Consider the following 144,179-nt stretch of genomic DNA (forward strand, 5'->3'; position numbering starts at 1 on the left):
GTAGATGTCCTGATAGACTTCAACGCTGCAGCCATGGATGGAGAGAGGCTCTGCCTGCTGACCTGCATCCACTGAAGACACTGTGACTGCTGGACGGAGGTCAGGAAGGACAGCCGTGTTCTTCAGGTGTCGCTCCTCCAAACCTGAAACAGAGACACAGCTGTAAGTGTGGTCTAACCTGACCACAGCTGCAGGATCCAGAACAGAAGAGACGCCCTCCACCCAGAAGTCTTTCAGGCGTGCAGGAAGAGCTCTGGTTCTTCTGAGGCGACGCTGCTCCATGAAGATCAACTTAAATCAGACAAACTGATGAAACTTGTCAACTTGGAGAGTTAAAAGAGCTTCAAGCAGAGGATTCAAGACTTTCAGACAGTTGTGTGGATTTAAAGTGTAAACTCAGGTTGCCGTGGTGACAGAATATTGAACTGGTTTAAATGTAAACAGCTCTTGATCAGCAGTAAGTCAATCAGAGCAGGAGAAGAGTTCTTCTCCATTACTTCTCTAGTACCAGTGTTGTATTTTTTACAGCAAATATACATACATGTGGTGTAAGCTCAACAAAATTAGTGATACAGAAACATAAAGAAGCATTTTGATTTAAATATGACTCAAATTAATTAGGCTCAGTAGATATTTATTATGATTCATTATTTTAAATCCAATATCAACTAAAGATCTCTTGGAAAAGCTTTTTAAAATGTCCACATGCAATGAGATATATGCACACAAACCTTTAATTTCTCTTTCATTTAATTTTTTAATTAATTTGAAAATAACCCATAGAAAAAGTCAGTAAGAGCAAGCGGAATCCTCTGTCGGCTGTGGCTTCAGTGTGACTTCAGCTAATCAGTTTTGGCCAGTGCAAACAAGTTTTCATGAGTTTAACAACCAGCAAGAAAACACACAATCTGACGTAAGTGAAGTCATCTCTCACTACTGTATTGTTTTTAAATGGAGGAAAGATTTTACAAGTAACTTTTTATTCTAAATCTTGGACGTTATTCTTGAAACAAAAAATGAGCAATAATAAGGTGTAAAGCACCAAAAGCGGCTCATATTAAAATGAATTTGAATAGTAATTTGGCTATTATTGTTTATTCTAAATATTTAACTAATATCTTTTGGAACATTATAATGTGTGGTTTTGATGGCCATCCCACAAGCTAATCCAGCTAAAAATAGTGCTAAAAATTGCACTTAAATGCAATATTTAAATTTCACCATTAAATAGAAAATGATGCGAATAACTGCAAATAAGTCAATTTTTGAGAAAAAGAATCACCCCTTTCACCAGGCTGGCTTCAGGCCTGGATCATCACTACCTGGCTGAGATACAATATTAAGTAGGTATCAGACCAAACAAGAAGCACTGCATTTAATTCCATTTTTCTGCACCGTCTTTAAAATATGGAAATTAATTTGACACCAGTATTTTCAATGAAACTTTTGCGCTAGCCTGCTGCTAATGACGCTGCTTGCGTCTTTTTTCACACTTTAACAACCAATTGCATGCTTAAACCTTTTCAACTGATTATATTTGAATTACATCACAACATCCATGCTGTAAAAGGAACCATATCAGATTGAAAATAGTCACATTAAGGCAAGCTTTTACCGAGAGTTCATCATTGGCTGAAAAACACTATCTGTCCATATACTGTATAGCTCATTGAAGTCAAAATGATCAGCCCTCCTAGGTTTTTTTTTTTCTCCAATATTTTGCAGGTCGGAGTTTGCCAAACTAGAACTTTACAACGCAGCAACATGCAAAACTTGTCGCACAAGCCTGCGTTTCCTGTCTTCTGCTTTCGCATGCGTATGCATGGAAATCTATGGGGCTAAAAGTGCAGTGTGACCATGAATTTAGGCCCACAGCTATTTTTAGTTTATATGCTACGCCACGTTATCATTATTAGAAAACATCAGGTTAATTATATTTGTCATACAGATGCTATTTATTACAGGGTGTCCGCGGGGTCTTGAAAAGTATTAAAAGTTGATAAATCAGTTATGAGAAAATTAAGGCCCTTAAAAGGTATTAAAAAAATAATTGAGTTTTTACAAAGTCTTAAATTTTGTTCAAGCGATGTCCAAAGCGTTCGACTCCAAAAAAGCATACATACGTTTATGTTTCTCCTAATATTAACAATGGCATGCTCAATTCATGCGTTTGGTTTGGGCTGGGGTGCATCTGGCCAAGCTCCTCCTCTGCAGCAGGACATATTGTATATAAAGAGTTTATTTGCAAAAACAGAGAACACCTTTTTTTTTTTTTTTTTTAAGAGAAGTGCATTAAAGAGAACACTTGCAAAAACTAGCATGATGTATGGAAATGACAAAAACTGTGGATTTTAGTAGTTTTCAGAAATTATGTTTTTATATTAAGTATTAAAGATTTGTTTAAAGATAATTATGTGAACAAAAAAAAAATAACCTCTTCGTTAAAATATAAGACGTTAAGAGATGGTGTCCATTTCACTGGCCACACAATGGATGAAAACAATGAAGAGATATAGTAGTATGTTCCAACTCATTATCTGCATTAGATGGTTTTTACAGTGATTAAAGAGATCATCTTTAAGACAGGACTTTCTATATGAAATTTGCACAAAATTTATACTGAATTGAAAGAGAAACAATGTTTATGAATGCCTACTCATGTACAGGAGTAGAGGTGAATGAGTTGGCAGAGAAGCTGACTTAAAACTTGCTCAGAGAAAGGCTGTTGTTATTTCACAAATCAGTTTAATGGTGAAGGGATTGATCGAACAGGTCTATTGATCGAAGGTTTGTGAAGAAATGTCACACTTCCTTGTAAAAGTATTTTGTATAATTTTCTAAATGTAGTTTATTTTAATACATTTGTGGCTGCTGTTTTCTTTAGTTTATTTTACATACATGTAAAAGTGAGGTATTTGGTATTTTATTTTAAAATACATTTCAGTGCACAGTATTATTGCCCATCCCTGGCGATTCTTCATCATGAGCTCAGCTGCAGAGTGACAGATGTCCAGATAGACCTCAACACTGCATTTCACGAAATATCAACTAAACAGCTCTCGTGAAAAGACATTTTAACATGTTCATATATATAAAGCATTATGACGTATATGTCTATTTTGGTTGTTTAAATTTACCTACAGTGTGATCAAGTTGTTATACACTGTAATAGTGGCTGTTTTAGCATATGAGCAATTCCATAAATAAATTCCATTCATTTATTCATCCATTCATTCATTTTCTTTTCAGCTTAGTCCCTTTATTGATCTGGGGTCGCCACAGCAGAATGAACCGCCAGCTTATACAGCATATTTTTTTATGCAGCGAATGCCCTTCCAGCTGAAACCCATCACTGGTAAAACATTCGTACACACGCTCACACACACACACCTACATTATGGTCAATTTTAGCATACTCAATTCACCTATATCACATGTCTTTGGACTGTGGGGGACACCAGAGCACCTGGAGGAAACCCACGCAAAAACGGGGAGAACATGCACACTCCACACAGAAATGCCAACTGACCCAGCCGAGGCTCAACCCAGCGACTTTCTTGCTGTGAGGCAAAAGTGCAACCCACTTCGCCAAATGTGAACCTCGCCATGAAAAAAGGTTTTCACCAAAAACCCTTTCTAAGTTTGTTTGAGCAGGCTTGTATTTTACAGTACAGAAATACTCAAAAATGTATCTGTCAAGGTTTTTTCAAAAATTATATTTGTTTTACAAAAGTCACACAAATGGAAATTTCACATCTGTCACATCCATAACAGAGCGTTTTCCTCATAAATGCAAAAAATGTCAAATAAAATATATTAAAATCAATCATTTTAGTTCTATAGTGAATCTGGTAATTCACAGAATCTCTAGAAGCTATGTTGAATACTGTAAACTTGCAAACCTTTTTGGGTTTTGATTTGAAATATGAAAAATTGTGATTGATTTTTTGAATTGTAATTGTGATTAATTGATTGTTTTTTTCTGATCTCATAACTCTGTGGTTAGTAATTTAATAAAAATAAAAAAGATGTTTCAATATAATGTTAACATATACTTTCTCTGTGAATTTATCTTTTGAGATTTTACTGCAAATGTCACATCCATTATGCTGGAATTGCTCATATTTCTGTGCAAAGCAGATTTCGCCGTCTATTTCGTGACTTCAGGTCAAATGCTCTGTTTTAGTTCACTCCACATCATTTCAATAAGGTTAAAGTTAGATTAAGATTTGTAAAACACAAGTTATTTATTTATTTATTTATTTTGCTCCGGTGTGTTAGATTTCCAATCATAAATTCTTATGATTTTACTTTACATAATGTTCAATTGTTGAAACATTACTCACAGAATAATTCTGAGTGTCTGGAATTTTAAAGCCATTGTTTTTTAATATGCTACCTAACTACCTACCTACCAACCTATATAACTATCTATAGTCATCTTCTTATTAGCTTCCCTGATATTTTTCCCCAATTTCTATTTAACAGAGAGATTTTTAACACATTTCTAAACATAATAGTTTTAATAACTCATTTCTAATAACTGATTTATTTTATCTTTGCCATGATGACAGTAAATAATATTTGACTAGACATATTTCAATATACTTCTCTACAGCTTAAAGTGACATTTAAAGACTTAACTAGGCTTATTAAGTTAACTAGGCAGGTTAGGGTAATAAGACAAGTGATTGTATATTGATGGTTTGTTCTGTCGACTATCGAAAAAATATAGCTTAAAGGGGCTAATAAACTTGACCTTAAAATGTTTTTTGTTTTTTATTAAAAACTGCTTTTATTCTAGTCGAAATAAAACAAATAAGACTTTCTTCAGAAGAAAAAAAATATATAATATCAGACTTATTGTGAAAAAATTACAAGCTCTGTTAAACATAATTTGGGAAATATTTTTTAAAATAAATTCTACTTTTTGCTCAAAGAAAAACAAAAACATGCAGAAGAAAGCTGGAAGCCAAATCTGCAAGGTCTGTAAAACTGAATTATGAATTTTGATTTTAGTGAACTAAATGAACATTTATAATCAACTGACAACCCTAAATAATATAATATAATATAATATAATATAATATAATATAATATAATATAATATAATATAATATAATATAATATAATATAATATAATATAATACATAATAATATAATATAAAATAATATAATATAATATAATATAATATAATATAATTCAACATAATATAATATAATATAATATAAAATAATATAATATAATATAATATAATATAATATAATATAATATAAAATAATATAATATAATATAATATAATATAATATAATATAATATAATATAATATAATATAATATAATATACTAAAACCCTCGACTTTCATTGTGAAAATGTATAGAAGAGTGCTGAAAAAAAATACAACACTGTTGTTCACCTTAACTTTTTTATTTATTAAATTTATTTCTACCTATTTATTTTATTTTGTCTTGTACAGTCGATTGTTCCACTTCCACCTGTGTCTTCTTAATTCTGATGTTGTTGGCATTGTCTTCAGTGTATGATCTTCTGCGGTCCAGAATCTGCCGGTTTGTCTTAGTCGGGCATCTCAGCTGAGACCTGTCCACTATGGGTGACCCTGCCGGTATCTGTGAAGTACCAGTGGTGAAGCTCTCAGCATCACTGATGCACACAAGCCCTCACAGCACGTCAAGCTGCAAACCGTGTGAGGGACCCTAACCTAACCTACCAGACGCCGCGAATCACTAAACGCATCGAAACACCCAGAGGAGTCCAGCGACCGACCAGCGACATGAGAACAACCGCTCAGAAAACCACCTGATGACCACACCGCAAAGCATTAAAAACCATGAGCAAACCAACTGACAATCACCAAACACATCCTATTGATGAAACAAGAGTGTGTGAAAAGGAAACTTACTTGTAAACTTGCTCTAGAACTATATACAGTATTTACAGTATATACAAATGCAGCATGTGGTGTGATTCTGCATGTGAGGACTCAGTGTCTGGGCCTCTTTCTTCTGGGCTCCACAGGCAGCGGCTCTTCACTGATGTCTACCTGGATTCGAGGAGCGATGCTGGAACCAGACCTGCTCTCAGTGATGATTACTCGTCCATCGGCCTGCACTGTCTCCTCCACTACAGGACACCCGAGTGTTTCCCACAGCCGCTGCTTGATATCCAGGCCCAGCTGCAGGCTGTATGGACGGCGGTGACCACAGCGGTTCTTGGTCATGGGCTCCACCACAGAGCGGTAGATGTCCTGATAGACTTCAACGCTGCAGCCATGGATGGAGAGAGGCTCTGCCTGCTGACCTGCATCCACTGAAGACACTGTGACTGCTGGACGGAGGTCAGGAAGGACAGCCGTGTTCTTCAGGTGTCGCTCCTCCAAACCTGAAACAGAGACACAGCTGTAAGTGTGGTCTAACCTGACCACAGCTGCAGGATCCAGAACAGAAGAGACGCCCTCCACCCAGAAGTCTTTCAGGCGTGCAGGAAGAGCTCTGGTTCTTCTGAGGCGACGCTGCTCCATGAAGATCAACTTAAATCAGACAAACTGATGAAACTTGTCAACTTGGAGAGTTAAAAGAGCTTCAAGCAGAGGATTCAAGACTTTCAGACAGTTGTGTGGATTTAAAGTGTAAACTCAGGTTGCCGTGGTGACAGAATATTGAACTGGTTTAAATGTAAACAGCTCTTGATCAGCAGTAAGTCAATCAGAGCAGGAGAAGAGTTCTTCTCCATTACTTCTCTAGTACCAGTGTTGTATTTTTTACAGCAAATATACATACATGTGGTGTAAGCTCAACAAAATTAGTGATACAGAAACATAAAGAAGCATTTTGATTTAAATATGACTCAAATTAATTAGGCTCAGTAGATATTTATTATGATTCATTATTTTAAATCCAATATCAACTAAAGATCTCTTGGAAAAGCTTTTTAAAATGTCCACATGCAATGAGATATATGCACACAAACCTTTAATTTCTCTTTCATTTAATTTTTTAATTAATTTGAAAATAACCCATAGAAAAAGTCAGTAAGAGCAAGCGGAATCCTCTGTCGGCTGTGGCTTCAGTGTGACTTCAGCTAATCAGTTTTGGCCAGTGCAAACAAGTTTTCATGAGTTTAACAACCAGCAAGAAAACACACAATCTGACGTAAGTGAAGTCATCTCTCACTACTGTATTGTTTTTAAATGGAGGAAAGATTTTACAAGTAACTTTTTATTCTAAATCTTGGACGTTATTCTTGAAACCAAAAATGAGCAATAATAAGGTGTAAAGCACCAAAAGCGGCTCATATTAAAATGAATTTGAATAGTAATTTGGCTATTATTGTTTATTCTAAATATTTAACTAATATCTTTTGGAACATTATAATGTGTGGTTTTGATGGCCATCCCACAAGCTAATCCAGCTAAAAATAGTGCTAAAAATTGCACTTAAATGCAATATTTAAATTTCACCATTAAATAGAAAATGATGCGAATAACTGCAAATAAGTCAATTTTTGAGAAAAAGAATCACCCCTTTCACCAGGCTGGCTTCAGGCCTGGATCATCACTACCTGGCTGAGATACAATATTAAGTAGGTATCAGACCAAACAAGAAGCACTGCATTAAATTCCATTTTTCTGCACCGTCTTTAAAATATGGAAATTAATTTGACACCAGTATTTTCAATGAAACTTTTGCGCTAGCCTGCTGCTAATGACGCTGCTTGCGTCTTTTTTCACACTTTAACAACCAATTGCATGCTTAAACCTTTTTAACTGATTATATTTGAATTACATCACAACATCCATGCTGTAAAAGGAACCATATCAGATTGAAAATAGTCACATTAAGGCAAGCTTTTACCGAGAGTTCATCATTGGCTGAAAAACACTATCTGTCCATATACTGTATAGCTCATTGAAGTCAAAATGATCAGCCCTCCTAGGTTTTTTTTTTTTCTCCAATATTTTGCAGGTCAGAGGTTGCCAAACTAGAACTTTACAACGCAGCAACATGCAAAACTTGTCGCACAAGCCTGCTTTTCCTGTCTTCTGCTTTCGCATGCGTATGCATGGAAATCTATGGGGCTAAAAGTGCAGTGTGACCATGACTTTAGGCCCACAGCTATTTTTAGTTTATATGCTACGCCACGTTATCATTATTAGAAAACATCAGGTTAATTATATTTGTCATACAGATGCTATTTATTACAGGGTGTCCGCGGGGTCTTGAAAATTATTAAAAGTTGATAAATCAGTTATGAGAAAATTAAGGCCCTTAAAAGGTATTAAAAAAATAATTGAGTTTTTACAAAGTCTTAAATTTTGTTCAAGCGATGTCCAAAGCGTTCGACTCCAAAAAAGCATACATACGTTTATGTTTCTCCTAATATTAACAATGGCATGCTCAATTCATGCGTTTGGTTTGGGCTGGGGTGCATCTGGCCAAGCTCCTCCTCTGCAGCAGGACATATTGTATATAAAGAGTTTATTTGCAAAAACAGAGAACACCTTTTTTTTTTTTTTTTTTTAAGAGAAGTGCATTAAAGAGAACACTTGCAAAAACTAGCATGATGTATGGAAATGACAAAAACTGTGGATTTTAGTAGTTTTCAGAAATTATGTTTTTATATTAAGTATTAAAGATTTGTTTAAAGATAATTATGTGAACAAAAAAAAAATAACCTCTTCGTTAAAATATAAGACGTTAAGAGATGGTGTCCATTTCACTGGCCACACAATGGATGAAAACAATGAAGAGATATAGTAGTATGTTCCAACTCATTATCTGCATTAGATGGTTTTTACAGTGATTAAAGAGATCATCTTTAAGACAGGACTTTCTATATGAAATTTGCACAAAATTTATACTGAATTGAAAGAGAAACAATGTTTATGAATGCCTACTCATGTACAGGAGTAGAGGTGAATGAGTTGGCAGAGAAGCTGACTTAAAACTTGCTCAGAGAAAGGCTGTTGTTATTTCACAAATCAGTTTAATGGTGAAGGGATTGATCGAACAGGTCTATTGATCGAAGGTTTGTGAAGAAATGTCACACTTCCTTGTAAAAGTATTTTGTATAATTTTCTAAATACACAGCAAATTCGTTGGTGTTAAATTTCAAGTGTTGTGGTAATTCAGAGTAAAGTGTTAAAATTCTAGAGTTAGATAAAGGTAAACTAACCCTCTCTGCGTTAGAAGCTGATTTGCCTCCTTGTCATACAGAGTAACATGTATCTACCTATGTCGAAAACCCTTATATTTGAGAAACTAATTAGAGTGTCTGATCTCGCCCTACACCCTCATTCACCTGGCCCTTAAATTGGTCAATTAGTTTAGTCCAGACAGAGCGCATGAGCACAAATAAGTGAATTCAGACACCTGCTGTTGAACACCTGCTGTTAACAAGCACAATCACTGAAGGAATAAGAAATTGAAGGAAGAAATAAAACTACAGACACAGCCTCACACCAAACCAACTGAATTAAAACAGAGGATTAAACAACTCCATTAAATAATAGTATAAGCAGCTTCACGGATTAGTTTGACTTCATTTCTGTAAGAATGTTTGACAATGAACAGAGGTTTATATTTTTTTATTAAAAATATTTCATTTGACCTCACCATCATGGAGATCAGAGGCTGCTTATTTGAGCTCTTGAAGCTTTTCGCTTATATCCTAATGTTTCTTAAACTCATCATCAGTTATAGCAAGAAAGGTCAAGAGAAACTAAACTGTTTATGCTTAATAGTTCTAGATATAATTTCAGGTGTTTAATAAGTTGATTGATAAAAATATGCGAATATAGTTGCATTATACTGCATGGGAGAGTACTACTGGCAGTCTGCTACTCTTAATAGAAGATACATCAAACAATTAGGATGCAATTAATAATTAGAGTGTCATGCACTAAACATTCAAGCTCCAGCTTGTGCATCATGACACACAGACATCAAGAATCAGGATATGAACCTCAATGGTGGTTGCTAAAAAGAAAAGCTGTATAGTTCATGCCGCAATGCATGCTGGGTACCAGCATAGAATAAAGCTCCCAGCATGGATTGCAGCATGAATAAATTATGCAGCTTTATGTTCTTACAATTTCTTTTCCTGTATTTTGTGTTGTTTTTGGGAGGTGATATTTCAGTAGGTTTTTTTTTTTACTTGATTTTTATTTTTTTGTTTGTCACCATCATTGAGATTCAAAGACTAATTGTTGATGTCTGGGTGTTTTTGAGTTTTGCCATAGATCAAACGTTCTCATACATGGTGTTTTTAAACCTGTTATAAGGTCATTAATTGTTGGAGCTTCAGTGGTTTCATTTATGTATATTATTTATTTCTCAAACATAACTTATATGATACTGAATTAAAATATCAGCAGGAAAGGATGGCTATGATATCATAAATAATCTCTTCAGACTGACACTTTTATTTTCTTTTGGCTTTCCATGCTTTATGTTTAAATAGAGTGATTAATACTAACTATAGCAGCCAAAATAAAAGACAGTTATAGTAAGAAGTTGAAAAACCTGACTAAAGCAGACTCTGTCCTCCATCATGGTGACTTCAAATGAACAACAGAAATTTCATTAAGAGCTTTTGTTCACATGACAGAAATCAAGTCAAAGGTCAGTAATAGGTAAAGCTCCATGATAAGTTGTTTAATGTGATGAGTTTTTTTTTAAAGATGTTAAAAAATAAAATTTTTATTGATTATTATTTTATTTAGAGTTTTTTTTCCCCAGTTGATTTCATCTTTGGTTTTGGCTTGTTTTTCTTTCATTCTGCTAGTTAACTGTTGTTCATCAATAATTCTCAATCATCCTTTAATTAGACACTTAATTGTCTCATTAACTTCATCACTGTCTGAGTGTTTAGCCCTCTGTAGTGAGGACACTAGTTAGGATTTTGCTCTGGAATTTAAGGCTTAAGTGTGTTTGAATGAAAAATACAGACTATGGGATGTATTTTTAACAGAAATATTCTGGAAACGAATGTATTTACTGTACAAATGTAAAATGTTGAAAACGGCAGATTACTGGCAACCACTGCTGCCAGTATTTTGACATACATTTAATAGATATTTTACACAATAAGAGTTTGCTAATTAACACTCTCTGAGTGTTCAACATTTTAACACTTTCAAAAGTGTTATTTTAACACTTATAGTGGTTCCCATATAAACACTGAGGGACTGTTAATTTTAACTCTAAGGTTGTTAAATCTACCAAATCTAAAATGTGCAGTGTGAGATGGATAAAAAAATACAGACTGTTAAATGTGTTTTTAACAGAAATATTCTGTAAACTGAATTTATGAATGTTAAAAACAGCAGATTACTGGCAACCACAGCTGCCGGTATTTTTCCGTAAAATCTAAAAATGGAAAAAAAAAAAAGAAAAACAGCAAAACGGTTTTTGTGTCACCATTGTGGAGGATAATAGCGTCTCTGTTCAAGTCCAAGATGAACTGAGAATATTTGATGTTATGCTGCAGCTTCTTTTGTTTAAGGGTAACTGTGTAGTTTCTAATGAAGTCAAAATCTGTTTGCTAATTGCAATCACACATGAAAACATTATTGTATCTAAAGACTTTACATTTTTGTGCACAAAGCAATGATTTTGTAAAATGAACAATGTATTAGTGTATTAGTATATTTAGTTCATGAAAAATCCATGTTTTTCACAGAAAGATTCTGGCAACCACAGCTGCTGGTATTTTTTCGGAAATTTAACAGATATTTTACACAGTAAGAGTTTGCTAATTAACACTCTCCTGGTGTTGACAATGTTAACACTTTCAAAAGTGTTATTTTTAACACTTATAGTGGTTCCCATATAAACTCTGAGGGAGTGTTAATTTTAACTCCAAGGTAGTTAAATCTACTATCTAAAATTTGCAGTGTTTATTTTAATACATTTGTGGCTGCTGTTTTCTTTAGTTTATTTTACATACATGTAAAATTGAGGTATTTGGTATTTTATTTTAAAATACATTTCAGTGCACAGTATTATTGCCCATCCCTGGCGATTCTTCATCATGAGCTCAGCTGCAGAGTGACAGATGTCCAGATAGACCTCAACACTGCATTTCACGAAATATCAACTAAACAGCTCTCGTGAAAAGACATTTTAACATGTTCATATATATAAAGCATTATGACGTATATGTCTATTTTGGTTGTTTAAATTTACCTACAGTGTGATCAAGTTGTTATACACTGTAATAGTGGCTGTTTTAGCATATGAGCAATTCCATAAATGTGAACCTCATTCATTCATTCATCCATTCATTCATTTTCTTTTCAGCTTAGTCCCTTTATTGATCTGGGGTCGCCACAGCAGAATGAACCGCCAACTTATACACCATATTTTTTTTATGCAGCGAATGCCCTTCTAGCTGAAACCCATCACTGGTAAAACATTCGTACACACGCTCACACACACACACACACCTACATTATGGTCAATTTTGGCATAATCAATTCACCTATATCACATGTCTTTGGACTGTGGGGGACACCAGAGCACCTGGAGGAAACCCACGCAAAAACGGGGAGAACATGCAAACTCCACACAGAAATGCCAACTGACCCAGCCGAGGCTCAACCCAGCGACTTTCTTGTTGTGAGGCAAAAGTGCTACCCACTTCGCCAAATGTGAACCTCGCCATGAAAAAAGGTTTTCACCAAAAACCCTTTCTAAGTTTGTTTGAGCAGGCTTGTATTTTACAGTACAGAAATACTCAAAAATGTATCTGTCAAGGTTTTTTTCAAAAATTATATTTGTTTTACAAAAGTCACACAAATGGAAATTTCACATCTGTCACATCCATAACAGAGCGTTTTCCTCATAAATGCAAAAAATGTCAAATAAAATATATTAAAATCAATCATTTTAGTTCTATAGTGAATCTGGTAATTCACAGAATTTCTAGAAGCTATGTTGAATACTGTAAACTTGCAAACCTTTTTGGGTTTTGATTTGAAATATGAAAAATTGTGATTGATTTTTTGAATTGTAATTGTGATTAATTGATTGTTTTTTTCTGATCTCATAACTCTGTGGTTAGCAATTTAATAAAAAATAAAAAGATGTTTCAATATAATGTTAACATATACTTTGTGAATTTATGTTTTGAGATTTTACTGCAAATGTCACATCCATTATGTTGGAATTGCTCATATTTCTGTGCAAAGCAGATTTCGCCATCCATGTCGTGACTTCAGGTCAAATGCTCTGTTTTAGTTCACTCCACATAATTTCATTAAGGTCAAAGTTAGATTAAGATTTGTAAAACACAAGTTATTAATTAATTAATTTATTTATTTTGCTCTGGTGTGTTAGATTTCCAATCATAAATTCTTATGATTTTACTTTACATAATGTAACTATCTATAGTTATCTTCTTATTAGCTTCCCTGTTATTTTTCCCCAATTTCTATTTAACAGAGAGATTTTTTAACACATTTCTAAACATAATAGTTTTAATAACTCATTTCTAATAACTGATTTATTTTATCTTTGCCATGATGACAGTAAATAATATTTGACTAGACATATTTCAATATACTTCTCTACAGCTTAAAGTGACATTTAAAGACTTAACTAGGCTTATTAAGTTAACTAGGCAGGTTAGGGTAATGATTGTATATTGATGGTTTGTTCTGTCGACTATCGAAAAAATATAGCTTAAAGGGGCTAATAAATTTGACCTTAAAATGTTTTTTGTTTTTTATTAAAAACTGCTTTTATTCTAGTCGAATTAAAACAAATAAGACTTTCTCCAGAAGAAAAAATATATAATATCAGACTTATTGTGAAAAAATTACTTGCTCTGTTAAACATAATTTGGGAAATATTTTTCTAAATAAATTATACTTTTTGCTCAAAGAAAAAACAAAAACATGCAGAAGAAAGCTGGCAGCCAAATCTGCAAGGTCTGTAAAACTGAATTATGAATTTTGATTTTAGTGAACTAAATGAACATTTATAATCAACTGACAACCCTAAATAATATAATATAATATAATATAATATAATATAATATAATATAATATAATATAATATAATATAATTTAATATAATATAATATAATATAATAAATATAATAAATATAATATAATATAATATAATATAATATAATATAATATAATATAATATAAAATAATACAATATAATATAATATAATATAAAATAATATAATATAATATAATTTAATATAATATAATATAATATAATATAAAATAATATAATATAATATAATATAATATAATATAATATAATATAATATAATATAATATAATATACTAAAACCCTCGACTTTGTATAGAAATGTATAGAAGAGTGCTGAAAAAAAATACAACACTGTTGTTCACCTTAACTTTTTTATTTATTAAATTTATTTCTACCTATTTATTTTATTTTGTCTTGTACAGTCGATTGTTCCACTTCCACCTGTGTCTTCTTAATTCTGATGTTGTTGGCATTGTCTTCAGTGTATGATATTCTGCGGTCCAGAATCTGCCGGTTTGTCTTAGTCGGGCATCTCAGCTGAGACCTGTCCACTATGGGTGACCCTGCCGGTATCTGTGAAGTACCAGTGGTGAAGCTCTCAGCATCACTGATGCACACAAGCCCTCACAGCACGTCAAGCTGCAAACCGTGTGAGGGACCCTAACCTAACCTACCAGACGCCGCGAATCACTAAACGCATCGAAACACCCAGAGGAGTCCAGCGACCGACCAGCGACATGAGAACAACCGCTCAGAAAACCACCTGATGACCACACCGCAAAGCATTAAAAACCATGAGCAAACCAACTGACAATCACCAAACACATCCTATTGATGAAACAAGAGTGTGTGAAAAGGAAACTTACTTGTAAACTTGCTCTAGAACTATATACAGTATTTACAGTATATACAAATGCAGCATGTGGTGTGATTCTGCATGTGAGGACTCAGTGTCTGGGCCTCTTTCTTCTGGGCTCCACAGGCAGCGGCTCTTCACTGATGTCTACCTGGATTCGAGGAGCGATGCTGGAACCAGACCTGCTCTCAGTGATGATTACTCGTCCATCGGCCTGCACTGTCTCCTCCACTACAGGACACCCGAGTGTTTCCCACAGCCGCTGCTTGATATCCAGGCCCAGCTGCAGGCTGTATGGACGGCGGTGACCACAGCGGTTCTTGGTCATGGGCTCCACCACAGAGCGGTAGATGTCCTGATAGACTTCAACGCTGCAGCCATGGATGGAGAGAGGCTCTGCCTGCTGACCTGCATCCACTGAAGACACTGTGACTGCTGGACGGAGGTCAGGAAGGACAGCCGTGTTCTTCAGGTGTCGCTCCTCCAAACCTGAAACAGAGACACAGCTGTAAGTGTGGTCTAACCTGACCACAGCTGCAGGATCCAGAACAGAAGAGACGCCCTCCACCCAGAAGTCTTTCAGGCGTGCAGGAAGAGCTCTGGTTCTTCTGAGGCGACGCTGCTCCATGAAGATCAACTTAAATCAGACAAACTGATGAAACTTGTCAACTTGGAGAGTTAAAAGAGCTTCAAGCAGAGGATTCAAGACTTTCAGACAGTTGTGTGGATTTAAAGTGTAAACTCAGGTTGCCGTGGTGACAGAATATTGAACTGGTTTAAATGTAAACAGCTCTTGATCAGCAGTAAGTCAATCAGAGCAGGAGAAGAGTTCTTCTCCATTACTTCTCTAGTACCAGTGTTGTATTTTTTACAGCAAATATACATACATGTGGTGTAAGCTCAACAAAATTAGTGATACAGAAACATAAAGAAGCATTTTGATTTAAATATGACTCAAATTAATTAGGCTCAGTAGATATTTATTATGATTCATTATTTTAAATCCAATATCAACTAAAGATCTCTTGGAAAAGCTTTTTAAAATGTCCACATGCAATGAGATATATGCACACAAACCTTTAATTTCTCTTTCATTTAATTTTTTAATTAATTTGAAAATAACCCATAGAAAAAGTCAGTAAGAGCAAGCGGAATCCTCTGTCGGCTGTGGCTTCAGTGTGACTTCAGCTAATCAGTTTTGGCCAGTGCAAACAAGTTTTCATGAGTTTAACAACCAGCAAGAAAACACACAATCTGACGTAAGTGAAGTCATCTCTCACTACTGTATTGTTTTTAAATGGAGGAAAGATTTTACAAGTAACTTTTTATTCTAAATCTTGGACGTTATTCTTGAAACAAAAAATGAGCAATAATAAGGTGTAAAGCACCAAAAGCGGCTCATATTAAAATGAATTTGAATAGTAATTTGGCTATTATTGTTTATTCTAAATATTTAACTAATATCTTTTGGAACATTATAATGTGTGGTTTTGATGGCCATCCCACAAGCTAATCCAGCTAAAAATAGTGCTAAAAATTGCACTTAAATGCAATATTTAAATTTCACTATTAAATAGAAAATGATGCGAATAACTGCAAATAAGTCAATTTTTGAGAAAAAGAATCACCCCTTTCACCAGGCTGGCTTCAGGCCTGGATCATCACTACCTGGCTGAGATACAATATTAAGTAGGTATCAGACCAAACAAGAAGCACTGCATTTAATTCCATTTTTCTGCACCGTCTTTAAAATATGGAAATTAATTTGACACCAGTATTTTCAATGAAACTTTTGCGCTAGCCTGCTGCTAATGACGCTGCTTGCGTCTTTTTTCACACTTTAACAACCAATTGCATGCTTAAACCTTTTTAACTGATTATATTTGAATTACATCACAACATCCATGCTGTAAAAGGAACCATATCAGATTGAAAATAGTCACATTAAGGCAAGCTTTTACCGAGAGTTCATCATTGGCTGAAAAACATTATCTGTCCATATACTGTATAGCTCATTGAAGTCAAAATGATCAGCCCTCCTAGGTTTTTTTTTTTCTCCAATATTTTGCAGGTCAGAGGTTGCCAAACTAGAACTTTACAACGCAGCAACATGCAAAACTTGTCGCACAAGCCTGCATTTCCTGTCTTCTGCTTTCGCATGCGTATGCATGGAAATCTATGGGGCTAAAAGTGCAGTGTGACCATGACTTTAGGCCCACAGCTATTTTTAGTTTATATGCTACGCCACGTTATCATTATTAGAAAACATCAGGTTAATTATATTTGTCATACAGATGCTATTTATTACAGGGTGTCCGCGGGGTCTTGAAAAGTATTAAAAGTTGATAAATCAGTTATGAGAAAATTAAGGCCCTTAAAAGGTATTAAAAAAATAATTGAGTTTTTACAAAGTCTTAAATTTTGTTCAAGCGATGTCCAAAGCGTTCGACTCCAAAAAAGCATACATACGTTTATGTTTCTCCTAATATTAACAATGGCATGCTCAATTCATGCGTTTGGTTTGGGCTGGGGTGCATCTGGCCAAGCTCCTCCTCTGCAGCAGGACATATTGTATATAAAGAGTTTATTTGCAAAAACAGAGAACACCTTTTTTTTTTTTTTTTTTTAAGAGAAGTGCATTAAAGAGAACACTTGCAAAAACTAGCATGATGTATGGAAATGACAAAAACTGTGGATTTTAGTAGTTTTCAGAAATTATGTTTTTATATTAAGTATTAAAGATTTGTTTAAAGATAATTATGTGAACAAAAAAAATAACCTCTTCGTTAAAATATAAGACGTTAAGAGATGGTGTCCATTTCACTGGCCACACAATGGATGAAAACAATGAAGAGATATAGTAGTATGTTCCAACTCATTATCTGCATTAGATGGTTTTTACAGTGATTAAAGAGATCATCTTTAAGACAGGACTTTCTATATGAAATTTGTACAAAATTTATACTGAATTGAAAGAGAAACAATGTTTATGAATGCCTACTCATGTACAGGAGTAGAGGTGAATGAGTTGGCAGAGAAGCTGACTTAAAACTTGCTCAGAGAAAGGCTGTTGTTATTTCACAAATCAGTTTAATGGTGAAGGGATTGATCGAACAGGTCTATTGATCGAAGGTTTGTGAAGAAATGTCACACTTCCTTGTAAAAGTATTTTGTATAATTTTCTAAATACACAGCAAATTCGTTGGTGTTAAATTTCAAGTGTTGTGGTAATTCAGAGTAAAGTGTTAAAATTCTAGAGTTAGATAAAGGTAAACTAACCCTCTCTGCGTTAGAAGCTGATTTGCCTCCTTGTCATACAGAGTAACATGTATCTACCTATGTCGAAAACCCTTATATTTGAGAAACTAATTAGAGTGTCTGATCTCGCCCTACACCCTCATTCACCTGGCCCTTAAATTGGTCAATTAGTTTAGTCCAGACAGAGCGCATGAGCACAAATAAGTGAATTCAGACACCTGCTGTTGAACACCTGCTGTTAACAAGCACAATCACTGAAGGAATAAGAAATTGAAGGAAGAAATAAAACTACAGACACAGCCTCACACCAAACCAACTGAATTAAAACAGAGGATTAAACAACTCCATTAAATAATAGTATAAGCAGCTTCACGGATTAGTTTGACTTCATTTCTGTAAGAATGTTTGACAATGAACAGAGGTTTATATTTTTTTATTAAAAATATTTCATTTGACCTCACCATCATGGAGATCAGAGGCTGCTTATTTGAGCTCTTGAAGCTTTTCGCTTATATCCTAATGTTTCTTAAACTCATCATCAGTTATAGCAAGAAAGGTCAAGAGAAACTAAACTGTTTATGCTTAATAGTTCTAGATATAATTTCAGGTGTTTAATAAGTTGATTGATAAAAATATGCGAATATAGTTGCATTATACTGCATGGGAGAGTACTACTGGCAGTCTGCTACTCTTAATAGAAGATACATCAAACAATTAGGATGCAATTAATAATTAGAGTGTCATGCACTAAACATTCAAGCTCCAGCTTGTGCATCATGACACACAGACATCAAGAATCAGGATATGAACCTCAATGGTGGTTGCTAAAAAGAAAAGCTGTATAGTTCATGCCGCAATGCATGCTGGGTACCAGCATAGAATAAAGCTCCCAGCATGGATTGCAGCATGAATAAATTATGCAGCTTTATGTTCTTACAATTTCTTTTCCTGTATTTTGTGTTGTTTTGGGGAGGTGATATTTCAGTAGGTTTTTTTTTTTACTTGATTTTTATTTTTTTTGTTTGTCACCATCATTGAGATTCAAAGACTAATTGTTGATGTCTGGGTGTTTTTGAGTTTTGCCATAGATCAAACGTTCTCATACATGGTGTTTTTAAACCTGTTATAAGGTCATTAATTGTTGGAGCTTCAGTGGTTTCATTTATGTATATTATTTATTTCTCAAACATAACTTATATGATACTGAATTAAAATATCAGCAGGAAAGGATGGCTATGATATCATAAATAATCTCTTCAGACTGACACTTTTATTTTCTTTTGGCTTTCCATGCTTTATGTTTAAATAGAGTGATTAATACTAACTATAGCAGCCAAAATAAAAGACAGTTATAGTAAGAAGTTGAAAAACCTGACTAAAGCAGACTCTGTCCTCCATCATGGTGACTTCAAATGAACAACAGAAATTTCATTAAGAGCTTTTGTTCACATGACAGAAATCAAGTCAAAGGTCAGTAATAGGTAAAGCTCCATGATAAGTTGTTTAATGTGATGAGTTTTTTTTTAAAGATGTTAAAAAATAAAATTTTTATTGATTATTATTTTATTTAGAGTTTTTTTTCCCCAGTTGATTTCATCTTTGGTTTTGGCTTGTTTTTCTTTCATTCTGCTAGTTAACTGTTGTTCATCAATAATTCTCAATCATCCTTTAATTAGACACTTAATTGTCTCATTAACTTCATCACTGTCTGAGTGTTTAGCCCTCTGTAGTGAGGACACTAGTTAGGATTTTGCTCTGGAATTTAAGGCTTAAGTGTGTTTGAATGAAAAATACAGACTATGGGATGTATTTTTAACAGAAATATTCTGGAAACGAATGTATTTACTGTACAAATGTAAAATGTTGAAAACGGCAGATTACTGGCAACCACTGCTGCCAGTATTTTGACATACATTTAATAGATATTTTACACAATAAGAGTTTGCTAATTAACACTCTCTGAGTGTTCAACATTTTAACACTTTCAAAAGTGTTATTTTAACACTTATAGTGGTTCCCATATAAACACTGAGGGACTGTTAATTTTAACTCTAAGGTTGTTAAATCTACCAAATCTAAAATGTGCAGTGTGAGATGGATAAAAAAATACAGACTGTTAAATGTGTTTTTAACAGAAATATTCTGTAAACTGAATTTATGAATGTTAAAAACAGCAGATTACTGGCAACCACAGCTGCCGGTATTTTTCCGTAAAATCTAAAAATGGAAAAAAAAAAAAGAAAAACAGCAAAACGGTTTTTGTGTCACCATTGTGGAGGATAATAGCGTCTCTGTTCAAGTCCAAGATGAACTGAGAATATTTGATGTTATGCTGCAGCTTCTTTTGTTTAAGGGTAACTGTGTAGTTTCTAATGAAGTCAAAATCTGTTTGCTAATTGCAATCACACATGAAAACATTATTGTATCTAAAGACTTTACATTTTTGTGCACAAAGCAATGATTTTGTAAAATGAACAATGTATTAGTGTATTAGTATATTTAGTTCATGAAAAATCCATGTTTTTCACAGAAAGATTCTGGCAACCACAGCTGCTGGTATTTTTTCGGAAATTTAACAGATATTTTACACAATAAGAGTTTGCTAATTAACACTCTCCTGGTGTTGACAATGTTAACACTTTCAAAAGTGTTATTTTTAACACTTATAGTGGTTCCCATATAAACTCTGAGGGAGTGTTAATTTTAACTCCAAGGTAGTAAAATCTACTATCTAAAATTTGCAGTGTTTATTTTAATACATTTGTGGCTGCTGTTTTCTTTAGTTTATTTTACATACATGTAAAATTTAGGTATTTGGTATTTTATTTTAAAATACATTTCAGTGCACAGTATTATTGCCCATCCCTGGCGATTCTTCATCATGAGCTCAGCTGCAGAGTGACAGATGTCCAGATAGACCTCAACACTGCATTTCACGAAATATCAACTAAACAGCTCTCGTGAAAAGACATTTTAACATGTTCATATATATAAAGCATTATGACGTATATGTCTATTTTGGTTGTTTAAATTTACCTACAGTGTGATCAAGTTGTTATACACTGTAATAGTGGCTGTTTTAGCATATGAGCAATTCCATAAATGTGAACCTCATTCATTCATTCATCCATTCATTCATTTTCTTTTCAGCTTAGTCCCTTTATTGATCTGGGGTCGCCACAGCAGAATGAACCGCCAACTTATACACCATATTTTTTTTATGCAGCGAATGCCCTTCCAGCTGAAACCCATCACTGGTAAAACATTCGTACACACGCTCACACACACACACACCTACATTATGGTCAATTTTGGCATAATCAATTCACCTATATCACATGTCTTTGGACTGTGGGGGACACCAGAGCACCTGGAGGAAACCCACGCAAAAACGGGGAGAACATGCACACTCCACACAGAAATGCCAACTGACCCAGCCGAGGCTCAACCCAGCGACTTTCTTGTTGTGAGGCAAAAGTGCTACCCACTTCGCCAAATGTGAACCTCGCCATGAAAAAAGGTTTTCACCAAAAACCCTTTCTAAGTTTGTTTGAGCAGGCTTGTATTTTACAGTACAGAAATACTCAAAAATGTATCTGTCAAGGTTTTTTTCAAAAATTATATTTGTTTTACAAAAGTCACACAAATGGAAATTTCACATCTGTCACATCCATAACAGAGCGTTTTCCTCATAAATGCAAAAAATGTCAAATAAAATATATTAAAATCAATCATTTTAGTTCTGTAGTGAATCTGGTAATTCACAGAATTTCTAGAAGCTATGTTGAATACTGTAAACTTGCAAACCTTTTTGGGTTTTGATTTGAAATATGAAAAATTGTGATTGATTTTTTGAATTGTAATTGTGATTAATTGATTGTTTTTTTCTGATCTCATAACTCTGTGGTTAGCAATTTAATAAAAAATAAAAAGATGTTTCAATATAATGTTAACATATACTTTGTGAATTTATGTTTTGAGATTTTACTGCAAATGTCACATCCATTATGCTGGAATTGCTCATATTTCTGTGCAAAGCAGATTTCGCCATCCATGTCGTGACTTCAGGTCAAATGCTCTGTTTTAGTTCACTCCACATAATTTCATTAAGGTCAAAGTTAGATTAAGATTTGTAAAACACAAGTTATTAATTAATTAATTTATTTATTTTGCTCTGGTGTGTTAGATTTCCAATCATAAATTCTTATGATTTTACTTTACATAATGTAACTATCTATAGTTATCTTCTTATTAGCTTCCCTGTTATTTTTCCCCAATTTCTATTTAACAGAGAGATTTTTTAACACATTTCTAAACATAATAGTTTTAATAACTCATTTCTAATAACTGATTTATTTTATCTTTGCCATGATGACAGTAAATAATATTTGACAAGACATATTTCAATATACTTCTCTACAGCTTAAAGTGACATTTAAAGACTTAACTAGGCTTATTAAGTTAACTAGGCAGGTTAGGGTAATGATTGTATATTGATGGTTTGTTCTGTCGACTATCGAAAAAATATAGCTTAAAGGGGCTAATAAATTTGACCTTAAAATGTTTTTTGTTTTTTATTAAAAACTGCTTTTATTCTAGTCGAATTAAAACAAATAAGACTTTCTCCAGAAGAAAAAATATATAATATCAGACTTATTGTGAAAAAATTACTTGCTCTGTTAAACATAATTTGGGAAATATTTTTCTAAATAAATTATACTTTTTGCTCAAAGAAAAAACAAAAACATGCAGAAGAAAGCTGGCAGCCAAATCTGCAAGGTCTGTAAAACTGAATTATGAATTTTGATTTTAGTGAACTAAATGAACATTTATAATCAACTGACAACCCTAAATAATATAATATAATATAATATAATATAATATAATATAATATAATATAATATAATATAATATAATATAATATAATATAATTTAATATAATATAATATAATATAATAAATATAATAAATATAATATAATATAATATAATATAATATAAAATAATACAATATAATATAATATAATATAAAATAATATAATATAATATAATTTAATATAATATAATATATATAATATAATATAATATAATATAATATAATATAATATAATATAAAATAATATAATATAATATAATATAATATAACATAAAATAATATAATATATTATAATATAATATAATATAATATAATATAATATAATATAATATAATATAATATAATATAATATAATTTAATATAATATAATATAATATAATATAATAAATATAATAAATATAATATAATATAATATAATATAATATAATATAATATAATATAATAAAATATAATATAATATAAAATAATACAATATAATATAATATAATATAAAATAATATAATATAATATAATTTAATATAATATAATATAATATATATAATATAATATAATATAATATAATATAATATAATATAATATAATATAATATAATATAAAATAATATAATATAATATAATATAATATAATATAATATAAAATAATATAATATATTATAATATAATATAATATAATATAATATAATATAATATAATATAATATAATATAATATAATATACTAAAACCCTCGACTTTGTATAGAAATGTATAGAAGAGTGCTGAAAAAAAAATACAACACTGTTGTTCACCTTAACTTTTTTATTTATTAAATTTATTTCTACCTATTTATTTTATTTTGTCTTGTACAGTCGATTGTTCCACTTCCACCTGTGTCTTCTTAATTCTGATGTTGTTGGCATTGTCTTCAGTGTATGATCTTCTGCGGTCCAGAATCTGCCGGTTTGTCTTAGTCGGGCATCTCAGCTGAGACCTGTCCACTATGGGTGACCCTGCCGGTATCTGTGAAGTACCAGTGGTGAAGCTCTCAGCATCACTGATGCACACAAGCCCTCACAGCACGTCAAGCTGCAAACCGTGTGAGGGACCCTAACCTAACCTACCAGACGCCGCGAATCACTAAACGCATCGAAACACCCAGAGGAGTCCAGCGACCGACCAGCGACATGAGAACAACCGCTCAGAAAACCACCTGATGACCACACCGCAAAGCATTAAAAACCATGAGCAAACCAACTGACAATCACCAAACACATCCTATTGATGAAACAAGAGTGTGTGAAAAGGAAACTTACTTGTAAACTTGCTCTAGAACTATTTACAGTATTTACAGTATATACAAATGCAGCATGTGGTGTGATTCTGCATGTGAGGACTCAGTGTCTGGGCCTCTTTCTTCTGGGCTCCACAGGCAGCGGCTCTTCACTGATGTCTACCTGGATTCGAGGAGCGATGCTGGAACCAGACCTGCTCTCAGTGATGATTACTCGTCCATCGGCCTGCACTGTCTCCTCCACTACAGGACACCCGAGTGTTTCCCACAGCCGCTGCTTGATATCCAGGCCCAGCTGCAGGCTGTATGGACGGCGGTGACCACAGCGGTTCTTGGTCATGGGCTCCACCACAGAGCGGTAGATGTCCTGATAGACTTCAACGCTGCAGCCATGGATGGAGAGAGGCTCTGCCTGCTGACCTGCATCCACTGAAGACACTGTGACTGCTGGACGGAGGTCAGGAAGGACAGCCGTGTTCTTCAGGTGTCGCTCCTCCAAACCTGAAACAGAGACACAGCTGTAAGTGTGGTCTAACCTGACCATAGCTGCAGGATCCAGAACAGAAGAGACGCCCTCAACCCAGAAGTCTTTCAGGCGTGCAGGAAGAGCTCTGGTTCTTCTGAGGCGACGCTGCTCCATGAAGATCAACTTAAATCAGACAAACTGATGAAACTTGTCAACTTGGAGACTTAAAAGAGCTTCAAGCAGAGGATTCAAGACTTTCAGACAGTTGTGTGGATTTAAAGTGTAAACTCAGGTTGCCGTGGTGACAGAATATTGAACTGGTTTAAATGTAAACAGCTCTTGATCAGCAGTAAGTCAATCAGAGCAGGAGAAGAGTTCTTCTCCATTACTTCTCTAGTACCAGTGTTGTATTTTTAAAAAAATGAGCAATAATAAGGTGTGAAGCACCAAAAGCGGCTCATATTAAAATGAATTTGAATAGTAATTTGGCTATTATTGTTTATTCTAAATATTTAACTAATATCTTTTGGAACATTATAATGTGTGGTTTTGATGGCCATCCCACAAGCTAATCCAGCTAAAAATAGTGCTAAAAATTGCACTTAAATGCAATATTTAAATTTCACCATTAAATAGAAAATGATGCGAATAACTGCAAATAAGTCAATTTTTGAGAAAAAGAATCACCCCTTTCACCAGGCTGGCTTCAGGCCTGGATCATCACTACCTGGCTGAGATACAATATTAAGTAGGTATCAGACCAAACAAGAAGCACTGCATTTAATTCCATTTTTCTGCACCGTCTTTAAAATATGGAAATTAATTTGACACCAGTATTTTCAATGAAACTTTTGCGCTAGCCTGCTGCTAATGACGCTGCTTGCGTCTTTTTTCACACTTTAACAACCAATTGCATGCTTAAACCTTTTTAACTGATTATATTTGAATTACATCACAACATCCATGCTGTAAAAGGAACCATATCAGATTGAAAATAGTCACATTAAGGCAAGCTTTTACCGAGAGTTCATCATTGGCTGAAAAACACTATTTTGGGCTGGGGTGCATCTGGCCAAGCTCCTCCTCTGCAGCAGGACATATTGTATATAAAGAGTTTATTTGCAATAACAGAGAACACCTTTTTTTTTTTTTTTTTTTTTAAGAGAAGTGCATTAAAGAGAACACTTGCAAAAACTAGCATGATGTATGGAAATTGTGGATTTTAGTAGTTTTCAGAAATTATGTTTTTATATTAAGTATTAAAGATTTGTTTAAAGATAATTATGTGAACAAAAAAAAAAAAACCTCTTCGTTAAAATATAAGACGTTAAGAGATGGTGTCCATTTCACTGGCAACACAATGGATGAAAACAATGAAGAGATATAGTAGTATGTTCCAACTCATTATCTGCATTAGATGGTTTTTACAGTGATTAAAGAGATCATCTTTAAGACAGGACTTTCTATATGAAATTTGCACAAAATTTATACTGAATTGAAAGAGAAACAATGTTTATGAATGCCTACTCATGTACAGGAGTAGAGGTCAATGAGTTGGCAGAGAAGCTGACTTAAAACTTGCTCAGAGAAAGGCTGTTGTTATTTCACAAATCAGTTTAATGGTGAAGGGATTGATCGAACAGGTCTATTGATCGAAGGTTTGTGAAGAAATGTCACACTTCCTTGTAAAAGTATTTTGTATAATTTTTTAAATATGCGTGCGCTTGATGCAGAAGTATAAATCAGCCTTTACACTCCTTCAAGCTCATGTAGCTACCCAGCTGATTATAATCAGCCTCACCTGTGAGATGCTCCACTTTCCAGTTCTATTGGCCCCTTTATTGTACTTTTCGGAGTGATTGGTCAGCTCATAATTCCCCATAACGGCTTCATTTCCTGCTTCTGGGAACAAGGGTTACAACAGTAACCCAAATGTTCTCTAACAAATTTAAGCATTTTGCATTATTTTACATGAAATGGATTCAGTTTAATTTTAATTATACATTTTTTGTATATATTTTCAGTTAAAGGAAAATTAATGGAAAATGCCTAAAGCAGTTCTGCAATAAGTACCAATAGATAAAGATCTCTTCATAAATGCAAAAGTGTCTGTATTTTGGTTGAACAGAGTTTCATTCAAGGGATATATATATATACACAGATTGGTAAATAACTTTTGTGTGTGTACAAAAACAGCATGGTTATTTTTTTGGCAGCGATTTATTACGCTTAATGTGCATATGTGATATCTAGATGCATGTCTTTTTGGTTTTGTTATAACCCATTGGAGTGAAAACATTCCAAGTAAATCACGTAAATTGAAAAGATGGTAACAAGTAGGGGTGACTTGTGGAAATTGTGGTCATGGGCTTTTACTGAGTTTGGATTATAGGAGCTGTTAAACTGACTAAGCTAAAGCTGCCATCTCACTCGTGGTTTTGACTGCTCTTGTCATGGTTCTGGAACTTGGAAATGGCAAACTGGCCAGAATTTATCTATTAAAACTAAATTCTGCCTCTTCTTTCCAACAAAGCCTAAATTCCACTTCTTCAAAGTCAAATGAAACAAAATATTTGGCCACACATTTTTTGTCAGTGTAATATTCTGGCTTGGGGAGTATAGAGGTTCATATTTGCAAGAGGCCATTTTTTTAATAAACTAAACTTACTAATTTAGAAACTATAATAATAATGAGATTCCTTTTAAAAAGCATGACTGAAAAGTTGGACGAACATGCTTTTTATTAACTGCATTTTAGCAAATGTAAGACACAAAAAGTCTTCCAAAAATTGTAATATATAGGTTTTGTGATTGGTCAAGACTTTTCTGTTGAATAAAAATGACAAATACTGCATTTGTTTCATTATCTGTTCTACAATTTGACCAACTGTCTTGAACTGTTAATAATATTTTTTGAACTATAATGCTAAAACTATTTTAACAGTTTTAAAACACAACAGTTTTTACAAGGGATTGACAGTAAAAAAGATTCCAGATTCCAGTTTTAAAATGTTAACTAATTCTAACTATTAATATTTCTAATATTTGCCTTAGGGTGACACAGTGGTGCAGTAGGTAGTGCCGTCGCCTCACAGCAAGAAGGTCGCTGATTTAAGCCTCAGCTGGGTCAGTTGGCATTTCTGTGTGGAGTTTGCATGTTCTTCCCATGTTTGCGTGGGTTTCCTCAAGTTCAAAGAAACTTGAAACACCTGTTGATGTTGATGCATTGTAACTTAAATTAAACGAACGGACCATCAAGGTCATTGGGTGAAGTCATTCATTCATTCATTTTTTTTTCGGCTAAGTCTCTTTATTAGTCAGGGCTCGCCACAGCGGAATGAACTGCCAACTTATCCAGTATATAATTTAAGCAATGGATGCCTTTCCAGCCGCAACACATCACTGGGAAACAATGATACACTCTCATTCACACACATACATTACGGACAGTTTTAGCTTACCCAATTCACCTATGGCGCATGTCCTTGGACTGTGGGGGGAAACCGAAGCTCCCGGATAAAACCCATTTAAACATGGGTATGAAGAATCTAACTAAGGATCTGAGAATTCTTGTAGCAAACTTATGTGTTGTGTCAAGAAAACAACTATTCATTTGTGTTGTGTTTATTTTCATTTGTTTTTATTCATTTAATTATTTTTTTTAATCACATGGTCATTAGTCCTTTATGTAATTATCATTATATCATATTATTGATCATTAGTTAATGATTTGATTATTCTTATTGATTATTTGTCATTTTATCATGTTTTTTTAACATATTTTTTTATTTTATTATTGTGGATTCAAGCAACACTTGTTTTCATTAGTAAGAGATAGGAGAATGTCTCCATTTCAAGGTCTGTATTGTCTCTGGACAATGTTGTGAAGCAGTAATTTTCCATTGCTGTTGCTCGTGGTATATTAACACTTGTTGGATTTATCCTGGTCAGACGAGGTCTGAGCATTGAATCATACGCAATTAAGATTATTCAATAAACTGCTCTTTTTTTATCATCATTACTTTGTCTTTTTTTTTGCTTCTTCTCCTCTCTGTTTTTTTCCAGGCAACTCCTATATTGATAGAAGACTGTTAATTCAGTTGAATACTGGTTAACAGGTTTAGGTGTTGGAAACTTTGCTGACTTGTTGTCCATATACCTGGAGAAACAGGCATTTTCTGACAAGATATGACGTCTGGATTGGGGCTGGATTGTATTTATCTGGCGTGGAGATGGTGATGTAACAGGGAGTACATGCAAACTCCACACAAAAATGCCAACTGACCCAGCCGAGGCTTGAACCAGCGACCTTCTTGCTGTGAGGCGACAGCACTACCCACCGTGCCACCCTATTGGGTGAAGTATTCCTTTAAATTTGACAGACTACACATATCTCAAATATCTCACAGCTCTACACAGGTTTTCTAAAAGGATTGATCACACAAAAAAAAAAAACTCAATGCTATCAATATTATACTTCACCATATAAAAATCAGATTTGTCACCAAACCTATTGGATTTGCTGAAACAAAGAGAAAGTGGTGGGCAAATTAAAACTTAAAATCATCACAGAGTAGATGAAAACAGCTCTCAAAGGTTAAATCTGTTGCTTTTCCTAGGTAGCTTGAACAAACATTTTAATGTTTTTGAGATCAAAGATACAGATAAGACAACGTGTCAATATTTTTATTTTCTTTTAAAGTTTAGAATGCATTTCTCATAATGTAGGAACTGTTTTCACAATATGAGAATAATATTTTATTACATTTTGAGAACATTTGTACATTATGCACATTTCATTTTAATTATAATGTAAATAATATTACATTATGTGCAGTTTTTACATTACTTGTAGTTATTACATTATGATTTACTACAAGTACATTGCGTCCAATATGAGTTGTGGCATAATTATGTCTGATCTTGCAAACATCATAAGTGCTTGGAGATTGAAGCGGAAGTGAAAAAAATCTGAATAAGGTTGTAATTGTAACTGTACTCATAGGTGTACTCTGTAAAGTAGCGCTTATTTAATTTTATTTAGTGGGCTCTGAGAGATCCTTGCATGGCAGACTATTACTTAGCCACCACAATTCAGAAATTCAGAAGAAAACATTTGGCAAAACAAAAAAATAAGATAATCAGAACAATTAGAAGAATCATCGGCCCAAATAATTAGAATCAATTAAAAAATCTAGCATAATACAAATGTTTGTGTGATGTATTTTATAACAACTGAATACCATAGTTAAAACTTTGGTTATTAATATTATAAAAAATATATAAAAATTCTTGCAGTCATTTTGATTAATACAATAGATATTTTGTCATAATTCAAAGATGCTTAAAAAGCACACTATAAATTAATTTCATAAAAAACATACTGTACATACTGTATACATACATACTTATATACAACATACAAAACACAAAGATACAATATTAAATTTGAATTTCTGCTTCATCTAACATGTCTCTAGGCAGTGTTGCTATTTTTGTGTAGGATCCTAAACCTGTTTCTGAGACCACTGGAGAGGAACTGGGTGTCCGAACCGTAAGTATTGACAGAGAGGGGGAGAAATTAGGAGTCATTGCAGAACTTCTCAACTCTGTGTTTCTAGTGAAGGTCTTAGTGTATGTGGGCAGTCTAACCAGGGGCGATCTTCTATAAGGCATTCTGGGTGGAACGGCACGTATTCCTGGCTGGGCAACAGCTGTGATGAGCGGCGGTGGGTGTAGAAGGCTCTGAGACTCTGGCTCCACATCTCTGGCCCTCATTCCTTCATCTGGAAGCATCCCGATGTCTGTAAAAACAGAGGCTAAAGTTTGGAAGCGCGGCTGCCAGTTGATGACATAGTCCCAACTGTGGCTTCCATGTAGCCTTTCCTCAGAGGATATCAGATTGGTGAGTGAACCCTCAACTGGACCCTGGTCATCACGCATAGACATGCACCTTCTCATGACCTCCTCAACTTCCTTCATGTTAACCACCTGTGGAAGCATGCCCTCACCTCCTCCTTCATCCTTGAAATTATGGAGACTCTCAGAACTGGGCATATCCACTATTCTCACTATACCTATATTGGGATCAAAAGGTGGATCTTCATCTGCAGAGTGGAAGGAGAATTGATCAGAGTCTCTGGGAATTCCTGAGTCTGAGACTCTTGATGTTTGTTGTGTTGTGAGAGAGCTAAGCCTTTTGAAATATGGGAACTTGTTGATCATCTTGATTTCTTCATCCTCTGCTGTCTCTTCCTCGGTAGATCCTCTTCCACTTGAGGCATTCGAATTTGAGTTACTCGATGGGTTTGGAATATCAATTCTTCCCCAGGAGTTTACTGGCTCTTGTAAATCTTGGAGGTTAATACCATTAACGGTGTTGTGAAGGTTGCCAGCAGTTGTTTCAAAAGAGTCAGTCTCACTGTTAAGATTAGCAGATAAGGAGGGTGTCTTCTTTGTGGCATTCTTTTTGGACCTGCATCTTAAAACAAGGGCAATGAAGCTTAGTAGAAGTATGAGGAATATCATCAACAATACACTGAGAGTGGCAGTGTGAACACTGAAATCCGCACTTGCCAAAGCCTTTGTTGTACTGGATATGTTAACAATAACATGACAGGTTGATGACCTGGAGTCCAATTTGGGGCTGCTTGCTAGAACAATCAGGTCTTCTGTTGTCTCATTTGAGATGGGGCTTTGTCTCTGGTACACAGAGTTTGAAACAAATAGACAGCCATTTGTTTTGTTAACATTGAAAAATGAGGAAGGGCTGACTAAAGAGTACTCCACTAAACCATCCAGACCACCATCATGATCCATAGCCATCAGGTAGCCTATACTTTGGCCAACTTTGGGATTAGCTGGCAAAGAAAAATGGTACACATTCTGGGTGAAGATGGGACTGAACTCATCAATGCCTTCGATTTCAATTCGTACTCTCAAGGTTGCCACTTGATCTCCTTTGTCACGGGCCTCTACAACAAAACAGAAATTTCGATCTCCTTCATAGTCAAATGTCTGTTTTGTATGGATGTCTCCAGTTAGAGGATCAATACCAAAGGCTTCCTTCTTGTCTGGGTTGCTACTGTCATAGTCCACAAAACAGGGAGTTACAATGGAATAACTAAGCAGTCCGAAGGTTCCAGCGTCTTCATCAACAGCATGTACTGTGCATACAGGGGTAAAAGCTGGAAGGTTTTCAGACACTGAGCAGTTGTAGGTGGGGAACATGAAGAACGGGGAATTGTCATTCTCATCCAGAACCAAAATGTAAACAACAGCAAAAGATACTTTTTTGTCATCTGAAGTTCCCCAATCTGATGCTTGGACTGTTAATGTTAATTTGGTGTCCTCCTCATAGTCCAGTGTCCCATTAACTTTAATGACACCAGTTGAAGAGTCCACTGTGATTAGGCCTTCGCTGTTACCAGAGATTATATTGTACGTTATGGTGCCATTTGCACCTAGATCAGGATCGTAGGCAGACACTTGGACAAGAACCAGACCTACAGGGCTGTTCTCGCTGACCTGTGCATGGTACTCTGGACTACTGAAAGCAGGTGCATTGTCATTAATATCAAGGACTTTGACTGAAACCACAGTTGAGCTATTTAGGGGATTGATTCCCCTGTCTGTTACAGTCACAGTTAATGAGTATGCGTCTGTAGTCTCTCGATCCAGAGTATCACAGAGAACTAGTTGACCAACAGTTCGACTGTGGGGTTCAGCTTGAATGCTAACAACTTCAAGGCAGAACCGCCTCTCATCATTTCCACTGATGATTAGATACTCCAAATGGGTGTTTTCATCTGAGTAGTCCTTGTCCTCTGCTAACAGGGTAATTAGAGTACTTCCAACAGACACATCCTCAGGAATGTTTATCTGGTATGAGTTCTGTGTGAAGAATGGGGCATTATCATTGAAGTCCACCACTTCTATATCCACAGAAGTGACACAAAAAAGGTTAGGGTCACCACTGTCACGTGCTTCCACCAGAAGCCGTAATACATTTCCATTTGCAACGTAATTCAGAGGCTTGTTGGTAAACACAGAACCTGTAGGTAGTTGAAAAAAAATTTACACACACGATTATTTACAGGAAAATACCTTACAATAGAATTTCTGACTTGTTCTGTTTTGTTGTTTTATGCAGTTTGAGATTTGTGAGCAAATTATTTCTGCTGAAAGTTACCATTGTCAGGATCAATGTAGAACCCTCCCACTGGGGAAGACAGTAGCCTATAAGAAACTCTTCCATTTTTGCCAGAGTCTTTATCAGTTGCTAATACAGACACAACAAATGTGTCTGCCAATGTACGCTCCGACAACACAACCTGAATGAGTAGAACAAAAAAATCATCAGTAGTCCAACCTTCAAAAGTGATCAAGACCCCTAAAATTATTGAATATAATATATTACCTGGTAAGACTCCTGAGAGAAGACTGGAGAGTTATCATTGACATCCAACACCTGGATGGAGAGTTCAGCTTCAGTTTGATGAACAGAGTCTGATGCCTGCACTTTCAACGTATAGACAGATTGTTCTTCATAGTCCAGGATTTTAGTCGTGGTAATAATTCCTGTGTACAGGTCAATTGCAAAGCTTCTGCTAGTATCATCCTTCTCTATTAATCTGTATGTTGCTGAAGGACTAAGGTCCACATCGTTTGCAATCACTCGGGTGACAATATAACCAAGAGGAAGATCTATAAAGAAAGTTGTTTATTAATCTTTTGGACAAATGTTCAAAAAAAGATTTCAGTATGTTCTGCTTTAATCAGTAAACAAAACTAAGTTACTTACTTTCTGCAATAGTCACTGCTTCCATGGATGGAATTGTGGGACTATTGTCATTTACATCTACAACCTGGACACGGACAGTACAAGTGCCTGTAAGAGGTGCTTTGCCCATGTCCTTGGCCTGGATAATTAACCTACATTTGAAATAAATATTTTATTAAGAAAAAAAATAACAAACTGTGTTGGCTAATGGGAAAACAAATGTAATCCTGGACCACAAAACCACTCTTATTTTGTATGGGTATATTTTGGCAACAATACACAGTAACGAGTAGTAATAAACTGTTTTTTAATGCATCATTAGCATATTAGGTAAACATTATGTTCCATGATTTTTAACGGTCACAAAACACCAAAACACATTTTTTTGAGATATATGTGTCTCACATTCCTAAAAACACTATTAAGAGACATATACTTCACAAAAAAGTGTAAAGTTTTGCATTATTTGGGGCAAATTCGTTCTTCCGGTTTGAAAAGAAATTTTGAAGCTACATCACGGCCATGAGATCTTTGTGTAAATTGCAGCATGTAGACTAGATGTCTGTACTGGCCAGTACAACATGACATCTTAGAGTTTTTAGCATTAATTCATGATTTCATTAACTCGATTGGGAATGAATTGCAACTTCATTAATATGCATGATACAGCTTCGAAGACTGTTTTTACCTGTTACAGTGTTTAGACAGCAGAGAGATGCCAACGAGTTGTGTTGCCAACCGTAATTAAAACAAGTGGAAGAAGAATTGGGTCGTCAGTGTTGATTTTGGGCCCTATCATACACTCGGCACAATGTGGCACAAGGCGGGGCGCAATACTTGTTTGCTAGTTTCAGCTTGGCGCAAGAGTCGTTTTCAGGCGTTGTGCCACGCTCTTTAAATAGCAAATGCATTTGCGCTCATATGTGCGCCCATAGGCGTTGTGGTCTAAAAAGGTAGGCGTTCTGAGGCGCACTGCTGGCATGTTGCTATTTTGAGAAACTATAATAGATTTTTCATTAGACCAAAACAAACCCGGTCTAAACTCTAGCGCACTCTTGCGCCTCACACACTGCTTAATAGCCTACACACAAAATCTAGGGCAATACGCAAATATCTCTCAATATGAAAAAAAAAAATTACTATTAAGGATAGCTCTATATGTAGGATATAATAAGAATATATATATATATATATATGATATAAATATGAAGGATTAAAATATTACAAAACATATTTTTTCTAGCCAACAAAAATATGAAAAACCCCTGTTTTTGAACACACTTCGTTATTATTGTTCATTTATTCGTTTGCTGGAAATTATAACTGAATTTAGAAATAGTTTTGAAACAAATATTTGTGCTTAACAAACGAAATGAATTATTTATAGGCTAATTGATGTCTGTGTGTAAAGGTTTGCCCATCCACGAGAGCGAAAGTGAAAGTAGATCGATTATCTCTCATTCTTGCGTGGTAGATGCTCTGTTTAACTGTATTCTGTTAAAAAAAAACTGTAAACTGTTAACTGTGAAGTGCTCAGTTTGTAAAAACATTTTTTATCTGAGAACATTTTGCATCTGGAAATGGTGAAATCCAATGTTTAATCAGATGGCAAAGTTAGTTAGTATCATCAGCAGTACTCTTTCAGTTTTTAAAGACATACCTTAGTCAAAATTATTTATTTACTAAGTTTGGTCATGGACTGAAAGATCCACTGTAAATGCTGCTCTCCGAATGTAAACATGCAAACACCTTAATCAAACTATTACCGTTGTGTAGGATTTTCGCCGCATTTTATGACAGGATAGTCTATAAACACACGGCTGTTTAATGCTATTCTCTGCACCTACTGAGTCTCTACATATACTGAGAGTATGCTTAAGTTTTTTTTTCTTCTCCTATTCGGCATGCAGTATGAAATATGAATTGCCAAGCTACAGTTAAAGTCGACAAATCAAGAATGAAACACCTGAAATTACATGAAACTCTGGAGGAAACGCGTGGTGATGCAATGACGTTAATGTAATTATGTGCTATATCCTATTAAATGGGATCATGAAAGGAACATTTAAAAAGCAGCTCATGTAAACACCTTAATCACATTATTGTCTTATTTAGATTAAATCAAATAATTTGAATAATGATAAAACACCCTGCTGAGACAGGGGGATTTCATTGCCCTTTAAATGTTCTACTGTTAATATATTAGTAATGCACACTGTTAAGAACTTAATTTAGACAAATTTAACTGATTTTCTGTGTATTTAGATTTCTTGAACCCTGCATTCCAGATTGTCAAATAGTATCTTCTCCAAATATGGTTTGATCCTGACAAATCACAGAGCAATAGAAAGCTGATGTATATGTCTTAATTTACAAAAAAATAAAATAAAATGAAGGGCTTTTGTGGTACAGGGTCACAAATTATGTCTGATAGGCTTTAATAGTTAAATGAATTAAGTCAAAGTAGAAAAAAACCAATAGGGTATTTCATACTTGTAGGATGAGACAATTTCTCGGTCCAAGACAGCATTTGTGGCAAGAATCCCACGAACAGAGTCGATCACAAATGCATTATTGTGGTTCCCGTCCATAATGAAGTAACTGATCTGCCCATTTACACCACTGTCAGAATCTGTTGCTAACACCTACAAAATTACAGTATTAAAATGTTAATCTCACACCTTGTAAAAAAACTGAAACTGAAAATTATACACCACATGAATTAGTTGTTATTCAAATAGCCACATGGCTACTAATGCATTCTAAGTTTATATTAAAGTCTGTAACACTTTACAATATTAGTGAATGAATAATGATGTATTAATATGTAAACTAGACAGTACTTTATTTTGAATTAATGATGAGTTAATATATGCGCTAATTTTAACAACACCATGAGTCACAAGAGTTCATGAGTAAATAACGGCTACTTTAATTACTTGTTAGTACATGTTGTTAATTTATGTATTAATTAACATTTAAGTTTAAGCTAAATTTAACCAACATGAACTTTTAAGCTGTTAATGAACAATTATGTCATGACTTTACTTGGAGGGGTACATCATCATTAACTTATCCTTAACTACTCATGAACTCCTGTGTTCAAACTGTTCACGTTGATGTGTGCAGAAAGCTTTTCTATTGTTATTCAATGGACATACATAAGGAGTTCATGAGTAGTTAAAAATGGGTTAATGATAATGTGCCAAGTAGACACAATATAATTAGATACTAACATATCATGAGTTCATGATGTTTAAATTAACCATTTAATGTGGTAATTAATACATTAACTAACAAACAAGCATGTACTAACAAGTAATTAAGGTAGCTGTTATTCACACATGGACTCATGTAAAGTTATTTCTTAATTAGCACATACATTAACTCATCATTAGTTCGCAATAAAGGGATGTTTAGTTTACATATTAACACATCATTATTCATGTACTGTTATTGTTAAGTGTTATCATAAAGTCTGTTTCCATTTTATGAAAGACTTTTACCTGCATGACATAGGTGTTATGTATTTGTCCCTCCCACACAGCTGTTCTGTAGTAGCTTTGCTTGAACACTGGTGCATTGTCATTGATGTCTTGTAGAGTGATGGCCACCCTGGCGTAGGCTGTTTGATGTCCGTTTTCAGCCAGGACTACTAATTGAACTTTACTCTGAACCTCAAAGTCTAGTAGTCTCTGATCATTTACTGTGATATCACCTGTCAAATTGAACATTGTAAACTTGTCAACGTCACTAGCACAAATACTATATCATGCTTCATAATTTATAGTAAAGTACATTTTAAATGTAGTCTTTATACTTTACCAGCAATACCTTGAATTGTAAATGTTTAACCTTATTTTAAAAATCGCAAACAAAACAATAAAAAGGCTGAGGTAATATTTACGGTAATTTTTACTATGAATTTTAGTAGCACTAAAACAATAATTTTATTTTAAATAACAAAAATAAACGTTTATTTAATTGTTAAAACCATGCAAGTGATTGTCTTTAAAAGACCAACTGTTACAGTACTCCAGCAATCGATCATTTAGCTAGTAATAGCACACATGCTAACAAGCTAACCAAAAGAGAAACGGCCACCGTGATCAATGAATGAAGTTATTAAAGATTAATACTCAACCCAACCACTGACTCATCATAATAGTAAAATCCAAATTGCAAACATAACAAAAAACTTTTAAAGTATTAGCTCACACAGAAATTTAATTCTGTTATTAATTACTTACTCTCATGTTGTTACAAACCCCTTATACCTTTGTTCATTTTTTTGGACCACAAATTATGATATTTTAAATCCAAGAGCCCTCTGATGCTTTATAAATTGTCCCAAGATGTTCAAAGTCCAGAAAAAGAACCAAAAATGTCATCCAAACATTCCATGTGTCTTCACAGAATGGAGTGGTTCACCTGTAATCACACAAAGCTCCAAGAACACTCATTTGTGGCAAAAAACCCTGTAAATACAATTTTGATCACCTATATCTTCTTTCCCGCATCATGTCATGGTGTGCATTTTTACTATGGACAGTAAAACAAGTCTAATGTCAATATCAATGTCAAATGTCATGCAAATGTCATATCGCCTGTAGCAAACGCACAAAAAGATCAGATGCTGCAGACATTGGTAAACTAAGTTGTTTTTAGAGGGGCTTCGTATGATTACAGATGAACCACTGATGTCACCCGCCAATGATCTATTTAGACCTGCAGCTTCTCCACGATGGTTCAATTGATCGGCCCTGCCCAAGTTGGAAGAAGTGTGCCAAAGCATGGTTCGGTTGCGCTTTGGCGCGGTACACTTGTAGTGTGAGTGCACGAAGAGCCAGAAAAAGAAGACACAATGTCACTTTTAAGGGACTGTTTCATATGAATTTATTAATCATTCTTGCTTGAAGGTCAGCTGCACCTTCAGCAAACCTCCTAATATGTGCAGCACGTTGACTTTTATAATAATTTAGGAGCATTAAATGTTGGGGATGTGTTCGGCAAAATATTTGACCTCACTGCATCTGAAATGACTAAAACATTATTTGCATAATGCTTTCAGCGTATTATAACAGCTTGTCACCCAGTGATAACCACAGTTATTTGGCAAAATTAATGCTAAAGTAAGCAGTGCTTGTCTGATACATCCATTTGTGACAGCACCCTCCCAAAGGATATTAGATAGGATGAAATGGCCAAGCATCCAGCCCGAAATATTCAACTATCTCATTGTATCTCCAAGTGATTTTACAAGAGAGATGTTAAAGATTACATGATTACCAGATTCAAAACGTTGTAGTGCTAAAAACTGACGTTCTGCCTAGCAAAAGACAAGGCAGGAAGACGGAACTGTACAAGGCCTGGGTAATCATCAACAAGCAAAAACGACTACATTCTGACAGTTATCTGCACCTGTACGGCAGGGTATGTGAACTTATATTTTTACATTTTATTCTTAGCATTCAGTGTCCGCAGTTTAAGTAACCATATTTAATTGTTTTTGCTGAAATCATTGCTGCAATCAAAAATGAGTAATGTGTATGATTCAGCATAGTGTGAACTTACCTGATATAAACTGAGAACTGCAGAGTCGAACATTTTTAATTAAGTCCTCACTCTATTCAGCTCTTATGATGGCTGTTAGCCAAAAACGTCTGTGGTTTGCATTAAAAGCAGTGTTTTGGCATCCTACCGCACAACACAACATGTTTGCTATTGCAACCAGTCTTTTTTTGCAACTGGTATGAACCCAAGTGACGTCATGTGTGATGTAAGTCGGTAACTCCCATATACTGTAGATGCAGTGTGAATGCATGCGTTCGGGGGAGAGGGGTAGTGGGGACAACCGCAACTCGGCAACCGTGCCAAGTGAGAGTATGCTCTTACTAGAATTTGCTGGACCATTGCTGTCTGTGAAGTATAAATCAGCTCTTAGGTTTATTCTAAAATATCTAAAATATACAAACAAAAGTCTTATGAGACTGGAACAACATGAGTGTGAGTAATTAATAATTTTTTGGTGAACGGATCCTTTAAAACCAATCAAAAAGTAACACTAAACATTAACACGCCTTCCCAAACTGTAATTTAAAGACACATGAAACACTTATGTTAGGAACTACAAACTATTGTTTAACAAAATTCTCCAAATACAAATTAATATAATTAATAATTTATCATATTGTTTTTGTTCTTATTTTGTTGCTATTATGTTTTGTCAAGAGTAGGGATGTGCGGAGCAGCCGGTATTTGTATTTGTATTTGTTGAGGGGGGAAAAGTATTTGTATTTGTATTTGTATTCGAGTAAAATTCAAAATGGCGCAAATATATATATTTTTTCTATTACACTTGTAATTTACGTTATAGTGAAAGTATTGTTTAATTATACCCATTATATAAATTATAGACATGCAATATTGGCTGTTGTTTTTGAACATGTGACAAGAAATGTCATTGAAAAGAAAATAACATAGAAGCCATTATCTCATCCATGGTTAAACCAACAACTAATAAAATCCCATTGTGATTATTATGAACCCCACCACCACCGTTCTTGTTGAAGGACACTGAATAGACAGAATAAAAACAAATAATACTTCAAAAAACTGTTCTTCTTCTGAAAGAACTTCTTTCCAATGCACAGAATTCCAAAAACTAATATTAACTAAATAAATCTAAATAAAACCCTGCCTGGGAGATCTGGCAAAACAAAAGTATTCTATATAATACTTAAAGATACAGCCCTGCTATTGCCATCTGCCTGCCACAAAACAGACACAAAGTTTGTTTGTTTGTTTTTTTTATGTTTGAAACTGACTTGCTGGGGCAGAATGTGGCTGTGTTGATGGTTTGGTGCTTGTGGAGGATTTAGTAGACCATAGCTGTGCTGATTGAGGGGATTGATGCTTGTGGGGGGTTCACAGACAGTATCAGGAAAGGATGCTTTTAGTGCATGTGATAATACATTACATAGAAGGTTGCGCGGTAGCACAGTGAGTAGCACTGTCGCCTGACAGCAAGAAGGTTGCTGGTTCGAGCCCCGACTGGGTTCTCCCCATGTTGGCGTGGGTTTCCTCCGGGTGCTCCGGTTTCCCACACAGTCCAAACACATACAATACAGGTGAATTGGGTAAGCTAAATTGTCCCTATTGTATGTGTGTGAAAGAGAGTGTATGGATGTTTCCCAGTGCTGGGTAGCAGCTAGAAGGCCAGCCACTGCGTAAAACATATGCTGGATAAGTTGGTGGTTCATTCCACTGTGGCAACCCCAGATTGATAAAGGGATTTAGCCGAAAAGAAATGAATGAATGATTATGGATAGAAGATGTTGACAGATGTTTAATATCTCTGCCTCTGCTGATTTCACTTTTGCACACATTATACAGTATCACTTTGTTTTATCTGCAGCACCACTGACTGTAAAATGCTTCCACACAGAACCTGAAGGTTTTTTTTTCTTTTGACTGGTGAAGGACCAAGAAATGGCTCAGCAGTAGTCTTTTTCACTCTTTTTCTGGGTGCCCAAATGTATTTGAGGAGTTTCAAGTTAATAAAAAGTGACGGGAAGCTATGCTAAGGTTAACTAGCCTATAGCATATATCTTGCTGTCTGCAAAAGACATATAACTTACATATAACGTACCATATAACTCCCATAAGTGCATATTATTCGACACAACTGCAAAAGCATTGTTTTAACCTTTTTATAAACGAACGTTAATGTTACTCTGTCAACAGTCTATTGTCTAAATTACCGCGCTAACAGAACTAACGTTGCGTAAACAGAGCACCCGTTTGCACACGTCAATAATGTAATAGAATATCCCTTCAAACTCAAAACTCCGCTTCAACTCCGCTACAAGTTTATAAACTGCATTTGGAACCCAATTAAGGTACAAAAATCTATTTAACAAAAATAGTGATGCAGTGAATTATTTTTTTTGCTCAGCCGAGCCTTCTGTCTGTTGCTGTGGAGAAGCTTGTGCCTGACACATTTTATCTCCGCCCCGCCCTCCGACTACTGAGCGTCTCTCTCTCCCTCTCTCTTTCTTTCTCTCTCTCTCTCTCTCTCTCTTTCTCTCTCTCTCTCTCTCTCACTCACGTGGGCATGCACTGTGGTCTCATGAGGAAACGGTGCTTTTTGATAGTGTTTTTCTTGCTCCTGAATACAAATAATTTTTCAAGTATTTGTTCGAATCAAGTATTCGTAAAAACACGCTATTCGTGCCTTTCCGAATACCGTATTCGGGTTCGGCTCCACCCTTAGTCAAGAGCCTATGAGACAATATTTTATGCAAAGTCATAATAGTAAAATTTTTAAAGCAACTGCAACATGAAACATAAAAAGAAAAAGTATATATATACAGTTTTACATTATACGCTCACCTGTAACTGGGTTAATAATGAAGGCTTCATTTTCATTGCCACTGAAAATATTGTACTTGATCATTCCTTCATCTGATGTCTGGTCATGAGCTACAACATTGGCCACCCAAGATCCTACAAATGATGATTTATTCACACACACACGCACACACGCACAGATGCATCATTAATCACAAATAACGACCTCAAAAATATATGCATAAGTACAACTAACTACATCATTGGTGTAATTTCAAGAAAAACATCTCAAAGCTACGAAACAATTCTCTGGACTAAAAAGCTACTCAAAGTGTACCTGTCTTGCTGTTTTCTGGAACTGCGACTTCATAAAGTTCTTCAGTAAACTGCAACAGTGGCTCTTCATCATTAAGCTGAATGAGCAGAAGGCAGCTGGAGGTGAGGGAAGGTCTACCTAGATCCTCAGCCCGAATGCGGAGCAGCTTTGTCCCAGATACTTCATTACTCAGGGGTGCTTTTAGCCTCACAGCTCCAGATCCATCGACCTGAAACAGCTCATCTTCTTCTGGAAGTCTAAACACCACAGTCCCATTATCCCCTAGGTCTGGATCTTGGGCCGTTACCTTTGCAATAGGTCGATTGGGACGTGTGTTCACTGAAGACACTGACACTCGCATGGGTTCCTTAACACATGCTGGTGTATTATCATTAATATCTTCCACTTGAATTGTTACTGTAGCGATGGAGCTGCGTGGACCTTCGCTGCAACCGTCAGTAGCTACAGCCCTGAAAACATGCTGGGAACGAGTTTCACGGTCCAATGGCTTTGTGAGTTTTATCACTCCAGTAGAGCCATCAACATGAAAGTTTCCAGAATTCTCCTCCTCCAGGGAGAATGTAACCACACCATTGGCCCCCTCGTCAGGATCCCACGCAATCAGATGTAGGATCTCTGTACCCACAGGGAGCCCCTCGCTAATGCTGGCTCGATAGCTTTTGCGGGCGAATAAGGGGCTGTTATCGTTTTCATCTGTGAGGGTGATGTGCAGCAGTGCAGATGAGCTCAGAGGCGGATGGCCATGGTCTGCTGCAGTGATGAGAAGGGAGTAGTTGGAACGCTCCTCTCTGTCCAGGGGTCTCGTAGTGCGGATCATCCCAGTCACTGCATCAATGCTGAAACACTCTAAATCTTGTAATATAAGATGAAAAAGAGAGTTAAGAACCCTTATTCTCAAATTGGAGCTTTTTCCTGAAGTACACAGTTCTTTTATATTTACTACTGTTCAACAATCATTTTATAGTAGTTCCATCAGGTTGTTTTTACATGACATCATTGATGACGTGCAAAATACAGATAAAGGGTAGGAAGTGATTCTTCTACATAGCATTTTCTATCATAACATCAGAATGTTTATGTTTTATGTTGTTTATAATTGCTTAAATTGGCCAGTATAAGAAATGTTTTTCCAAACAGCTTTTATGTTTATGAAAAATAAAAGGCGGCATGTAATAGACATTTTTTGAATACATCTATGTGTACAAACTTTTTTGAACGCGATAATTAGTTTGACAGCACTTATAAAGATGGGCCTAGATATGTGTATAAACATGTTAAAGTGTTATATAAAAATCAGATACAAACACCACCACACTTCTACAAAATTCAGAAGAATATAAATTACGTACCCTGCCATGTAATTGCTGCAATCAAATCTCCATTTTGTTTAGCAATAATCCAAGTCTTTACTGGTGATGAGCAGCAGCAGTGAATGTTTGTTGATGGTAATTGACAGAACAAAAAAAAAATTCAAAAAAAAAAAAAAAAACTCAGCTATTTTCATCATATAAAGATCATGCCCAACATATGTGGTTATTTTATATTTATATCTCCTCTGAAATATGGTATAAATCTCAAAATTATGAACTTTCCAATATCCCTCCCATTCAGATTTTTACTTCCTGCCCTCCATTTGAATTTGAATCTCCAGAACCGCACAGCAAATAACCTATACAGTACCCCATTGCCAGCCTGGACTCAAACCAGTGACCTTCTTGCTGTGAGATGACAGTGCTAACCTATTCTCTATTTAACTTATTCAACATTTAGCTAACATTTCCAATACTAGACATGTAGTTATTTTTTTTTTACCAACATGAACAATCAATGAACAATGCTTTTACATTCATTCATTCATTCATTTTCTTTTCAGCTTCGTCCCCTTATTTACTCGCATTCACACATGCCTACATGTCTTTGGAACATAAACCAGAGCACCGGAAGGAAACCCACGTGAACACAAGGAGAACATGCAAACTCCACACAGAAACACCAACTGAACCAGCCGGAGCTGGAATCAGTGACCTTCTAGCAGCGAGGCGATTGTGTCTCATTTACTGATTGATTATTTTAAATGCTATGTGGTTAATAAACAAATAATATTAAGTTCTATTTAAGTAGTATTTTTCTTGATTTCGCTTGAGTTTTAGTCTCACTTTAGCAGAAGGCTTACTTATACTTTTTACCTTACTAATATTTTTGCTATGCAACAGAACTATAGCTTTAAAATGAAAATGAACATTATTTGATATATATGCCATAAATATGTTAGTTGCCATACATTGTAAAGTGTTTTAAAAGTAGGTCAGAGTTCATTACAAATGTCTTGTATAAGTGAAACAAATAGCATAAAAAGGTTATGAATTTATATGTAAAACAAATTAAAATGTCTATGACGGTGAGGTTGGATGGGTTTACATACCTTCTATGGAGTACTGAATAGTTCCATTTAGCCCATTATCAATATCAGAGGCCTGGACAATGTGAATTACTCCAGGAGCTAAATTTTCTGGAATAACTATATGTAAATCAGGCTGGGAGAATTGTGGAGCATTGTCATTTTCATCCAGGACAGAGCACAAAACTGTTGTAGTGCTGGATAGAGACGGAGTCCCACTGTCCTCTGCCTGGACTGTGAAAGAAACAAAAACATGTAAGAAAGGTAAGAAAGATGTGATATATCACATTATAATTGCAGTGTTTTAAGTTTTGTAGTGACATGCAATTACAGATAAAGCACAACATGTCCAGAAACAAAAACATTCAGGATTAATAGGGTTGCAATAGTTAACAGTAACAAAATAACCCCAAAATTTAGTTACTTGAATAAATATGAACTGAGACAAAATATATAAAACTAAATAAAACTACATAAAATAACTAAAAAAAAAAAAAATGTTTGAAAACTATATAGACAATACATAGGCATCACTTAGTTAGACAAAAATGACTAAAAAAAACAACAACCTGTAACTGAATTTAAAATGAAAACTGAATATAAAAATTCTAATTAATCATGATATTAATAAAATAAACATTATGTCAGTTATCCAAACAAGGCACTGCTTCAGAATGATCATTCCAACACCGCCTTGCCACTTTAAGCTCATCTGCAGATTTCTGTTATTGTATTTGATGATTAACTCTAATTGCCCATTACCTACGGTGGCCGAGAGATATGCTGCAATTTAAAAAACCACATGCAATTACAAAAAACGCCAGCAAATTAAAACAACAGATCTTCATCCGTTTGACAGCACACATGGTGCAAATACAATACAAACACATTTTTAAAAAAAAATATGCTGCATTTTCACACAACGCCAACATTAATCAAACATGCTGCATTTTCTCACAAGCAATTCAAATAGCACAGAACACAACGGAAGTTTCAAGGGGACCTTACAAGCTCTTTTTTAAAGATCTAGGTGCAAAGTCTAAAGCATGTGGCGCAAAAGCATTAAGGGCGTGTCCGGTGCATGGGTAAACAGGGTTGTGCTTATTCTCTTAATGAGTGATGGTTGTGTTTTGAGAATAAACCAATCAGAGTGTCATCTCACATTTCCTTTAAGAGTCAGTTGCGTTATGCCATGGCACATTTGCTATTTACATGGTGGAATTTGTAAGTGGAAAAACTGAATGCTACACTAGTGAGAAAACAGTTAAACAGACCATCTGCAGCGTGAGTATAAAGAAAGAGCCTTTTCCTTCAGCCTCTTTACTTTCTCTTTACTTTTACTCTTTACTCCTTTACTTTCGTAGATAAGGAAATGGTTTTGTACACACTCAACAAAAGACATCCATTAGCCTGCATAATTAATTTTATTTGTTAAGCGCAAAGGTTTGTTTCAAAACTATTCTTAAATTCAGTTCTAATTTCCAGCAAACAAGTAAGTAAACAATAATAACGAAGTGTGGTCAAAAAACTGAGTTATATCCAAATACACGTCCTATTCTTTTGCCCCATATGGTGATGCATACGTCTCCAAAACACGACAGGTGGACAAATCTAAACCTGTTTTAATTAAAACAAATATAAATATTCATATAATACATAATTGTCACCGACTCGGTCCCAGTCATTCCCCTCGCTGGCCAGCAGAGGTCACCATCTCCGGACTTCTAACCATTACGTCATCCATTCACCCTGATCCCAGCACACCTGTTCTCCATTCCACTAATGACCCACGTACCACATATAAGCAGCTCACACACACACTTCAGTGCGAAGTCTTGTTTAGCCCCAGCCAGCAATTCTGAGCGTTCTATCCTGCCTGATCTCCCGTTTACCACTTCAGCTCGTTTCACGACTCTGCTCTGTCTTCTGCCTGCCCTCGACCAAAGCCTGTTTCCTCGGACTCTGATTCTCGCTGCCTGCCCCTGACCAAAGCCTGTTACACGGACTCTGAATCACGCTGCCTGCCTCTGACCCAAGCCTGGTAATCACTCTGCGTCTGTTATCTGCTAAACCTCCTTTGATGTGTATGTTGTATGTCCGCACAGCCGTGCGAGTTGTTGATGTTTAAGTGTGACTTAATAAATACTGCAAAATGGATCCCTCCGTGTCAGTCTCCCCGTTACAATAATACTGCTAATAATAGTATCATTATACAAATGCAAATTATCATGAATAAACCAAAAAATCCACCCAAGATGAGGCATGGAGGTAGTGGTTTTTATATTTATGAACAAAATATGTTACATATGTAAAGGTATTTGTGTATTGCTGTACATCCTATGTGTATTAAGCAACATGTAAGCATTTGAACCCACATAGGTGTATAACTAACGTGCTCTGCGCTGGACTTTAGACCTGATTTTGGATGGTCAATGATTTGGTCTATTTCAGTTCTTCAAACTAGCAACGTGCACCTTAACACACCTCTATTTTAGACCAGCATGCCCATGAGTCCATAAAGTGGCACAAATGGATTTGCTATTTAAACAATGTAACGCAAAATGTGGAAACTAGAGTTGCGCTGGTCTGAAAATAGCAACAAAGCTCACCAAACACGTCTTGCGACTTAATGCACCGGGTGTATGATAGGGTAGTAAATGTAACCGGCTATATAGGTTATGGTTATTTAGGCTAATAAAATACAAAAGTCAAGGGAATGAGGATGTTAAAATAAACAAACAGAAAAACTCACCTACTGTATCAAAGATTACCTACAACTTCACTGAGCAATAGTCACAGCACAGCGTTATCCATTTTTTAGTCCCCTTCAAACATTTCAACATATTTTAGCAAGTGTTGAAAGAAAATGCAATGCACTTTATTAATTTTTTTTCATTGTGAGAAAATGCAGAACGTGTTTTTTATCTGTATACGTTGTGAGGATTTGCAGCATGTGTGCTGTCAAATAGATGAAGATCTTTTCCTAATTTGCTGGCATTTTTTTGTAATTGAATGTTTTTTTCTTAAATTGCAACTCGTTAAGCTCTCTCGGCCACCGTACATTACACTCCATGAGCAAACCCTGACATTGAAATATCTGAACCCATTTACCATGAAAACACAGTTTTCTATGCCATGATAATTCTACAAACAACGATAATACAGTGGAACGATAATACAGTGGAAAACTAATGCATCTTTGCCAAAAATAAAATCCAGCCTTTTCTGAAGTAAGTTTAAATGGGCAATTCAATATGAGCTATACAGTATACAATTTAAAATTGTTGTTTCACTCAAAATGATTATAATTTAATAGTTTGTGCACAATCATTAATCAATTTAGGCAAAACAATTAAAAAAACACAACACATTTTCAACAATACAGCAAATCATTTCATTGCAACCATACACTGCATCCTACAAATCATGCAATCTAATGGAAGTATTTAATGCTCTGTGGATGACCTTGGTGTGATGAGTGAGTTGAAGTGATACAGGCAATGGAAGATCTCACCTCTAAGAGTAAATGTGGATTGGATCTCCCTGTCTAGCCGAACGGAGGTGCTGATGTGTCCAGTGTGGGAGTTTATTCTGAAAAGCTCATATCCAGGACCAGGTAACAAGCTGTAGCTCACAGCAGAATTCACCTCTGTGGAAAACACAGATGATACTCACAGACTGGACAGAGAACAAAATAATTGTTTATCTATAGTACAACCCCACTTTTTGATTATGACCTCAAAACATCAACAGAGATTGGAAATACCGCTGAACTAGTAACTGACAAAAAAAAAAAAAAAGAAATTCTGATTGATATTACAACAGTTATAATTATTTTCCCCGTATTTTTTAATTGTCATTTTCAATCTAATGTGTGCTTTTTTCCATTTTCTTATTTTCAGGAGATTCAAAGCTGAGTTGTGTTTTACAGCTGAGTGAGGTCTGTTTCAAGAGTTCCCACTTAGATATGCTTGGCACTTATAGCAGGTTTGGCATGCTGTCCCGGGAGAGAACCCTGAGCTCGGAGATATTTGAGCCCAGGGCTCCCGCCCGGTCTGGAAGCATATCAGGAGAACCGAGATCAGGTAGGTCTCGATCGCTCCCCCTTTAGAAGGGGAGAAAAAGGAGGAGATGGGGTGGAAGGGGGGATTCTTCCAAAATGAAGATGGGGAGAAAGTGATCCATTTATACTAAGCTAGGATCATTCTGATTGGATTATTACTGATTACGGATGAGTGGCCAGCGGTGCACAATCATATCACGTGCTCCTCTCGAAATTAGTTTATGAAACTTCACTTAGTGTCCAGTCTGTAAATGCGTTATTTCTGAGTGTCTTATCTAATTTCTGAATTAAAAAAAAACAAGCTAAAGTAAGTAATTAAGAGCATTGCCAGGAAAAATTAAAATGAGTTGGCTGGATGTAACACTAAGGGAGGGATGGAGGAGCACAGTGAGTGAGTGGTGTAAGTGTGAAGCACAGAAACACATACATAGCTGCACATTCCAGACACTTTTTTTTTCATTTTATAAACACTCTATATTACAAAGACTCAAAAAGATAACAAAAACATTCTAAATAAATAAATAATAGAATGGATATTACATTGAAAATGTAAATCCTGTTGTATAACTGTAGAGTATACGATTGACATTTGTATGTCCTCCCTACATTACTACTTCCCAGCGGACACACAACATCATAAGATGTTAATATTAGGTTAGATTTAGGTCAAAATTCACTTTCTAGTCAGTGTCTAACGACAATGTTATTTTGATGTCCTATAATGATGTGAAATTACAATGATATTTGGTTGATTTTAGTTTGTGTTGGAGAGTGACCAAAATCCAACGTCTGATAGATGTCATAGTGGTAATGTAAACACAACGTCGAGGTGTAACTTGATGAGACGTTGATATTTAGTTGATCTTAGGTTGGACATTGGACATTGATGTCGACCTACATTGGGTTGTGGGGTCAACCTGATTTTCATTTCCAAACAAAATCCAACATTCCCATAATGTTGGGGTACAATGTCAACATTATGTCATGTTGATGTCCTATGCCTGCACTGTTACACCTCACACCTTAAAGTCCACATGAAATAAACATTTTTATTGGTAATTTTGCTAGTTCACATTGTTATTTTTAAAGTGAATAATTAATCCGTGCAAGATAACGCATATAAAGGTTTGTTTTGGTCACACTGCTTGAAAAAAAATCTCATACATATCTGTACTGCATTTTTGGAGGTTTTTTTTCTTATGTTAAATCACCTTTACTTTTTTTTGCTTTGTGCTGCCAAAAATATCTATTTTATCCTAAAGTTTAAAAACAAAACCTTAAAGTTTCAGAAGAATTGCAGTCAAAAAGACAAACTCACAGCAGCTCATAAGCTAGAAACTTCACCTGCAGCCACGAACATCATCTATCAGCTTTATGAGCATACTAAAACCAAACTGCATTAATGTAACAGATAGTTGAATCAATTACTAACAGTATCAATCTTCATCAAATGAACATTTGGCACAGTGGTTTCATGGAGCTTTGTGAGGTTTAATGTAATGGAAGATAAAATCAAGAACAAACCATTGACCACACTGCTGAAAGGAGTGAATTCTGGGGGAAAAAAATAGCCGGCCTTTATTAGCACAGATGGCTTGAGTTAGTGAATCATCACACACAATTTCAAATATCCTGCAGGAGGCCTGACTGCCGTTCTAGGATAACGTCAGAAAGGCAGAGAAAGCCCGACACTGATATTGCGGCTGAGGTATTTTAAAAGGGCCTAGTAGATTTGTGAATATTTGGAATAGGGATAAGACGCACAGAATAACACACGGCATGTGAAAAAGAACACAAAGACCTGTTGATTTATGGTAGCAATCAAGTTTGACGAAACATAATTCAGGTTGATGTATGTTTTTAGCAGCAGTCTGTTAACTAAATAAATTTAAAGGCTGATGACCAGGGCCATCTGGACTTCCAGACTGAAATAATGATGGATAAATATGAAAAGAATTCACTACCTCAAGTTAGACGTGCTGACATGTTTTCCTACTTTTAGACAGGCTACTGTTATAGAAATGTGTAAAATGTAATAGTAAATAACCATATTTTATAACAGAATATAAAAATGGAATCCTAATTTACATACCCCTAGGCTGTGTTTGAATGGAAACAATGTTTCCTAATGATATTACAAAAATTATATATATTTCCTTTATTTTTAATTGTATCTAAGCTTATATTAAGTGGACTGAGTGTGTGTGGGACTCCTATTTTGGAAATGGGAGAGGCAGGGAGACTAAAACCTGCCTTACCACCTCATATATATATATATGATATTTTTTATGTGCTGCTAAGTGACGAAGAGACAATTATGCATACACTCATAAAAAAACAATGTTTCAAAACGTAAAAAAAAATTTACTCTATGTATGGTGTATGATGGACTGTAAAAAGCAGGTCTCCGCCAGCCATTTGTTCACCGAGCATCAGAAAACAAAACGTGGGATAAACAGATTATAAATTGATTCAGCACCATAGCAAAGAGGCATACTGTCTGTTTAAATGTACAGAATCGTTTTGTTATTTTAATGTGTTGATTGTGAAATTTGCTGCATATGCTTGTGGTGAGGCAATAAACACACGTAAACTGCTAAGTGTTAATGTTCAATGCAAGTTTATGCATTGTGTCAAATTACTTTGCTCTTGCTGTTTCTTGGATGATAGGACCCAAAAAAGGGAGAAGGCACTGAGATGAGCATCAGAGCAGAGCTCATTAATATTCACAACCCTTCCAAATAAGGTCAAAACTGAGCTGGTAATTTCTGTGCATATGAAATCTTTTCAATGTAGTTATTAGAAAAAAATTACATTTATTAAATCAATACACTCGATGGAAAAAACAAGCAAACAAAAAACAAACAAACAAATAAACAATAACACTGTTTTCTTTTAGGTGCTGTGTAGGATTTGAATCAAACTTCGCTTATCAATACACAGATAAAACATGTGCATATACACCTATAAATTACTTGCATATACACCTATTTTTTTGGATGTTCAAAACAATATATATGAAACTTGCACTTATAAATATAAACTTTATGCATGAATACACCCACATACACACACACATACATATAAACTTGCTTGTTTTTTAACTTAAGGGGAAACCGGAGCACTCAAGCAGACACTAGAACATGTAAACACCACACAGAAAGACCTCCTGGTCCAGCCTAGACTCAAACTAGTGACCTTCTTGCTGTCAGGAAACTATGCTAACCACTTTTGCCACCATGGTGCCCTAATATTGTTTTCTGCAGCACTAAAATTTATCACATCTACTTGGCTCATACCCACCCATATGTCCTATAAAAAAACATGAAATGGAAGGTATAACTTATTTCCTTAGGCTTCAGAGAAATATCTTAAGCGAAATGGAATCCATTCCCATTATAAACAATAATACATTACTAACTTTATGCATATATTGTGGATTTAGCAAACCCCTGTACATGAGCAGTATATGTATCTTCTCTCTACAACCCCTGTTTTTGTTTACATTATATGCATTGTTTTAAAAATGAAACTATGGAAATGCCTTTTATTATATGTGACTTTTTTTTTCGTTATTAATACGTTTTTTCATTCATTCATTCATTTTCTTGTCGGCTTAGTCCCTTTATAATCCATGGTCGCCACAGTGGAATGAACAGCCAACTTATCCAGCAAGTTTTTACGCAGCGGATGCCCTTCCAGCCGCAACCCATCTCTGGGAAACATCCACACACACACTCATACACTACAGACAATTTAGCTTACCTAATTCACGTGTACCGCATGTCTTTGGACTGTGGGGGAAATCGAAGCACCCGGAGGAAACCCACGCGAAGGCAGGGAGAACATGCAAACTCCACACAGAAACGCCAACTGAGCCGAGGTTTGAACCAGCGACCCAGCGACCTTCTTGCTGTGAGGCGACAGCACTACCCACTGCACCACTACGTCGCCTGAAAATAAATTAACTACCTACTGCGCCACTGCCTCGCCTAATATGTTTTTTCCACCCTTTTTTCTTTTCAGTGTCCATCTGTATCCTTATTCACTATCTCAGATGTATACATTTTATGATATGTTTTAATAAAAAGAGTATATAAAAGCAAGTATGATCAAAGTATTATGAAAGTGTAGCCATACTGCAGGCACTGAGAAAATTAACCCAAGGAAATGCACTATGACTATTGCAGGATGCAATCTGAAACCATGCTGCCATCTTCTGGTGATTTCTGAATCTGGCATTGCATTGGCAGTGTTTAATATGACCAAGTAAACTTTTAAAATAAACTGTACCTGAATCAAGGTCGACTGTCGTGACTTGAACAATGATCTCTCCTGGATCTCTGTTCTCAATGACTGTGGTGTTGTAAATGTGCTGCTGGAACACAGGAGGATGGTCATTAACATCCAGAACCTTCACTGTGAGTGTCTGAGTGGAGGACAGAGACGGCACACCATTATCTCTAGCCTGGACAATGAGAATGTGAACATGCTGGGATTCATAATCCAGGGAAGAATTCAGGAACAGATGCCCTGCAAGAGAGAGAGAGAGTGATATATAATATAATATAATATAATATAATATAATATAATATAATATAATATAATATAATATAATATAACATAATATAATATAATATAATATAACATTATAATAAAATATAATATAATATAATATAATATTATAATATAATATAATTAATATAATATAACATAACATAACATAACATAACATAACATTATAATATAATATAATATAATATAATATAATATAATATAATATAATATAATATAATATAATATAATATAATATAATATAATATAATATAATATGTTTGTATGATAATCATAACAAGCACATCGTCAATATTTCTGTTAAAAGTCATTTAGAACAGTGGTCCTCAAAATAGGGGTTGGTGATTTCCAAAAATCAAATAAATATTATTAAATTATTAAAATTACCATATTTATCCATAATCCACATAAGATAAAAAAAAATTGATAGTTACATAAAAAACAACAAAATACAAATGAAAAGCCAATTTTTTTTTCATAGAATTGGTGTGTTTACATTGGATTAACAACACAGCAATAGTGTCAGATGCAACAGATTAGTTTTATAGCACCAGGTTAAACTTTCTGACATCTTTATGGCAATCAAATACATAAAAAAAATAATAATAATACAAGCCACTAATGAACATTGAGGATGATCTCTGAGTAGTGGTCTCCAAAATCAAATCAAGAACAGACTGAAAACTTTGTGCCCACCAGTCTTAAATTAAACTAATTAAAAAATGTCTGTAAATTATAATATGATTGTTAGACTGTTGCATTTTTTTGTGTTCTCAATATGCTTGTGTTTATATAGCCCTATTGTTGTGTGCGCGACATTTAAATTTTTATTTTAAATAATGTGTACTAATTAATCAAGTCAAAGAAAAAATAACATTTATTGAAACAGTAGTGTTATTTTTATATTTCATTTACATTAAAGCAGTTGCTCTCAGTGTTTTTGACATCAATAGCTCCTCTCCAATTAAATATTCAAATGTCACCTCAACCCTCTCCACACATAGGCCATAATATTTCAAGAATTTTTGCTGTAATTCTAACAAAGCTGTTTGCAGACATTTTTAATATATTAAGCTGACCACGCTTGTGGTTTTCAGATGATTAAAGAACTGTATGTTTTTCAGCAAAAACACTTTAATAAAGAATGCCTAAATTTTTTTAGATTAGAGTTGGCCCACTTGGATGAATTTAGTTAAGAATCACTGATTTAAATTGTTAGCTCACATTAAAAAATAAATCTGCATAATTTACATACCATCATGTCATTTTAAACCTGTATGACTTTCCTTCTTTTTAACAAAATACACACACACACACACACACACACACACACACACACACACACACACACACACACACACACACACGCGCACACACACACACACACACACACACACACACACACACACACACACACACACACACACACACACACACACACACACACACACACTAGTTGGTAAGACCGTTGATATCCAAACATTTTGGTGACCATTAGGGGCTTTCACATCAGGTGAATAACGGAACTCAGTTAGGGTAACTAACCAACAAGCCTGGGAAACTAATTTCCCCAAACTATTTTTCTAGTTACATTCGATCTGTACTTTGATGTAATGCAAGTTAGCCAACTGCGTCATCGAGTACTGCATTCAACAAAATCAACAACTGAAGAATGGAGGACACTATTGCTGAAGGTGTATTTCCTGAAGGTGGGTTGTGTGTTTTGTGATAATGGAGATGAAGCATAGATATAGAAAAAAAGTCTTTCCTCAATTACAACGTGTAGTGCTACATATCATCAAAGCTAAGAAGAGAACACACTAAAGTCAATGCTTTCTAATTGTTTATATCTAGAACAACTTCACAGTTCTGTGACTGTGTTTTGTATGACAATATGCTATTGTGCTGGATTAGATCTTGCTTTTAAGTAGCTTTTTAGTTCCCCAAATATCATTCCTGCAGAAGTTTCTGTGGTCCAAACAAACCAAAAAGCTGTTAACTATACCAATAGTTCTAGGTAAAATTCCTCTGTTGCAAAGGCCTGTATTAACAAGTCATTTGCACCGTGTAAAAAGGCACTGAAAAAAATATCTGCTCTGTAGAAATTAAGTCATACAGTTTGGAATTATGTGAAGATATGAAAATGAAAACAGCATTGTTTTTTTTTAGGATGAACTATATAACCTAGACTTTTTTTTCCTTATCACAACATTCATCTACATCCCTAAAACCACAATACCTGTGCTTTCCATGTGAAAGTAGCTCTTCTCGTTCCCTGAAGACACACTGTAAGTGACATGCCCGTTTCTTCCTTCATCTTTATCTTTGGCCATCACATGATGAACCAAAAGTCCAACTTCTGTGTCCTCTGGGACACATGCTATATCCATGGAGACAAATGTAGGACTGTTGTCATTGATATCCAGCACAATCATTTGAGCTATGATTGATGCATTTTTCCTTTCATTGGGCTCTTTCAAGCTATCGCTGGCTGTCACTCTAAATATAATGTTCTCAGTTCGTTCACGGTCCAGTTGTCCGTTTGTTGTCACAACTCCAGTGTGAGGGTCAATGTGTAAAGGCAGCCCCTCAATGGCAGGGCTGGGGTCGAAAGTCAAAGAATAATAAAGCTCACTGTAGTGTAGACTTCCATCACCATCTCGTGCATTAAACACATATACCACTGTTCCATTGGAAACATCCTCATGAACACCAAATATCACAATGTTGCCATTGCTAGGGAACCAGGGGTTGTGGTCATTGACATCGAGAATGCTGACTGCAGCAAATACAGTGACATTAAAAGTGGGAAAGGCTTCTGCACGTACAACCAGGAAGTAACGCTGAGTGACTTCGTAGTCCAGATGTTGTGCCACATAAAGCTCGCCACTAGAACTTTTAATGCCAAACTGCAAACTACCATTACCCTCAACAATGGAATATTGTAGTTCTGTATCTGGTGCATTTGAAACACCGAGAGACCCAATGATAGTTCCCAGTCCCACATCTTCTAGAACAGTAAAGTGCTGAAAGCTGCTCTGGAAATTCTCTTTTTGTTGATCCAAGACATAAACCTGGAAGAAAACAAAATTTTAAAACAAAATTTGTTATAATTTTTTAAACACTAGAGACAAGACATTCAGTAACACTTTATTTTGATGGTCCATTTAAGTATTAGTTCACTGTCTGCCTGATATCTGTTGAAACTGCTCTTTTAACAGACATTTAACTGACTATAAGGAACTTTGCAAGTACATGTCAACTTACACTAACCCTAACCCTAACCCTAACCTAACAGTCTACTTATAATCTAATGTGAATTAGTTGGTATGTAGATGCAATGAAACCTTAATTCAACAAACGGACCTTCAAAATAAAGTGTGACCAGACATTCGTTCAATGGATGGATATATGGAGTTCAATGGATTAAATATTTTTAAATCTAGTTTTCTTAAAAATTTATATTTTTGTTTATTCACTTTTACTTAAGTACATATTTTCCATGAGTTTAATACTTTTACTCCGATAGATTTTTTATGTGATGCATCGTTACTCGTTACTAGGGGTGTCAAAATGATCGATATCAGTTCAGTAATAGGTCATAACCGGTGATTACGTGATGACGTCATTTATCTCCTATGCGCGATGTCGCAATACTATTGCGGAGGACGGAGGCGCGAGTGAAGGCGGCACACGAGCCGCTAATTTACTATAGGGAGAAATGTTGTAAAACTTCACCTCTGCCTCTCTCTTTCTCACTTTGGACATTTGACCCGCTGGCCTGTTTGTAAGGTAACTTTCCCTCTTTTCTTGGCTGTTAAAGCTGTCGATCCATCCAGACACGAGCGTGCCTGATGTTCAAGTTTTCTCCACTGTGTCTATTACCTGTGATAACCGGCTATTCTTCCCGCCATGGGTGAACAGCGCTTCTTTTCTAAAGCCCTTTCTGTTGAGCAGATGAAGATAATAACCAATCATCATAAGACCTCGCCTGTCAGCGCTCAAAAAGCAGGCGGTATAATATTGACATGAGTTTATTAGCTGTAAATGCTTGTGCTGTCTTCTGTGCATGAGTTTTGTTTGATACATTCAGAAAGAGTGCTTTCTTTAAGCAGGTCAAATTAAGAGTACAGTTCATATATGTGACTGCTGTATTAAAGAACAAAATTGTATTAAAAATAACCCTATAACTGTCACACCAAGACAAAAGCAATATATTTATGCAATATAAAAGCAATAAGTGCAAGACCAATTTAATTAAAAACATAATCAAAATTTAAAAAAAATAATACTAAACCATAGCCATAAGCCATAAAGTATTTTAGAGTTTCTTTTAACACAGTACTATACACACTTTCCTGTTTTTCTTTTTTCTTTTTTTTTTACAATAAAATCAAAATCAAGTGAATTAGTGCAACAGGATTTAGTTTGCTTGTTTAGTTTAGTTTCACGACTGCTTCCAGAAGACATAACTCCTGTTTATTGTGGTATTAACCAATCAAACTTCAAAACTACCAAAGTGTGAGTGTGTGTGAGTGAATAATGCATGTAAGAGAGAAACAGTGTGATTGTATCTGTGTGTGCGTCTGTGTGTGTGTAAGAGAGAGAGAGAGAGAGAGAGAGAGAGAGTGTGTGTGTATGAGAGTGTAAAAGAGTGTAATTTCGTGTTTGTGTGTGTGTGCGCCCATGTATATGTATAACAACATCGGTATTACACAGATGTTAGGAGGAGATGGTGAATTATGTGGACATTATGTATAAAATTCAATCACACTAAATATTTTTTTTTATTTTCAGAAAGTAAAACTACACATAATTTCCTGTAAGGGTTGGGTTTAGAGATTGGATTTGGGGTTAGAGCATTCAAAAGTTTGTAGAGTATAAAAACAATTGTAACCTATGTAATGTCCCCACAATTCACAAAAGTGTGTGTGTGTGTGTGTGTGTGAGAGAGAGAGAGAGAGAGAGATAGAGTGAGAACTGTGTGTGAGAGTGTATGAATGTGTAAGAGTGTACATTTAGGTGTGTGTGTGTGTGTGTAAAAGAGAGAGAGAGAGAGAGAGAGAGTATGAATGAACATGCTGAATTATCTCATCAGTGAAGTGATTTTCTGGTAAAAGAGCCTAACGATGTGAATTCTTGTACCATAGAAATTATTTACAGAGAAAAACAGTATCGTAAGCCATGTTTCTTTTCATTCTGCTTAATCAAGTGCCCCAAAGATATTTAAAATTACCAAACTCTGCCCAGAAGTCTCTGGCAAACAGGGAGGCTTGTCATTGACTGGAACTAGGAAATGTATTAGACAAAGTTCCATAAAACTGAACCTGATAAAATTTGTCTTTCACTGTATTAGAAAAATTTACACATGAATGGCAAATGTGAGTACTTAAAGGTTGGTATTTCAAAAAGGCTAGCAACTGCAAATAGCTTTGAAAGCCAAAGATCCTGCTTCCCTGGAAAATCACTACCACATCTCAAGCCAGACTTCCTCCAAAACATAAATGTGCACAGTCAGATATATGGCTCAAGTGACAAAACCAGAGAGTCAACAAGATTTCATCTCGTTGTATTCATAATTGAGAAACATTACAGTTCAAAGAACATAGCATTACAGTAGTGAATTAATAATAAGTCAATCTGCAGAGTAGAAACACATTGATGATGTATCCTATCTGTGGAAACAGGGTGCACAGAAGTATGCAAATTAATTTGTCAACCAAACATTTTGATTTGATGTTTTTTGGCCCTACGCTCAACTTAAAGATGGGTATTGAGAAGTGAAGATAACCCTGCCTTTAAGAGGTAATTTTTCTTTATTCATTCACTAATTTTTGTTTTGGCTTAGTTCCTTTATTAATCTGGGGTCAACACAGTGAAATGAACTGCCAACTTATCCAGCAATTGCTTTTTGCAGCGGATGCCCTTCCAGCTGCAATCCATCAATGGGAAACACCCATTCACTCTCATTCACGCTCATGCTGTACAATACGGACAATTTAGCTTACTCAATTCACCTATAGAGCATGTCTTTGGACTTGTGGGGAAAACAGGAGCACCGGTTAGAAACCCACGTGAACACAGGGAGAACATGCCAACTCCATACAGAAATTCCAACTGACCCAGTCAGGGACTCAAACCAGCGACCTTCTTGCTTGCTCATTTTTCTTTAGATAGTAGAAAATTCACTGTTGTTGTATGGCAAATTAGCTCCACGTACCTGTATGTGAACAACCGCAGTCTCCTCTAGTGGAAAAAGGCCATTGTCTGTGGCAACCACTCTCAGGGTGTAGCGCATCTGCGGGTTTGAGGAGAACTGTGATGTCACTTTGACATCACCACTAAGGCTATCAATACTAAAATGGCCCAACTGATTATCTAAAAGGGAAAGAACAATAAATATTAGATTAAAAGCTAATGTGATTTGTATCAGCACAAATAAACCATGAATTCAAAATAAACTGTCCTCTAGTCATCGGATTACCTGTCATGGAGAACTTCACAGTCCCATTCTCTCCAGCATCAAGGTCTTTAGCAAACATGCTAATTACAACAGAATTCACAGGAATGACAGCCCACACCTGCACAAAATGCGATATAATCATTTGCACACTATAAATGTATTTGTTAGGTGCTTTTTAGCAAAATAATATATAATATGATCCATTTATGTCTATTTCACCTTATTGATGCTGTACTGTAGCTTTAGGATCTAAACTATGCTTTCAGATCATCAATACACACATACTGTACACATATTTGGGGTCGGTAAGATTTAAATGTTACTAAAATAAGTGTCTATTGCTGGTTAAGGCTAAGGTACAATTATCACTAGTTATAAACTATTAATAATCAAGTTTGCTTCAACAAACTCTTAATTCGCTACTTTTTAATAGTTATTAAGGTAGTAGTGAAGATTAAAGATGTAGAATAAGATCATGCAAGATCATGTACTTTAAAAGTACTATTATACAGCCAATATCTTAATAAGCCACAAACTAATAGTACTGATTTCTATTATTATTATTAGTAATTAGTATTCGTTCATTATATTTTCAACTTCCCTTTTTTAATCTGGGGTGGCCACAGAGAAATAAACCGCCGACTTATCCAGCATATGTTTTACGCAGCGGATGCCCTTCCAGCTGCAACCCATCACTGGGAAACATCCATACGCACTCATTCACACACATACATTACTGACAATTTCTTTGCATGTCTTTGGACTTGTGGGGAAAACCGAAGCACGGGGAGGATACCCGCACAAACACGGGGAGAACATGCAAACTCCACACAGTAGTGCAGCCAGTAATTAGTATTATTATTGTATGTATTTGTTGTGGAATTAATTCAAACCTTTCTGCGACAAACAAAATGTCGTTACAAAGTTCACACACATACACAGACACACAGCAAGAGCGTTCAACTTTGCACTGTTTATGCACGCAAATGTGACAGGATACACAAATTAACATATCCATTTTAATGCATTATTACTTAATAAACATTTTTTTTAAGTAACACAAATATCTTACTGACCCCAAACAATCTCTCTTTCTCTCTTGTTGCAGAGTTTTATAATTATCCAGAAGGTTTAACAACAATAAAACACAAAATAATAGTATTATGACCTGTACGTTTAGCTCTTTAGTGGAAGGCATGTGTGTGAATTGTGGCCGGTTATCGTTGACATCTGTCACAGTAATGTGAATAGTAGTAGTGGTGTTGAGACGAGGTCGACCTTGATCTGTGACCATCACCCTCAAAACATGCTGCGCCTGCTCCTCACGATCCAAAGCCACAAGGTTTATGATCTCTCCTACAGTCAGAGGAAGAAGACAGATGAGAAAGATATTGCCAATATATTCCACAAATAATTGCACTAAGGAGTAATACATGGAATTAAATGTGTTAAATTTGGAGGTATAAACATTAAAATAGTATTTTCTCCTAAAATATCCAGTTGAAGTCAGAATGAACCACTCCTGAATTATTAGCCCCCTCTATATTTTTTCCTCAAATTGTGTTTAACGGAAAGAAGATTTTTTCAACATATTTTTAAACATAATAGTTTTAATAGCTCATCTCTAATAACTGAGTTATTTTGTTTTGCCATGATGACAGTACATAATATTTGACTAGATATTTTTTAAAGTACTACTGTTCAGCTTAAAGAAAAATTTAAAGGCTTAACTAGGTTAATTAGGCAAGTTAGGGTAAAGGATGGTTTGTTCTGTTGATAATCGAAAAAATTAGGAGGTTAAAATATTGACCTTAAAATGGCTGTTTTTATTCTAGCCGAAATAAAAAATAAGACTTTCTCCAGAAGAAAAAAGTATTTTAGGAAATATTGTGAAAAGTTCCTTGCTCTGGTATACATCAATTGAGAAAGATTTGAAAAAGAATAAAAATTCACAAAAGGGCTAATAATTTTAACTAAAACTGTCTTCATTTTTACTCATTTCCCACATTAGAAAGTTATGTGAAAGAAATTACTTATTATTTTATTTCATTTTATTTTTAGATTTTAAATACAAAAGTACATAAAACTTTACGGGAACAACTTACAAAAACATAATTAAACAAACAAACGTTTTGGCCTTTGGATTTATTTATTTTTGAACACTTTAAAAAACAGTTTATGAAAAATAATCTGAAATTTAAAAAAAATTATAAAAATTTTTATTATTATTAAATATTAAATTAAATATGCCAGCAATTCCCACCTGTTCTGGAGTTGACAGAAAAGTATTTTCCATCTGTCAGCAAGATGAAGGACAACACTCCATTGTTAAGTGAATCTCTGTCTGAAGCTTTTACTGTTCCAATCAGTCCATGAGGAGACGGTCCCTCCTGCACGCTGAAGAAGTACACATCTCTACTGAAAACTGGTGCATTGTCATTCTCATCCTGAACCATGACCACCACAGTTGCTGTGGCCTCCATTTTGCTATTCTGTGCTTTTGCACACACACAAAATCTGTAGCTAGGTTCTGTTTCATAGTCAAGGCTCTGAGATACAAACATCCATCCTGTCTCTGGGTGGATTCTAAATGGTGGGACTCCAGAGAGAGGTTTAAGAGAGTAAGTGATAACAGAGGTTTCTTTTCCAGAGGTTCCTGTGTGTTGCGATCTGTTTCCGTGAGCACGTACCTGAATCATTCTGGTGTCTTTTGGAGCACTTTCTCCAATTTCCACTTGGTAAACCAGAGTTTCAAATGCTAGAGTGTCGTCCACAGAAGCTGAAGAATCCATCTCTATCACAAGCCCTAATGTAGAGCTTAATGAAGGATGACCCTCATCCTCAGCTATGATGCTGAGCTCGTACCTCGAGCTGGAATCTCTGGAGACATCACCATTCAGCATGAGAGTCCCAAGATTTGGGTGAATGGTAAACAAGTGGCTTTTAGGATGTAACATGTAGTGAATTCTGCCATTAAATCCGCTGTCCGTGTCATGAGCATGTGCAATGAAGAGTGGTGTTCCTGGAGGGGTGGTACGGGATATGGTGATGTGTTCTGAGGTCTTTTGGAACACAGGAGGGTTGTCATTGATGTCAGTAATGGAGACATTGACCTGAGCACTGCTGTGGATAGGGAGGGTCCCTGTGTGGAACTGTATGTTTAAAATAACATAAGAGATAGACTCATGGTCCAGGGGCTGGGCGGTGTTAATGATGCCAGTCTGGGAATCAATTGAAAAAAGCCCCTGCGGATCACCTGAGGATATCACATATGAAACTACCTCCACTGAATCTGCAAATACAAAAATAAAATGTCATTAATATGGTGAAATTAAAACTGGAAAATAGCAGACATGTTTGAATTACATTGTTTTTGTCACCTGAAAGTCCTTCACTTGAATTGTATGAAGAGATATTCCAAGATTAGCACAAGATTTATTTCTGATTTTTGGAACCGTGTGTTTATTCTTGTTTTGGTGGCAGATTCTGGACACTGGTCCTGACTAGTCTTGGATGTTGTGCTCGGCTTGAGTTTACTCGGCCCGTGCACTCAATTTTTTTGTCTGTGTCTTTCTGTGCCATGTGCTCTCCTGTCTATTGTCTAGTCCACAGGTGTCAAACTCAGTTCCTGGAGGGTCACAGCTCTGCACAGTTTAGTTCCAACCATAATTAATAATCATACTAATTAAGACCTTCAGGCTTGTTGGAAACTTGCAGTTAAATATGTTGGAATTGGGTTGGAACTAAACTGTGCAGGGCTGCGGGCCTCCAGGAACTGAGTTTGACACCCCTGGTCTAGTCCCACCCATCTTGTTATCCCGTTATTAGTTAATTTGGTTCATCTGTCTGTTTATTTGATTTTTGCTCTCTTTATAGCTTACTCATGTTCTTTATCCTGTCCTGGTTTGTTGTCATTCTTTCATTTGAGTTTGTCATCTAGTCAAGATTTTATAGTACAGAATAAGTCAAGCACAAGAAGTTTTTATTTTCCCCCGTTGGGTTGTTTAACTTCATTTTTGTGTTCCTTTGAATTAACAAAGTCATTTTGGTTGTTGCAATTTGATCCTCACCTTTTCTTCAACACCAAACCCTGACACAGGGTTGATGATACACTCAGAAAAAAAAGGTATACACAGCTGTCACTGGGGTGGCAACTTTTCAAAAGGTACACATTTGTACTTTAAGGGTCCATATTGGTACCTCAAAAGTAGATATTAGTACCTACATATTTTAAGAGGAACACTTTTGTACTTTTTAGGTATAATATATACCCTTGAGGGATTAACATGGACCGTTTACGTACAAATTTGTACCTTTTAAAAAAGTACCACCCTAGTGACAGCTAGTGACAACCTTTATTTCTAAAAGTGTAGGGGTTGTTCTTCGTGCTTAAAACATAAAAATTTGTCGTAGCTAGTAACCTAGTGGTCTGTGCAGACCCCACTACCTCCAACATCAGTTTCTGTCAATATTTACTGTCCTATCATAATAAAGACAAAAATTTCAAAAATCAAGGAAGGTGATAAGTCACTAGTTATATTTTAATAAATCTTCCAGGATACATTAATACATACTCCATTGCATAGATGTACAATTGTTACCCCTTTTTTAAAACTTTACATGACAATTTGAAATTAAATGTATAGACCTTTCAATGTCAAGTGAATTTTTGTTAAACTTACTCACAAACCATATGCTTATAAAATTTGGTCATACCATTAACATATGTATTAAAAATGTTTATTTTCAGATTCTAAGCTACTGTTTGACAGTTGAGACCTTGATACAGCAGGCGAAATCCAAAGCTGCCAGAGATTAGAGACCCTCCCCCCTTAACTCAGAAACTCAGAAATTCTGGCCTTCATTTGAAGAAGAGAGGGTTAATCAGTTAATCTAAAGGTAACCTCAGTTGACTGTCTACTGTTCAAATATTGAAGGCTAAACACTTGTCTGTGTGCATGTAATATAGCATGTACAGTATGCGAGGAAAACAAAAACAAAGACAACCCAGTTTTATAATCAAGAATTAAATGTTTCAAATGACTATTTCATATACATTATGCCTGATGGAACATTCTGCACACAGAAATAGCAATTGCTATCAAATGCTATGACACATGACAACAGTACAATAAACGTACCATGACTATATCATTCATTCATTCATTTTCTTGTCGGCTTAGTCCCTTCATTAATCCAGGGTCACCACAGCGGAATGAACCACCAACTTATACAGCAAGTTTTTACGCAGCGGATGCCCTTCCAGCCGCAACCCATCTCTGGGAAACATCCATACACATACACTACGTTCACACACATACACTACGGACAATTTAGCCAACCCAATTCACCTGTACCACATGTCTTTGGACTGTGGGGGAAACCGGAGCATCCGGAGGAAACCCACACGAAGGCAGGGAGAACATGCAAACTCCACGCAGAAACGCCAACTGAGCCAAGGTTCGAACCAGCGACCTTCTTGCTGTGAGCCGACAGCACTACCTACTGCGCCACTGCCTCGCCCCATAACTATATCAAAATCTAAAAACATTTCCTATTAAGTAGTTTTCAGAGTGTGTTAAGAATGTGTGATAAACTCTAGCTAACCCCTGTTCACTAAACACAACTGGTTGCAGACTATGAGAGCCAAAGGAAAGAGAGCATGACATATCTCGTAAACATCCTGGACATCTAGGCTGATATTTAACCCTCTGATCAGCTAATCCCAGCCCTGCAAACTGGATTAGTCACTGGGGTAACAGTAGTCAGTTAGTAGTGGAAAATCACAGTTTAAAACACACATGCATTTTGATGCTTAGAATTCATTTGGTGTTGCATAGCTTTCAACAGATGTTTTCTTTTTTTTACCAGAAAAACAATAAAGAAACATTATTATTGATAATAATATCAATAAATGAGTGATAATCACAAATTGTGAATAGTTCAAATACAGTGTAGTGCAAATATATAAACACATGTATTAAACCATTCAGTCATTTAATGATTTTTCTTTGGCTTAGTTTCTATTTCAGAGATCACCACAGCGGAATGAACCGCCAACTATTCCAGCAGATGTTTTACGCAGCGGATACCCTTTTAGCTGCAACTCAGTATTGGGAAACATCTATACATAATAATTCAAATTCTGTGTAATAAACTATGGCCAAATACTGGGTTAGTTTATTCAATTAATCTATTCACCCTTTTCTTCGCCGACGAGCGGGCGCAGCCATTTTAATCTTTTTGGCTCGAGACTTCCGGTCTCATTCACTTCCATTCATTTTTAGACATTAAAAACTGCTCGTTTCGCTGTTTGATGTTGCAAACTGATATTTTCTTATTATATTATACAACTTGGTCTGTATATTTTTTGGTTTTTAACCATTTATTTTTGGTTGCCATGCAAACACTTGTTTGTAGAGCAAGTAGTTTGACCGTTTTCTGCCGTTTATTATTTCTAGCCATTTCTCCCATAGGCAACTGAATCGGAAGTTCTAAAACAACCGCGAAAACAGGCGCACTTCCGCATTTTAGAATAGGGTCAATAGCGCATGTGTTTGGACTATGGGGAAACCAGAAAACCAGGAGGAAACCCATGCGAACACAGGGAGAACATGCAAACTCCACACAAAAATGCCAACTGGAACTCGAACCAGCGACATATTTTGACTTGAATAAAACCAGTTACCTAATGCCAAGTTCACACGGCAAGATTTTAGCCCTGGAAAATAGCCTTAGCCATAGGAAAATAGGCATGACTATGAACATCATGCAGTGTGAACTCATTAGATAATAATTATCAATGTATGACCATATTAAATGTTGTTATATTGTCAAGTCTCATACACAACGCTACACTGTAAACCCCGCTGCTGTCATAACCAAAAATATTAAGTTAGTATAACTTGACATTACTTAAAATACCAAGTTTTGCCTGAACTTAACATTTAATTACTTTAAACAATTCACCACGTCTCTGTTTAAAATGATTGGTTGTGCTTAAAATTCTGCCTTGACAACCGTGCTGATTGGTCGATATATGCTATATGACACAAGGTGGTCATTTTGCTTGTGATGCTGAATTTTGCTGAAGTACAGCAGGACAGAGGAACTACCTGACCTCATCAGAAGAAAAAAAAGAAAAGTTAAATTAGAAAGTAAATATTTAAATGCTTTTATACATTTTTCTTAATTGCTATACTACATATATTGGGCTAACGACCCACCTTGTAAAAATTAGATGTTACAAAACACCAACATGGTGCGGCTAAATATTAACTTCGATATGGCCCTGGGAGTAAGTAAAAAATATAAACGATGAAAAATTTGGAAGTTTAGTCTATTAGCCATTTTAAGTTATCTATACTTAAACATTTAAGTTATCTTTAATTGAACATTTAAGCTAATTCAATGAAGAAACCATATTTGGTCAACTCAATTAATTGAGTTGTCAATTTCCCATTACTCAAACCAAATGAGGTCATCACTTTCCTCAGATCATTTGAGGAAAGTGGTTACATAGTGGTTTTAAACCAGCTTACCCGATGGTTTTAAACAGAGGCATGAATTCTTACTTATTAGGGTTTACAGTGAATGTGTCACAATATTCCCCACAAAATAACTCACTGGCAGGGGTAATGGCCTGAACCAAACCCACAGAAGAGCCCACTGGTGCGTCCTCAGAGATGGAGAAGGTGTATTGAGCTTTCTGGAAGAGGGCAGGAGGCTGGTCGCTCTGCAAGATGTTCACAGTGATGTTAGCAGGATAAGCAGCAGACATGCCTCCTCCATCTCGAGCAGAAACAGACAGCTTCACACTGCTACTGCGCAGCTGCATTAGAGAAGAGCTCAGGTAGACCGAACCTGCCGAACACACAAAACCAACATTAACATCTTGCCTATAGGTGATCTATTTGGACCTGAAGCAGCAATTGATAAGTACAGAAATCTGGAGGAAGGTCTTTAGGAATAGGATTGGTGACGTGTAGGTGGTATGTTATTTTTTAATTTGATTAGGCATCAACTTTCTGCTGAAGTATAACAATCAAAACATAGTCAAAAGTTGAGTAGTGGCTACAACAGTTGGACAACACTCAAATCTAATACTAAAATTGGAAAGCACTTTAGGAACGGAGATGTCCACACAATGCCTTTGGGTTTATTTTAAGTAGATTAAGACTTATACAAATTTGATTTAGATATCTAAATCACAACAGCATTACGTTCTTTAAAAATAATGTGTAGCGACGCACTGGCACAGTGGATAGCACAATCGCCTCACAGCAAGAACGTTGCTGTTTCGAGCCTCGGCTGGGTCAGTTGGCGTTTCTGTGTGGAGTTTGCATGTTCTCCCTGCGTTCGTGAGGGTTTAGCCAAGGTGCTCCGGTTTCAACCACAATCCAAAGACATGTGCTACGGGTGAATTGGGTAAGCTAAATTGTCTGTAGTGTATGAGTGTGAATGAGTGTGTATGGATGTTTCCCAGAGATGGGTTGCAGCTGGAAGGGCATTCGTTGCATAAAACACGTGCTGGATAAGTTGGTGGTTCATTCCGCTGTGGTGACCCTGGATTAATAAAGGGACTAAGAAAACGAATGAATGAATGATTAATAATGTGTGACTATGTCAACTGTGCAACTGAAGCAAACTGTCAGAAATAACCAGTTTGTTGAAAAGATCTGTAAATCTGATCATTAGAGCATAATATGCTCAACTAATAGTTAAAAGAAGGTTTATATTTGCAACCAGGGCTTGACATTAACACCAGCCAACCCGCCAAATGCGGGTAGATTTCAGCTGTGGAAGGTTAGAGAGCCGGTCCCACTAGCCACTTTGGCTGGTTGAAAGTAATGTTTAAATTGTAGTTCATTGAGAAGCAGCACGACTGACAAAATAACTGTTCACGTTAGCAAAAGAAAGCAGGTGAATATCGAATGAGAGGATGATTTATAAAGCTTGCGCGCTCCCGTTTCCTTGCACAATGCAACATTGCCATTAACCATTCTTTGAACAGATTACAATTAAGCTAAAGTTAACTGCACGCAATCATCCTTTCATTATCGCACATGGTATGTGTTTCACCTGCTTTCTTTTGCTCACAGTTTTTTAAATTTTTTTTTTTACTTATGGTTTAATTATCATTCATTAAATAGAATTGCTTTGATAGGAGATTAACTTCCTATTTATGCATAGTGAACTGGTCAGGGACCTTTAACCCGGACAAACTTTTGTGCATACTTTTAGATAAATGGCAATAATTTTTTTTCAAATGTCTTTTTTTTTTTTTTTAAAGAAAGGTTTTGTTGAATAAAAGCACATGTATAGAGCTAAATTTTGCATGTTTTCATTTTTTTAAATTAGTTAAAATGTATAGCTGAGAAATAATTAGTTATTTGTTAATTTATTTTTGGAGTGGCCAGATAAAAGTTTGGTAAATCCTTAATCCTAACTGTACTTTATGACTCTTTGAAATTGATAAACTCTATAAAATACTTCAGTTTAATATGTAATAAAAGTCAATTCTTTGACTGCTACAGAACTAACTGAAAACAATTTCACTGAGGATTCTACTTTACCTCCAGCTCTGTATAATTCTTTAGCAATATTCATTGGATAACAGGGATAAGTTCACATCACTGAAGGTGATGTGGTTATGTTTGTTGTTAGCTCCACTTTTGACAGATGGTGGGAGGCCCGCTAGATTCTGTCACCTTGAACTAACTTCAAATCCTTATCTGTTGATTGAAACTGGGGTGAGTAACCTTATGCATTCATGCACTCATTGGCACACAGAAAGCTAATCACTGGCACGCAGACAAGGGCATGAGTGATTAAATCTTTAAATATTGTATTTAGCTGTTTGTTTTAGCAGTCCCTAACAATAAAAAATATACTTAGTCCTCATTAGAGATCTACCCAGGATTTCTTCAGGTGATAATTGGAATTTTGTATTTAATCCGTAATTATTGATAGTTTATGTTTGCTTGGTAAGAATAAGAAATGGGATTTTTATTTTGATTCATCTTCCCAATTTTTCCATACACTTTCTGCATTGTTCAGTTGTTTGCAAGATTAATAAAACAACATTTAAGACAGTTAGCCAATCATCTGTTGAGGCACAATCACACTCTGTAAATCTATTTCCATCATAATTGAAGAATGTAACTAACAAAAATGTAAAACTTAATACGATGGAAACATACAGTTTAGCTACTTTTTAATGTGTGTAATATCACTGTTACAATTTTTATGTAAGAAATTGTATTCACCAAAGTGCAGTACTGAAAGCACAATTAGTTGAAGATTAATTAATTGAGATTTATGAATATGAATAAAGAAAATATGAATACAATAAATATATAAATATGCAGCATATTATATCATTGTACATAAACAACATTTTAATATAAACAGACACACACAGCATGACATCATGCCAAAAAAGTACTTGAATTCAAAACATCACTGTTTTAATGTGAACTTAAAATCCTGTTGTGTCTCTAACTTAATGAGGTGAACTAATGGTGCTTAAAAATGTATCAATACATATTGGTGATGGCTATGTGTGTGAGAGAATATATACTGTACCTACTGTAGCATAAGCCATTTATCCTTTAATTTCCTTTCTGACAATAACTGAAATGTTTGATCGAATGTAGTGAAATGATTTCACATTCGCTTAAAATGTTCTACACATCTGCATTTAATGTATGGGAAGAAATGTTTACTTTAGTGGGAGCACACTAAAAGACAAGGAGCATTTGTTTTCAGATCTAAGCCACAGCTGCTTGCCCTCACTGCTGTCTTCTAAATGTAAGAGAGAATATAACATTTAACATGGAACAATAATTGATGACAGAACTGTGATTAATGTAAGAATAGGCCTGCTACTTCATTACAGTGTAATCTGATTATTGTACTGCGTCACACCAATGGTTTAGCAGTGGCTCTATGTACGTATGTGAAAACGCAAAGGCAGTGATTATAACTGAAGCTATTCAAAAACCTTGAATATTATTTACTAAAATCATGATATTGTGTTTTTGATTTTTGATATCTTTAATATGTCTGCACAATAATATTGTATGGATGAAATAAAACATCTGTCATATCATATTATGCTCTCACTTATACTGTGGTGTCGCATCTTACATCGTTCATGGTAATAGCTTTTTTTCATTATTTGAATGACTGGAATCTTACACAACACCACATGGATGAAGGCAGAAACATGAATAACAGCCTGATTAAAAAGTTTTATATTTTTTTAAACAATACTTGTGTTTATATTTCTACATCCTTATACATTTCGCCAGAAATTTGAACAAAGCTAAAAAAAAATAATAATGTAAGAAAAAGTATATTTGCGTATATACTTTAAATGTAAAAAAAAAAAGAATCAATAAATATATTGTAAACTATTCATACATTTTTATATATACTACTGTATCAGTATGTACTGATAACTAGATTACTTTATATTTTACTTTTTATACATTATCAGGATGAGATGTTGTGATATGAGATTTTTATCATACTGTGTCATGTAATTCTTTATTGATTGTTATGCTTAAAATAAAATAACTTACATAAGAGTAAATAATGTTAATATATACTGTACGTGTACCTGGCTGCACTGGAACTCCTTAAATGTATTAAATTGTACAAAATATTATAGCAAATTATGGAGGTGAAATTACAAATTAAACGCTGTGTAAAACGTATATCAATCCTTCAAAGAAAAGAAGAAAAAATTCTTTCTGTATGTGCTCTAAGTAGACACCACAAAAAACATGTCACGTGTCACTCATGTCCAGTAAGGACTTAACAAGGTGCTGTGTAAATCCACTGGCTTCCTACTGGGACATGACAGACCCCATTACTATATCTGTTAAAGAAGTCTCTTAGCCTGACTGTCAAGACAAGCACGCACTAACATGTCTAAACCAAATAGATTCATTCATTCATTTTCTTTTCGGCTTCGTCCTTTTTTTAATCTGGATCTTTATTAATCTTTTCTTATCCAGCATATGTTTTACACAGCGGATACCCTTTCAGCTGCAACCCATCACTAGGAAACATCCATACACACTTATTTACACACAGACACTACAGAAAATCTGGCTTACCCAATTCACCTATAATACATGTTTTTGGATAACCCGAAGGAAACCCAAGTGAAAATGGGGAGAACATGCAAACTCTACACAGAAATGCCAACTGACCCAGCCGGGGCTCGAACCAAAAAAAATCAGAAAAATCCAAAAACTGACTCTCCATAGACAGCAATGCAGTCTGAGAGAGCTTTCGGATCTAAAATATCTCAATTTGTGTTGTAATGATGAACAATAAATGAATGATGAACGATGTAGAAGTCCGGTTTTCCCCATTCACTGAATTGATTAACAGGGGCCATGTTTCTATAATAACACGTATACACATGTCCACAGAATTTTTTTGTAAATAAACTCGGATTAAAATATCAGTTCCAGGCACGTGAGAACGGTGGGCAGTGAGAATTAGCTCATTTGCATTTAAACCACAGAAAATAAAAACAGCTATAATGTATTTAGAGGCACAATGTCAGGAGGCTAAATAAATAAATCTGATGTGTATTTTAAGCTGAAAACTTACAGATACATTCTTTAGACACCAAAGACTTATCTTACATCTAGTAAAATGGGAAGAATTTGTGCCCTTTAAAAAAAGAAGTCATCTACATCTGAGACATTTTGTGTTACTGGAAGAATAATGAAGATTTTCATGCTATTTTCATCTAAATAAAAGTCTCTGAGGTGAACAAATAAAAAGTGCTAAACCCTCACCTAACATACAAATGGGACATACTCAAGTGGGATAAGCAACAAACACACATTTAGGTGCTGAGCAAACACATAATGCTAAATGTTAACTTGCAACACGTTACCTGTTGACTGGTCCATAGTGAATAAAGTCGCAGAATCTCCAGGCTGAAGTTCGTAAGTGATTTTCCCATAGTTTCCAGCATCTTGGTCAGACGCATAAACATTAAGGAGCTCGGTGCCAGGTTGGGCATGGACGCTCACACTTGTGACATATTTCCCAGGATTAAAAACAGGAGCATTATCATTCACATCTTCTATGTCAATATGAACAAACGTTTGCGAGCTGAACCCGTCCTGTTCAGAAAAATAATAAGACAAGCGTAAAAAGCATATTTGTAAGCTACTTTTTCAGTCTAAATGTAATATTCTACAATATGAGGATTAACAAAACTTAAACTTACTTGATCTTCAGCTTTAATCAACAGGTCAAAGGTCAAAAGGCCAGCTTCATAATCAATATCTTGAGACACACAAATGTTCCCAGTCACAGAGTTTATGTGAAAGAAAGGGTGAACATCCTTGCCACTGAAGCCGTCATAAAGGAAGTATTGCACTGATCCAAATTCAGCACCATCGGCATCTATGGCAGTTACCTGGACCAGATGAATAAGTAAAAAAAATATATTATTTATAAATTATGTAAGTTACATGTTATTATCAAAATCTACAGCTGACATTATTTCATGACCCCCAATGCTAGAATTACTCAGAAGGAACTTATACTGATATACTGAAATTTAGTTTACCCCTCAAGCACTATGATTCTTGTCTAATTCTTGCCTTGTCTAGTTCTAAAGTGGTGATGCTTATTTTTAATAAACAACAATATATAAATGTGTCACCAAAAAATCCTGTCCTTGTATTGATTATTTAGACAGACCTAATGGTCAGACAAATATTCCTTTTTAAATATAAAAAAAAGATATGTAATATTATAAACAATTTCAGTTAAGTAAACTGCATCTTTCCTAATCTAAAAGCCAGTCATTTTTAAAGAAGTAGTATTCAACTATCTGACCATAAGGCCGGTCCTTATCTTATTAACTTCGGTTAAAGTGTTGGCACAGCAAAGGGTGTCTCAGATTAACCTTTCCCACTTCACTCTTTGAGCAGGCAAATTGTGATATACCTGTTTCAACAAAACACTCCTGCACACTTGATATTAAACTGTGTTTTGTTGGAATATCTAATCAATTCCATGTGTTCAATAAAAAAGGTAAGCAGGGGTTTTTCTTCAATGTCAAAAATCTTAGTAATTTATTAGCTTCAAACGAATAATTTGATTTACAGAATTCTGATAACCCCATTTCAATGTATAAGTTAAATTCAATTGGTACGCAACAACTTTCATTTCCTGATGCACGCTTTTATACGCAGTTGATATCAACAGGTGGACTTTAGTGAAATTCATCCCTTTGCAATCATTCTCCAGTCCTCCTTTGGCCGCTCCCATACATACGTCCTCTTTGTCTACTTATTCTCTGCACAACGTCAAAAGCACGAGACTTCTCAACTGCAAATTCTGTGTTCATTGTCAACCCATCTCTGCTCACAGGAAGATTCACTGCAGAGCTCAAGTTAATTTCAGACAATCAGGCCCTTGCATTTCCATCAGCTTCACCTACTTTCTCAAAATTGCTTTATTAGTATACTATGCAAGGCATATCACACACGAGAAGAAGCTTGGTTAATATGCCACCTTAAGCTAGTGGTCACCAAACTTGTTCCTGGAGGGCCGGTGTCCTGCAGATTTTAGCTCCAACTTAAATCAAACACTCCTGAACAAGCGTATCAAGGACTTACTAGGTACTTAAAACATCCAGGCAGGTGTATTAAGGCAAGTTGGAGCTAAACCCTGCAGGGACACCGGCCCTCCAGGACCAAGATTGGTGACCGCTGCCTTAAGCAATACAAATACAATTGTCCAATAAAAAGAGAAAGAGACAAAAATTATTAAAAATATATATATTTATTTTTCCCCAACAGTTTTCATCAATCTGAATCACAAGTGGACAGTGCTCGATACAAATGAAAACAGGGACTAAAACAATATGAGCTTGTCAACTTTGTGGTTGGGGTGGATATCACACTTGGTTTATTCATTTTTTTAAAAAAGAAAAGTTTTCATTTTATACAAATTAATGTAAATCTGCCAAATTGCAACCTTTTTTGCTGATGATATTGAGGTGGATGGAGAGTGTTAACCTCCTATTAATTCAGAGCTTATGCTATGTTCTTTTTGTACACCTCATACACACTCGTATGTATTTGTGGTCTAGATCCTAAACAGATATACTGCAGAAGACTGATCAGAAAACCGATCAAAACAAAAAGTTTTGATTGCACTACATAACATTTTTTTGCAGTCGGTTTAACAAATGTGTTAAAAAGGGGGTTCTGAATTATTCTTCCTATCTTCAGCAACTGCAGCAACTTATGATCTTATGCTTTCTGTCATAAAAGAGATTATATCAGCATTTATGAGCCCAGTAGTGGGTGGAAGGATTGGGACCTCCGGTCAAAGTCTGAAAACATGTGTCTAAGATCATAAATTATAGAAACCCTCTCGCACGCAAAGCTCATTGCGGCCATGATCAAAAAGATAGATATCAAAAAATATATTCTGTAAAAAACCTGTACCTACCAAACATAAAATACAGCAAAACAACATTAAATCTTTAACAAAAATGTACATATTTTGTTTTAACACATGTAAATGGCTATCTAAATGTTTTTTGCAAATACTGTAAAAGTTCAGTGAAATTTTTGCAAGGATGTGCATGCATGGAGTATTTTAACAGATGGTACCCTAAAATAGCTCTGGTCTCAACACTTCAGAGTTAGTCTGGGATTACACAAAGACACAAAACTAACTGAGACTAAACCCTAAATACACAGAACAAATTCTCCAAGATGTAAATCACCATTCACAGCTGAAAAAGAACTGGTGCAGCCTTAGAAATAGAAAGAAGGGTTGCACTAAATATTAGATAACTGTGCATCATGTTCATTAGAATAAAAACATATTAAAATCAAATAGAAATACAGGCAAAGGAAAAAAAGTGGCAGAGGTTTAGTAGCCTTTTGTTCTACCATGATATTCGTTGTTTATTAATTTTCCAACTCATTTACATTTTTAATAAATGTTAAAACATTAAAAACCTTTTTAAACCACAACTATAAATATGATTTCATTTGTCATGCCGAATGCACTTGTGCCAGGCGAAAGCAGTGAGCAGTGTGTTGTGCTTATTTTGCAACACAGCCATCTTTGTTTCAATAAAAAGTCATAGTACTGTCTCTGTTTTGAGAGAGGGTGGCTGTGTGTGTTGTTGTGATTGTAAAAGAGTAATTCTTGTGACCTTGTGATTCCTACAATGCTTTATTTGTTGTACCAGGGTTTCATCCACTATAGTGTAAAAGTTCTAACATAAAGTAAAGACATACCTTACACCTGTAATACCGACATACAAATCACAACATCATTTTTTTGTTTTTCTTCTTTAACTTAATAGTAACTTAACAGTAATTATTGTTCACCCTAAAATGAAAATGTTTTACTTACCCCTCAAGTTTTATCAAACGTTATCACTGTATCTAATTTATTAATTTATTTTAATTAGTTTGTAATCTCAAATGTAAATAAATAAAAATAAAAAAAAAATTAACTCATAAACTTCATATATGCAAAACATGTTTAAAATCTCATATAAAATAAAACATCATTTTTACATGAAAAATATTATGTTTATTTTTTTGCTCTAAATATGTATGATGTTAGTTCCCTTGTGAAAATGTGGAAAACATAGGACTTTACTGTTTTTCTATCACATTGTTTAAGTTATAACTTCATCAAAAGGAGAGTAATAATAAGTTTGTACCTGTAAGATGCATGTTCCAACAGCTGTGTGTTCTTTGACAGTTGCATTATAGAACTGTTGTTGGAAAATGGGTTTGTTGTCATTGACATCCTCCACATGGATGATCACAGTGGCTGTAGAAGACAGGGAAGGGGAACCACCATCACTCGCCACCACCAGAAACCTCAGCTCCCTCTCTCTCTCATGGTCAAGGGCAGCAGCTGTAGTAATGACACCTAATGTTGGATCTATGTTAAACGGACACTTTTGCTCTGACTGCACAATAGAGTAAATGATTTCAGAGTCCCCTCCTAGATCTTTGTCCGTTGCTTTGACTCGAAATACAGCTGTTCCAACTCGCACATCCTCGTCAATGCTTTCCTCATAGATGGTTTGATGAAAAACAGGTGGATTGTCATTCACATCTGTGACCTGAATCTGAAATGTTATCACACTGCTCAAAGGAGGGCATCCATAATCTGAGGCAGTCACGGTAAGTTCATACAAGTCCTTCATCTCTCTGTCCAGTGGGCCATCAACACAGAGAACATAAAGAAAATCATCCATAGATCTGAGGGAAAACATCCCATCTCCACCTTGGAGGAGCACATCGATCTTCTTGACATCTCCTAAATCTGGATCTGAGACGGCAATCCTGGCAACATAGTTTTCAAATCCTGCTCCTTCAGATACTTCAGGTGCTCCAGCCTCATTAAGAAACAGAACACTAATATTTGGAGGGTTGTCATTGACATTCAGGACTTTAATACTTACAAATGTGTTGGAGGATTCCGGTTGAATCCCAGAATCCCATGCTGTCACAATGAGTTCATAATATGACTCGTTTTCATAGTCCAAATGTTTATTGACACTAATGATACCTGAAGAACTGCCAATAATGAAAAACTCATTGGGGTCACTTTGACGGCGATTGATCCCATAGATGACCTGGCCATTGCTTCCAAGATCTGCGTCTGTCGCAAATATCTGGCAGACAGGTGTCATTAATGTGGCATTTTCCAATATGACAGCATGATACTCAGATTGGTTGAAAACAGGCTGGTTGTCATTTTCATCAAGTACAGTAATTTGTGCTTGCAACTGGCCTGTTTTTGGTGGAACACCACCATCAAAAGCCTCAATAGTGAAATTATAGAAGTCTGCTATTTCTCTATCTAATCTTGTTTGCAGAACAAGATCTAAATTGAACATGCCAACTCCATTACTGCGGATCTCCACTTTAAAAAGTTCTCTCATTTCTCCATCTGTTATTCTGTAGCCCTGGGTGCCATAATCCCCCTCATCCTTGTCCTGTGCTCCTTCCAACTCAAACCGGGTTCCCGGAGGGCTTAATTCAGACACGTTCAAATGGATTATTTTTACAGGGAATATTGGGAAATTATCATTTACATCCGTCACCTGAATAGATACTTTAATAACCTCTCCTGTTAATGTTGCGGCCGCGAACTCGTACTTATCTGTGCGCTCTCGATCCAACACTACTGCGGTAGAGATGATCCCGGTGTCTCCGTCGATCTCAAAGTCTCTAAACACCTCCGAATCTCTGCTCTCAGATATAAAAAATCCAGAACTCTGGGTTTTCGCCGGTAGCCCAGCTCTTATATCCCCGACAATAGTTTTCGCAGGTAAACCTTCCTCTACGGAGAGACTGAGATTGAACACCTGCGCGCAAACGTGCTCACATAATAATGCGAGTAAGAGACACTGGAAGAAAGTCCGTGTGTAAAACTCCATGTTCATGCGAAAACATTAGCAGTTAAAATGATTTACATTCATTATAGACTGAAGAGGAAACACGTCTTCGCAGTATCTTCTTCACTGTGAACTGAAGTTCACGCTGTTTTCAGGGACGAATGTTCCTCCATGTCTTTCCAGCGTTTACAGACATTCTTTCTTAGCTCTGTGTACATGTATTTTTTTATATATATAAATCCGTCTTCTGCCGGAGAAGTTAAAGCAGCACATCAGCAGAAGGTCAGAGGGTGTTTTGTGTCGAGCAGCATGAGCGATAATGATGAAGCTCCCCCCTGGGTCACGTGACGCGCGGTCTTGGGGCAGGTGTAGAAAATTTCTGCCTTTCGGTTTACTTATAATAAAATTTAAACACGCTTTAAATGGGTGATTTTGAAATTAATAAAATATTAGGCTATTGTGACAACCGAAATGTTATTAAAATGTGATTATACAAATCTTGTCAAGCCTACAACGTGGCTTTTTCACAGCAATGACTTAAAATCAGCAGGCCTGAATAAGGAATAGTTCATCCAAAAATTAAAATGATGTCATTATTTACTTAAACTTGACTTACAAACCACAAAAGAATATTTGAAAGAGTATTAGAAAACATAGCCTTTATATGAATGGGTGGATGACAGGTTTCCAACATTCATGTTTAACATTCAGAATTTTCATTTTGAGTAAATTGGTTAAATAAGTAAATATGTCAACAAAATTTGTTTAGAATCTGTTGTTCTTCTTCATTTAATCCTACAACATGTCCTCACAGCAACATTACAATAGGCTAATGATGTTCATTTTATAGGCATCATATCATCACACATTTTCACACATTAGGCTATATCCATCACATAATTTTCTTTTAAAATCATACTTAAAAAAAAGAAATATTTCAACAGCTCATTATTTTTGTTTTATGTGTGCCCAAATGTATTCATTCATTCATTCATTCATTTTCTTCTTTCTTTCTTTTTTTTTTTTGGTACCTTTCTCAACGAAGAGTAGGCAACTTTGCTGTCAATGGAGGATAAGGGAGCTCTTAGATTCATACATATCTTAATTTGAGTTCTGAAGATGAACTATTATCTTGAGGGTTTGGAATGACATCAGGGTAAGTTATTAATAACAGAATTTTCATTTTTGAGTAAACCAATCCTTTAATGATATTATTGCAAATATGCCATGTTGATGGCAGCTATCAAGGTTTAGATAGCTATCATCTTAATATACATCAATTAAACAGTAATAAACATTTCTTTTTGTAGTTCAATAATGTATGGTATGGTAAGGACACACAATAAAAAACGACACAGAAAATATTATATTTACCTCATATTTTGATATCTTGTGAGTAAGGTATCAAGGCGGCCCAGTCAGTCAGTTTACATAGGACTACTAATTTTGTTTTCATACAAAGTAGTTTTTTTAGCTTTAATAAACTATCATAATAAAAGCTATTTTAATTCCGGTAAGGACCATGTAAATGTGTGGGATGGCCGCATTTAGTTACAATAAAAAATCATAAACAATATTAGCCTATATAATAATAATAAACTTGAAGAAAGAAATGTTAAATAAGCTGATGAAAATCAAATAATATAAATTTTTAGTAAAATGTTCTTATTTTTTAAAACAAATTGTGACCAGAGTTATGGAACATGAACAAAAATATGTTTGGAGGTATTTTCATAAGTTTAGGCTATATAAAATCACTTAAATATTATTATATATAAACAAACATTTTTTTCAAGGTCTGTAATATTTATAAAGCATCATATACCAAATTTTAACATATATCTAAAAATATGTAAATAAAAAAAACACTTTCTCTTGGCAAAAAAGTATATTATTTTATAGTGCCACCTTGTGGATTCTCACTAGTAGGTCTTTTACTACATCCTAAATTTTCAAAACTAGCAGATGAAATAAATTAAATTGGCTGCCTGACCTTTTTACATTATTTATTTATTTATTTATTTATTTATTTATTTATTTATTTATTTATTTATTTATTTATTTATCTATCTATCTATTTATTTATTTATTTATTGGTTTGTTTGTTTAGAACCCATAAGCAGTCATTAACTTTAGTGTTTAATGTGGTCTTCCCAAAGTTGTTGGCAGCCAAATACATCGATACTGTAAATGTTGTGTTTATTGTAAATGGCCATAAGTTGACTTTTTGGTGATAAAAAAATAAAAATAAAATACGAAAAAAAAAAGACTTTTAATGGACTGTCGTGTCTTGCTGACGTAACACCCTACCGGAAAACGCTTTGTCGCGCCCGGAAGCTGTGCGTACGTTTGCACTACTGGTTCGGGTTGTGATTGTTCGGTGTGTTGGGAAGTTTCTTTATTTGCGTTAGTTCGTCGTGTTTTAAAGGACCCCCAAACATGACCGAGGTAAGGCTGTGCTGTTGTTGCATTAGCCGTTGTTCATTTGAAAATGATATCTGTTTAGTTTTTCTGTAATTGAACGCGGCGTAACGTTACTGTATTACCACACGTGTGGTCATTTGGATCTGCATATACGTCTTATAATATCCAATCAATTAATCGATGTTGATATTTTGTCTTTTTTATACACACAGGACGTGCAGAAGCACTCAGTCCACACGCTTGTGTTTCGCTCTTTGAAACGGACTCATGATATGTTTGTGGCGGATCATGCCAAACCTATAGCGCAGGACGAGCAGAGGTAAATAATCAAACTTTTTGCTCTCAGTATTGTATGGCAACGTTGATTAAAAATTAAAATCGATATAGACCTTTCACTCACCCTCAGATGGTTCCAAACCTTAATACGTTTCTATTTAATTGAGATATGTTGAAGAATCTTGGAAACCGGTTGCCATTGACATTCATAGTAGGGAAAATATTATAAGCGTCACATTGAGGTGAAGCTGGTTTTGTATTCGCTCATTCGGACTTTCTCCTTAATAATATAATTTTTGTTAAAGTAATCTTTGCAAATTTTAAATGGGAAAACCATATTAGCAGCCACGACTATCAAAATACAGTATTGTTCACAGTCAAATAAATGGTGCTAATGTTGTTTTGAAGTCATATTTATATGTGATTTCAGACTGAATGATCAAAGTACCTAGGTAAACAATATAGGGAGCATGTCACAAGTTATCACTGAAAGAATGTACGGATATAAAACCAACTTTTCCTCAATGGACATCATTGGCTACCGGCTTCCAAGATTCTTCAAAATGTCTTATTTTGTGTTCAACTAAAAAAAAATCTGACAAGTTTGGATCAATTGGGAGGGTGAATCATTTTTAATTTTTGAGCAAACTGGCTTTTCAAGCAGAAAAGACATTTTGAATGGTGGTGGTGATTTATAAACTCGTGTTACAGGGTTTGTTAAAGCCATGTTTTTTTACAATAACATTTTACAGCATTTGACAGGCTGTTCATCACCACTGTGAAGATCCTACTCAATGCTTGTTTTACAAGATTTCCTTATCTGCAAAACAAATTTCATTGGACTGTCCTGCTTTTAAAGGGGTGGTCCAGAGTGTATTTTTAAGCCTTGTTGTGTTTATAAGATGCAAAGCAATGTGTGCTCATGTTTAATTTGTAGAACATCTTACTTTGATTATATACAACTACTCAGCTAACATGAAAACAACTGTCATTTCCTAGTTTCTTCAAAAGCCTGTCCTCAAGAGGCTCTGATTGGTCAGCTAACATAATGTGCTGTGATTCACAGATCGGCTCCACGTCACCAGGAAATGCACCTCTAATAGCATGCACTGTGCCTTTGCTTGTGTAAATACTGTCAATCAGTTTAGCTGTTAGTCATATCAGTTTGAGCCTGAATCAGAAAGAAAAAGAAAAGGACACAGCTGAACCTCACGCCCGTTCTCTAAAATAAAACCTGACAAGTGTCTTTCACATATATCCGGAATAAGCATGTGTAAGTAATATGAAACTTTCACATATCTTTTGCGAGTTTGTTGTCTGAGATGTAGAACACAGGGAAATCGACCTCATAGACACTGCAGCGTGGTAAAGATTGTGGCTGTTTACAAGGGTTTGATGGACAAATATGAATTTGTAGCCAAATTGTTAGTAGTGCCCTACAGCATTTCCCATTGTTTACATTTTTGTTTGTGTCTTTGCTTCAGCATACCGTTAATGATAGAAACTGTGCATGTAGTAGATCAATTATAACAAATATAAATATCAGTTTTGTCTATTATGGTTGCAACTTCTGCTTCTTTGGAGGAGTTTTAGCCGAATCCAACACTGAACTTGGAAACATTCTGGAAGCTGTCCTTTGTCAAATGCTAGAGCTTTATCATTTTTATCATTCTCTGGAACATAATTAAAATTAAGCTAGTTCGATTGAGTAGGCGCAGCCAATGTGACATCGTAGCGGAGTTTGCGGAGGTTTGGGTGCGTACAACATGATTTCGGGAATAGTTTTTTTTCTTTACACTCGAGCAAACAGTGTGTGCGGTGCCGCATTTGATTTGAGTTTAATATGAAACACTTTGAAGAGATTTTGTCTGGAACAGGTACGCCTGTACAGACATCTTTTGTAGAGATAACCATTTATAGGATTTTACAGTGATGTATATATTACAATTTTGAATTTAAAACAATTTAATAGTTACAAAACTAAAATGAAGGAACAAAATATTTCTTTGATAACTGGAAAGGAATATTTAAACCCATCGGTTTACAATATACTGATGGCTTGTTTGTCTAGGCTTTATCAAATCAAATCAGGCCTTTATTTGTCACATACACTTTCGTATTGTGAAATTTGACCGTACACAAACATCACAATTTTCAGGGGAAGACAGGTCACAGGAGGTAGCATTTAGAAAGGCAAGATGCATCAGGAGGGTTAGGCAAAAAATACCCTCTAAACTTTGCTCTTGATTAGAGCAAATTGAGACGGAGAAAAACAGCCCATCTAGCACAAGAAAGCACACAGACAAGACACAACATTGACAACTGGGATGGGAACAGGGGATATGGATGTAGTGCGATGAGGGTGGGCAGCCATCTGGTCCTGCAGCCATGGAGGAGCTGGTCGCAGACCCGCCCACTCCTCTCATGGGTGAAAGCATACGAAGGCATTAAATATTTCGTAAAAATATTGAATGATATTAATGATATGACTTAGTTCCGGAGACGTTTTACTTCTCTGTTTATCCATCTTATTTTATGATCAGTTTCTTTTGACTGCCCCCTGTCATTTTAAGGAATATCACAACAGCGAACACGGCAAATATAAAAGCCTCGTCTGTTTCGCGAGGTGCGCGTGCAGTCAGCGGAGGTCTGCGTTGCCAGGCAAAAGTATAAATTCTGCTTAACCCGGATGTAATTTTTGCAGTCTCCAATTTTTGTTCGCTATAGGCTTTGCTAGGCTTACTCTGTAAAAGTCAATGTTTCCCTTTGCATTGAACTTTGAGCGCATTACATCAGCTACATTACACATTAACTAAAGTTTAAAATATGATATTGTAGTGGATCACCCTTTTAATGTTTGTATAAACCTTTCTTATGCTGTAAACTCGCTTAGAATTATTCAGCAATGTTTTGCCACAAAATAAAAAAAAAACTTGATAAATACTTGGTTCTGCTTTAGTTGAATGTACTATTTACACTATTAGCAAACCATCAGCTAAGACATTTAGCTCTCTAACTACTAATTAGCTGCTTTGTAATAGTAAGGTAGTAGTTGGGTTTAGGTATTTGAGTAGGATTAGGGATGTACAATAAGATCAAACTTTATGAGTGCTAAAACATTGTAATATCTCAATAATAGAAAGCTAATAAACCAGTAGTAAATGGTGTAAATTGTTACATTAATTGTTACTTTTGTTAATGTTATTTACGTTTTGTCTGTAGCTTCAAGGTGAAGATGGCAGCAAAGATGCGGGCCGAATACAAAGCTGTCTTACACATGCCTGTGCTGAAGGAGGGCCGAGAAAAGGGTTCTCTCCACACCTCTGACCCATATGGCCAATCGGCGTACCCTCTGCCTGGTATGGCTCATAAACCAATCCTGTTGGCTTTTTCTTTATATCAGTATTTTCATTTAGTTTGTTTTTTTAATAAACCTCTCAAAGATTTCATTAACTATTAACTGTTTGACTTCATTTGTGCAGACACTACTCCAGAATATTTGGTGACAGGAACACACCCTTATCCATCTGCTCCAGGTTGAACCAGGATTTTTTTACTTATTTAGCCTAGATGCTAAACATTTCAACCAATTTATTTGAGGCCTAATAATTTTTTTTTTTTTTTTATTATTACGCTTTCAGGAGTTGTCCTCACTGCAGACACACAAATGCTGAAGATGCCCAGTGAAATGGGTGTTCACTCCATGGCCCTTGCTCTTCCTCCGTCTCAAGCTAGGTACTGAATTGTATTTCCTTATGGGTTGTTGTAGTTACTATTAAATGTTTTTAGAAAAAAAAAAATTATATATATATTTTTTGCCATAAAAAACATTTTAAAAAATTTAAAACCAGCACGACAACACTTATGCTTTTGTATTTAGGTTGCACAATTTGGCCTGAAATAATTATAATCATAGTTATTGTTATTATAAATAGTATAATTTTTTTTTTCAAACGAAAATTGTAAACAAAATAATAAATGTTATTACTGTCGAATTTGATTTAAAGTAATTGTACAGATTTCTATAATACCAATGTATGACTGTTGTAATTTCACAATGAGAAATTAAAGCTTCTCTTTGGTTGACCTCAGAAAACCAAATCATAACAAAGCATTTTTTTTTTTTTTGCGTGCATTTACATATGGTTACTTTGATTTCTAGACAGTAAGTCATGCCTGACTGTAAGTTAAGGAAAGAACCCCTTTTAAATGTTTAAAATTGAATTTAATAAATGTAATAATGTGAAATTGGTTACGAATTGGTTTATTATTAAAAAAAAGTAAAAAAAAAAAATGGATAGGTATAAACATTTATTTTATTTTCATTTCAAAATGTTGTTTTTCACCAGAATTATTTCACCCAAAAATTGCAATTGTTTTGAATTATCCTCATGTCATTCCAATTCCTTGAGGCTCTTCGAAACACAAATCAAGATATTTATATAGTATTTTAGATACATGAGAAGAACTTCTAAAAGACAGTAAGGGTCATGATGAGACATTTAAAGTCCAAAAAAAAGAAAATCAAGAATATTGTAAAATTATTTATTGTGACTTCAAAAACTGTTTTGTGTGCTAAAAAAAAGTTATTTTGACTTAGTTCACCTAAATATATTTTTGGGGAATTAGTCCGTTGACCAGCAACATCATGGACCCTGTAGTGAACCTGTATTTGGTGCTGTTAACTTGTGATCAGATCATTAAGACACATTCAAGGGTAAATTAAATCTGAGGTATTGTTTGTTTTGTAGGCAGGAAGCCAGTCGAACTGCAGCCAGTGTGGCAGAAATCCACAGACATGCAGGAGGAGCAGAGAGATCTCATCCCCCACAACATGCACTGGTCAGCAACAGATTTTACTTTTGTGTGTTCAGGTTTAACATGTATTATTAATGTTATGTGCTATAGTTAATGTATTAGTTTAGTTAGGGTTTGTATTTAGATGTAATTGTGTTACAGCCTCCAGGCTTGAATAAAGTAACAAAACCAAATAAAGATCCAAACCAGAAAATCAATTTAATTAAAATATAATCAATTAATAATTAAAAAGTCACTATTGTGGGGGAATAAAATGACCTTCCATGCAGTGTGCAACACAGCTCTTAGTGAATGAAAATATCCAGCTGATTTTTAATAAAAGATTCGACTCGGGAGTCATTTAAATGATTTGTCGTTCATCTGGATCTTTTTCCTGTTCGTATCGATGTTGACAAAATATAACCTTTTGTTATGGATAATATGGGCTCTTTAATTGAAATGATTCATAAATGTAAAGAAAAGAAACTAAAATTTCAAAGCTGAAGAGGGAAGGATCAACTTCTGCAGTCCAATTTTCTGGGTCTTTATCTAAACGCACATCACAAGCAACACTGTTTATATATATATATATATATATATATATATATATATATATATATATATATATATATATATATATATATATATATATATATATATAAAAAACAACAATAACTATGATTATAATATATATAATATAATAATATATTGTAAAAAATTAAATTTATACTTTTTATAATAACAATAATTATATATATATATATATATATATATATATATATATATATATATATATATATATATATATATATATATATATACTTTTTTTTAAATTTACAATCAATTTAAAGTTATTTTAAAATAGTTTTTTGTAAACTAATTAATCATTTTTATTTTCTTTTTTTTACTTTAGTTTTTATAATTTCAATGCTAATTAACTAAGCGCAAAACTGGAATATCCCATATAAGACATACGAATAAAGCAGCGTTTCCATCCAAGTAGTCAAAGAGAACAAAGTTGTCACTTCCTGATTAACTGGTGCCAAATATCAACAGTAAAAATGGAATTTGTTGCGGTAGGAGAAGCTGCATCAATTTTTTCCTTATTTAATAAATTACTTGCGCCTTAGAAGACAGTATGCCGATTCGCAGTGAATGTGCGGAGGCGTTTAAAGCCGTGAGACGCTGAGCACAGACGCTCTTGATAGTTCTTTAGGTCATTAATTGTATAATAACACTAATACTGAAACGTTTAAGGTGTTTTAGAATGACCAAAACAACATTTTATATGTTTTACAATGTGCTGAGCCTGCTGGTTTGTCCATTTACACACATTTTTATCATCACATGATCCCTTATAACAAAATCATATGACCGTTTTTAATGTGCATCTTTTTTTTTATGAAATAAAAAGTTTATCCTCAGGTATGGGCACATGTTTTTTATGTGCATTTTCTAAATTTATTCACATCTTGGCGTTTCCACTAACCAAGTTAATTTTTTTTTTTCATTTTGAGTCTCTCACACGCAAGGGCGGACTGGCCATCTGGCAGACCGGGGACTCTTCCGGTGGGCCGACGTACTTTTTGGGCCAGGCTGATCATCGTCTTATGATCTGATCGTCCCATAAAAGGCTTAGCAGCCTATCATTTTTTTTTCTGCCTTATTAATTGACGCTGCTGTGATCTGTGACTCTCTGAAGGTAGATGCTTTTTTTCCCGGACAGACAGACCGGGCCGGCCCATGTGACACTCTGCAGCCCATTGGCTCTTTTCGGTATTGACATTGGGCTGGCCCAATCACAAACTCCTATTTTGGACTCCTTGTGAGCGTGCGTCGTCTGTGTGTATTTGTCAAAATAGTCGAGAGTCAGAGAGAAGAAACGCAAGGGAGGCGCAGAGGAATCGCGGGAAATACACCGGCATTTCATTTAGCAATTCTGAAAAGTTCTCTGTTCATTCTAGTACACGGCTAAAAGTGCAAATCACGTGACCACACATGCACACTCTGATGCACACATGATTCTTATGTCTTTTGAATCACTTGTTCTCTGTTAAATGTTTTGGCTGAGTGCAAAGATAAGCTAATATATTAATTTATGTAACCACATACACTGATTCTGCACATTGACTGATTGCTTACCTTTATCGTTTAAATTTAATGTACGTTATACTGTTATAATGGCCATTATTGGTTATTAAAACTGATATTCTGCAAAAGAGACAGGGTAAAGTTCATTCTTTTCAATGGAAATGAAAGGAGACAGTTATATTTAAGCCCTGTTTTGTTATAAATGCAGAGTGAAGATGACGCTCATATAAATATGCAGCTATACGAGGCTGTTTGGTGTCTGTTAATCATAATATCAAAATGAAACAAATTCGACTTATATTATGTTTTCATTGTTTAGATAGTGAAACAGCAAGCAGGATGAGGTGAATGAGGTTATAAAGTACACTGTTCCCTTTGAAGATTTACCCATGCATTAGCGGGCAGTTTTTGTTGTTTATTATTGAATATAGGCTGAGTGAATAGTGTATTGAATAAGCTAAATTGGCTGTAGTGTATGAGTGTGTGTGAATGAGTGTGTATGGGTGATTTCCAATATTGGGTTGGGGCTGGAAAGGCATCTGCTGCATAAAACATGCTGGAATAGTTGGCAGTTCATTCCACTGCGGCAACCCCTGATAAATAAGGGACTTATGCGAAGAAAAATAAATGAATGAATAGTGTATTTGTTAGAACTCAACAAATATCTTTATGGACAGTATACAGAAATTAAATTGAGATTAAAGTTTTTACTTATTTATTTCATATATATGGCTTTTGTGTTTTATAGAATATGAGTTGATAAAAATATTGGATATGCATAGATAGATAGCATTTTGATTAAATTTAGTGGGCCGCTCTGGCCCAAAATGCCAGGGCCAATGTTTCTTAACTTGTCTGGACTTGCTTCATTAAGCAGTTGTTGATATTGGTACTGTTATTTGGATTTTATGTAAAGCATTATAGTCAGCCCTAGCTGTTTAGAAAGTTAAGAAATTAAATTGAGATTAAAGTTTTTACTTATTTATTTCATATATATGACTTTTGTGTTTTATAAAATATAAGTTGATAAAAATATTGGATGTGCATAGATAGATAGCATTTTGATTAAATTTAGTGGGCCACTCTGGCCCAAAATGCCAGGGCCAATTTTTTGCCCCAGTCCAGCCCTCCTCACACGTGTGCATCACACATCATCTACTGGAGCTATTATTCTAAATTAAATGGCTGAAAAGGTGTACTCTGGGGTAAAGTCGTGTAGACAGTTGCACAATTTTTAGGGTCGTTTAACCTGTTTTTCTACTTTCTTACTCAGTCTCTTATGGAAGGAGGCACAAGGACATTGGTACCAAGAAAGGCTCCCACCATGCCCAAACCTCAATGGCATCCACCTTGGAAACTGTACAGAGTGAGTAATCTCTCATCCTCCATGTGTACTTTAGCATGTTGGTGACAGAAACTTTGTTGTAAATAATAAAAAATGTAATTCTTCTTAGTGTTATCTTACATGATTGGAACGTATCTGTGATGGCCTCCTGTTTAAAGATTTTCATAACAGGCCATTTAACAATAATTGTGTATCATTGAAAAATGATTGTTTTCTGGTTGTGTGTCTCAGGTCATCAGTGGTCATCTGGGCTGGGTCAGATCTATAGCAGTGGAGCCTGGAAACCAGTGGTTTGTGACTGGATCAGCAGACAGAACTATAAAGGTGATTTAAGACTTCAAATTTAGACTGTGAGGTTATTTAAAATCAATCTAAAATCATTTTGAAAAACATTCAAAGCTTGCTTTTATATTTGTAGTTTGGTTCCTTTGGTCAGGACCATGGGCAAAAATGTATACATTTTATGTTTGTGTATACAGTTCCTTTTTTCACACCACACTGGTTTTTTCTCAGACACACGCAGCCAAAAGCTCCATATGCTTTTAAATTACTCTGGTGGCATAAACAAACCTTAAGATTGAACACTATTTAAAATTTATTAGAGGCTCCACGCCTCCTCAAAACTGTAGGTTTGTCAGTTGATCTGGCTAAATTGCTAAACTGTCAAAATTTGTTTTCATGATCTTCCCATAATGCTCAGTACAACTGACTACAGCAGCTGGTTTAGTTTAAAAAATGGGCCGTACTTTCAGCATTGAGTTCACCACAAATTAACTGTTTGTTTGGGCAGATGCAAATGCTGTAACTGAAGTCGGTTCAATATAAATGTCATTGTTGAAGTGCTGCTTTTATTAACACTTGTAAGTCACTTTGGTTAAAAGCGTCTGCTAAATGAGTCTACTAGTGCACATGTGCAGTAACACTAATGGCGTGTATCGAGCGTTTTCTGTTTATTTATATGGAAGTTCAGGGTAAATGGTCATGCAGTGCATTATGGAATTTAAAGCAGCACGGAAAAACATTAAGAGCAGCTGACGTATAAAACATTTTAGAATGTTAAGTTAGTATTTATAAATATTATTGTTAATTATTGTTTTCATTTATTTTGAAATTTTTTCTCTTTTTTTGTGCCAGATTTGGGATCTTGCCAGTGGTAAGCTAAAGTTGTCTCTAACTGGGCACATCAGCACAGTGAGAGGGGTGGCCGTCAGCAACCGCAGCCCGTACCTTTTCTCTTGTGGCGAGGACAAACAGGTTAAATGCTGGGACCTCGAGTATAATAAGGTATGAGCTTTATATATATCACCACTGTCATACTCCATTTAGGTTTACAGACTAAAATTGTGTGTAATCTACAGGTTATACGGCATTATCATGGTCATCTGAGTGCAGTCTATGACCTTGACCTCCATCCAACCATTGATGTGCTGGTTACTTGTAGTCGAGATGCCACAGCTAGGGTAAGATGTCTTATAAGTCTTTTTTGTGTGTGTGTGTGTGAATAATTGTTTGCATTGTTTATATATATATTTGTTTTTTTTTCTCTCTCATTTTTTCCTTTTTGTTTCTTTTCTTTCTTTTTTTCCTCTTCTATTTCTTCATGCAATCATGTTGGCATCTTTTGGTGCTATATTGCAAGATATGGTTTGGTATGGTTCACTTTTGCGTGGGTTTCCACTGCATACTGTAACTGGTTGGGTTTGCACCAACTGTCAGTAAGTTCTTGCTTCAACTGGAACACCCTAGTCCACTCTAGGGGCTAGCATGAATTACTATCTAGTTTGTAACCAATTAAGTTTTTTGGCTGCAGCACATGTTCTAAAGGCAGATCGTAGTTAGGCTAATTATAGTTAGTTTAAGATCTTGTAATATTAGTTTATTGAAAATCTTTACTTCGAGCCTGAAATGCAGGGGACTTTTTTCGGTGGTGGGTCCTCTTTTATGGAATGATTTCCCTACAACTCAGATTGGCCACCTTTTTACACATTTAAAAAAATGTAACTCACTCATTCTCTTTAGCTTTCAAAAAGTATTAATCTGCTGTTAATGTTTCTTAACTTGTCTGGACTTGCTTCATTAAGCAGTTGTTGATATTGGTACTGTTATTTGGATTTTATGTAAAACATTATAGTCAGCCCTAGCTGTTTAGAAAGTGCTCTATAAGTTGATTAACCTTAAACTTGGGCTGTTATCTGTCCATAAAGCAATGCTTATCTGCATTGAATGAAGTAATAACCAATCAGAAAGCCTTCACGTTTCTCTTATGAAATAAGAAAATAGCCTAAAATGTGTGGAAAGTAAAAAAGTTCAACAGGTTTGGAAAAAATGAAATTAGTGAACGGAGAGCACATAATAACTATCCCTTCAAGTATTTCAGGGGTTGTTACAAATATATTGTAATCAATGTAATTGAAGCCCAGTAAAGAGTTAATAATAGGGTTTTCTAACAACTAAATTTTGATTTACTGAATTAAAAACTGTGTAAACAGACAATAGTTCCTCACAGAAGTAAAAGTATTACAGTCTAATAAAATGTTTAATGGACAGTAGGTTTTTTCATGATTTATATTTTTGTGAGTATTACCCTTATTAGAGATGTGAATGACCTGTCAGAATCATTATTAATTACTTGATCAGAAGGATTATTGAAAGGAAGTTTTTTTTCCATCATTGGAGTCTATTTCAAGTAAATAGATATTTAAACATTGGTCTCATTTTGACTGGCATTTATTTTTGATTAAAGGTATAAAAGGGAAAGGTATAGAGCAGGGGTGTCAAACTCAATTCCTGGAGGGCCGAAGCCCTGCACAGTTTAGTTCCAATCCTACTCCAACACACTTACCTGTAGGTTTCAAACAAGCCTGAAGGACTCAATTAGTTTGATCAGGTGTGTTTAATTAGGGTTAGAACTAAACTGTGCAGAGCTGCAGCCCTTTTGGAACAGAGTTTGACACCTGTGGTATAGAGCATTTGAATGTTTAAAAAAATTCTAGGGGTGTAACAATTCACCATGAGCTGGTTAAATATTAATAAAAATAGAACAATAGAAATGTTGAATAAATCGCGATACTTGTTTTTAAGAGAGGGGGCGCTGTGTTTACAGAAGCAAACTCTCTTTACCTGCACATCAGCTGTGTGCAAGCATTGAGCGGCAGACTAAAATGGGAGGTGCACCAGACAAAACACTAACTGTGCAAATACTGCAAAATGACGATTACATACACTTAAGCCTGGTTTCTACTTCTGCGTCAAGTGATCGGCGTGACCCACGGCGCATGTTTTTGAAAGGTGCACGTCAGCACCGCCGACAGCCGCGGCGAGGGTCTTTGCGTCCATGCGTAGGCTGTGCCGTAGCATACACGTGCGCTTGACGCAAAAGTATAAAGCAGGGGTCTCAAACTCGCGGCCCGCGGGCCATTTGCGGCCCTCAGTGCAATATTTTGTGGCCCGCGCCGACCGCTGTACACTGACAGAATCAGCGGAGCGGGGAGAGAGAGCGCTCCCCGCTCCGCTGGTTCTATCCGTACACAGCGGTCACTGGCATTCCCCGCCCGCCGTGTAAACAAAGGGGCGGGGATGCCGGTGACGTCACCACGCACCCCGCCCCTTTGTTAGACGCTGTGACGGGCGGGAAGTGTTAGGAGGGAACTCGCGCCGGCCAGAACCAAGGTAAGCTGTTCCCGCCCCTGCCTGCCACTTAGCTACCTATCTGCAGCCTGCCACCTACCTAGCTACAGCCTGCATCTTATATATATTATAGGTAGATACAGACTGGTACAGACTGATGTGACTGGAGTGGGGTGGGGGTGTTTTATTTATACATATATCTATACATATATACATATATAAGATTTGTGAGAAGAAGCGCTGTCAAGTCTCTGGCAGCAAGACGTAGGCAAAAGATGCCATGTTCAGAAGAACTGTTCATAATCTTCACTCAATGTTCTATTAATGTTCAGGACACTTCATGTTCAGAAGAGATAATTAAAACTGTTAATAATGACATTTGAGGACTTTTTTTTTGTGAAATCCCATATGCGGCCCAGCCTCACCCAGACTTTGCCTCCTGCGGCCCCCAGGTAAATTGAGTTTGAGATCCCTGGTATAAAGCCTTAAATCAGCCTTTACATTACAATGAATATGGTGCAGCACAGTGAACACTACTGTCACAGATGTCAATCTGCAAAAAACCACTGTCCACTGGCTCTGAAGAGTGCTGACGTTACAGAGATCACACGGTGCATCAGTGTTTTCATAGTGAAAGTGTGAAGATGTTTTGTAACTTTTGTTAAAACAATTGTGACTAAATTGTGAATTGTGAGATTCATATCATGAATCGTATCGAGTTATACTTTTCTTTACATCACAATGCTCCAAGGCACAATTTTGAGTCCATTAAGAAATTATTTTACAATGATATTCTAAAACTTTCAATACCATTAGCAGAGCATTTGTCTCTGCAGTAAAAACAAACTAATATGTTCTGCATATGAACCTGTTGTACAAAAATAGTAATGTATATTATTTGTGTGTTAGGTTTGGGACATCAGGACCAAGGCAAATGTCCACACTCTTTCTGGACACACAAACACAGTGGCTACAGTCAAATGTCAAAGCGCAGAGCCGCAGGTTGTTACAGGTGTGCCTCTTTTCATGTTTTACTTTTTTTTTATAGATTGAAGCAACATGTTTATAGTAAAGGCCTCATGTTTGTGTTTTTTGCTTTATTTTTCCTTTTTTAGGAAGTCACGACACCACCATTAGACTCTGGGATCTGGTCGCTGGCAAGACAAGAGCAACACTGACCAATCACAAGAAGTCTGTCAGAGCACTGGTGCTCCATCCCAGACAGTATGTTGTTTGTGACATGATTCTTCATACCTCAATTAATCATTCTCAGAGGATTTGGCAAATTCTTGGTCTTTTAATCTCTTTATCCAACATTTAATATTGCATTTATCTTTTTTTGTATTTTGTTTGAAATATTATTGTATTTGTCCATAGTTTTATTACTTAATTTTTTATTGACTTAAGTCTTATAACGAATTGTAAATATTTCATAAACATTAAGTCACTTACAGCAGAGCAAAACAGGTCTGTGCTCATGTTAAATTCAGTCATACTATTGCTTGTGTGTAACACATTTAAAGCAAGCTCAAAAATGTAATGAATTTCATATAAAACTTTGAGTTTTACATTTTACTACATAACAGTATTTTTTTTTCTTCTATTCACTTGATTTGAGCTTTCATTTTGGTGTAATACTGACTAAAGACATCGACATTTCCTTACATTTTCATCATTCACTTCTAATTGAATCGAATTCAATCATATTCTTTTTTTTAACAGGTACACCTTTGCCTCCGGCTCTCCAGACAACATTAAGCAGTGGAAATTTCCTGATGGGAACTTCATCCAAAACCTTTCAGGACACAACGCAATTATAAACACACTGGCTGTCAATTCTGATGGTGTTCTGGTGTCAGGAGGTGAACTATTCCTTCACACTTTCTTACAATCCCTATTCTGCTAAAAATAGAATTTTATTTTTTATATTTTTTGTTGTCTTTTTTGCTTTGTTTGAGCTGTAAAAATTTGCATGTTTTGTTTACTGTCTTTATATCATTTTTCCCATCAGCTGATAACGGCACTATTCACATGTGGGATTGGAGAACTGGCTATAACTTCCAGAGGATTCATGCAGCGGTGCAGCCTGGTTCTCTGGACAGCGAGTCTGGCATTTTTTCATGCGTGTTTGATCAGTCTGAGAGTCGCCTCATTACAGCAGAGGCTGATAAAACTATAAAGGTCTACAAAGAGGATGACACAGCGGTAAGTTCTGACTTCACTGGTAATTCATTAGTTAACAATAATATTAACAAGAATTACAGTACAGTTTAATAATATGCAATGTAATATTTATAAGGTTCTCTGAACTCAAATTCTTGATTGAAGAGAATTGCTGCATAATTTTATATACAGTTGAAGTCAGAATTATTAGCCCCCCATTTTCTTCTTTTAAAAAATTTTCAAATGCTGTTTAACAGAGCAAGAAAATTTTCACAGTATGTCTGATAATATTTTTTCTTCTGGAGAAAGTCTTATTTGTTTTATTTCAACTAGATTAAAAGCAGTTTTTAATTTTTTAAAAACCATTTTAAGGTCAAAATGATTAGCCCCTTTTATTTTGTTTCGATAGTCTACAGAACAAGCCATCGTTATACAATAAGTTGTCTAATTACCCTAACCTGCATAGTTAACCTAATTAACCTAGTTAAGCCTTTAAATGTCTCTTTAAGCTGTATAGAAGTGTCTTAAAAATATCTAGTAAAATATGATTTACGGTCATCATGGCAAAGATAAAATAGATCAGTTATTAGAAATGAGTTTTTAAAACTTATTTTTAGAAATGTGTTGGAAAAAATGTCTCCTTTAAACAGAGATTGGGTGAAAAAATGAACAGGGGGGCTTATAATTTTGGGAGGCTAATAGTTCTGACTTCAAATGTATATTTTAAATATTCTTATTTGTAGAATTTTTTTTTATTGATTTTTCTTTTTCTTTCAGACTGAAGAATCCCATCCAGTTAATTGGAAGCCTGAGATTCTGAAAAGAAAGCGATTTTAGTTTTGAGTTTTTTTTTTACCTTTCCATTTTGTTGTTTTAGCAAGCTAGTTTCTATGGCTATGTCTGCTTTAAGGCATAATTGTAAACAGAACAAGATGACAGAATATCACATTTTGCACTGCATATTAAACAAAAACCTTTTTTGTCTACTCCTAACAGAATTTACTGGTCTTTGAGACCCAGCTGTTAATTTGTCATTCTGAAATGTAAAAAATCCTGCAGAAAAATGCAATGATGGTGAATGTTCCTTTTTGGATATGTGCACTCTTGCTGCTCTGATCAGAAAGACAAACAAGAGTGTACATGTACATGGATACTTAATAACTATTTGCAAAAATGGTGTTACATGTTTTCTAAGTTGAAATTAATTGAACATCAGATCATAAATTCGTCAGATCATAACATTTCTTTAAAGTTTGCTTCAAATTCAGAGAAGAACTGTTTATACTATGTTTTGTCTGAAACCTTTTCCTGATGTGACATTTTGTAAAATAAAAAAGGTTTAATCATGTTTTATTTATCTTCATCATTAAATGAAAGCCATAAATTCAAGAATGGAGTTCAAGAAAAAGGCTCATTTTCTGTGGTGTAGTTCATAATTGTATCTGCCCTGTAAAAATGTAAGTGGACATTTTTAAAACATTTGACCATAATGAGATTTTAAAGTTAATGCTGCAATTACAAGGGAATTCCCATACCAGAGATGTTTAAAACATTTTAAAATATTTTACGATAAAAAAAATAAATGGATGCAAGTTTGTGTTCAATAAATACAAAGTTGATCAATTTTGATTGTCAAAAAAAAAAAGATCTAAATCATACCCATTTAAAAATGCATTTGCTTAACATATTTTCTAAAATATATGTTCTACCATTGGAAGAAAATTGTATATGTCCAAATAATTAAAAGTAAAATAATTTTTTTCTAATGCAGTTCTTCACTTTGCCTGCAATTTAAAATCCCTTTCATTGGAATAGGCCAATATGTTTATTTTAAAACAATTCTGGTCTTTGTCGCCCCCCTTTCCTCCCTGCATGTCTTTCGTTTTCTACCGAAGACACCTGATTCAGATCATCAGCTCATAAACAGAGAGATCCATCAACTGATCACTGTGTGTCAAAGAAGAGAGACGTACAAAATGTGTAGTGCAGGGTGACCTGAGAATTGGAATTGAGAACCACTGCCTTAAAGGGAGATATCACCCCAAAAATGATTTCATGTTCAAAATCTTCTGTTGAAACCAAAAGAATATATATATATATATATATATATATATATATATACATATATATATATATATAAAATGTGGTTTCTAAAACCCTTTGACTTCCATAGTATTTATTTTCTACTTTTGAAGTCAGTGTGCTAGCACTAGCATTGTTCAAAACACCTTATTTTGTGCTCTGCAGGAAAAAATTAAAGGTTTATTAAAACCACATGAGGTAGAATAATTAATGACAGAATTTTCATTTTTGTCTGAATTACGCCTTTAGGACTTTAGCAACTTTGTGAACAGATTTTAAACTCCCAGCCTTTTTTTTTTGTAAAAAAAATGTTTTGTGAATACTAGTACTGCATGACTCTGAACACTAAGCTGCAAGTTTTGTGCTCGGTGGTTAGAATTTACCAACAATGGTCAATAGTGGAACAGATCAGCGCTGGTCTTGGGTGTTCAAGTCTCATTAATTCACAAGGACATGTCAAACTGAATATCTGTGAGATCAAAATGTCGATCCACGGAAAGCTCCACATAACCTCTTACCTAGCATGAAGGACATGATACCACTGGTCACCTTCAGGGGTCTTGTAGGGTCCATGTCTTTGTGGGTCAGCACTGCTTGGCAGCAGATGAAGAATCAACATCTGGAGCAGGATATACTGGCCCATCGTTCTGAATGTTGGTGACTTGTCAAATAATGGTTTTTAAAAAAATGTTAAATTTTATCTGATGGCAAACTAGGGCTGGGCAATTAAGCGAAAAGCAATCAAAGCTGACATTCAGAACCTATATTCGATCAATTATTTCAGGGTCAATTTTTTCAAATACTTTCCTTACTTTTCCCAACTTCCCGAATGGAGTCATGTAACCCTGCTTTGTTAAGATTTATACTTGCGCGTTGAACGCTTGGGTATGGTCCGATGCAGCTTTAGTTAAAATACATGTTTTCATTTTAGTTGTTCAGCGTTGATGTTTAATAAATAATCATAAATAGTAGATAGTGTGTTTCCATCAATCATTTTAAAATCAATAATGCACTCTTCATTCCGAAATCTCTCACTTGTATTATGTGAGCATATTTACTGTACAAAGCTTGTCTGTGAACTGAGGGCAAACAATAATTAATAATAATCTAGTTAAAATGTTAATTTGAAATAGTTAAAATTTATTTAGATTTTTGATGTTAGGCTAAATCACCCAGCCCTTTGGCAAATCATAAAATTGGTCAAGTGACTTTCCTATTATGCTTACCTTTAAGTTAAAAAGTGTCTACTTTTACGCGTCAGCAGTGCTGCTGATAGCGATAATGAACTTTGTCTCCAAATGCTGAAAATAATCATGCAAACAGTATTACAAAATACTGATGGTTGGTAATGATAGGTCACCTTTCTAAGTTTGATTTATAAAAACAGGCTTAATGTGCAGGCACATATCCCCTAGCAATGAAACAAACCCCTTAACCTTAAGGACTAACCCTAATATAATTGTTTTCTAAGCAAATATTTATGACTTTATGTGAGGGTTTCCTTAGTTCCTTAGTATTCCTTTATAGCCATAAGCTATCTTTTTCAATGTCACATGACACAAGTGCCTCATTTTATAGTGTTTGGACTTAACCAGGATTAAGATATAATTACATTTAAATAATGTTTACAAATATACATTGGAAAAAAAACTAAATCAATACTTATGTCCTACTTTTGACATGATTGTCATAAAATCAAAGAGAAAACGTTGTTCACCGTTTCATTATAAGATTGATTGTCTTCATGTTGATATGAAAGCAAGAACAAAAACTATCACTTCTCATCCGTCTACATGAATGAAGAAATGTATTGTGGGTAAAATACAAGGGCACTGTGTTTCCTGTGTTGAAATAACTGACTCTTTATTGATTGATGCAGCACAGATGATGAAATCCTCTTACATAAAGAATTTGGAGTGCTGCCTGATCACCCCACAGCACTGTTCTGGGGGCAATATCCATATTACTGACCATTTGCTCCACTACTCCTACACAGTGTTTAACACAGACACAAAACAACAAACACTGATACACTCCCACGCTTGTGTTCTTTATAGGATGGATGATAATGCGTTGGTCTCACTTATTAAAGTGTCCCTGTAGTGTAACAATTCATTTATCTACAGAGAAACATTATTTAAGCCTACTAACTAAAATGCATGCAAGTAATTATTCTAGTAAATACAAAAAACATGTAACAAGGACACCTTAAAATAATATTACCTAAATAAAGTATAAGTAAAACTAATTATATTATTTTTTTTCATGTGTTTTTTATAGTGTGCTACCCTAAAAAAGTAGGCTACCACATGACTATGTTCATAATTAGAGTTACTGTTGATGTTAGTGTCAATTGTTTGTAATTATGCACAATTAACATGAACTGTGGAACAATGACTTAAATAATGTTCTTCAATTATTGATCTATCATTCATTTGTAATAGTTTGTTATACACCTACATCAGTGTCATGGTTTAGCAAAGACTACAGAATACCTTTCATTAACAAAAGACAGAGAACTTTATTTATTGACAGATGCAATGCTAGAACAGTTGAATTTGAATTGAGTTGATCAAATTTAAAAACATGACCATCGGGACTTGCGTATGAATCTTTTACTGACTTAATTTGTGTAAAATGAGAAATATCAGACAGACGTTTACCTTGCCCACATCCCATGCATTTCAACATTAGTGTCACAAAAACAGAATGATAGCTCAGAACAGGCCAATCTTCAGGCAAGTTGTTTAAATGTCTCCAATACCTCCGAACTGCTTGGAACCACTTTCTTGGCCTCCAGTGGCACCAATTCTGTTGATGGGAATGATCTTCATGGTGGTTTCCTTCAGAGAATACCAGCGACTGTGCCATGTGGCCCAGATGATGCCGTTGTCATATCCGGACTCTGCGTCCTTCTCTGTGTATTTGCCACCTGTGAGGACAGAAACCATACGTCAAGAGATTCCTGCCTTTATAATATGTGACCCTGGAGCACAAAACCATTCCTATATGTCAATTTCTGCATGGAGTTTACGTCTTCTCCGTGTTTGCGTTGGATGCTCAGTTTTCCCCAACAGTTTAAACACGTGATATAGGTGAGTTGGATAAACTAAACTGGCCAAAGTGTGTGAATGGGAGAGTGAGTAGGTGCTTCAGAGGTTGTACTCTCAGTTCTATGTTGTGGTAACAAAGGCGTTGCTGTGTAAAACAATTGCTAGAGTAATTGGAGGTTCATTCTGCTGTGGCGACCCCTGATGAAGCAGGGAATAAGCCGAAAGAAAGTGACATCACATCAAAGCTGATTAAATAGGTGTTCTATAGATGCGTACATTGTGAAGATAGGACAATATTAACTAGATATTCCAATCCACATTGAAAAATATCTCTGGCCCACAAAATTAGCTTTTGCTTGGCCCACATGCCGCAGTGAATTATGGTACATGACTGGACCAAGTCTGGCCAAATATGGACCATATCTGGTCTGAGCCTGACCTGGGCCATATATGTTGGTGTGTCCTGACTGCAATGAAATTAATAAACACAAAATCATTGCATTTTCTTAAAGCAACCTGATTGGTAGACTTTTTTTCCCCTTTATTTGAAAATAATAGAAATGTATTTTAAATGTGGGTCACGATAGGCCAAACATACATGGCCCACATATCAATTATTAACATCTGGGCCAAATAATACATTTTACATCTGGCCTAAGTATTGTGTGCCACCTTAAAGATGGTAGCACCTCTGCTAAAGCGGAGCTATGTTTGGCCCACATGCTGTATGGCAGTGCCGGATGAATGCCTGCTGTGCCAGATTTATGCCAAATCTGGGCCAGAATTCTTTGCTACCTGGCAATTTTTGGAAATCTACTATCTGAGAAAAAAATTTAAATACTGAAAAATGTGCCTTTAAAGTTGTTCAAATTAAGTTCAAGCACAGTTTTATTGGCTATATGTGCCTACATATTTGGGAAACTGCAAATGTGTGCCGTGGCATACATCTGGCTGCATTTTGTTTGGTATGACGCCACCAACAACTTCTGTTCCTCTTCATGTTACCTCTGATAGGCTACCTAGCTTTTTTCGGTTGTGATCAGTTTGCTTGGTAGCTCTCCTTGTATGGTGTCAAAATTAATCGGCAAAGGACGATTCCAGAAACCAGCTAAAACAAAGCCAAAAAAATTAAATAAATTCGCAAGCTAATATATTATGCATGACAACCAGCCTACTGGCTTCTTGTAGACGAGTGTAACAATGACACGTAAATGGCATGTAAAATGAGTAAAGTGGCTCAGTGATGTATTTGAGATTCGCAAAAAATGTAAACAATATCCTCAGGTGGATTTATGAGAAATGCCATGGATGAGATAACGCGGCCCAGTAACCAATTTAAGATACATGGCAGATTTGTAAAAACAAAAACTACAAACACTTATTTCCAATGAGCCTGGGTTTTAACATTAAGTTCTTAACAATGCACATTACTAGGGCCACACAGAATCTGGGCATGCAGAATTCCGCAGATTTATAACCCATCACTGAGTCTATGTATTTACTTGTGTAAATGTGTGTAAATTTATATTTATTTTTATATATTTTATTTTAAATTCATTTCACTAATATTATTGCGGTTTAATAATATTAAAATGTTCATATGATTAATTTACAATACAGCTTTTAAAGTAATATTTTCTGTCTTTAAGTAGATATATTATTATATGAGCCTTGCTTTGTTTACCAAATAAGTGGATCCAATTGGATTTGTATTATAAACATTAAATAAAAGTTAAAAATGAATTATTTTTTATTTCAAATATTAAGTTTTTAGTTACGATAGTCCTAAAATCAATCCACAAAATTTTTTCTTACAAAATTCTCTGCAGAAATAACAAAAAATATTCCGTCTGGCCCTATTACAAATTACAAAATGATTTTTGATATGTTTACAGTTGGAAATCTACACCAAATATTGAAGCAACATGATTGGTATAAAGTAAATATCTATCAATTTGACCAATACAATGTATTTTTAGATATTATACCTGTGCAACATAAGACTGGTTTTGTGCTCTAGAGTGGCACATTGGCTTGAGGTAGATTTTTTTAATGCGAGACCATCTCCTGTGATGTCTACAATGATTTACCCTGATAGTATTTTCCATTGAGGTGAGCAGCATGGCAGCGGTTCATCCACCAACCAGACCCATCCTGCTGAGCACAGTGTCCCTGGAACTTGTCGTTGTCTCTGTCAACTGTACTGAACTGCATGCCATTGTGAGACGTGTAGAATTTATCACTGGGATCGTCACCAAAGTCGTAACCATCAAAGGCATCGCCAGCATCTCCGCCAAAGTAATAAGCGTATGTCAAGCGGTAAGCATCAACTTCTGGTCCAAGTTTGAAAGTGGCATAGTCTGCATATCTGAGAAAGTAAGACACATTTATAACACAATCCATTGAATATTGAGTGCTCTAATGCTCAGCAGCATGTTTGATCTGGCTGAGGAGGTCATGAAATGTTACTTGGCAAAAATCAATTATGGCAGAGCAAAGTCTTGTTTGACAACTGCAGATATTGAACACTTTTGGATTTTTTTTGTGGAATTCATTGGCAGTTCTTGCTTAGGTCTAACTGTTCTTGTAAATCCTAGAGCACACTGCTAGAGGTTATGTGTTTGATTCCCATGCAATGTATGAATTTATTAACACAATCTTTTATAATTAAACTGCTTAAACTGCTGTACTGAACTGTTATCCAATTCTTATGAATTTGTGTACATTTTCATATGATTTGCTCATAACCCAAGTGACAGTAATGTTTATGGTTGGTTTATCATGCTTTTTTTCTCTTCATTTTTTTTATTACAAAAATATTTATACAAAACATAAACAAAAATAGTTACATAGAAATGTTTGCCCTAAATTTAGAAGTGTTTAAAATACATCTTATAGATGTCTAAACATAGACATCTTGGCTAAAACAAGGCTAAATTTGAGCTGTCAGTTAAAATCTAGTTGACACCTTGCAGCAGTCAACAAATAATGACTGAATGGCACCAAAGGGATGAATGACAACACTTTAAAAACATTAGTTAATTCAGGAGTTCACACTTAGATATACTTGACATTAATAGCAGATTTGGCATGCTGTCCTGGGGGAAAACCCTGAGCTCTGAGATAATTGAGCCCTAGGCTCCCGTCAGTCAATAAGCATTTAAGATCTAAGATCAGGTAGGTCTCGAGAGCTCCCCCTGGAAAAGGGAGGAAAAGGAGGAGATGGGGTGGAAGAGGGGATTCTTCAAAAATGAAGATAAGGCAGTAGAGTGAAATTCGGTCTTGTTGTAACCATGGATCAATCTGATTGGATTATAAGTGATTACAGGTGGGAAGCCAGCCGTGACCAGTCATATCATACGCTTTATGGTTATGAATTGCATTATAAGACATTGACGGTGGTTCATTCAGCTGTAGCGAAGAAAATAAAAACCGAAACCGAAAATAAATATGTATATGTACCGTAAATAAATTTACCGAAAAAATAAATGTAGCGAAAATAAAATAAATGAATGAAGACCTTGATCTCTGTTGACTTTTGATGTTAAAAGAAAATTATTAAAGTGCTGGCAGTTTATTACCAGATTTTCAACCATAATTTACAACACCAATTCAGACAAAATGTCAATACAAGTCACCTTTTCAAACTTTTCATCATCAAAAGTTATTGGATAAAAGATCGAGCACTCATAATGTTATTCAAAATGATACATAAATGGCTTTTTTTTTTAAAGTGTACACATGTGAAATCTGTGTAATTTCTTTATTTAATCACTTGTCTATTTTTTGATAAATGATAGATGTCTTATAGATTTATGCAACAGATTTATAGATTTATATAACAACATTTCTTGCTGGGAAATGTCTAACCTGTGCATAAATGTAATGAAATGCAATTGAGGAGCACCACTTGGAAGATTGAAGACCTAAAGCTATGTGTCAAATATGAAAAAGAAAGTTCTCACTTTTTGTTGCCTTCCCAATCGACCATCTCTATCCTCAGCACATAAGGCACGCTGGACTGAACTGACAGCAGATGTATCTTCTCATTTCCCAACCAGAACTCAGTCCTGTCATCGGGTGAGAGGTAACCAAAGCCTTCCTTATACTGGATCCAGTTTTTGCTGAAGTCAACGCTGCCATCCCGCCTCTGAGAAAAACATACATCAATAAAGAATCAATAAAGTTGTCTGTTAAAAGTTTGTTTTGTGCAGGTCATTTTTCGAAAGGAGTTTGTGTCACTGTGCATTTTCTGTTGTGTCTTATACCCTCTGAAGTACAGTCCATCCACGTCCAAAGCTGTCGATTTCACAGTAGACCAGGAATGCTTCAGGGGCTCTGGCTGGTTTCACATAATACAGCCCGCTGACCTTACCACCTTTGTTTGCAATGTCCTGACAATCTGGGCACATGACATACATAAGTTTTCTTATTATATACACTGTTAAGAGTGATTATTGACTTTACTTTAAAAATTGAGTAAACCCGTTTTAACTTGGAACTGTTAAGTTGATTTAACTTTCTTTTTTTTTTTATACGTAGTTATGCACATACAGTTGAAGTCAGAATTATTAGCCCCCCCCTGAGTTATTAGCCCCCTGTTTATTTTTCCCCAATTTCTGTTTAATGGAGAGAATATTTTTTTAAACTCATTTCTACACATAATAGTTTTAATAACTCATTTCTAATAACTCATTTATTTTATCTTTCCCATGACGACAGTAAATAATATTTTACTACATATTTTTCAAGGCACTTCTATACAGCTTAAAGTGACATTTAAAGGCTTAACTAGGTTAATTAAGTTAACTAGGCAGGATAGGGTAATTAGGCAAGTTATAAGACTTTATACCAGAACTTTAATATATTTATTATAAGACATTCTCCTAAAGAAAAAATGTTATCAGACATACTGTGAAAATGTCCTTGCTCTGTTAAACATCATTTGAGAAATATTTAAAAAAAGAAACAAAAATTCAAAAGGGGGGCTAATATTTCTGACTTCAACCGTATTTCATTAAAAAATTTAAGGCAAACTGTTTCGCTCTTATAAAAGTTCCATGAAACTAAAATAATCTATAATCTAGTTTACTCCAAAACAGTGACAAAATTTGTATTTAGAAGATATTAACCTGATATAAACATCAAAAGCTTGCAGTTTGTCACTTATACCTATAAATGGAATAACCCTTTTTTGACGTAACCTCATCCTTCAGTTTCTCATCAAATCTTGACCAATCAAATGCTTTCTAGTATCTGACATGCCCCACCCCCTTCAAGAGGTCTTTCATTTGCTTTTCATTTGTTGCCCTTGAGCTCAACCACTCTCACTGGAAGTGGTGTGAGATAACAAAATGCTCTTGTTTTTGAAGGGGAGGAGCAACTATACCCCACCCTCTATTCATATTTGAGATTACGTCAAACATCAAAAAATTGCACATTTCAAAGCACTTTATGGGTCCTTTAAGCAAAGTAAACTAATATATACTGTATATACTGTATGCATGTCAATTGTCATAAACATGAATTTTGCTCAAGTTTAAATCTTTACCTTTGCCAGTGACTGTCTGAATCTCCACAGTGTCTTTGCAGGGCTCTTTGCACATTTGGTCCAGCTGCATAGACATCTGCTTTAAATCCGTTATTTTTTTCTCGTTAGCTTGAAGGACTGACTGCAGTTGACTGTGGAGAAATATGGAAATGTATATTTTAATGGAATAATATATTTTTACATCATGATTTTTAATTCACTTTTTTATACACTATAATATAGATGAGAAGGAAATTTGCTTACTATATTTGTTCTTCCTGAGCGAGAATGCTCTTCTCAAATCGTAGTATATCATCCAGCATATTTGAAGACTTTTTAATGTAAGTATCTGACAAAAAGATAGTAAAGAAAATTAAGGTTTACAGGTACTGAAAAATAACAAATTTGGTAAACGATAAAATGATTTTGTGGGGTGGCACGGTGGCTCAGTGGTAAGCACTAGTGAGTCCCTGTTAGACCAGCTAGGATTTCTGTGTGGAGTTTGCATGTTTGCATGGGTTTCCTCTGGGTGCTCCAGTTTCCCCAACAGTCCAAACATTTGTGGTATAGCTCAATTGGACAAACTAAATTGGCTATAGTGTGTATAAATTAATGTATGGGTGTTTCCCAGCACTAGGGATTCATGGGTTAGTGTACTCTTGCTGCTGGGTTGCGGCTGGAAAGGCGTCCGCCACATAAAATATATGCCAGAGTAATTGGCAGTTCATTCTACTGTGGCAAGCCCTGATAAAACAGGGACTAAGCCGAAGGATAGTGAGTGAGAAACAAAATTCCAAGTAATTTTCAGAAAAATGGCATGTTGTCCAACTAACCCCATTTTATTTATGAGTAAATAAAAATTAAATAATAAAAATAAATAAAGGTGAAGCGGTGTCACAGTAAGTGCTGTCGCCTCACAGCAAGAAGGTCGCTGGTTCAAGACTCGGCTAAGTCAGTTGGTGTTTCTGTGTGGAGTTTGCATGTTTTCTCTGCATTCGCGTTGGTTTCCTCCAGTTGCTCTGGTTTCCCCCACAGTGCAAAGTCATGTGGTACAGGTGAATTGAGTAAGCTAAATTGTCCGTAGTGTATGAGTGTGAATAAGTGTGTATGGATGTTTCCCAGAGATGGGTTGCATATGCTGGGTAAGGATGCGGTTCATTCCGCTGTGGCGGCACCAGATTAATAAAGGGACTAAGCCAAAAAAAATTTATGAAAAGAATGAAAATAAATAAAGTGAAAAATAAAAATAAATTAATAAAGATACCTGCTGATAATAAATAAGCACAAAGATACACAAACACATAGAGGCAGCACCTTCAACCTTGAGGTGGATGGGCTACAGCAGCAGACAACAACGGGTGCCACTCCTGTCAGCTAAGAACAGGAAACTGAGGCTACAATTCACACAGGTTCACTAAATTGGACAATAGAATATTGGAAATATGTTGCCTGATCTGATGAGTTTCGATTTCTGCTGCAACATTTAGATGGTAAACTCAGGATTTGGCATCAACCACATGAAAACATGGATCCATCCTGCCTTATATCAACGATTCAGGCTGCTGATGGTGGTGTAATGGTGTGACCACAGTGTACCCATCTTCTGATGGTTACTTCCAGCAGTATAACGCGTTGTCATAAAGCGCAAATCATCTCAGTCTGGTTTCTTGAACATGACAAGGAGTTCAAATGGACTCTACAGTCACTAGATCTCATTCCAATAGAGCACCTTTGGGATGTGGTGGAACAGGAGATTCGCATCATGAATGTGCAACTGACAAATCTGCATGATGTTATCATGTCAATATGGAACAAAATCTCTGAGCAATATTTCCAGTATATTTCCATATTTGCAGTACCTTGTTTCCAGTACCTTATTTTCAGAACCTTGTTGAACCTATGCCATGAAGGAATAAGGCAAAAGGGGGTCCAACGTGGGACTAGTAATGTGTACCTAATAAAGTGGCCGGTAAGTGTATACTGTATATATGTGGTGACTTCTGATAAATCAGGGACTGAGCCAAAGGAAAATGAATCAAGGAATGTGTTTGCGCATATGTGTGCAAATATACACATACATATTCATTTGTATAAATATTTGTTTAAGGCTTTAGACAAATGCAATTACCTCTGCCTGATGCTTACACCATATGGCAATTTTTATGACATTCAGGGCTTAAATAATATCATAATTAATGATAAATTGTGCTACCTGGTGATTGTTTTTGTGCTTGTGCTTCTGAATCTTTCAGGTAGACCACTTTGTCTTGAGCTCCTCTGGTGAGGTTGGCGATCTCTTCCAAATCCTGTTCCATATCATCCAGCTTTTTGTCCATATCAGGCTTGTACCTCTGCAAGTAATCAGCGACTCCACATGTTGTTGGACAGTATGTTCCCTGAAAAAGAGAGGAACCAAGTGTCAATCTTACTATCAAAATAAAATCGTACAAAAATCAGCGTCCCTTCAACTCATTTTGTTGATTATAACGTTATATCAATGCATCTACATTTCTAATTCTCATATGATTAGTACAGTAATGGGAGACTGGTAAATACTTATTTTAATTGGTTGACCTGTGCTTGCAAACTAATTATATCGTTACTTATAGTCAGTAGAATGTCTATAGGGAGATCATCACAATAGAAAGTCATAACAGAAATTGAAAAAACAGTAGAAACAGAAGAAAAAAAGTCAAACATATTTGGACCAAGTAGAGGGAGAGCAAAATGTGACATAATTTGTTATTTTTGGGTGAACTATCCCTTTAGGCAGACAGTCTACTAATACTTTAATGGCATTAATAAGTAAGGACATTATTTTGATGGTCCATTTGAATATCCTTTTGATATTAATTAAAGTGTTACAGAGTTTATTAGTTAAAAAAATCCAAAACATAAAGAATTTGTACTTACAAACCCATCATTAGGGTTGCACAAATCATGTGATGGTGAGTAGTCTCCTCTTTGCTTAAAATAAATAAGGGAGAAAAGAAAATGAGTAACAAAGACATTATAATGTTTTATAATAAAATATAATAACTGTCACTCACCGCTGATGTTAATGTGCACAGCAGCACAATGGAAGCAACCACATGCATGATCGAGCCCATGTCGGACCTGTCTGTGTGGTATACCCTTGAGATTGTGAGTTTCTGTTGACTGTTGCAGGATATTTATCCGATCAAGGTCCTCTTTGGAGATGGAGATAACGGTTCACTCTTCAAACAAGAGCTAAAACCACCCCTCTATTACTCACTGTGTGACTCCAAACTAACCGTAAATGATGCATATATACGTTGGTCAACGTGTCCATCATGTTAGTACATAGTGCTAGTGGATCAGGACATTTAAGACATTTAAAATGATTTATTTATTTACAGGTTTGATTTTTTTTTCCATCAAAAACAAAGTTTGGAGATTGTAGAGTAAAGTTGCATTAGAAACCTTTTTTAACAGTTTAACTAATAATTGTGAAAACAAGAATATGTTCTCATAAAATAACATTCATTTTGCTTTCTTTGAAACATACTATTTTATTAACTGTTTTTCACAAAATTTACTTTGAGACTAACTAATCATTGGTTTCCCACTACTGTATCCCTTGATTTTAAAGGATTTAAATCACTGCATGTCAGTATTTGTAAATGTACTTATGCATTGGCCTAAAACACATAAACAATCAAACAAACTGATTATTTGCCTTGACGCAGCAATGAGCCATTGCTACAGAACTTGTGGGTCACTATCCAGTCAGTTTTAAGTTAATGATTTGTCAATTTTTCTTTTCTAGTGTTGGAAGATTAAATGTTCCACAAATACTTTAACAACATGTACCCACACACAGACAAACATACACTTTTGCTGACATACTGACTCACCAGTAAGAACAAAAATGCATTTTTTTTTCAAATGTACTGGTAATGACCAAAGCAAAGTATCAATAGTTAGTAAATAAATAAATAAATAAATAAATAAATAAATAAATAAATAAATAAATAAATAAATAAATTTCCTTCTTTTTCATGGTAATAAGCAAAGCAAATAATATAAAGCTATTAGAGAAAAAAAGAAGCAAAATAAATTAGATTAACATTAAATTTAATTTCAAGATCAAACACGTTAAACATTAAATAGCTAGTTTCTTTCTTTTGTTGGACACAAAGGAATATACACCAAAGAATGTTGGGAAAAATCAGCAAGAAGCAATAAATACATAAATTTAGAATCACTTGAGTGGGAATAAATGAGGAGGAAAAGTAGAATTAAGAGTTCTAAAGTTCTAGAGGTTTTAATAAAGTGCTGTTCGACTTTGTTTGAGTTTTTAAAGACTGAATACTATGACTTTTTAGTCACTTTAAATATTAATATGGTTGCTCAATTGTTTTTAAGGCTACAAACATCAGTACCAAAGCTGATCTGGACTATGAACATGTCTTAACCGAATGAACCACTAGGGGATGTTGCATATCAAAAATCTTGTGCAGCTGTTAAAAATGAATGACCTTTATTAAAATGAATTGAGATGAACTACTACCCTATGCCTTGGTAATCTTGATTTTAGATGAATGGGTAGAAATCTGTTTGTATTGTACGTTATTCATACTGTATTGTCTGTGTTTAAATAACAATAGTTTCGTAGCAGATAATAATAATAATAATAATAATAATAATAATAATAATAATAATAATAATAATAATAATAATAAAATAATAATAATAATAATAATAATAATAATAATAATAATAATAATAATAATAATAAAAAGATAATAATAATAATAATAATACACATTTCTTCCACATTTGAGAAATATAAATCACAATAACTTTTTTTTTTTGAATACTGACACTAAAAAATCTCCTGAGAAGCTTTTGTTGTCAAAAACCCTAGGTACATTTGCTGGTTTATTGAAGCTGGTTTTGTAATATTGAAGTGTTTGTATTCTCTTTATTCTGTGTGTCACATGTGTGTGGATTTTAGGGGTGGGACTAGTAAAGTGAGTGAAAATATTGCCAATTGAATTTTTTTCTTATTTTTTTTAAAGAAAGGTGACTATGGGCTTCATCGTTTATGTGAATGCAATGCAATGCAATAAAAAAAAGAAAGAAAGAAAGAAAGAAAGAAAGAAAGAAAGAAAGAAAGAAAGAAAGAAAGAAAGAAAGAAAGAAAGAAAGAAAGAAAGAAAGAAAGAAAGAACTGGAATTGAGGAAGATATTCAGACTGAACTGGATTATGGGGCCAGTGGCCTTGAGTCTTAGACTGATCCGGGGCCCCATTGCCTGAGAAGGCTAATGAAAGCTAACTCTCAGCACATATTCAGCACAAGCTGATTCTAAGGTTTGTTGTTTCTGTATAATATGCATTTTGTCATATTACAACTGAAACCAAAGTGTGCAGAGACCAAGATCCAATGTGCACCAGCCACATATCTTTGGTCAACTAAAACAAGCCAGTTGTGACCAGAATCAAACTGAAAGTTTTGATGTTGACATTTTAAGAGTATTTTAAGCACTGGGACAGCTCTTCCCTAACTCAGTACAATTTGGGACTGCATGATATTACAGAAAACATTGACATTGTGCTATTAAATTATTCTGCCATATAAATACAAATACAATTTCACCAGATGACTTGAATTGCTCTATTGGGAAAGAATGAATCATTTTAGATTGACTGAGATTATTTCATAAGGGAATACATTAGCATAAAAGTATAACAAACTAATTACAAGCATAGAGAAAAACATTAGAGCAAACATAGAGATTAATATAAGTTTTTTTTTTTCCTGGGGAGTCTAACAGTAACAGATATAAATACATACAAATGAAGGGACAGCATGTCATTTTAACAAATAAAGGCATAGTTTGATGATGTTATGAGTGTGGAATGGGAGTTGTTGTCTTCAATGCATCTTACAGGACTCCAGAAGAAATCATGTTCATGGATGAACTAAAGAATTTAAAATGAAGCAGATAAGGTTGTAAACCATTAAAGCGAAACAGGGTTGCTGAAACAATTGCTGATGGGGGATGAGCACGAGGCACCATGAAAGCAGCAAAGCTTTAATTATGACAGTCCACTGCTTCTGGTTCTTCTGGTAGGGATCATATGGGCAAGAAGCAACACTGTTTTATCATTTTAAATTTTCTGTAAAATTTTTGCTCTGTGCAATCTAATAAAATGTGTAGCACAATAAAGAGTTTTTGATGTTTCCATGTTTTAAGAAAGCTAATCGAAAATCAAGGATGTGTGATTTTATTAACATGTTGACACAGGAAACGGTGTTACAAGTAAAAATTGCTTATTTCTGTGGAAATGAACATTCTTCAAAACATTTAGGAAAATGTTATAATATTCATATTTTAATGAAAAATCTAACATATTGTGCCTTTAATCTTTGTCAAATTTTCAAACAAGTTCAATCTCTGAAACTTGCAATACTGTCAAGTTTCATACAGCTCCCATCAATAGCTTTATTTAAGCAGCTTCCACATAATCCAAAAAAATACAATGAATTTTTTTTTACATATTAATTGTTTGCATAACATATTAGTAGCCTATCCACACATGTGGCTTTTCTAATTTGCTCTGTAGCTCATCTGGAACATTGTTGCACATGCAGATACAAGTTTAACAGATCCTGCTGAGGCTTTAGTTGTTTTTAGCTGGTCATCAGTTTTGGCAGGCTGAACACCATGCTAGCTAAAACTTGTATATTTTTGAAAATGAAAATATGTCAAAAATGTATTTCAAGAGTAAGAAAAATACATTTTCAACATTGTGGATGAATTAACATAGAAGAGATAAAAAAAACTATATTCACAACAAAAAAAATTAAGAAAATAATGCTGAATTTAAATTGCAAACATCCTCTCCCCCCATGTTCTTTTTACAATATTGTGTTGAAACATCTTAACATAGATGAAGTTCTAGTAAAGTAAACTGCATCTGTTCAGTTTTCACAGTTGGATTCGGCTCAGTTCAGTGTAATATAACACAGCTGAAACACCAAAGAGCAACTCCAGCAACATGCATGTCCACTATTCTCTTAGATTATAAGGTAAATTATGAGTTTAAACAATACATTTCCTTGCCTGCCAACGCAACGGTGTTGCAGTACAATCAAAGTAATTGATACTTTGTGTAGTACTGTAGACATGTCACTGTTTAGAACACAGGTGCCAAACTTCCGCAGCTCTGCACAGTTTAGTTCCAACCCCAATTAAACACACCTGATCAAACTAATTGAGTCCTTCAGGCTTGTTTGAAACCTACAGGTAAGATTGTTGAAGCAGGGTTGAAACTAAAGTGTGCAGGGCTAGACCCTCCAGGACTTTTGACGCCCCTGGTTTAGAAGCTCAAAACACCACACTCTAGTGAACCCTGCTGGTCAAGACTGTGTAAACGCAACAAAATTTAGCCCAAAGCATTTTTAAACATTTACAAAGCTACTACAAATGCTTTAATAAAGTGCAATATTAATGGAATCAATATCATATCAATATCAAAATATAGTCAATTATGGAATGTTTGCATTATATGTATTATTTCAGTAAGTCCTTGTTTTGATTTGTTTTATGGAGGCCTTTTTTAAAACAGGCAAGTTGAAGGCTAGCTGAATACAGTAACTACTATTCACTATTTACTAAGTTTAAACTACCTCCATACTTTTCTTTATTCCCTCATTCATTCATTCATTCATTCATTTTCTTGTAGGCTTAGTCCCTTTATTAATCCGGAGTCACCACAGCGGAATAAACCGCTAATTTATCCAGCAAGTTTTTACGCAGCAGATGCCCTTCCAGCCGTAACCCATCTCTGGGAAACATCCACACACACACATTCACACACACACTCATACACTACGGACAATTTAGCCTACCCAATTCACCTGTACTGCATGTCTTTGGATTGTGGGGGAAACTGAAGCACCTGGAGGAAACCCACGCGAAGGCAGGGAGAACATGCAAACTCCACACAGAAACGACAACTGAGCCGAGGTTCGAACCAGCGACCCAGCGACCTTCTTGCTGTGAGGCAACAGCACTACTGCGCCACTGCCTCGCCCTTTTTATTCCCTTTGGTCTATTAATAAAGTCCACTTGAAGGAGTGAATTTGTTTTTATTCGATAATCATTTAATAATGTAGAAAATTGGCATCTCTCCAAATAAAAAGGTTTATTTTGGACTCTAATGGAGTGCATTACAGTATTTGACATCAAATGTTTAAAAGAAAAGTTTCATAACTGATGAAACTCTTTGCTAATGCTTGTGCACTGAATGCATTTTAATAAAAAAATTGTATTATTATTACTGTAGCAGTTTTGTAGCATCCCCATATGGGTTTTGTGACAAATATCCAGCTGCTGTTGAAAAAGATTAAACCCCTGTAAACAACAAGCGATAAACAAGTTTCAGTGAGTCAAGCAAAGGGCAGCTTTGTTTTTCTTCCTTAACTGTGCAAGCAATGCTGGTCTTTTAAAAGACACCCGATCTCAGTCTGTGTTATAACTCATTTAATACAGTCAGAATAAGATTTTTTTAAAGATAAAAAAGATTGTATTCAGTAGGACCTATGAATCTATATTTAGCCTAAAGATTGCCCATGGATTGAGTGTAAGTTGACCAAAGTACTACCTGGTAAAGTTTTAAAGTATATTTACAGCTTTAGCAGTTAAGTGTAGCGGGCAATGAGAGTGATGTTCTTCACATTTATATTTCCACAAAAGGCCCACAACAAGATTTCTTCCTGCTGTTTATTTTCTGCTCGGGTGTATCATGAAGCTCTGACTCTGCCAGTAACATCAGTGACCAGGCTGTGACCTGATTTTATGGCATGAAACCATATTGAACGTGGTAGACGACAGATATAAGGCACGGCTGACCTGAGAGTCAACTTTAGCGTCTGTGAACTTAAACAACTCTGAACTCTGCCTGAACCTCTTTCAAAACCAGATGGAGAGTTGCTTCCATTTCACAAGTGCCGAGAAGCAGCTTGCCAATTTTCATCTCCCAAACAAAAGATAAGAATTGTCACCACCATTGCAGTGATCATGGGAGGTCATTGCCGTCTAAACTGTACTGAAACAAACACAATGTCTTAGGTCATTTTGAGGTTATTTTAATGCCTGAGTTTCTACTTGCTCTTTATGAGTAAAGTCTGCAAAACTAGTAGACCTTCCCTGTGAATATGTTTGTAATTTGAATTGGTGTGTATACAAATGGCATATTGTATTGTGATGATTATAAACCTGGAAAAATCCCCATCAAGACCGAGGGAAGCAAATCCCCAGTTCCAAGAATTGTATGGTACGGCCAGTATAATATCCTTAGTACAAATGAAGTATTTAAAGAGACAGTTCAACAAAAATGGAAAATTCACAATGGAAAAGTAATTTACTCACTGTTCACAAACCTCTTAGAGCTTCTTTCTATTGTTGTACACAAAAGAAGAAAAATGCTAAAAACTTCCATGGTGTTTTTTTCTTACTATAAAATGTCAATGTTTACAGATTTCTAGCAATTTTTCCAAATGACAAATGTGTTATACTTATTTTCTACTTATAGAATAAACTAAATAAATTCATAAAGATATGAACCCATTTGAGGGTTAGTAAATAAATAGTAAATTTATGTTTTGAACTGGTGAACGGGTGAACTATCCCTTTAACAGAAGTGAAACAGGAGGTGGTGGCAATACTGTTTAGTTTAGAAAAAAAAAAAACAATATATCATATCAAATTTGACATGACTTTTAGCATAAATCTAAATGTCAATTTTCAGACCGTGATATGTTTATCTTTGTACTGTCAAATACTTTAACATTTTGATGAAGTAATAATAACTTTTTGTACTTTACTTTAAAGTGACTTTGTTACTACAATTATTCATTAAATATCCTTCGGTTTTTACATCAGAGGTCACCACAGTAGAATCAACCGCCAACTTATCCAGCACATTTTTAACACAATGGATGCCCTTCCAGCTGCAACCCAGTACTGGGAAACATCCATACACACTTATTCACACTCATACACTACGGACAAGTTAGCTATAATGCATGTCTTTGGACTGTAGGCGAAACTAGAGTACCCAGAGGAAACCCATGCAAACACAGGGAGAACATGCAAACCCCACACAGAAATGCTAACTGAACCAGCTGGGACTCGAAATAGTGACCTTCTTGTTCTGAGGTGACAGTGCTAACCACTGAGCTCCCGTGCCACTCTTACTTTAGTTTTTACTATACTTAGTTTTTAACAGTAAATTCTTGTGTGTTTTAGTATATTATATTCTATAGTTGTAGAAAACTACAGTATGGATCATTTGTTTGAATTAGTATAGTTGTTAAATTACTATAGAATGGTACAAAAACACTGGAGTATTTACAATTTATTACTGTATTTTTTGGGCCTATACCTTTGAACACAAGCTTCATATTCTCTATTCTTCTTGCAAAATCACAATAGGTGAAGCAATGCTAGTATATTATTTATTATTATTGATGAACCATCTAATCATTTATACCATTTTAATTACAATTATTTAATTCAAAAACAGCACAAAAACAAATTAGCACATCTTTTCTAATACTTTTCTTTGGAGTTGTTTATATGTATAGCAATGCAACTGAACCAATCAGGTTTATGTCTCATGTCTGTTTGATTTACTAAGTCTTCTGCGCTTCATGTTTAAGGCACTCAGCAAATCCCCGTTTTCAAAATTCTCTTCAAAACTCTGTAAACAGTTTTGGAAAGAACTAGCGATGAAAGAATAATCAATGAATGCACAAAAACAGTAGTGAGAGTTAAGTATAGCGCATTTGTTTTCTCAAGAGAGCTCTTATCAGCCATTCCGTAAATATGATCAGAGTGAATTTGTAAGTAGGGAGGTCATAGCAAGGGCAGTGTAAGTTCAGCGGCCGTCACTTCGAGTGTGGTTCTGCAATGACCACAGTTTCACATCTGCCCTTAAGACCTCAGACTGCCTGCTGATCTCAGCTGCCAAATATTCAACACAAAATATATAGCTATAGAAAGCCCACAATAATGAAAATGATTTATATGTTACACAAAAGCTAGCAACGGATGGATAAGCTTGCACAAATGAGGCATGCATGCCATATTTAGACATGAGACAATTAACATGATCATGCATATTTTATGAATGCATTTGATAAAAATGAGTCCATTTTGTTGCATCACACTTCACTGTGGTGTTTTTAAGCACTTATCTTTAAACTATTGCGCTCAGTAATTACGCTTATAAAATCTGCTAGCATAACAAAAAGTTATCACAGCCAAAATCCTGTGCTAATAATATTTAACGGTAACACTTAACAATAACAGTACATGAATAATGATGTGTTAATACGTAAACTAAACATTAATTTATTATGAACAAAAAATTAGTTAATGTATGTGCTAATCATGAACTAACTTTAACGTCAACATGAGTCACATGAGTTTGTTAATAACGGCTACCTTAATTACTTGTTAGTGCATGATTGTTTGTTAATTAATGGAGTAATTGCCTCCCTAGTTTGTACTTAGTTTAACCATCATGAACTCTTGATATGTTAATGTATAACTATTGCATGACTTAACTTGAAGAGGCACATCATCATTAACCCATTCTTACCTACACTGTAAAAAAATCTAAAATATTACAGTTTATTTCGGGCAGCTGGGGTGTTGGAAAAAAAACCCCATAAAATAACGGCTGTTAAATTACAGAAAATTACCAGAAATTTAAATTTGAGGAGGTTTCTGTAATTTAATGTCTGTTATTTTACGGTAAATTTCTGTAATTTAACAGCCGTTATATTGTGCTTTTCTTTCGGCACCCCAGCTGCCAGAAATAAACTGTAAAAATTACGTTTTTTTACAGTGTACTCATGTACTTCTTATACACATCCGTCTACCATGTTTAAACTGAATAACATTAGAAAAGTGATCTGTTGACATCAACATCAACAGTTTAAACATAGGAGTTTTTGAGTAGGCCCACATGGAATCTGCAAGCACAGAATTCCGCTGATTTTTAGGCCTTCATTGATTCTGTTTATTTACTTGTGTAAATGTGTAAATTTATATTTACTCAGTTTTTAAATTAATTACAGTAATATTATTGTCTTATATGAAAATGTTCATATGATTTATTTACAATACAGTTTGTAAAGGAATATTTTCTGTCTTATAGATATATTATATGAGATACTTGCTTTGTTTACCAAATAAAGTGGATGTAATTGGATTTTTATTGTAAACATTAAATAAAAATTTTAAAGATATTACTTTTTATTCATATATTCAGTTTTTAGTTATTATACTCCTAAAATCAGTCTGCATAAATCCGCAGATTTTAAACAAAATTCTGTGCAGAAATAGCAAAAAATGTCCGCAGATTCTGTGGCATTATTCATGAGTAGTTAAGGATGAGTTAACGGTGATGTGCCCCTCCAAGTAAAGTCACGACATATTTATATATAAACAGTTCATGTTGGTTACATTTAGCTTAAACTTAAATGTAATTTAATACATTAACTAACAACATAATAACAAGTAATTAAGGTAGCCATTATTCACACATGAACTCTTGTGAATCATGTTGTAGTTAAAGTTAGTTCATGATTAGTGTGTGTGCCTTAGTAATTTATTAATTACTTAATAAAGTAATGTTTAGTTTACACATTAATACATCATTATTCATGTACTATTATTGTAAAGTGCTATATATTAAACATACATCTTTAAAACTGCTCTGGGTGCAGTGCCACACAATCTGCTCTTATCTAAGTTGAACAAAGAAAAACAAAACTGGCTTGTAAAGAGCTATTACACACGTATGTTAAGATTTGTATTGTATCCCTTCCTGATGTTATCATGTCTCCATATGTTTTTAGACTTTATGATTACTTTATTACAGGTATGTCTTCATTACCCTCGCCCAGTATGTCAAATAAACTGGCAACAATCTTACTAAACAGTCTAATGCTTTAACAATAACACTTTATTTTGATGGTCTACTTCAGACATTCTGTGTACTAACAGACTGTCAAGTAGCAGACATTAGAGTGTTAGTACTGCTTAGAAAATGCAAAAACTTAAAATGCTCCTCCAACAGATGTTCTGCTAATTATATGTGACCCTAACCCTAACCCGAGGGAATGTTTGCATGACAATTTATTCACCCCAAAATGCCAAAAGACGTGTTGTGCTTTGGCCATTCTTTAAGGATACTTCACACTGATAGACAGGACCACATCCCCAGCTCACACCACCAACCTGGTGTGGATGTCATTATTACTATTTTAACTCATAAATGCATCCTGTGCCTTAAAGAATGAACTTTATTTGCATTTTAAACCATGAAGCTTACACGCTTTAGATGATAAGCTTGCATTACAAAGATTTTAATTATATTTTACCACTAAGTGAATGTACAATAGGGTAGTCAACAATGAAGTTGATCAAAAGCTTTTATCAAAGTTGCCCTAAAACTATTCAACAACACCCTGTCAGGATCCTGACTTGATAGTCTTGTCCTTCCATGTTAATGTTTCCCTGTTCATCCTGTGCTTGTTTACACGGCTTTGCATTCACTTTTGTTTGGCCATGTGCTCCTCTTGTCTTTCCTTCTTGATTTCTGCCCTTTTATTTAGACATTGTTATCCTGACTGTTTTCACCTGTCTCTTATGTGCTTTGTTCTATTTATTGTGCTTTGTGTTCTCTTTTCCTTGCTGGTTTATTCCATGTGAGCTTGTCTTTGCTTATCTTATATCCTAGCCTTGTATCCGTACCTAGTATTTTGTTGTGTCGGTTTTCCTAGTTCGCTTGTCTATTTATTGACTGTTTGTTGCTACTACTCTCTTTTGTTTGTTTGTATTGTTTACTTAGGGTGTACTCATGCTATGTAAAGTTGCCTTGAGCCGGGACAACGCACGCTTGTCCCCCCTCTCTTTTACCCCGTCGGCCCGCACTCACATTACATTTGGTCCTGGGCACGCTTACGTCATCGATGATGTGCAGTTTAGTAAGCGCTTTTGCTCAGCAGAGTGAAGATTTCTTTAGTTGTCTAGTTTTAGTCGTTTGATATGCAGTGACACGCAGTCAAATATTTTGCAGAACAGATCAGCCACTTTTGACGCTCATAAACGATCATGAAGTTCTTGTGCTGCAGGAATTAGGAGGTTTGCTGAAGGTGCAGCTGTTGTGCAATGAGGGGTTTGTGTCTTTAAAAAACTATGACAGATTGTGGTCATTGAATAGTACAAATTAATCCATATAAAACAGTCCCTTAAAAGTCACATCTCGCTTTCAGTTTCGGGCGCAGGTGCATTTTGCATTCACACACAAGCGTACCACGCCAAAGCTCAAGTGGACCACGCTCTGGCTTACCTCTTCCAACCAGGCCAGGACTGGCCAAGTGAACCGCGCCTGAGCCTGATTCGGATCACTCACACTTCTCAAATGATCTGGGAAACGGCCTGGGCACACTTCGGATAGCATAGTGTGAGTACGCCATAAAGGTGCAGTAGGTGATCTGCCACAATGCTAAGTGGTTAGCATAATATCTTTGAAACACAATTAATAACCTGCCATCCAAAACCACGCCTCATGAAACAAGAATGCACGCAAAGTTGACAGCAGACAACCCACTAGTTTATGTCATACACCATTTAGAAAACTTTACAGTTTTTTATAATACTGCAATTCTGAATAAAAAAAAAACTGCATTATATCTAGCACGTTTTCAGTTTAGTAGCAAGCAACTTGTCACAATGTGCAATGTTTATGCATACAACAATCACTCGTGTCACTCTTATGCACTTTGTCATAAAGCAACTACTGTATGCTTAGTGGTTGGCCGGCATGCAGGAATTACACTTATTACTAAGCCATACTTGCATGCTATTTCAGACCCAATATTCAAGGTAGCATGGTAAACAATATAGGGAAAGTGTCACAGGTTGTCATTTTTCAAAAATGAACCTATGTAAATATAAAACCAACTTCAGCTCAGTAAAGCAGGCTAGGTGGAATAGCGCTATTTACCAATGTTTTGTTGTTAAACTAAATAAAAATCTACATTATTGATGCTGTGAAAGATCCCTCATGAAATTGAAAATAGTCACATCAATCTTTTGCCGGAAGATTTTAGTGGCTGAACAACAATTGTACATATAGCCTATTCGCAACAACACAATCTACAGCTTTGTGTGACTGAAATGGTTTTAAAACAGAACATTAGCTGTCTAAAAAAATACTTCAGCCATGGTGTCATCCTTCCTTCAGTGTACAAAAGTAACTTCAATATTGAAAGTTTTGATTCAGCACTTGTTTTTACCTCTCTCGTGTGTGCATGTCATGAACGTGGCGCACATTTTTTTAAGTTTTATGCCTTGCCAAGAATAAAAAAATACATATACATTTACTTCATTACTATCGGTGTAACGAGGAGTCTGACACGGAGGGATTCATTTGCAGTATATTTATTCAGCATAGTTTAATCACAATCACACAATACGCACTTGCGTGCAAACTCACATCAAACGTAGTTATACTGGTATATATATATACTGTTATACTGGTATATATATATATATATATACTGTTATATATACATACAGCATACATAAGTATATATATACTTCATTTCTTTACTTTTAGATTTAGTTAGTTTTTTTATATTATTGCTGTTTGTCTTGAACAGTTCCATTCCTATCCCATGCCCTGACTTCCCTGGCCTGCCAATCTGTAGTTTATGCTGCTTGTTCCCAATATCTAGCCCTGGTTCTGTCCACTGCTTCTCTTACTCCTTGCTGGCTGCTGATTCTGGTGCCTTCTTGTTTCTGCCGTTGGCTTTCCTGTGTTGCCCCAACTGTTTGGATCTTGTCATCTCCTTGTTGGTCTACTCATGCTTTGTCAATATACAACTTTGTTTTGTTCATTGCCACAACTAGGGTCACTGTCCTGCAACCAACCTAACAGTCATTTCTGTCTTTTGATCCACTTGAAATGTTGACTAAGTCATTTTTTATATTTTCTTCTTCCCTTCACATTGACTCTATTGTGTCGATGCCACTGATTACATCACTGGTTGTTACAATACCGTGGCTATTTATATGTAGTAAAACTGGTAATACAAATGGATGTCACTGTCTCAAATACACATTCACTTTTATTATTAAAAATGGTTATTAAGCACCAGGAAAATACTATGCACTGCGAATGCAGGATGCTATTGTGACATCCAAACTAGATTGACACATGGGACAAAATAAAACAAAGCAAAACTTTTTAAATTTACCAATAAACTAATATAATTAATTTTCGAGCGACGTAGTGGTGAAGTAGGTAGTGCTGTCGCCTCACAGCAAGAAGGTCGCTGGTTCGAACCTCGGCTCAGTTGGCGTTTCTGTGTGAAGTTTGCATGTTCTCCCTGCGTTTGCGCGGGTTTCCTTGGGGTGCTCTGGTTGTCCCCACAGTCCAAAGACATGCGATACAGGTGAATTGGGTAGGCTAAATTGTCCGTAGTGTATGAGTGTGTGTGTGAATGAGTGTGTGTGGATGTTTCCCAGAGATGGGTTGCGGCTGGAAGGGCATCCACTGTGTATGGATAAGTTGGCGTTTCATTCCGCTGTGGCGACCCCGGATTAATAAAGGGACTAAGCCGACAAAAAAATGAATAAAAGAATGAATGTATCAAAATCTATATACTCTGAATAAAACTTGACAATCTGGATTAAATTCACAATAGTTTATTGCAATTCAAAAAAACATTGTCTGAATATGTTATTATTAAGTTTCTGGACAAAAGGTGCAAAAAGAACAAACAAACAAACAAAAAAAAAAACAGTGACAGTAATTCTATAACAATTTTTATATTAAAACTGCAAAATGGATTAACTGCACCATCTTGATTATCTCACATTACTCTTCCCATTAAACCAGCTGTTTGTTGTCATTAAAACTGAGACTTGATCATGTTTTGTTTATTTTTAATAATTCACTTACAAAGTACAAATTTCTGGCTGCAGAATGAAACATGACATTACATGACATTGAAGAGTAGTATTGCTACTGTAATATTACAGTAATGACAAACCAGCTATACTTTTCTTGTTACAAAAACATATATTTTATTACATAAGATATGCGTTAACCATGGTGGCATATGGGTTAGATCAGTGTTTCTCAGCCACATTCCTGGAGGACCACCAGCACTGCATATTTTGCATGTCTATTTTGTTTGTCACACCCATTATAGGTCTTTCAGTCTCGGCTAATGAGCTGAGAAACTGAATTGGGTTTGTTTGGTTAGCGATACATGGACAATGTGCAGAGCTGGTGGTCCTCCAAGAACATGGTTGAGAAACATTGGGTTAGACTACAAATTTCTGCACTTTTGGAAACTCTGAAATAAAAGCCACTATCTACCATCGTTATACAGCAAGGGAAAGACAGGATTACATTTAATACTCTGACTTTTTGTCTGACAGTAAAAAGTCATAAACACCAAAGATGACTTTAGCTCTATTAGACGTTTGGAAATGTTTTTGCTTTTCATTTTTGTCAGTTATGTCTCTACATGCAAAAACTATAACAGTATTGCAGATACTAGACTGCGGACTGACATACCTCCCCATGTTTGTGCACTCACATGCACATTGTACATTCACCCTCCAGGGGTTTTCTTGCATTTAAACTTTGACTTGTGTCTCTTTTATTGCTTCCCTACCCTGAATATAGATCCTGTAAAACACTGTAAAAGATATTCGTAAATTAGTAGTTTTCCGTATATTGTGAGTCATTACATCACGTAGTAATCCCATGTTTATGTAACAGTTTTATTATTTTAAAGTTTAATTATGCGAATAACTGACATATTTCTATAGTAAAATTCTGGCAACCACAGCTATTGTTTCTTTATTGTAAGTTTTACAGATTTACAGTGTAAGTATGTATGCTTAGAAGAATGAATTTGCCATCATGTAGTGTTTCTCATAAAGTGGCATTGCCAACTGGTCAACTGGTACATAAGACATTTTCACACAGTGTCCACCATCAAATGATTTGACCACTGTGTGATCTTAGACTAAGAACGTTTTAGATACATCTGTTATGTTTAAATGTCTCCAAATGATCTAATACTCTAGTGATACTGTTATTGTTTTGTATTAGTTTGTCAAGAGACTTCATGTTCTGTAATACAGCTTATCTTGTACTGTTACATTAAGAATGAACAATATGCTTTTTCTATTATCAACTAAAGGTAAGAGAAACAATGATGTGAATATGTGTAAAAGAATGCTTTTAAGATTCAAGACAGCTAACCAGTGTTCACATCATATCGCCCCTGCAGAATGAACCGCCAACTTATCCAGCATATGTTTTACGCACTACGGCCAATTTAGCTTACCCAATTCACTTATAGCGTATGTCTTTGGACTTGTGGGGGAACACCTGGAGCACCTGGAGAAAACCCACGCAAACATGAAGAACATACAAACTCCACACATAAATGGCGACTGACCCAGCCGAGGCTCGAACCAGCAACCTTCTTACTGTGAGGTGATCGTCCTATCCACTGCGCCACTGTGACACCGTGTTCACATCATGAAGGACAAAGAATCTGCTCGTGTTTCTCTTTGAGATGTCATTTTCTCTACTGATATATATAGGTTAAGTAGCACTTGTTACCAAACACTGTGAAAGAAGATAGGCGATTCTGATTTCATGCAATAGATTAGACAAATGTGTCTAATAACCAAAAAGAAAGAGGATCTCAAATGATCCTGCAACAAAGTATTCCAAGATTATCAGATGACCTGATTACCACAAAGAATCGGCACTGCTAATTAAGGTCACTGCTTCCCTTCACGTTTGCAGAAATCTTTTGGGTGCTTAGGAGAAAGGCTAAGGCTGGAAGACTAGACCAATGTGTGTGAGAACAGCAAGTGGTATTGTTAGAGGATAATCAGTCCCCTGCCTCTAATCAAAGGGCTCACGTTTCAGAGACTACTCTACAAAGTCTGCTTCAGAACATGCTTGAGGGGAAAATATGGATAAGCTCCTTCATGTCTCGAACAACTAGGGTTACAGGTCTAGATGTATATGAAAAAGAACAGAAAATACGGTTTTTGAACAGTGATACAAAATGTTTAGAAAACACTTTTATATTGTGGAACTCGCTTTGATTTCAGTTAGCCTTTCGAACAGACGAGTATGTGATTTTACTGTCACAGATGAGTTAATGGGAAAATTTAGTTAAATTATTTAAATCCATAAAATTAACAGAAAATAATGAAACACATATTAACATACTGAATATAAAGTACAGAACCCTTTGAATATTTTTGGTACCTTGGTAATGTGTACCTTTTGAAACCATGTGACATCTATTCCTTTATTTCTTAGAGTGTATAAAAAAGTAAATGTTTCATTCATTCATTTGTTTGTTTACCTTTGTCTTAGTCTCTTTATTAATCAGGGGTTGCCACAGAAGTGCCACAGAAATGCCAACTGACCCAGCCAGGACTCGAACCAGTGACCTTCTTGCTGTGAGGCGACAGTGCCAACCACTGAGCCACCGTGTCGACCAAATTAAATGTTTTTAATGGTCCTCTTTAGAAGTAACTTTAAAACCTTCATTGTAACTAGTAGTGATTAGAGTATTAGACTTCATATCATGTCATGAATGTCAACCAACATATATTCCACTTTATAGGTTGCTTTGCACAGTCAACTTATTTTACAACTAACCTAAACATAACAGTATTACTGCTTTTAGTTTACATGCAGTTTTAAACAGAGTTAAGCAAAAATGTTCTGTATTTTAAAATGAGAAATACCCATATTTCTTGATGTATAAAGATACAACAAAAACATCAGCCATGTGTCACAATCTTTTTGGATTTTAAAAATGCTAAAAAAATACTTTTACAAGGGAGCATGGAATTGAAAAAACTCCCATTAATCTTAAATTAATTCCATTAATTTATGATCTTGTACAGTCCCTTTAGATTACAATTGAGTCAATTGATTAAGTAAACAATTTTGATACAGCTTCAACAGATCAAATATCCACGTAACCCTGTTTAATTAAACACAGTTTAATTATTTTAAATGTTTAATTATGTGAATAACTTGTAATTTTATCTTAATTAGTTACTTTGTGTTAGGTAAAGAAGGGCCTACTTTCAATCAGCAGCATCGATTCAATAACAAAAAAACAAAAAAAATCACTCATAAGAAAACAACTGACAGCACCAGCATTGGTAGGATTTTTTCTCATAATTGTTAATTTTTCATTTCATTTATTGATTCTCTTTTCGGCTTAGTCCCTTTATTATTCCGGGGTGGGCACCGCGAAATGAACCGACAACTTATCCAGCATATGTTTTTACACAGCAGATGCCCTTCCAGCTGCAACCCATCTCTGGGAAACATCCATACACACTCTTTCACACTCATACACTACAGACAATTTAGCCTATACCAATTCACCTGTACTGCATGTCTTTGGACTGTGAGGGAAACCGGAGCACCCAGGAAACCCACACGAATGCAGGGGGAACATGCAAACTCCACACAGAAATGCCAACTGACCCAGCCGAGGGTCAGTGAGGCATTCTTGCTGTGAGGCGATGGCACCACTGCGCCACTGCGTCGCCTAATTGTTAATTATAATTTAATAAAACATTTTTAATTTTTGCTAAGCTGTACGTTATAGCCATCAGTATTAAACAAACAAACAAACAAATAAATAATAAATAAAGAAATCTTAAATATTTTACTTTTAGTTCAGAAAATGTTAAAGTGTATATTAATTCCCTACATAAGCCTGGCTATTAAGTTTTTAATGAGATGCAAAAGTTTGTTTCAAGTAAATCTATACTCCAGGCTTTGACAACCTTCCAAAAAGAAGTGTTCTGTTCTGATCTCAACAAGTCAGGACAAACAACTGAGTAGCCACCAATCACTGGCCACATTTTTATGATGTCATCATGTAGACTTCTTACAAAGTAGCACAGTATTTTAAACTACAAAGAAAGTATTTTCACCAACCTATATTAAATACAAATTACAAAATGCTATTTTCTATTTAAATTATGTAAGCTATTTGAAATCAAAAATAGCTATGGCTTTGTGTTATGCCTGGTAAAGTTACTTTCAGTGAACAGGATTTCTAAAGGGAACATAAAAATACATTCTAGCCTTTTGATCAAATAATTTTAATAAATAGTATTCTCTTCAACTCGTTCATTTAATGATAAAATGTTTTCTAAAGTATTGTCAATGAGCTTACTGTTTATTTACCAAAACTACACAACTTTGAGTAATCTGTGTTGAGGCATTAAAGTGGTTTAGTGTGGGAATGTAACTTCCAGCCAATCAGAAAGCGGGGGACCTCCTCGGTCCTACAGCATATGCCTTATAAATTCTTCAACGACAGTGAAGTCTTCACTTACACAAAACACTAAAATGCTGGACTCGCTGACTTTTCTATTTGAGAAATTCTTTCTTTTCTCAAACTTTAACCTATTTAAAAGTATATGGCAGCCAGAGAAGGAGGAGTGTGCTGTGAAATGTCACCCAGCGCTCAGGAGAGGAGATCTGCTGGAGGTGCAGCGCACTCTCTTCATTCATTACGGCATTTATCTAGGCGAGAACAGAGTGGCTCACCTAATGCCCGACATCATGCCCCTGTTAACCAGCAACAAACAGCACATTAAACCAGTCGTCACGAACAAAAGACTCATTTTAGGCTGCATGTACAGACTCGCGAGTATACGCGTCGATTCGGTTGAAGATTTCGCGTACGGAGCTCCGATTCTGACCAACGACATGGACAAGAAAATGAAGTGTCAAGTACTGGCGAACGAGGAGGTCGCGAGGAGAGCAGAGAAACTGGTCGGCGACATACCGTACAGTTTATTGTGGAATAACTGCGAACATTTCGTGACGTACTGCAGGTACGGAACACCTGTGAGCGAGCAGACCGACAAGGTGAGTTCTCTTTATTTGAAAACTTTTTAATGCTATTTATGCTTTTTTTTTTTTTAAATAATGCGTTTAATGTTTTTTCATTTGCAGTTTTGTAATTGTCTGAAATCCATCATTCGGGACCAGAGAAGTGTGGCCTTAACTATCGGGATGGGAGTGATGTACATCCTTTGCTTTGGCTTGGCACCTTCAACTACATTACCCACAATTCTTATTCCCTTTATTTTGTGGATGGCTGGTTGAAAGACAACACTTTGAGTGGACAAACACACAACAATGTGTCTTTCAAATGCATCGGTCCAACGGCTAAATTTCTGTAGCCTACACACGCTGTTTGAATATAGCCAAGCTATGATTGTACATGCATTCTGCCAGTATATTTCTTAAGCTCTTTCATTGAAACAATTAATGAAAACATTCTATTAACTCAAATTTGGACCTTTACAGGATGCTTTTAATTTTTTAAAACCATATTGTAGCTTGAAGTTACAGATTCCATGTACTACTCACTACATGTGCCTAATGTGTGTATTAAGCTGAAGTGTTAAACAGACGTGATGAATTTCACTGATCAAACTCATTGCATCATGAACTTTAATCATGCAGAATATGTATAATTGTAAATCTTTGTATTTTTATTGTTATGGCCTGTTTGATTGTGATTTTGTACAGTTGAAATATATATTTAATACAGTAAGTTCCTGTGTTTATGGTTTTAAATGGTAAAGAATATCATAAAAAATAAATAATCATTTTGAGTAGAGTTTATTTGATCAGATCAGAATGCATGGTGGAATTCAAAACATTCAATTCCATGCTTGACCTTTGGCTTTACCTGTGGAATGTAATCTGAGCTGTGCACCTCTTAAACCGATTTGCAGTCAATGAGTGTTTTGAGGCCAGGTCAGTGTTTGTTTTATAAAAAAAAAAAAAAAAAACTTAAGTTTATATATATATATATATATATGGTTAATGTGATTAGCTGAAAGAGCACATGTGCCGAATTGACTAATAACCAATAACTGCTCCTCCCGAAGCTCATTAGTAATTATCATAAAGTTCAAATGTCCCAGGGCAGTGTGGGGGAAATATCAGCTTGGTTGCTGTAATTAGTGTCTAAGGAGTCTTGCATCACGCCTCTCCAGGTGCATATAATAGAGGACAGATCATTGCATTTATAGATGCACTACATCAGTTGTGCTGCTCAGACGAGAGCAGCCGAGGTTTGTTGTCACCTGGAATAGTGTTAGTCTCCACAAGGTGGCTCTGGTTTGAGGTTTGTTCAATAACCAAAATCAAGAGGCATGTAAAAAACACTGAGGTGGGATCATTCCAAGGGTGGATTCAGCACACAAGACCATACTTTATCTGATACCTGTGAAGACATCCCGAAGGAGGTCTTGTGGCCAGACCCAAACAGAAGGCGAGATCTATAAGCCCCCCTCCACACCCCACCAACCTATCCCCAGCACCAAACGCATACAAACAAAACAAGTATATGTTTTACTATTGTTTAAGTTTTTATCCAGTAATTGTTTTGTTTTCTACTTTTTATTTATTCTTTTTTTTTCAGCTCAGTCCCTTTATCATAGTTTTTTTCCAACTGCTTACACACAAAATCTTTACACCACACATTTTTTTAAACCTGTCACTCAAAAAGCAAAATTACACAACAAATTACCAAAACCAGAAGCTATTTCTCAGCCTTGAACTTTTCAATAAATTGAAATTTTGCATAAAACCCTTTTTTTCCCAAAACTCTACACACAATTCTCTACCTAAAACACACAAATCTAATACAAACTGACTTGCTTTCTTTTTCCAAACACATCACAAAATGTTACATTTATTCACACACACTCACTCCTCAAATGTGAAAACACTAATGTCTAACACTGATCACTAACCGATTACAACTTTACTGTAGTGCGGGCCTATAAATACATCAAAGGTGACAGGATGTTCTTGTCCAAAAAACAACTTTTTTTGCCACCCTGTTAACAATTTTTAGTTTTGCACCTACCCTAGCCTGGTGCTGGAAAGTGTATGATGGCCAATCCTACAGTATACACACATGAAGCTTCAGCATTAGATACTTTTCACACTGAGACCGCCCACACATATTTTGTTCTTCACTGTATTTTAAATAATATACTTTTGCTTAACATGACTTGCTTTTTTATTATTTTTTTATTTCTATATACAGTATGTTTATGCTAGTGTATACACCAGTTATGTTTGGCATAATAAATATTTTTTTGTTTCTTTATGTCTTCATTAGTGTTTGCAGTGTACCCATTCCCCCTCTCAGCAGATTACTATTACTGTAGAACATTGTATTGTTCTACAGTAAAGTTAAATTTGAACCCTGGTTAAATGATGAGACACGTGCTGTTAGGCGAAAATGACGTATAGCTGAGCGAAAATGGAAAAAGACAATTTACAGGTGTCTTTTCAAATTTTAAGAGAACATTGGTATCTATATCAGTCCACTGTGAAGGAAGCAAAAAGGAACTACTTTGCAAACATTATCATGTCCAGTTGTCATAAACCTCAGGTGTTATTTACGTCAATCAATTCTATTCTTAATGCCCCTCAGGCTCCCTGTTTTAAACCCTCTTTTGAAATGTGCGAGAACTTCTTGCTTTTTTTTTTTATTAATAAGGTGGCCTCAGCTAGATCCCAGATAACACCACCCAATTTTGAACTCTCAATCCTTCCCATGTGCCCTGCTGCCTTTCAGCAGTTTGAGCATGTCACTCTCGCTCAGCTAGATGAGATAGTGGCCCACATAAAGCCATCAGGTTCACCTCATGATCCTGTTCCCCCACACCTTTTGAAAGGGGTCTTTTCCACTGTGGGCTCTTTTGTTTTAACTATTATAAATGACAGTCTTACTTCAGGAGTGGTTCCTAAACATTTAAGACATGCTGTTGTTCAGCCCCTTCTTAAAAAACCTGGAATGGACACAAATATTCTTCAAAACTAACTAACTAAAAATTATTTTTTAATCTAAAGTGTTGGAAAAAAATAGTCTATAATCAGATAATTGCACACTTGAATGAGCACAACCTTCTTGAGATTTTCTAGTCTGGTTTTAAAGCAATGCACAGCACTGAGTCTGCCCTTGTAAGAGTTTTTAATGATATTCTTTTATCATGTGATTCTGGTGACTGTGTGGTTCTTGTCCAATTAGATTTAACAGCTGCATTTGACACTGTTGATCATGACATTTTACTTTCACGCTTGGAACATTGGGTTGGCATTAAAGGTGTGGCTTTGGAATGGTTCAGGTCTTATTTGGAACCTTCTCTGTGCGGTTGAGTGATTCTGAGTCCTCCTGTGCTCCAATAGCTTATGTAGTTCCACAGGGTTCTATTCTGGGCCCTATATTGTTCTCTCTATATCTGCTTCCACTTGGTTCGATTTTTAGGAGACACGGCATCTCCTTTCACTGTTATGCCGATGACTGTCAAATTTATGTTCCCCTTAAAAGAACAGATGACCTTCCTCTAAATACACTGGACTCATCTTTAAAGGACATTAAATCTTGGATGGCACTGAATTTTCTCTATTTTAATGATTCTAAGACCGAAGTGATGGTGTTTGGCCCCAGTTCCAACATCGCTCATTCTGTACACCTAAATACACCTAAATAATCTTGAAATTTTTTGCAAGTCAGAGATTGTGAACTTGGGTTTTAAAATGGATCCTGAACTAAAGCTTGAAAGCCAGATGTTGTTCGCTCTAGCTTCTTTCACTTACGACAACGGGCCAAAATTAAGCATGTTTTATCGCACAATCACTTTGAAACAGTAGTCCATGCTTTTATAACCTCCCGCTTGGACTACTGTAATGCCCTTTATTTTGGGGTGAGTCAGTCTTCGATCCCTCGACTGCAACTGGTTCAGAATGCAGCTGCACGTCTTTTAACTGCACACGCAAATACGAGCACATCACCCCGATTTTATCTTCTCTTCACTAGCTGCCTGAGAACTTCAGGATCCATTTTAAGTTACTTTTATTTGTTTTTAAGTGTCTAAATGGTACTGCACCCCTTTACCTCTCTGAGCTTTTCTGTCCCAACACACCTTATTGTTCGCTCAGGTCAGCCGACCAGCTCCTCCTGGGTGTGCCCAGGACCAGTCGAAAGTTCAGAGGGGATCGGGCTTTTGCTGTGGCTGCACCAAAATTGTGGAATGAGCTGCCGTTGTACATCAGACAAGCCTCTTCCATTACTGTTTTTAAATCTCTTCTTAAAACCCACTTGTTCAATTTGGCTTTTAGCACAGCTTGAGATGTTGACATTTTATGTTTATTTATTTGTATTTAAAAGTTTGTTTTACTTTTTGTTGTCAGCACTTTGGTCAACTGTGCTGTTTTAAAGTGCTTTATAAATAAATTGAATTGGAAAAAATTGAATATTGTAACGGATATATGCCTCTGAAAGAGTAAAGAGCTTTATATTTAAAACAACAATGTTTACATGGTATATCCAAACATTTACTATTTTGTTTTATTTCGGTAGAAACGCGCATGCTCGAGTGACGTCACTGGCGTCACTGTCTCCGTTCGGTCACACACTGTGTGCTTGAAGTTTGGACTTGCTATTTACTCGCAATTTAAATCTTAATCATTAAATTCTTCCTCATTCGCTAAGTATTTGTCTCTCCTACTTAGGGTGACCAAACCCTTAATACATTTATACAAACAAAGCTGCTTTAAAAACGGTCTGTCCCTCGAGCATCCGCCTGTTGTTTGTAGCTTTAGCCTGCTAGCGCCGCTGGTCAGCTAAAGCTACCGACCTCTTTGACCATACACTTTTGACTTACTGGCTTTGCTCTTTACCCCGTAAAATGTCGCTTCCGTCTCTGTCCTTGTGTGCAGGAGAAGCATCGATGGAGGCGTTGGAGCTGGAGCTGGAAGAAGTGGAGTCCCAGATCCGCGCGCTGGTGGTAAGACGGTCGCGGCTACGGGAACGGCTCCTCGCCGTACCTAATGCTAAGGCCGTCTCATCACCTAAGGTACGTGGAAATTACAACCACATCATTCCCTCTACCTCAACCCCGCGTCCTTCTCTGTCCAGGCCCAGCGCACCCGGGGCGCGGCTCAGCCAGGCGTCGTTCACGCCGACACCCGGCTACCACGGCGCCTGGGTGCAGCCGCGCAAGGTGCTTCCCAGATCCCGGGGCAGAACGTCTCCGCCTGTGTTCGAGATCTCCACGGAGAACCGCTTCTCCCCTCTCCGCGAGTCGGGTCCCGATGTGGCCATCATCGGTGACTCGATCGTTCGTCACGTCCGTGCCGCCTCCTCAAAAGGTAATAAAGTACGTACTTTCTGCTTTCCTGGTGCCCGTGTGAAAAATATTTCTACACAGATTCCAACCATCCTGGGCGCTGCCGAGAGCCCTGGTGCCGTTGTCCTCCACGTGGGGACAAACGACACCGGGCTCCGGCAGTCGGAGATCCTGAAGAAGGACTTCAGGAGCCTGATCGAGACGGTTCGACGCACCTCGCCCGCCACGCAGATCATCGTTTCTGGGCCGCTTCCTACCTACCGCCGAGGAAATGAAAGGTTCAGTAGACTTTTAGCTTTGAATGAATGGCTAATAACATGGTGTAAAGAACAGAAATTGCTCTTTGCTAATAACTGGAATCTTTTCTGGGAGCGTCCTAGGCTCTTCCGTCCTGACGGCCTGCACCCCAGTCGAGCCGGAGCTGAACTCCTGTCGGACAACATCTCCAGACTACTTTGCACCATCTGACTAGCAGGTAAAAATTCACAAAATTCACACTATAGCCACCTAGACTCTTGTTCACCCCACTTAAACATCAGTAACGCATATCTGGCGAATCCTATAGAGACTGTGTCTGTTCCTCGTATTATTAGATTAAGAAATAAACCTACTGTGTGCTCCAGGAAAAATCTAGTAAGAATCAAACCAGAAAAACCAGTAGAAAGTGAAAATACAAATTTCGTAAAACTTGGTCTCCTAAACATCAGGTCACTTGCACCTAAAGCACTTATCATTAATGAAATAATAACAGAAAACAATCTTAATGCACTCTGTCTCACTGAAACCTGGCTGAAACAAAATGACTATATTAGCTTAAATGAAGCAACTCCTCCAGGATTCTTATATAAACATGAGGCTCGTCAAACTGGTCGTGGTGGTGGAGTTGCATCAATCTTTAGTGATTTCCTTAATATTAAACAGAGAAACGGACTTATGTTTAGCTCCTTTGAAGTATTATCGCTTAATGTTCAGCTTCCAGATACTATACAAAAACCTATGTTATCTCTCGCTTTAATCACCATATATAGACCCCCAGGACCCTATGTCAAATTTCTAAAAGAATTTTCTGATTTTATTTCTGACTTACTAGTCAAAACTGATAAAATGCTAATTGTAGGTGACTTTAACATCCACATAGATGACGCTAATGATACATTAGGGCTCGCGTTTATGGATTTAATACACTCACTTGGGATAAAGCAAAATGTTGTGGGTCCAACCCATCGCTTAAAGCATACATTAGATCTAATTCTGTCTTATGGAATCGAGGTTATTGACGTAGACATTATACCACAAAGTGATGATATTACAGATCACTACCTCTTACTATATAAGCTATGTTTACCTGAAATCAGCAAACCCGCTCCAATACTCCGCCCTAGTAGAACTATTGTTCCGTCAACTAAAGATGAATTTATAAATAACTTACCTGATCTCTCTCTATTTCGTAATGCACCCGCAAACTCAAATGATCTTGATGTAGTAACCAGCAGTATGGATGCCATCTTTACTAGCACACTAAATACTGTGGCACCCATCAAATTAAAAAAGGCTAGAGAGATTAAAACTGTACCATGGTATAATAGTCATACTCGTGCGCTCAAAACAGCAACCCGCGCCCTGGAACGTAAATGGAAAAAAACTAATTTAGAGGTCTTTAGAATTGCGTACAAAGACAGTATGTCCAGCTATAGGAGGGCTCTAAAATCTGCCAGGACCGAGCACCTGCGCAAACTGATAGAAAATAATCATAACAATCCTAGATTTTTATTTAACACCATCTCTAAATTAGCAAATAATCGGTCATCCTTGGAACAAACTACTCCACCGCAAATTAGTAGTGATGACTTCATGAATTTTTTCAGTAATAAAATAGAAGGCTTTAGACAGAAAATAGGAGATGCCAAACTTTCTGCACCGGCTTATACTCCAAATCCTGTAAATATTTCATTAAATCATAATAATAACCTACACTGCTTCAAAATCATAGAACATGAAGAGTTAGTAAAAATTATAAATAGCTCTAAACCAGCTACGTGTATGCTGGACTCAATTCCAACAAAATTACTGAAAGAGCTGCTACCTGCTATAGGAGAACCTCTTCTTAACATTATCAACTCTTCTTTATCTATAGGCCATGTTCCAAACTCTTACAAGCTAGCTGTTATTAAGCCTATTATTAAGAAACCGCAACTAGACACCAACAACTTAGCTAACTATAGGCCTATTTCAAATCTTCCATTTATGTCTAAAATACTAGAAAAAGTTGTTTCCACTCAATTATGCTCTTATCTGCAGACGAACAATATTTTTGAAGTGTTTCAGTCAGGTTTCAGGGCTCACCACAGTACAGAAACCGCCTTAGTGAAAATAACCAACGATTTACTCTTAGCTGCTGACCGAGGGTGCGTCTCGCTATTAGTTTTACTCGATCTTAGTGCGGCATTTGATACCATTGACCACAATATCCTCATAAATCGTTTAAAGTCTACAGGTGTCCAGGGACAGGCTCTACAATGGTTTAAGTCATACTTAACTGACCGCTACCAGTTTGTAAATCTTAATGGACAGCCTTCACAAATCTGCCCAGTAAAGTATGGGGTGCCTCAAGGATCAGTTTTAGGCCCTTTACTGTTTACAATTTATATGCTACCTATGGGAGACATTATTAGAAGACATGGGATCAGCTTTCACTGCTATGCAGATGATACTCAATTATATATTTCCACTAAACCTGACGAGACGTCTGAACTTTCTAAACTAACTGAGTGTATCAAAGATATCAAAGACTGGATGACCAACAATTTTCTTCTCTTAAACTCAGACAAAACAGAATTATTACTTATTGGGCCTAAATCTTGCACACAGCAGATCTCGCAACTCAATTTACAATTAGAGGGATACAAAGTTAGCTTTAGCTCTACTATAAAAGATCTGGGTGTCATATTAGACAGCAATCTAACTTTTAAAAACCATATATCCCATGTCACAAAAACTGCCTTCTTTCATCTGAGAAATATCGCTAAATTACGAAATATGCTATCCATCTCAGATGCAGAAAAGCTAGTCCATGCTTTTATGACTTCGAGACTGGATTACTGTAATGCTCTATTTGCTGGCTGCCCAGCATCCTCTATTAACAAACTTCAATTAGTACAAAATGCAGCAGCCAGAGTTCTGACCAGGTCCAGAAAATATGATCATATAACCCCAATTTTATCCTCCTTACACTGGCTGCCTGTTAAATTTCGTATTGAATTTAAAATATTACTTCTCACCTATAAAGCTCTAAATAATCTAGCTCCTGTTTATCTAACCAACCTTCTGTCTCGCTACGAACCAACTCGCTCCTTAAGATCTCAAAATTCAGGGCTTCTGGTAGTACCTAGAATAGCAAAATCAAGTAAAGGAGGTCGAGCCTTCTCTTTCATGGCTCCTACACTCTGGAATAGCCTTCCTGGTAATGTCCGAGGCTCAGACACACTCTCCCAGTTCAAAACTAGATTAAAGACCTATCTGTTTAGTAAAGCATACACTCAGTGCATCACCTAGCGGGTTCCACACTGGCTTCTGCATCTTGCTTATATACACTATGAACAGCAGCTACGCTAATTATTCTCTTTATTCTCTATTTTCACCTGGGGATACTCATCCCGAGGTCCTCAGATTAGGCGGAGTCACTGATTGGATCCAAGACCAGCGACGTGATGATCCCAAGGATTCCATATTCGGGACCAGGCCATATCCTGAGCTGCTGCTGCGCTGATGGTCGTGGGGAGTGGAGAACATGAGTCTGATTCCAGCGACGCTCCAGGGACAGACGAGTCTTCGCTGAGGCCATCTTCCAGCATAAACCACGGCGAATGAATTTCTGCACAAGACTTTTGGTCAGCGGAGAAATTAAAATGGTCGTGCCCAACTGAGTCTGGTTCTCTCAAGGTTTTTTTTCTTCACTCCCATCAGGTGAAGTTTTTTTTCCCTCTCCGCTGTCGCCACTGCCTCGCATGGTTCAGGATTGGTAGAGCTACGCATCGATGAATTTGCTCTTCAGTGTTTGAACTCTCAGTAATGATTAAATCACACTGAACAGAGCTAAACTGAACTGAACTGAACTTAAACACTAAAACCTGAACCACACTGTTCCAATTACTATGACCATTTATGTGAAGCTGCTTTGACACAATCTACATTGTAAAAGCGCTATACAAATAAAGCTGAATTGAATTGAATTGAACTATAATGAGAGTTGCCATTTGAAGCAAATGCTTCACTCTGACATTTGTTTATGACATTATAAATGCAGTGTTACATTTTGAAAGAGATGTGAGGCATTTAGCATTTTGTGTGTGCAGTTTTGGGAATTGTGTGTATAGAGTTTAGTAAAAAGGTGACACAGTTTTGAAAATGTGTGTTAGCAGTTATAAAAAAAATGTAATCTGAGGTCGTCACAGCGAAATGAACCTCCAACTTATTCAGCATATTTTCTATGCAGCGGATGCCCTTTCAGCCACAACCCAACACTGAGAAACTTCCATACACTCTTATTCACACACATATACTATGGCCAATTTAGCTTATTCAATTTATCTTTATGTCTTTGAATTGGGGGGGAAACTGGAGCACACGGAGGAGACCCCACCAACACAGGAAGAACATGCAAACTCCACACAGAAATGCCATCTGACCCGACCAGTTCTCGAACCAGCGACCTTCTTGCTGTGAGGCGATCGGGCTACCCACCGTGTCACCATGACGCCTTTTTACTTTTGTTTTGCTGTTAAATTAAATATACTGTGATTACATTTTTACTGGTTATAGGCAGATTTACTCCTCTTCCTCTTATTCCTTCCCTTCCTCTAACTGAGACATAGCCTTTCATATTTATTGAAGACAGCTAAACTCAACCGTTTCTTCGTAAACAAACAGTTAAATGATCAGTAGCTAATATGTTTTGTTTATAATTATTATTATTATTATTTATAAAAGAAAAATAGCTATTATAAAAAAATACAATCAAGTTATTGGATCTCATTAACCTTTTTTTCACTAACTTAAACAAAAGATACACTTGAGTCGGAGCGTCAGTATTAAGCAACACCTTTTCTTTTCTGCTTTTGTCAAAACTGCTCAGAACCATCTAAACATACATCCGTACTACGTACAGAGTCCCGATTGATTCAAATAAAAATGCAAACATCAATATATCACAAGTCTGTTCTGTGGTTTTGTTTTATTTAGTCATGAAAACACTTTGAAATAATTATAAAAATGCCAGGATTCCCTTGGCTTTTCATTACAGGTGTCATCGCCCCTTCATGCAATCCTCAAAACATAGGCTGCGTTCATAAAATCATACAGCTATGCGTGACTGTCAGCTGACATGCTTCATAGTGATAATAGACGCTGTTTCCCAAACGGATTCTGTACTTGCAATTTGAAGCAGAGAGAAATTAGCAGACGCTTTTATCGAGCAGTTCTAGAAATGTGGTCAGAGAAGTTTAGTTGGTCATCAATCGTTACTCCAAGGCTTTTCACCATTTTGGATGCAGTAATGGTTGCACCATCCATCTGGATTAAAAAGTTATGGTGTAGAGTCGGGTTGGCAGAAACTACAAGCATTTCCATTTTCGCGAGGTTAAGCTGAAGATGATGATCTTTCATCCAGTGTGAAATGTCCGACAGGCAGGCTGAGATGCGAGCTGGAACCGAGGGATCATCAGGGTGAAAAGAGAGGTATAGCTGGGTATCATCAGCATAGCAGTGGTAGGAAAATCCATGTTTCTGGATGACTGGTCCTAGAGATGTTGTGTAGATGGAGAAGAGAAGTGGCCCAAGAACAGAGCCCTGTGGTACTCCAGTGTTTAGATGCTGTAGGTTGGACACCTCTCCCCTCCAAGACACCCTGAATGACCTGTCAGAGAGGTAAGATCTGAACCATTGTATAACAGTGCCCGCAACGCCCAGTGCCTCAAGCGTAGATAGCAGGATCTGGTGGTTTACAGTGTAAAAAGCAGCTGACAAATCCAGCAAGATGAGGACTGATGATTTTGAGTTTGCTTTAGCCAGTCTGAGATCCTCCACGACCAAGAACAGGGCAGTCTCAGTTGAGTGGCCTTTCTTAAAGCCGGATTGCTTGTTGTCCATGAGGTTGTTTTGAGTAAGAAAGTCCAGGACTTGATTGAACACTACTTTCTCCAGAATCTTGGCCATGAATGGAAGCAGGGATACCGGTCTACAGTTTTCAAGTAGAGTATGGTCCAGGTTGGGTTTCTTTAGCAGTGGGGTTACCCTGCTTAAATGAAGTGGGGAATAAACCAGACTCAAGAGATGTGTTAATTATGTGAGTCAGTGTTAGTATGACTGCAGGAGAGATGGCTTGCAAGAGATGAGAGGGAATGGGATCAAGTGGACAGGTGGTTGCATGGCTAGATAGCACGAGTTTGGACACCTCAGACTCAGAGAGCTGAGAAAAAGAGGTGAGTGTGTGTGGTGTTGGTGGTGTATCTTGCGTGTTAGTTGTAGGTGCAGCAAATTGAGCACAGATTTTTGCAGTTTTGGCGCAAAAGAATGAAGCAAAGTCATCAGTAGTAAGTGTGGAGGATGCGGGTGGAGGAGGAGGATAGAGGAGGAAGGAAAATGTTTTAAAAAGTAGGCGAGGATTAGTGGCATTGTTGATTTTCAGACGGTAATATGTCTGCTTTGCAGAATTAACCTCAGCTGAGAAAGAGGACAGAAGTGTTTGGTATGTTAAGAGCTGTGCAGGATTTTTAGTTTTCCGGCCAAATTGTCTCTGCAGCCTGAAGTTTTGAGCGATGCTCACGGAGAGCATCCGAGAGCCAGGGTGCAGGAAGACTGGCACGGGTTGGCCTGGATGTAAGAGGACATAATCTGTCTAGACATGATGCTAGTGTGGAGCAAAGTGTATCAGTGGCACTGTTCGTATCGAGTGCAGAGAGTTTGCAAGATGGAGGAAGAGAGTCTGAAACAATGGTGGATAGTCTATTGGGTGAGAGAAAGCGTAGGTTTCTGCGAAAGGCAACCATTGTTGGAGTGTGTGGTGGCTCAGGAGTAATGTGGATGTTGAGAGACAGAAGCAAATGATCCGATATTTGTAGTGGAGATACTAATGTTTGATCAGCAAAGCAATGTCGTGTGTAAATAAGGTCCAGCTGATTACCTGATTTGTGAGTAGCAGAAGTAGGTGCTCTTTTGAGGTCAAAAGAGGCAAGCAGAGTCTTAAAGTCAGCAGCTTGAGGTCTTTCAATGTGAATGTTGAAGTCACCTAGCACCAACAAGGGAGTGTCATAACTAGAAAAAGATGAGAGAAGAACATTTAGTTCATCTAAGAAGTGACCTAATGTACCCGGTGAGCGGTAGATGACAACCACATTTAAGTAGAAGGGATGGATAATGGTGACTGCATGGAATTCAAAGGAGCTGATTGTTGGCAGGGACAGTCTCTCAGTGAATTTCAATTCTTTGGAAATCAGTAGTCCAATCCCACCCCCTCTCCCTGTCTGATGAGGAGTGTGGGAAAAAGAGAAATTAGCAGAAAGAGCTGCATGTGTAGCAGTGTCCTCCGGCCTCAACCAGGTCTCAGTTAGAGCCATGAGATTATATTCAGAATATGTAGCTATGGAGGTAATAAAATCTGCCTTGTTAACAGCTGATTGACAGTTCCAGAGGCCCACAGAGAGAGAGAGTTGTGAAATAGCAGATACATGTATTGAACTAAGGTTGTGAGGATTAAGCCTGCAGCGTACCTCCCGTGCTTTGCGAGTGTTAGTAACAACAGGAATTAGTAAACACATAATAAAAGTGCAATGAAAACAAAAATAGGTGTAGAGATAAAGTAAAATAAGAAAGTAAAGTACTCAAGTGCTTTGTCGGTGTCTTTGCTCGGTGGAGTCGCACAGGTAGAGTCGATGGCGCAGGTAGAGTCGATGGCGCAGGGAGAGTCGATGGCGAAGGTAGAGTCGATGGTCTTTACACTCGTTGGTCTTCACACGAGGCGGTCTTCACACGAGGCTGCCGCGACCGCTGCCGCGGTGAGACTAGTTGCTTATATACACCCCAGAGCACTAGCTGATTGAATTCAGCGGGACACCCAGAGCACTAGATGATTGAATTCAGCTGGACACGCCTCGAGAGTAAAACAACGCCCAAAACTGCGGCGGACGACGCAAAACCGTCCCCGTTCGACACACAGTTAGAAAAGCAATTGAATGCTTTCATTATAACAGTAGATGTTTGCATTTTAAAGTGACACTTTGGGGGATGTTGGGGTGCTGGAGGATATCCCTTATTATGGTGGCCATATCCCTTAACCCAATTTTGACAGGTATGTGTTATTATTATTTATTATGTGCATATGTCTGTTCAAACATGCACCTAGAACCCAGACTTTCGCTCTGCTTCAAATCGTGTGTACAGAATCTGTTTCTATTTATCACTATGGAGCGTGTCAGCTGACAGTCATGCATCACTATAGCTATGATTGTTTTGAAGACTGCATAGGAGGAGCGACGGAACCTGTAATTAAAAAGAAAGTAATCTGCTGAGGCGGGGTTCATCCACTCCCTGCAGCAGCCTGCAGGCATAGGATGGGTGATCATAAGAGAGAGGTCTGTATGCGAACTTGGTGCAGTTGCAAGGTGCATTCAGGGCTCTTTAATGCACGCACCTAAACCCACACCTACCCCTACCCCTCACATTGATGTCACAAGCTCAATTGAGTGCATTGTGTCTGACATTGCAATTGAGATATGCAGCCTCATCTTACAAATCCAAGTCTGCATACAGATTGGATCAGACCCTTTCCAGTACCAGGCTGAGACGAATTGCTCATTTCTTTTAAATATATTTTAAAGGGTGGAGCCGAACCCGAATACGGTATTCGGAAAGGCACGAATAGCGTGTTTTTACGAATACTTGATTCGAACAAATACTTGAAAAATTATTTGTATTCAGGAGCAAGAAAAACACTATCAAAAAGCAGCGTTTCCTCATGAGACCACAGTGCATGCCCGCGTGAGTGAGTGAGTGAGTGAGTGAGTCAGTGAGAGAGAGAGAAAGAGAGAAAGAGAGAGAGAGAGAGAGAGAGAGAGAGAGAGAGAGAGAGAGAGAGAGAGAGAAAGAAAGAGAGAGGGAGAGAGAGAGACGCTCAGTAGTCCGAGGGCGGGGCGGAGATAAAATGTGTCTGGCACAAGCTTCTCCACAGCAACAGACAGAAGGCTCGGCTGAGCGAAAAAAATACTTCACTGCATCACTATTTTTGTTAAATAGATTTTTGTACCTTAATTGGGTTCCAAATGCAGTTTATAAACTTGTAGCGGAGTTGAAGCGGAGTTTGATATTCTATTACATTATTGACGTCTGCAACCGGGTGCTCTGTTTACGCAACGTTAGCTCTGTTAGCGCGGTAATTTAGACAATAGACTGTTGACAGAGTAACGTTAACGTTCGTTTATAAAGGTTAAAACGATGCGTTTGCAGTTTTGTCGAATAGTTTGCACTTATGGCAGTTATATGGTACGTCTAAATTACTGTCTTTTGCAGAGAGCAAGATATATGCTATAGGCTAGTTAACCTTAGCATAGCTTCCCGTCACTTTTTATTAACTTGAAACTCCTCAAATACATTCGGGCACCCAGAAAAAGAGTGAAAAAGACTACTGCTGAGCCATTTCTTGGTCCTTCACCAGTCAAAAGAAAAAAAAACCTTAAGGTTCTGTGTGGAAGCATTTTACAGTCAGTGGTGCTGCAGATAAAACAAAGTGATACTGTATAATGTGTGCAAAAGTGAAATCAGCAGAGGCAGAGATATTAAACATCTGTCAACATCTTCTATCCATAATCATTCATTCATTTCTTTTCGGCTAAATCCCCTTATCAATCTGGGGTTGCCACAGTGGAATGAACCACCAACTTATCCAGCATATGTTTTACGCAGTGGCTGCCCTTCCAGCTGCTACCCAGCACTGGGAAACATCCATACACTCTCTTTCACACACATACAATAGGGACAATTTAGCTTACCCAATTCACCTGTATTGCATGTGTTTGGACTGTGGGAAACCGGAGCACCCGGAGGAAACCCACGCCAACATGGGGAGAACCCACTCAGGGCTCGAACCAGCAACCTTCTTGCTGTCAGGCGACAGTGCTACTCACTGAGCCACCGCGCAACCTTCTATGTAATGTATTATCACATGCACTAAAAGCATCCTCTCCTGATACTGTCTGTGAACCACCCACAAGCATCAATACCCTCAATCAGCACAGCTATGGTCTACTAAATCCTCCACAAGCACCAAACCATGAACACAGCCACATTCTGCCCCAGTAAGTCAGTTTCAAACATAAAAAAAAAACAAAAAAAAAACTTTGTGTCTGTTTTGTGGCAGGCAGATGACAATAGCAGGGCTGTATCTTTAAGTATTATATAGAATACTTTTGTTTTGCCAGATCTCCCAGGCAGGGTTTTATTTAGATTTATTTAGTTAATATTAGTTTTTGGAATTCTGTCCATTGGAAAGAAGTTCTTTTAGAAGAAGAACAGTTTTTTGAAGTATTATTTGTTTTTATTCTGTCTATTCAGTGTCCTTCAACAAGAACGGTGGTGGTGGGGTTCATAATATTCACAATGGGATTTTATTAGTTGTTGGTTTAACCATGGATGAGATAATGGCTTCTATGTTATTTTCTTTTCAATGACATTTCTTGTCACATGTTCAAAAACAACAACCAATATTGCATGTCTATAATTTATATAATGGGTATAATTAAACAATACTTTTACTATAACGTAAATTAGAAGTGTAATAGAAAAAATATATATTTTTGCGCCATTTTGAAATTTACTCGAATACAAATACAAATACAAATACTTTTCCCCCCTCAACAAATACAAATACAAATACAAATACCGGCTGCTCCGCACATCCCTAATATATATATATATATATATATATATATATATATATATATATATATATATATATATATATATATATATATATATATATATATATATATATATATATATATATATATATATCGAAGCTATTACTCATTTTGTCTGAAAGCTGAAACACAAATTTTAGGAACACCTAAACTTTCTAGTCTTTGAAAAAAATCAAAAACCTTCAAATCATACACACATCAGCCCAAAATATATTGAAACTTGAAATAAAAGCTTAAGAGCTGAAAATGTATGGAATTATTAAAAGTATAACAATTCAGTGATTGTGAATAACTCAGATCATCTCCATCCTTTGAAACAAGATTGATCAATTTGAAGTGTTTGTGTTTTACTTTTGCTGCTTT

At 35.8% G+C, this 144,179-nt stretch overlaps 5 protein-coding genes across 12 annotated transcripts in view; 3 read left to right on the forward strand and 2 right to left on the reverse strand.

Moving 5' to 3' along the window:
- Nucleotides 1–29,422: 29,422 nt before the first annotated feature.
- dchs2 (dachsous cadherin-related 2) lies at nucleotides 29,423–78,497 on the reverse strand. Of its 4 annotated transcripts, XM_068221269.2 has the most exons (21): nucleotides 76,464–78,497; nucleotides 72,984–73,175; nucleotides 72,645–72,876; nucleotides 67,346–67,582; nucleotides 61,983–63,011; nucleotides 60,888–61,075; nucleotides 59,741–59,837; nucleotides 59,477–59,634; nucleotides 55,496–56,330; nucleotides 52,975–53,214; nucleotides 48,133–48,267; nucleotides 44,643–44,852; nucleotides 43,570–43,629; nucleotides 42,221–43,072; nucleotides 41,926–42,039; nucleotides 37,038–37,249; nucleotides 36,025–36,176; nucleotides 33,553–33,683; nucleotides 33,169–33,455; nucleotides 32,941–33,082; nucleotides 29,423–32,803 (listed from the first exon to the last, which is right to left on the reverse strand). In XM_068221269.2, the coding sequence occupies exons 1-21, from the start codon at nucleotides 78,201–78,203 to the stop codon at nucleotides 30,192–30,194; spliced, it is 9,855 nt and encodes a 3,284-aa protein (XP_068077370.2). In that variant the 5' UTR covers nucleotides 78,204–78,497; the 3' UTR covers nucleotides 29,423–30,191. The 4 variants fall into 4 exon arrangements, with proteins under 4 accessions (XP_068077370.2, XP_021332170.2, XP_073807570.1 ...); XM_021476495.3 differs by lacking the exon at nucleotides 43,570–43,629 and having other exon boundaries at nucleotides 76,464–78,491; XM_073951469.1 differs by lacking the exons at nucleotides 59,477–59,634; nucleotides 59,741–59,837; nucleotides 60,888–61,075; ... (3 more) ...; nucleotides 72,984–73,175; nucleotides 76,464–78,497 and having other exon boundaries at nucleotides 52,975–53,056; nucleotides 53,137–53,214; nucleotides 55,496–55,550.
- Nucleotides 78,498–80,494: 1,997 nt separating this feature from the next.
- Nucleotides 80,495–96,228, forward strand: plrg1 (pleiotropic regulator 1). Of its 2 annotated transcripts, XR_012391284.1 has the most exons (16): nucleotides 80,495–80,603; nucleotides 80,792–80,898; nucleotides 84,078–84,214; nucleotides 84,338–84,391; nucleotides 84,497–84,590; nucleotides 85,607–85,697; nucleotides 89,017–89,109; nucleotides 89,320–89,412; nucleotides 90,223–90,372; nucleotides 90,447–92,333; nucleotides 92,410–92,646; nucleotides 93,048–93,727; nucleotides 93,831–93,939; nucleotides 94,438–94,577; nucleotides 94,727–94,920; nucleotides 95,656–96,226. XR_012391284.1 is itself a non-coding variant. In NM_213440.1 (15 exon segments), coding segments are annotated over 15 exon segments (1,536 nt in total). In that variant the 5' UTR covers nucleotides 80,497–80,594; the 3' UTR covers nucleotides 95,716–96,228.
- Nucleotides 96,229–99,461: 3,233 nt separating this feature from the next.
- fgg (fibrinogen gamma chain) lies at nucleotides 99,462–108,689 on the reverse strand. The gene is given in 9 exon segments (NM_213054.1): nucleotides 99,462–99,892; nucleotides 102,104–102,381; nucleotides 103,979–104,163; nucleotides 104,282–104,415; nucleotides 105,565–105,695; nucleotides 105,808–105,892; nucleotides 107,756–107,939; nucleotides 108,457–108,510; nucleotides 108,594–108,689. Coding segments are annotated over 9 exon segments (1,296 nt in total). The 5' UTR covers nucleotides 108,654–108,689; the 3' UTR covers nucleotides 99,462–99,707.
- Nucleotides 108,690–127,014: 18,325 nt separating this feature from the next.
- Nucleotides 127,015–128,249, forward strand: lrata (lecithin retinol acyltransferase a). The gene is given in 2 exon segments (NM_001204131.2): nucleotides 127,015–127,558; nucleotides 127,646–128,249. Coding segments are annotated over 2 exon segments (678 nt in total). The 5' UTR covers nucleotides 127,015–127,033; the 3' UTR covers nucleotides 127,799–128,249.
- A 3,852-nt stretch (nucleotides 128,250–132,101) lies between these two features.
- LOC137490010 (uncharacterized) overlaps nucleotides 132,102–144,179 on the forward strand; it is a 692,802-nt gene continuing 680,724 nt past the window's right edge. The window contains exons 1-3 of one of the 4 annotated variants that reach the window (XM_073951643.1): nucleotides 132,102–132,285; nucleotides 132,443–133,130; nucleotides 133,233–133,327. In XM_073951643.1, coding sequence (XP_073807744.1) covers nucleotides 132,454–133,130; nucleotides 133,233–133,320 — 765 coding nt within the window. In that variant the 5' untranslated portion in view covers nucleotides 132,102–132,285; nucleotides 132,443–132,453 and the 3' untranslated portion in view covers nucleotides 133,321–133,327. The other 3 variants (XM_073951636.1, XM_073951637.1, XM_073951634.1) reach the window with 3 other exon arrangements.

Source organism: Danio rerio, chromosome 1 (assembly GCF_049306965.1).
Source record: "Danio rerio strain Tuebingen ecotype United States chromosome 1, GRCz12tu, whole genome shotgun sequence".
In the NCBI taxonomy this organism is placed as follows: Eukaryota; Metazoa; Chordata; class Actinopteri; order Cypriniformes; family Danionidae; genus Danio; species Danio rerio.

What these genes read in the sequence shown, in the direction of transcription:
- dchs2 (XM_068221269.2), bottom strand. Translation starts at nt 78,203, where the DNA reads ATGAACATGGAGTTTTACACACGGACTTTCTTCCAGTGTCTCTTACTC. An exon ending in TTCTGTCAACTCCAGAACAG is followed by an intron (nt 61,076 to 61,982) that starts GTGGGAATTGCT and finishes CTCTGACTGTAG; the next exon opens with GAGAGATCATAAACCTTGTG. An exon ending in CTTTCACATGGAAAGCACAG is followed by an intron (nt 53,215 to 55,495) that starts GTATTGTGGTTT and finishes TCTCTCTTGCAG; the next exon opens with GGCATCTGTTCCTGAATTCT.